Below are 144,179 nucleotides of genomic sequence, written 5' to 3'. Positions count from 1 at the left end.
CCATGTACACCTATGGAAAAGCAAATCTGCTGTGCTCATGGTGTGTAAAATACCGTGCGGAAACGCTGAGTTGTATTTTCCGCAGCATGTCAATTCTTTGTGCGGATTCCACATCGTTTTACACCGGCTCCTCAATAGGAATAACAGGTGTAAAACCGCAGGTGAAATCCGTACAAAAACCGCAGGAAATTCGCAGTGCGTTTTACCTGCAGATTTTTCAAAAATGGTGCGGAAAAATCCGCACATGAATCTGCAACGTGGGCACATAGCCTTAGGGTTAGGGTTGGAATTAGAGTTATGGTTGGGATTAGGGTTGGGGTTGGAATTAGGGATAAGATTAGGGTTAGCGGTGTGTTGGGGTTAGGGTTAGGCTTGTGGTTAGGGTTATGGTTAGGGTTGGGATTAGCATTAGGGGTGTGTTAAGGTTAGTGTTTGAGTTAGAATTGAGTGATTTCCACTGTTTAGGCACATCAGGGGGTCCCAAACACGACATGGTGCCACCATTGATTCCAGCCAATCTTGCGTTCAAAAAGTCAAATGGTGCTCCCTCGCTTCTAAGTCCCGACGTGCGCCTAAACAGTGGTTTACCCCCACATATTTGGTATCAGCATACTAAGGACAAACTGGACAACAACAATCGTGGTCTAATTTCTCCTGTTAACCTTGCGAAAATAAAATTTGCGGACTAAAAAAATCATTTTTGAGGAAAAATGTTTTATTTTTATTTTTACGGCTCTACGTTATAAAGTTCTGTGAAGCACTTGGGGGTTCAGAGTGCTCATCACAAATCTAGATAAGTTCCTTTGGGGGTCTATTTTCCAAAATGGGGTCATTTGTGGGGGGTTTCCTCTGTTTAGGCACATCAGGGGCCCTGCAAATGCAACGTGACGCCTGCAGACCATACCATCAGTCTGCATTTCAAAAGGTCACTACTTCCATTCCAAGCCCCGACGTTTGCCCAAACAGTGATTTACCCCCACATATGGGGTATCAGCGTACTCAGGACAAACTGGACAACAAATTTTGGGATCCAATTTCCCCTGTTACCCTTGTGAAAATAAAAAATAGTGGACTAAAAATATTTTTTGTGGAAATAAATGATTTTTTATTTTCATGGCTCTACGTTATAAACTTCTGTGAAGCACTTGGGGGTTCAAAGTGCTCACCACACATCTAGATAAGTTCCTTGGGGGTCTTTTTTCCAAAATGGAGTCACTTGTGGTAGGTTTCTACTGTTTAGGCACATCATGGGCTCTGCAAACGCAACGTGACACCTGCAGACCATTCCACATATGGGGTATCAGCGTACTCAGGACAAACTGGACAACAATAATTGGGGTCCAATTTGTCCTTTTACCCTTGTGAAAATAAAAAATTGAGGGCTAAAAATCATTTTTTTGAGGAAAGAAAAATGATTTTTTATTTTCACTGCTCTGCATTATTAATTGAGGCTAAAGAAATTTTTTGTGAAAAAAAGTACTTTTTCATTTTTACGGATCAATTTGTGACGCGCCTGGGGGTTAAAAGTGCTCACTATGCATCTAGAAAAGTTCCTTGGGGGTCTAGTTTCCAAAATGGAGTCAATTGTGGGGGAGCTCCAATGTTTAGGCACACAAGGGCTCTCCAAACGCAACATGGTGTCCGCTAACGATTGGAGCTAATTTTTCATTCAAAAAGTCAAACGGCGCTCCTTCCCTTCTGAGCCTTGCTGTGTGCCGAAACAGTGGTTTACCCCCACAGGTGAGGTATCGGTGTACTCAGGAGAAATTGCCCAACAAATTTTAGGATCCATTTTATCCTGTTGCCAATGTGAAAACAATAAACTTGAGGCAAAATAATTTTTTGGTGAAAAAAAAGTACTTTTTCATTTTTACAGATCAATTTGTGAAGCACCTTGGGGTTCAAAGTGCTCACTATTCAGCTATATAAGTTCCTTAGTGGGTCTAGTTTCCAAAATGGGGTCACTTGTGGGGGAGCTCCAATCTTTAGGCACACAGGGGCTCTCCAAACACGACATGGTATCCGCTAAAGATTGTAGCCAATTTTTCAATCAAAAAGTCAAATGGCGCTCCTTCCCTTCCGAGCCCTGTCGTGCTCCTAAACAGTGGTTCCCCCCCACATATGTGGTATCATCGTACTCAGGACAAATTGGACAAGAACTTTTGGGATCCAGTTTCTCCTTTTACCCTTGGTAAAATAAAAAAAATTGCTGCTAAAAGATAATTTTTGTGACTAAAAATTTAAATGTTCATTTTTTCCTTCCATGTTGCTTCTGCTGCTGTGAAACACCTAAAGGGTTAATAAACTTCGTGAATGTGGTTTTGAGCACTTTGAGAGGTGCAGTTTTTAGAATGGTGTCACTTTTGGGTATTTTCAGCCATATAGACCCCCCAACTGACTTCAAATGTGAGGTGGTCCCTAAAAAAAATGGTTTTGTAAATTTTGTTGGAAAATTGAGAAATCGCTGGTCAAATTTTAGACTTGTTTGGAAATGTTATTTATTAACTATTTTGTGTCACATAACTCTGGTTTAACAGAGTAAAAATTCAAAATTTGAAAATTGCGAAATTTTCAAAATGTTCGCCAAATTTCAGTTTTTTTCACTAGTAAACGCAAAAATTATCGACCTAAATTTACTACTAACATGAAGCCCAATAAGTCAAGAAAAAACAATCTCAGAATCGCTAGGATCCGTTGAAGCATTCTTGAGTTATTACCTCATAAAGGTACACTGGTCAGAATTGCAAAAAATGGCCAGGTCATTAAGGTCAAAATAGGCTGGGTCATGAAGGGGTTACAGAGAACCTGACAGCTCATATATGCTGCCCGATACACTGGCAGCATGTATCAGGCACTGGATGCATAGTTTCACCTTTTTTGGTTAACTTTCAAATATTGCAGTGTTTCAGAGAAAAACAGTTTAATAGCCACCGAGGACTGAGCCGCACAGGAGATTAGTCAGACAGGTGGGTCACTGGTGTTTTATTTGTTTGTTTTGTTTCGCTGTTTATTGTAATGGTTAAAAAATTGATGGCATCCAATTGTCAATTAATTATAAGGCTTAACATCTAGATTCCAATGTCTCATTGCAGTATCACAAGTCTTTTTCCGGAAAGAAAGCAAACAAATAAAACACCAGAATTTCCATTTACGGCCATTACACAACCGCCAGAAATGCACGAAAAAACAAATAGAACATTATATATACTCCAAAATTCTACAAATAAAAACTATAGTTCAACATGAGAAAAAGTCCTCACACAGCTCAATAGACAAAAAAATAAAAGTTAAGGGACTCAGAAAATGGTAACACAAACCATTTTTTTTAATAAATATCTGAATTTTTTTCACTATTGAAATAATAAAAAAAAGTTCCATGCTTGGTATCCCTGTAACTCCAATAAAATTGGCATAAGGTTTTTGTCATTTCACCACACATGCAATGTTTTTCCCATTTTCCAGCACAGGGAGTCCCTGACTTACGAACTTGACTTATGTGCGTTCCCTAGTTGTGAACATCGGATGTTCAAAACAATAAAAGAAAAAAGGAGCATACTAGCCTCACTGCTGATCTCTGTTGACGCTGTCCGCTCCTTTCCTTTCTGCTGTAGTTCACCACATCTCCACCTCTTCATTATCAGCCAGTTCCAAACCATGTCCAGGCCCAAGCCCTCAGCGTGTCATAAAGTTGTGTCAGCATTGCAACCCTTTGCTGAACAGTAAGCTTTGGCATGAACAATACTGAAAATCATGGCCTACAGTAAAGATTTTTGGCACGCCTTACAACTTAAAGCAGAAGACAGGACAACAAGGTGAGTATTGGTAAAAAAAAATTCACGTGAGCGGTCACATGAGCGGTCACGTGAGCGGTTACGCGACCAATCACAAGACCGCGACGTCATCGCAGGTCCTTCACTCGCTCATTCTTAGGAACGGAGGCTGCCGGTTGCAGCGGTTACAACCAGGGCGCGTCCGAGGGTGAGTATATCCCTATTTTTTATTTTTATTGTTTATTTTACACATGAATATGCATCCCGATCCTGATTCCCGATATCGCAAAAATATCGGAACTCGGTATCGGAATTCCGATACCGCAAATATTGGCCGATACCCGATACTTGCGGTATCAGAATGCTCAACACTAATACTCAGTACTCCATTCCACTTTTTTCCACCGTTGTGAGTTGCATCTTCAGTACCTCTGGTTCTGTCAAAGTCCTGATAGTAACAGTAATCTCCAGTGTCTGAACATGACCGTATGTCCTTGCCTACATTGAAGAGGTGGGAGATGCAGCACACCTGACAGAAAAAAGAGGACTGGATAGCAAGAACCAAGGTGACTGGAGAGGAGGACATTAGTGTAATAAATAAATAGTCACCTCTATGGCAGCCCAGCTGCTTTACATCTGACACTCTTTTTCTGCCATCACGTGCGGCATCTTCAAGATGTCAATATTGTGATCTTATGCCTTGCAGTGAACTCCGGAGCATGGATGTAAAAGAAGAGGAATGTTTGGGGGACAGGATCGTATGGAGCAGTGGGACATCTGGAAGGGGCAGTGATGAGGTAAGCACTAGTTTTCTTTTTCTCCTGTCTCTGTTCCAACTTACATACATATTTGGGTTACATACAAAGCCACTACAAAACGTACTTAGTTTCTAACTCGGGGTCTGCCTGTACATTGTATGGTAAAATGTAGTATGTCATTCAAAACAGTATTTCATCCAGCAAAACACAACATTTCATATAGTTATGTGGATCTGAAAATACAAAATGTACGACTTTTGCAAAAAAGGGAGAAAAAAACTAAAATTAACCACAGCGAGAAGGGGTTTAAACAAACCATCCTTTGAGGTTAGAAACAGGACCATTTATTCCCTTTGTCTTTAAAATATTCAACCTGTTGACTTTTCTCTAATGCTTCTTAATGCTTTTCTTCTAATGCTTCTTTTCTCTAATGCTTCTACTAATTCTTCTCAGATTAGTAGGATGAAGCAGTGTTGTAACTAAAGTCCTATGGGCTCAAGCACTAAAAATTTGCTGCGGGGCCCCCACCAGCATATTGGTCAGATTATGGACCCTATAATAATATTCCCCATGATGGTATCTATCTTGTAATAATGTGCCTCATCCTGGATTAATGTCCCCCTATGTGTAATAATGTCACTCATCCTGGCCCCTTCCTGTAAAAACGTCCTCCATTCTGGCACTTTCCTATAAAAATGTGCGCTGTCCTGGTTCCATCCTGTAAAAATGCCCTCCCTCCTGACCCCATCATGTAAAAATGGCCCCCGTTTTAGGTCACATCATGTAATTATGGCCATAATCCTGGGCCCTATCCTGTAATAATGGCCTCCATCATGGCACCTATCTTGTAATAATGTCCTTCATCCTGTAGTAATGTCTCTTTATGTGTAATAATGTACTCATTCTGGCCCCTTCCTGTAAAAATGTCCACCTTTGTACCTTCCTATAAAAATGTCTGCTATCCTGGTTCCATCCTGTAAAAATGCCCTTCATCCTGTCCCCATCATGTAGTAATGGCCCCCGTCATGGGGCATGTAATTATGGCCCTCATCCTAGGCCCAATCCTGTAATAATGGTCCCCTGTCGTGATCTCTGCAGGCAGAGATCATAGCAAGCCTATAGAGGGACAAGCTCTCGGAAGATGGAACTATACTGACCATGAACTAAGCCTGCCGCGCAACTAGAAATAGCCAGGTAGCATTTCCTATTTATAGCTAGATGCCCAGCTCTGGCCTAAGACCTAAATAGCTAGCAGAGGGAAATATAAGACCTGGCTCACCTCTAGAGAAATATTCCAAAGAAGACAGTAGCCCCCCACATATAATGACGGTGAGTTCAGATGAAACAACAAACGCAGCAGGAAAATAGTCTTAGCAAATTTGAGGTCCGCTTACTAGATAGCAGAAGACAGATAGTATACTTTCATGGTCAGCAGAAAAACACTAACAAAACACCATCCAGAGATTACCTTAAACTCTGGCATTAACTCATAACGCCAGAGTAGCAATCCCTGATCAACGAGAGCTTTCCAGACACAGCAACAAAACTTCAGCTGTGAACTGGAACAAATAGGCAAAACAAAACATGGACAAAAGTCCAACTTATCTAGTAGTTGTCTAGAAGCAGGAACAAGCACTGAGAGGCATCAGATAACATTGTTGACCGGCAAGAAACCACCAGAGAAATGAGCTTAAATAGCGACACCCACTACTGATGGAACCAGGTGAAACAGGAAAGAGGATGACAAGTCCAATTCCACAAGCGGCCACCGGGGGAGCCCAGAATCCAAATTCACAACAGTACCCCCCCCTCAAGGAGGGGGCACCGAACCCTCACCAGATCCACCAGGGCGACCAGGATGAGCCCTATGGAAGGCACGAACAAGATCAGAAGCATGAACATCAGATGCATTGACCCAAGAATTATCCTCCTGGCCGTAACCCTTCCAGTTGACCAGATACTGGAGTTTCCGTCTGGAAACACGAGAGTCCAAAATTTTCTCCACAACGTACTCCAACTCACCCTCAACCAACACCGGAGCAGGAGGCTCCACTGAAGGTACAACAGGTACCTCATACCTGCGCAATAACGACCGATGAAAAACGTTATGAATGGAAAAGGACGCAGGGAGGTCCAAACGGAAAGAAACAGGATTAAGAATCTCCAATATTCTATAAGGGCCGATGAACCGAGGTTTAAACTTAGGAGAAGAGACCCTCATAGGGACAAAACGAGAAGACAACCACACTAAATCTCCAACACAAAGCCGAGAACCAACACGACGATGACGGTTGGCAAAACGCTGAGTCTTCTCCTGGGACAACTTCAAATTGTCCATAACCTGCCCCCAGATGTGATGCAATCTCTCCACCACCGCATCCACTCCAGGACAATCCGAGGATTCCACCTGACCGGAGGAAAATCGAGGGTGAAACCCCGAATTACAGAAAAACGGGGACACCAAGGTGGAAGAACTGGCCCGATTATTGAGGGCGAACTCTGCCAATGGCAAAAAAGCAACCCAATCATCCTGGTCAGCAGAGACAAAACACCTCAGATATGTCTCAAGGGTCTGATTAGTCCGCTCGGTCTGGCCATTAGTCTGAGGGTGAAAAGCAGATGAAAAAGACAAATCTATGCCCATCCTAGCACAGAATGCCCGCCAAAATCTAGACACAAATTGGGTACCTCTGTCAGAAACAATATTCTCAGGAATACCGTGCAATCGGACAACATTCTGAAAAAACAGAGGAACCAACTCAGAAGAAGAAGGCAACTTGGGCAGAGGAACCAAATGGACCATTTTAGAGAAACGGTCACAGACCACCCAGATGACAGACATCTTCTGGGAAACAGGCAGATCTGAAATAAAATCCATCGAGATGTGTGTCCAAGGCCTCTTAGGAATAGGCAAGGGCAACAGCAGTCCGCTAGCCCGAGAACTACAAGACTTGGCCCGAGCACAAACGTCACATGACTGCACAAAGACTCGCACATCTCGTGACAGGGAAGGCCACCAGAAGGATCTTGCCACCAAATCCCTGGTACCAAAAATTCCGGGATGACCTGCCAATGCAGAAGAATGTACCTCAGAGATGACTCTGCTGGTCCAATCATCCGGAACAAACAGTCTATCAGGCGGACAACGATCCGGTCTATCCGCCTGAAACTCTTGCAAGGACCGCCGCAGATCAGGAGAAACGGCCGACAAAATTACTCCCTCCCTAAGGATACCTGTGGGTTCAGAATTACCAGGAGAGTCCGGGTCAAAACTCCTAGAAAGGGCATCTGCCTTAACATTCTTAGAACCCGGTAGGTATGACACCACAAAATTAAAGCGAGAAAAAAATAAAGACCAGCGCGCCTGTCTAGGATTCAGGCGTCTGGCAGTCTCAAGATAAATCAAATTTTTGTGGTCAGTCAATACCACCACCTGATGCCTAGCCCCCTCGAGCCAATGGCGCCACTCCTCAAACGCCCACTTCATGGCCAAAAGCTCCCGATTCCCAACATCATAATTCCGCTCTGCGGGCGAAAATTTGCGAGAAAAGAAGGCACAAGGCCTAATAACGGAGCAGTCGGAACCTTTCTGCGACAACACTGCCCCAGCTCCGATCTCCGAAGCGTCAACCTCAACCTGAAAAGGCAGATTCACATCAGGCTGACGCAACACAGGGGCAGAGGCAAAACGGCGCTTAAGCTCCTGAAAGGCCTCTACAGCATGAGGGGACCAATTAGCAACATCAGCGCCTTGTCTGGTCAAATCAGTCAGTGGTTTAACGACATCCGAAAAACCAGCAATAAATCGGCGGTAAAAGTTGGCAAAGCCCAAAAATCTCTGAAGACCCTTAAGAGAGGAGGGCTGAGTCCAGTCACAAATAGCTTGCACCTTGACGGGATCCATCTCAATGGAAGAGGGAGAAAAAATATACCCCAAAAAGGAAATTTTCTGGACCCCAAAAACGCACTTAGACCCCTTCACACATAAAGAATTGGACCGCAGAACCTGAAAAACTCTCCTGACCTGCTGGACATGAGAGTCCCAGTCATCAGAAAAAATCAGAATATCATCCAGATATATTATCATAAATTTATCCAGAAAATCGCGGAAAATATCATGCATAAAAGACTGGAAAACTGAAGGGGCATTAGAAAGACCAAAAGGCATGACCAAATACTCAAAGTGGCCCTCGGGCGTATTAAATGCGGTCTTCCACTCATCCCCCTGCCTGATCCGCACCAAATTATACGCCCCACGAAGATCAATTTTAGAGAACCACTTAGCACCCTCTATACGAGCAAACAAATCAGTAAGCAATGGCAATGGGTATTGATACTTAACAGTGATCTTATTCAGAAGCCGATAATCAATACATGGTCTCAAAGAGCCGTCTTTTTTTGAGACAAAGAAAAACCCAGCTCCCAAGGGAGAAGAAGATGGACGAATATGTCCCTTTTCCAAAGACTCCTTTATATATTCCCGCATAGCAGCATGTTCCGGCACAGACAAATTAAACAAACGACCCTTTGGATATTTACAACCCGGTATCAAATCTATGGCACAATCGCACTCACGGTGCGGAGGTAACGACCCAAGCTTGGGTTCGTCAAAGACGTCTTGATAATCAGAGAGGAACTCAGGGACTTCAGAGGGAATGGACGACGAAATAGAAACCAAAGGTACGTCCCCATGAATACCCTTACATCCCCAGCTCAACACAGACATTGCTCTCCAGTCCAAGACTGGGTTGTGAGACTGCAACCATGGCAATCCCAGTACCAAATCGTCATGTAAATTATACAGCACCAGGAAACGAATAATCTCCTGGTGATCCGGATTGATACGCATGGTTACTTGTGTCCAGTATTGTGGTTTATTATTAGCCAATGGGGTGGAGTCAATCCCCTTCAGAGGAATAAGAGTCTCCAAAGGCTCTAAATCAAAACCACAACGATTGGCAAAGGACCAATCCATAAGACTCAGAGCGGCGCCAGAGTCAACATAGGCGTCCGTGACAATGGATGACAAAGAGCAAATCAGGGTTACAGACAAAATAAACTTAGACTGAATGGTGCCAATGGAAACAGACTTATCAAGCTTCTTTGTACGCCTAGAGCATGCTGATATAACATGAGTAGAATCCCCACAATAGAAACACAATCCATTCTTCCGTCTAAAATTCTGTCGCTCGCTCCTGGACAGAATTCTATCACACTGCATACTTTCTGGCGTCTTTTCCATAGACACCGCCAGATGGTGCACCGGTTTGCGCTCCCGCAGACGCCTATCAATCTGAATAGCCATTGTCATGGACTCATTCAGACCTGCAGGCAAAGGGAACCCCACCATAACATCCTTAACGGCATCAGAGAGACCTTCTCTGAAAGTTGCCGCCAAGGCGCACTCATTCCACTGAGTAAGCACAGACCATTTACGGAATTTTTGGCAGAAAACTTCAGCTTCGTCTTGCCCCTGAGATAGTGCCATCAAAGTTTTTTCTGCCTGAAGTTCCAAATGAGGTTCCTCATAAAGCAAGCCCAAGGCCAGAAAAAACGCATCCACATCGCGTAACGCAGGATCCCCTGCTGGCAATGAGAAGGCCCAATCTTGAGGGTCACCCCTGAGCAAGGAAATCACAATCCTAACCTGCTGAGCAGGGTCTCCAGCTGAACGAGACTTCAGGGACAAATAAAGCTTACAATTATTTCGGAAATTCTGGAAGCTAGCTCTATTCCCTGTGAAGAACTCCGGCAAAGGAATTCTCGGTTCAGATACCGGAGCATGTACCACAAAATCTTGTAAATTTTGTACTTTCGTGATGAGATTATTCAAACCCGCAGTTACACTCTGGAGATCCATTATTGTCAGGTGCACACAGAGCATACAGAGATTAGGAGGAGAGAGAGAAAAAAGACTGCAGCAAGGCAGACTGGAGGAAAAAAAAAAATTCCAGCAGACTTCTTATAACTCTCCTTTCTCAACCTGGGTCTTTAACACTTTAATGGCCGGTCAAACTGTCGTGATCTCTGCAGGCAGAGATCATAGCAAGCCTATAGAGGGACAAGCTCTCGGAAGATGGAACTATACTGACCATGAACTAAGCCTGCCGCGCAACTAGAAATAGCCAGGTAGCATTTCCTATTTATAGCTAGATGCCCAGCTCTGGCCTAAGACCTAAATAGCTAGCAGAGGGAAATATAAGACCTGGCTCACCTCTAGAGAAATATTCCAAAGAAGACAGTAGCCCCCCACATATAATGACGGTGAGTTCAGATGAAACAACAAACGCAGCAGGAAAATAGTCTTAGCAAATTTGAGGTCCGCTTACTAGATAGCAGAAGACAGATAGTATACTTTCATGGTCAGCAGAAAAACACTAACAAAACACCATCCAGAGATTACCTTAAACTCTGGCATTAACTCATAACGCCAGAGTAGCAATCCCTGATCAACGAGAGCTTTCCAGACACAGCAACAAAACTTCAGCTGTGAACTGGAACAAATAGGCAAAACAAAACATGGACAAAAGTCCAACTTATCTAGTAGTTGTCTAGAAGCAGGAACAAGCACTGAGAGGCATCAGATAACATTGTTGACCGGCAAGAAACCACCAGAGAAATGAGCTTAAATAGCGACACCCACTACTGATGGAACCAGGTGAAACAGGAAAGAGGATGACAAGTCCAATTCCACAAGCGGCCACCGGGGGAGCCCAGAATCCAAATTCACAACAGTCCCCATCCTGGCACCTATCTTGTAATAATGTCCCTCACCCTGTAGTAATGTTTCCCTATGTGTAATAAAGTCTCTCATCCTGGCCCCTTTCTGTAAAAATGTCCTTCATTTTGGCACCTTCCTATAATAATGTCAGCTGTCCTGGTTCCATCCTGTAAAAATGTCCTCCTTCCTCACCCCATCATGTAATAATGGCCCCTGTCTTGGATCACATCATGTAATTATAGCCCTCATCCTGGGCCCTATCCTGTAATAATGGCCACCCTTCTGTAATAATGTCCCCATCCTTTCATCATCCTGTAATAAAGCCCCCTGTCCTTGCTCCATCCAGAAATAATGTCCACCCCACCTGGCCCCATCCTGTAATATTGTTCCCTGTCCTGGTGCTTTCATCAAACACATTTAAACAAAAAAAAATTCTTCTCACCTTTCCTTGCTCCTGTGGGGAGGAGTGTCTTCTTTGTCATCTACACTCACTGGCCACTTTATTAGGTACACCTGTCCAACTTCTTGTTAACACTTAATTTCTAATCAGCCAATCACATGGCGGCAACTCAGTGCATTTAGGCATGTAGACATGGTCAAGACAATCTCCTGCAGTTCAAACCGAGCATCAGTATGGGGAAGAAAGGTGATTTGAGTGCCTTTGAACGTGGCATGGTTGTTGGTGCTAGAAGGGCTGGTCTGAGTATTTCAGAAACTGCTGATCTACTGGGATTTTCACGCACAACCATCTCTAGGGTTTACAGAGAATGGTCCGAAAAAGAAAAAAAATCCAGTGAGCAGCAGTTCTGTGGGCGGAAATGCCTTGTTGATGCCAGAGGTCAGAGGAGAATGGGCAGACTGGTTCGAGCTGATAGAAAGGCAACAGTGACTCAAGGTAGGCCTAAGAGCATCTCTGAACGCACAGTGCGTCGAACTTTGAGGCAGATGGGCTACAGCAGCAGAAGACCACACCAGGTACCACTCCTTTCAGCTAATAACAGGAAACTGAGGCTACAATTTGCACAAGCTCATCGAAATTGGACAGTAGAAGATTGGAAAAACGTTGCTTGGTCTGATGAGTCTCGATTTCTGCTGCGACATTCGGATGGTAGGGTCAGAATTTGGCGTAAACAACATGAAATCTTTGGGATGTGGTGGAACGGGAGATTCGCATCAGGGATGTGCAGCCGACTAATCTGCGGCAACTGTGTGATGCCATCATGTCAATATGGACCAAAATCTCTGAGGAATGCTTCCAGCACCTTTGTTGAATCTATGCCACGAAGAATTGAGGCAGTTCTGAAGGCAAAAGGGGTCCAACCCGTTACTAGCATGGTGTACCTAATAAAGTGGCCAGTGAGTGTATACTCCGCACAGAGAGGTGGGCAGCACACAGAAGGGCTCACCTACGTCAGCTACTGGCTTATTGTGGTGCTGGAAGTGAGTGGATCAGCACATTCAGTTGAAAATGTGACTGGCATTGACAGGCTCACCTTCTGCATGGGCCTGGTCACTGCGCCTGTGGGATGAAATCATTGATTACTATATAGTCCCGACTTCCCGACTAGATTTTCCAGGGCATTCTAGAGGTACCTCTGTTAATGACCCATTCTATTTTAATGCTAAGAGACAGTGATGATAACTAATATTTTTTTCGAAGTGGCTCTTAAAACAGCTCTAAATATACAGTGTTAAAATGTAAAAAAAAAAGTGAATTTTCTAGATACGGTATTTTTCTAAATGGAAATGATCACATACACTAAATTCCACAAAGAAATATAATAAACATGCATGCTATTCATTAGTGTACAATTTTTACAGATTGTAAAATCACAGGTTTTATTAATAGCAAGGCAATTCTGAAATATTTAACTAAAACTCTTTTAAATATTAGCATCATAATGACTCCACATGCAATGACTAATGTGCCTCTAAAAAGTAATCTCCATGCTGTTTCACAAATATGTCAGATGAATCCCTGCAATGAAGCACAGTGAGGCGGCAGCTCACTTACAGTACATTAAAGCCCTATGGGGAAGGCACAAAAGCAAAAGTGATTATTAATTTACCTTCATTAATTAAAATGGTCTTTTCCTATTGACATCTTAGTACTTCGCAGAGGGAAAATCTGGAGCTCTTCTTTCCTTTTCTGTAATTAATTAAGGTTTGAAGCATTCTGTTACAGGATAAATTGATACACAACTTTAAAATAGAGTGTTTTCAATTCAATGGTTTTACATTATTCTTATGTTCATATTACAATTCCTTATTTTGGTAATATAAATTATGCAAGTATTAAATATATATTTTTATTAATCTTACAATATGTAAAGGACACATTAGTAACATTTTCACTTTTTTTTCATTCATGAAAAACTGTCTGTGTATTTCAATAAATTGGTCCACTTTTTGGTCTGTGTGGCAGTTTCTACAATTCATGTGGCATCCATGTTTTTTAAATTGAAAATAAAATCTCAGCTTTTCCTACCTATCAAACAGTAAAATTCAGATAGCACACCAGTGCACCTCCTTTAATGAGTCCGGTGCATATTTCACCTGCTGTATAGTATTTCACCATATGGCTTAGTCTCAGAAGGTTATAACGCAAGGCATAGTCCAAAATCAACATGGCATCAACAGTATTAAGAATGCATACTTTATATATACAGGAAAGATATATATCTTGGTACCGTGTTAGCCAGTAGATAGAAACATATTTAGAATTGAGAGTCCTCAGTGGTTGATACCTTTTAATGGCTAACTGAAAAGATGGTAACAAATTGCAAGCTTTCGAGACTACACAGGTCTCTTCATCGGGCAAAGACTAAAAGAAATTCTGAAGAATCACATATTTATGCACAACATAGCGCAGAAAAAAACCCAACAACCATGGATAAGACAGGTGACATGAAGCAGAATTACCATGAGTGATAAACAGTTATGTCCATAAATATTGGACCAGTTCTTAGATAAGGAATGTTTTATTGTCCTCTGATTGGGGTCTGGCTCTGTTCTGATGACCCCTCATAGTCTGAGGGGCAAGTTCCTTAGTTGATGTAAAAATACATAAATCCATGCGACACATTCATTCCTGCAGTAAGACTGTCAAAGGTCTTCATCAGTTTATATTCCCATACTCTTCTGTCTCTCTTTGATTTGAAGCTACCTTTTAACACAAGTAATTTCATGTCCATAATATTATGATTTGGGAGACAAAAATGTATTGCCACAGGTAGATCCATTCTTTTTTCTCTTATTGTGTGTCGGTGAGAATTCATTCTTGTTCTAAGCTTTTGCCCTGTCTCCCCCACATACGGACCAACAAATCATAACATTATGGACATGAAATTACTTGTGTTAAAAGGTAGCTTCAAATCTAAGAGAGACAGAAGAGTATGGGAATATAAACTGATGATGACCTTTGACAGTCTTACTGCAGGAATGAATGTGTTGCATGGATTCATGTCTTTTTACATCAACTAATGAACTTGCCCCTCAGACTATGAGGGGTCATGACAACAGAACCAGACCCCAATCAGAGGACAATAAAACATTCCTTATCTAAGAACTGGTCCAATATTAATGGACATGACTGTTTATCACTCATGGTGATTCTGCTTCATGTCACCTGTCTTATCCATGGTTGTTTTTTTTTGTTTTTTTCTGTGCTATGTTGTGCATAAATATGTGATTCTTCAGAATTTCTTTTAGTCTTTGCCTGATGAAAAGACCTGTGTAGTCTTGAAAGCTTGCAATTTGTTACCATCTTTTCAGTTAGCCATTAAAAGGTATCAACCACTGAGGACTCTCAATTCTAAATATTTTTCTACTTTATGTATAGGAATTTATGAGCCTATTCAGTAACTCTATGTGGCTCCCTTCTTAATACTTAGTTTACAAGAAAGAAAATATTTCATATTACCAGTCAATCAAACCTGGGAAAGATGGCAGCTAATTGTTGTGAATTAGACTTTTTTGGCTCCCTCTTGTGGTTACTAGTGATATGACTCTGGGATTTTCTTCCCTCAGTTTGCACCCACCTGGGTCGTTAGTCCAGGGGTGTTGCTATATAAACCTCCTGGATCCTTAGTCCAGTGCCTGGCATCGTTGTAATCAGATCCTTTTTGTTTGCTCCTGTCTGCTGGTCCTGGTTCGTGCAAAATTAAGCTAAGTCCTGCTTCTTTGTTTTTTGGGTTATTTGCTTGCTCTCATTTTTGTCCAGCTTGTACTAAATGTGATTCCTGACCTTGCTGGAAGCTCTAGGGGGCTGGTGTTCTCCCCCCGGGCCGTTAGACGGTTCGGGGGTTCTTGAATTTCCAGCGTGGATATTTTTGATAGGGTTTTTGCTGACCATATAAGTTATCTTACTATATTCTGCTATTAGCTAGTGGGCCTCTCTTTGCTAAATACCTAGCTCATTCTTACGTTTGTCTTTTCCTCTTACCTCACCGTTATTATTTGTTGGGGGCTTGTATCCAACTTTTGGGGTCTTTTCTCTGGAGGCAAGAAAGGTCTTTCTTTTTCCTTCTAGGGTTAGTTAGTTCTCCGGCTGGCGCGAGACGTCTAGAATCAACGTAGGCACGTTCCCCGGCTGCTGTTATTTGTGGTGCTAGGATTAGATATATGGTCAGCCCAGTTACCACTGCCCTATGAGCTGGTTTTTGTGTTTGCAGACTTAGTAATTATTTCTGAGACCCTCTGCCATTGGGGTCATAACAGCTAATAGGGTTTAATTAAATACAGCAGTAAAATAATGTATGTCATTGTTATATAAAACATTGATCATAGAAAGCCAATTACAATGTTTTTATGCAAAATCTCACAAGCCTGGCATTCAGCATATATAGTCCAGCTCACAAATATTGGCACTACTTCAATATTTTCATAGACTGTACAATATCTTCAGAAATAAACCAAATTTAGATCATCAGGATTTTTAAATTAGTGGTGCAAAGTAATACAACTATAAAGCATTGTTTTTCAACTTACATGGAGTAATTTCAAAGAAGAAACAGAATAAACAACATGTGCAGCAATAAAGACACCCTTAACCCCTTAACGACCGCCGATACGCCTTTTAACGGCGGCCGCTAATGGTACTTAATACACAGCGCCGTTAATTAACGGCACTGTGGAAAAAGTGAATAGCGCCCCCCAGAGTCGGATTTTCTCTGGGGTCTCGGTTGCCGAGGGTAGCCGAGACCCCAGAGAACATGATTCGGGGGGGTTTTACCGACCCCCGAGTTGCGATCGCCGGTAATTAACCGTTTACCGGCGGTCGCAACAAAAAAAAAAAAACGCGATTTGCCGTTTAATTTCTCTGTCCTCCGATGTGATCGCACATCGGAGGACAGAGAAATGTGGTCCCCGATGGCCCCCAATAGCCCCCCAATACTCACCTATCTCCCCCGGTGCTCCTCGTGGCTCCCGATGGGCGCCGCCATCTTTTTTCCGGGAAAAAATGGCGGGCGCATGCGCAGTGCGCCCGCCGCCCGGCACCCGGATGTTCTTTGGGGTCTCGGCTGCCGGGGGTAGCCGAGACCCCAAAGAACATGATCGGGGTCGGTTTGCACCGACCCCTGCTTTGCGATCGCCGGTAATTAACAGTTTACCGGCGACCGCAAAAAAAAAAAAAAAAAAGCGATCAGTTATTTCTCTGTCCTCTGATGTGATCGCACATCAGAGGACAGAGAAATAGGGGGATTCGGGGACCCTATCATACTCACCCGGGGTCCCTGGGTCCTCTTCTGTCTTCTCCTGCCAGCCGGCTTTTTCATCATGGCGGGCGCATGCGCAGTGCGCCCGCCATCTGCTGCCATCTGCCGGCCGGCAGGAGAAGACAAGTTGGGGCTAAAATTAGGGTTAGGGTTAGGGTTAGGGTTAGGGTTAGAGTTAGGGTTAGGGTTAGGGTTAGGGTTAGAGTTAGGGTTAGGGTTAGGGTTAGAGTTAGGGTTAGGGTTAGAGTTAGGGTTAGGGTTAGGGTTAGGGTTAGAGTTAGGGTTAGGGTTGGGGCTAAATTTAGGGTTAGGGTTAGGGCTAGGGTTAGGGTTAGGCTACTTTCACACTAGCGTTTTTTGGCTTCCGTCGCAATGCGTCGTTGGAGAAAAAACGCATCCTGCAAAAGTGCTTGCAGGATGCGTTTTTTCTCCATTGGCTTGCATTAGCGACGCATTGCGACGGATTGCCACATGTCGCATCCGTCGTGCGACGGATGCGTCGTGCTTCGGCGGACCGTCGACACACAAAAAACTACATGTAACTTTTTTGTGCGACGTGTCCGCCATTTCCGACCGCGCATGCGTGACCGGAACTCCGCCCCCGCCTCCCCGCACCTCACAATGGGGCAGCGGATGCGTTGAAAAAACAGCATCCGCTGCACCCGTTGTGCGGCGCTTACAACGCTAGCGTCGGTACGTCGGCCCGACACACTGCGATGGGCCGAGTACGACGCTAGTGTGAAAGTAGCCTTAGGCTTCTTTCACACTTGCGTCGGTACGGGGCGGTCGCAATGCGTCGGCCCGATGTACCGACGCACGTTGTGAAAATTGTGCACAACGTGGGCAGCGGATGCAGTTTTTCAACGCATCCGCTGCCCAGTCTATGTCCTGGGGAGGAGGGGGCAGAGTTACGGCCACGCATCCGTGGAAATGGCGGACGCGACGTACAAAAAAAAGGTTACATTGAACTTTTTTTGTGACGACGGGGGCTAAAGTTATGGTTAGGGTTGGGGCTAAAGTTAGGGTTGGGGCTAAAGTTAGGGTTAGAGTTGGGATTAGGGTTAGGGTTTGGATTAGGGTTGGGATTAGTGTTACGTTTGGGATTAGGGTTGGGATTAGGGTTAGGGTTGGGATTAGGGTTAGGGGTGTGTTGGATTTAGGGTTTTGATTAGGGTTATGGTTAGGGTTGAGATTAGGGCTGTTTTGGGGTTAGGGTTGTGATTATCGTTAGGGTTGTGATTAGGATTATGGATCGGGTTGAGATTAGGGTTAGGGCTGTGTTGGGGTTAGGGTTGGAGTTAGAATTGGGGGGTTTCCACTGTTTAGGTACATCAGGGGGTCTCCAAACACGACAGCCAATTTTGCGCTAAAAAAGTCAAATGGTACTCCCTCCCTTCTGAGCTCTGCCGTGCGCCCAAACAGTGGTTTACCCCCACATATGGGGCATCAGCGTACTCGGGATAAATTGGACAACAACTTTTGGGGTCCAACTTCTCCTGTTACCCTTGTGAAAATAAAAACTTGGGGGCTAAATATCTTTTTTGTTGGAAAAAAATATATTTTTTTATTTTCACTACTCTGCATTATAAATTTCTGTGAAGCACTTGAGCTTTCAAAGTTCTCACCACATATCTAGATAAGTTCCTTAGGGGGTCTAGTTTCCAAAATTTGGTCACTTGTGGGGGTTTCTACTGTTTAGGTACATTAGGGGTCTGCAAACGCAACATAACGCCCGCAGACAATTCTATCAAAGTCTGCATTCCAAAATGGCACTCCTTCCCTTCCGAGCTCTGCCGTGCACCCAAACAGTGGTTTACCCCCACATATGGGGTACCAGCATACTCAGGACAAATTGGACAACAACTTTTGGGGTCCAATTTCTCTTGTTACCCTTGTGAAAATAAAAACTTGGGGGCTAAAAAATCTTTATTGTTAAAAAATATATATTTTTTATTTTCACGACTCTGCATTATAAACTTCTGTGATGCACTTGGGAATTCAAAGTTCTCACTACACATCTAGATAAGTTCCATGGGGGGTCTAGTTTCCAAAATGGGGTCACTTTTTGGGGGTTTCTGCTGTTTAGGCACATCAGGGGCTCTCCAAACGCGACATGGCGTCCGATCTCAATTCCAGTCAATTTTGCATTGAAAAGTCAAATGGCGCTCCTTTGCTTCCGAGCTCAGCCATGCGCCCAAACAGTGGTTTACCCCCACATATGGGGTGTCGGCGTACTCAAGACAAATTGTACAACAGCTTCTGGGGTCCATTTTCTCCTGTTACCCTTGGTAAAATAAAAATTTGGAGGCAAAAAGATCATTTTTGTAGAAAAAATGCGATTTTTTGTTTTCACGGCTCTACGTTATAAACTTCTGTGAAGCACCTGGGGGTTTAAAGTGCTCACCACACATCTAGATAAGTTCCTTAAGGGGTCTAGTTTCCAAAATGGTGTCATTTGTGGGGGGTCTCCACTGTTTAGGCACATCAGCGGCTCTCCAAACGTGACATGGCGTCCGATCTCAATTCCAGCCAATTCTACATTGAAAAAGTAAAACGACACTCCTTCTCTTCCAAGCTCTGCGGTGCGCCCAAACAGTGGTTTACCCCCATATATGGGGTATCGACGTACTCAGGAGAAATTGCACAACAACTTTTGTGGTCTAATTTCTCCTGTTACCCTTGTGAAAATAAAAATTTGGGGGCAAAAAGATCATTTTTGTAGAAAAAATGAGATTTTTTATTTTCACGGCTCTATGTTATAAACTTCTGTGAAGCACTTGGGGGTTCAAAGTGCTCACCACACATCTAGATAAGTTCCTTAAGGGGTCTAGTTTCCAAAATGGTATCACTTGTGGGGGGTTTCCACTGTTTAGGCACATCAGGGACTCTCCAAACGCGACATGGCATCCGATCTCAATTCCAGCCAATTCTGCATTGAAAAAGTCAAACGGTGCTCCTTCACTTCCAAGCTCTGCGGTGCGCCCAAACAGTGGTTTACCTCCACATATGGGCTATCGACGTACTCAGGAGAAATTGCTCAACAACTTTTGTGGTCTAATTTCTCCTGTTACCCTTGTGAAAATAAAAATTTTGGGGCAAAAAGATCATTTTTGTAGAAAAAATGAGATTTTTTATTTTCACGGCTCTACGTTATAAACTTCTGTGAAGCACTTGGGGGTTCAAAGTGCTCACCACACATCTAGATAAGTTCCTTAAGGGGTCTAGTTTCCAAAATGGTATCACTTGTGGGGGGTTTCCACTGTTTAGGCACATCAGGGACTCTCCAAACGCGACATGGCATCCGATCTCAATTCCAGCCAATTCTGCATTGAAAAAGTCAAACGGTGCTCCTTCACTTCCAAGCTCTGCGGTGCGCCCAAACAGTGGTTTACCTCCACATATGGGGTATCGACGTACTCAGGAGAAATTGCACAACAACTTTTGTGGTCTAATTTCTCCTGTTACCCTTGTGAAAATAAGAATTTGTGGGCGAAAAAATCATTTTTGTGAAAACAAATGCGATTTTTTATTTTCACGGCTCTACGTTATAAACTTCTGTGAAGCACTTGGGGGTTCAAAGTGCTCACCACACATCTAGATAAGTTCCTTGGGGGGGTCTAGTTTCCAAAATGGTGTCACTTGTGGGGGTTTCCACTGTTTAGGCACATTAGGGGCTCTCCAAACGCGACATGGCGTCCGATCTCAATTCCAGCCAATTCTGCATTGAAACAGTCAAACGGTGCTCCTTCACTTCCAAGCTCTGCGGTGCGCCCAAACAGTGGTTTACCTCCACATATGGGGTATCGGTGTACTCAGGAAAAATTGCACAACAAAATTGGTGGTTAAATTTCTGTTTTTACACTTGTGAAAATTAAAAAAAATGGTTCTGAAGTAAAATGTTTGCAAAAAAAAGTAAAATGTTCATTTTTTTCTTCCACATTGTTTTAGTTCCTGTGAAGTACGTAAAGGGTTAATAAACTTCTTGAATGTGGTTTTGAGCAGCTTGAGGGGTGCAGTTTTTAGAATGGTCTCACACTTGGTTATTTTCTATCATATAGACCCCTCAAAATCACTTCAAAGTTGATGTGGTCCCTAAAAAAAACATGGTGTTGTAAAAATGAGAAATTGCTGGTCAACTTTTAACCCTTATAACTCCCTAACAAAAAAAAAAATTGTTTCCAAAATTGTGCTGATGTAAAGTAGACATGTGGGAAATGTTATTTATTAACTATTTTTGTGACATATCTCTCTGATTTAAGGGCATAAAAATACAAAGTATGAAAATTGCAAAAATTTTAAAATTTTTTGCCATATTTCCATTTTTTTCATAAATAATCGCAAGTAATATCGAAGAAATGTTACCACTAACTTGAAGTACAACATGTCACGAAAAAACAATCTCAGAATCAGCGGGATCCGATAAAGCGTTCCAGAGTTATAACCTCATAAAGTGACACTGGTCAGAATTGTAAAAATTGGCTCGGTCATTAAGTACCAAATTGGCTCTGTCACTAAGGGGTTAATTAATACTTGGTTGCACACCCTTTGGTATTGATGACAGCCTTCAAACATTTCTTGATGCCATCAATAAGCATCTTGCACTTCTCAGCTAGTATTTTCTCCCACTCTTCCTTTGTAGTTTGTTCAAGCGCTCTAATGTTTGCAGGGTTTCTTTCCTAATGGAAGATTTCAGCTCACCCATTTCAGCTCACTCACTCAAAGATTTTCAATAGGGTTGAGGTCATGACTCATGGCTGGCCATTTTAAAACAGCTCATTTTTTCTTTACAACCATTCTTGTGTAATTTTGGAGTGCTTTGGGTCACTGTCTTGCTGGAGGATCCCTGATCTTTGACTCAAATCAAATTTTCTTACACTGGGTAGGACATTTTGCTGTAAAATCTTTTCAGAATTCTCTGATTTTATGATTCCTGTGATACAGTTAAGGCCTCTAGTACCAGACGCAGCAAAGCAACCACAGAGCATTATGGATCCTCCATCGTGCTTAACTGTTGGCAGGGTGTTTCCTTATAAGCTTCATTGCACCATCTATAAACAAAATATTGTTTTGCAGTGCCAAAAAGCTCTATTTTTAGTTTATTCCTTGGCCTTCGCCCATAAAGCTCTACTTGGCTTAGTGTGTGGTGTATTGTATTTGTTGAAATCATGACCCTAGACTGTTGCATGTTGGTCTTCAGGTCTGGATATTTGATGTGGTGTTTTTCCACCATTCACACCAACCTTCAAAGATATCGCTTGTCAATTTTCCTCTTGTCCCCACATCCAGGGAGGTTCTTTACACTTACATGCCTGGCAAACATCTTAATAACATTGTGCTCCATTGAAACTTGGATACCAAGGTCTTTGGAGATAGCATTATACCCTTTAGACGTCTTGTGTTTGCTACTAATAGCAATTCTGATGTCCGCAGACAGCTCCTTTGTCTTCACCATTGTTATAAAGAAACAAAGTCTACCATATGGCTTTTTTAAACACTGAACTCATCATTCATTGACTAATTCATGCCACATGGGCACCACCAATTAATTGCAGGTGATTCTCATATGTGTTTCCTTACTAATTTAATGGGAAGGGTGTCAATACAAATGTCACAGCAAGCTTTAGGTTTTTCTATTTGTCTCTATGTTTGTTTTCTTCTTTAAATTATTGTTTATCATTGGCTCTTTTGTATTTTACATGAGTGCTCTATACAAAAAAACCTGCTTCAGTTGACTTAATTCTTGATCAAACTCCATGGCTTACTCTTAAAGGGAACCTGTCACCCCCCAAGCCGTTTTTAAGTAAAAGAGCCACCTTTAGCAGCACTAAGGCTGCATTCTGTGAAGGTGGATGTTATGTTTCTTATCCCTAGGAATGCTGGATTAATCACTTTGATAAATGTGGTGCCATGCCTCTATTGAGTCCGGGAGGTGTGATTTCTCCCTGACTCAAGCACCTCGCAGGCATCCATCTTCACACCGGGTACAGCCTGCTCTCTGTTGTGATGTCACTGCGCCTTCATGTAGCAGAGGCCCCAGATTCCGCCCCACAGGGTGTCATGAATCTGGTGCCTGCGCAGTGGAGCGGGTCAACGTGCTCCATTGAAGATAGTACTGGTGGGATGATGGACGGCTGCGAGGCGCTTGAGTCAGGGAGAAATAATACCTCCCTGACTCAATAGAGGTATGGCGCCAAATTTATAAAAGTGATTAATTCAGCATTCCTAGGGATGCTAAACATAAGAGCCACCTTCACAGAATGCAGACTTAGTGCTGCTGAAGATGGCTCTTTTACTTAAAAATGCCCTGGGGGGTGACAAGTTCCCTTTAAAATCCTGTTTCTGAAAACTCACTGACAATATATTACCCATTGAATACTTTGCCATGATATAAAGCTAAATACTAGTTTTAGAAATATATTTAATGAAAGCTAAACTTTTTGTTGCTTCAGGTAAATGGGGAATAAGAATAAAATAACTTGCAGGGCCTTCAGTACAATATTAAATAAGCCACATTGTGCTAACATTTCATAAGTAATAGGAATCCTATTATTAGACCCTATTTTTCAGGACTGATCACGGTGAACATATAGTCTCTACTGCAAACAGGACATTTTGAACAGTTGCCAAACTGTTTTGTGAAGTGAAATGTTTTGCTGACTCATTTCACATCCCATATCCTTCATAAAAGCTTCTATTCGGGATTGTTGGAAGCAAGATAATGCAGGAACAATGAATTAAAATTAATGTTATTTTCTGCATCATCACTTATAAGTTAACCTCCATCCTATTATATTATCTAATGGGAAATTGTCATGCCTGACACATACATATGCAATCGATGAACACATTATTCCTTCCTTTCACATGTCTGCAGAAGACAATTTAGTGGCAATGAAAGCCTACACTTGTCTTGTAGCCTCATGCATTACGCAAGAGCTTTTGTTTAGATTTAGTACTCAAGTGAAGATAACATAGTGACATGTTAACGTTTGTCTGCTAATACTGTGAACATATGCATAGACAATGTAATGGGGAATATTTACAGCACAATCAAATTACCACAAATCGAATCTAATTGCAAACAAGCTACAGCTTTTAACTGCATTCTTTGCAGAGTAGTTACATAAAAAACCTCAATTGTCAGACAGATGAGCACTACACATGATAGATGTAGAAGTACATGTTATACCAAGTCAATGCTTAAAGCTCACATACAGGAAAGATATATATCTTGGTACTGTGTTAGCCAGTAGATAGAAAAATGTTTAGAATTGAGAGTCCTCAGTGGTTGATACCTTTTAATGGCTAACTGAAAAGATGGTAACAAATTGCAAGCTTTCAAGACTACACAGGTCTCTTCATCATTGATGAAGAGACCTGTGTAGTCTCGAAAGCTTGCAATTTGTTACCATCTTTTCAGTTAGCCATTAAAAGGTATCAACCACTAAGGACTCTCAATTCTAAACATTTTTTTAAAGCTCACATAAACATTTATCAAAATCTGGGTAAAAAAATACAAAATAGATGTTTGTGACAGGGGTTGTGCCCAGTTTGGAAGCTATACTTGATCCATAGTGAATTGCTGGGGGGTGCGACTGCAGAATTTTTCACTGGTCCCAAATATTGGCCTCTGAATGTAGTGGAAGTAGAACATTCTCAGTTGTCGCCAGCGATCTTCTTAACCTTGTGTCTGGGGCAATACGACTGATAGGCACAGCTCAAAAATTTTTGCTTCCACCACCTCTCCATGACGGCAGGGGATTCCGCCCTCCCTTATGCCTTCCTATCTTTAGATGCTGCTTGAAACCCCCCACTCAGTTTTACTGCCATCCTTGTGGAGAGAAGGCCACCTCCATGGCCTCTTAGGCTCATTGTACCTGAGGATCCTCACTTTTGAAAGTTTGTACTTTCTGTGTTTTTTTCATCACAATTGTTTATTTTGCTTGTTTTATGAATGATTTATGCACCCGGGCTGAAAATCACGATGTCGTCCAAATAAGCGGCAGCTCACTTCTTGTGAGGGGCTAGGATCCAGTCCTGAATTTGGGCCACATGATCGATAATGCTCAGGTGGGATGTAACTTAGGCTTCCCATGTCTCCTTTGCAACATTGAGAAGTCCCCGGGGATGTCATTCGCACAACAGCTCAAACGGTGAGAATCCCATAGAGAACTGACAAACTTCCTTGATAGAGAACAACAGGTATGGTAGTATGCAATCCCAGTCTTACCATCCCTTTCCATGATCTTCTTAAGCATGGCCTTCAACGTCTTGTTGAAACTCTCCACCAGGCTGTCCATCTGCGGATGGCACACCAATGTGCAGAATTGTGTAACCTGGAGAGCCTTACAAAACTCCCTCATCACTTTGGACATAAATGGTGTGCCTTGGTCCATCAGGACCTCCTTCAGCAGGCCCGTAAAAGAAAACATATGGAATAACTCTTGGGTAGTGTTGAGCGATACCGTCCGATACTTGAAAGTATCGGTATCGGAAAGTATTGGCCGATACCGGCAAAGTATCGGATCCAATCCGATACCGATACCCGATACCAATACAAGTCAATGGGACTCAAGTATCGGACGGTATTCCTGATGGTTCTCAGGGTCTGAAGGAGAGGAAACTCTCCTTCAGGCCCTGGGATCCATATTAATGTGTAAAAGAAATAATTAAAATAAAAAATATTGCTATACTCACCTCTCCGACGCAGCCTGAACCTCAGCGAGGGAACCGGCAGCGTTGTTTGCTTAAAATTCGCGCTTTTCTTTCCTTACGTGAAGTCCCGGGTTGTGATTGGTCGCGTGCCGCCCATGTGGCGGCGACGCAACCAATCACAGCAAGCCGTGACGTAATTTCAGGTCATTCAGTATTTTAAAATTACGCCCCGGCTTTGTGATTGGTTGCGTCGCAGTCACATGGGCGACGCAACCAATCACAGCAAGCCGTGACGTAATTTCAGGTCCTTAAGGATTTTAAAATTACGTCCCGGCTTTGTGATTGGTTGCGTCGCAGTCACATGGGCGACGCAACCAATCACAAGCCGTGACGTCACGGGAGGCTGGACACGCGCGCATTTTAAAATGCGCGCGTGTCCAGCCTCCCGGCTTGTGATTGGTTGACCGCGACGCAACCAATCACAAGCCAGGACGTCACGGGAGGCTGGACACGCGTGCATTTTAAAATGCGCGCGTGTCCAGCCTCCCGGCTTGTGATTGGTTGACCGCGACGCAACCAATCACAAGCCGGGACGTCACGGGAGGCTGGACATGCGCGCATTTTAAAATGCGCGCGTGTCCAGCCTCCCGTGACGTCACGGCTTGTGATTGGTTGCGTCGCCCATGTGACTGCGACGCAACCAATCACAAAGCCGGGACGTAATTTTAAAATCCTTAAGGACCTGAAATTACGTCACGGCTTGCTGTGATTGGTTGCGTCGCCCATGTGACTGCGACGCAACCAATCACAAAGCCGGAGCGTAATTTTAAAATACTGAATGACCTGAAATTACGTCACGGCTTGCTGTGATTGGTTGCGTCGCCGCCACATGGGCGGCACGCGACCAATCACAAGCCGGGACTTCACGTAAGGAAAGAAAAGCGCGAATTTTAAACAAAAAACGCTGCCGCTTCCCTCGGTAAGGTGCAGGCTGCGTCGGAGAGGTGAGTATAGCAATATTTTTTATTTTAATTCTCTCTTTTACACATTTTTACATTAATGTTGTTTCGATACCGATACCCGATACCACAAAAGTATCGGATCTCGGTATCGGAATTCCGATACCGCAAGTATCGGCTGATACCCGATACTTGCGGTATCGGAATGCTCAACACTACTCTTGGGCGATAGGTACCGTGTTGCATAGTCCATCACCACTAGAATGTATTTGTGCCCTCTGGCGGACTTAACCAGGGGCTCCACAAGGTCAATTGGAATTCTGTCAAATGGGACCTCTATAATGGGCAATGGCATTAGGGGTCTTCAGAAATGGGACACAGGGGCTGTAAGCTGACAAGTAGGGCAGGCCCGGCAATAGTGTGTGACCCAGGCCAGTAGAATCTCCTAAGGACCCGCCCTGGTGTTTTGTCTACTCCCAGATGTCCACCCAAGATATGGAATGGGCCAAGTCTAACACCCTACACTTATAGCAGTGTTCCCAAACTCCGGTCCTCAAGAGCCACCAACAGGTCATATTTTCAGTATTTCCTTAGTATTGCACAGGTAATAATTGCATCACATGCACAGGCAATAATTCCATCACCTGTGCAATCCTAAGGAAATTCTGAAAACATGACCTGTTGCTGGCTCTTGAGGACTGGAGTTGGGGAACACTGACTTATAGGGACCCGGTACGAACAACTGCTCCTCTCACTTCTCTCAGCTTAATGACCCGATACAGCAGCTCTCCATTTAAAGTAAAGTGTGGAAACCTGGTGTCAGCCCCCAACTCTTGCACAACCCCATTTATCACAGTTACATTTTCCAATTCCCTTTTAGGGTAAGATCTCAAATTTGAGCAGTCCCAAAATTCCCACCAGACACCCCCAGTTCAGGAATCTCGGCTTCACTGGTCACCATCTCATCCTCGTCACCAGCCATAACACACAATTCATGCACCTCCAACTGTGATGAAGTTCCCTCAGGGTTGGACTGACTTTTGTTTGGGACAATTGGTAACAGCGACTTCCCCTACAAGTTCCAGAATAGGGTGCAGCAAGTCCTTAACCACCCTGACATCATGTGATTCAACCTCACAGTTAGTTTTTATAGTCACTCTGGCAACAGGATAGTTTTTCACATCCCTGGGGATACAGCGGACGACTACATCTTTCCCTGGGACCAACTGGTGGGGGAGTGTGGCCCTTATCAGGGTCACCAAGCTCTCTGAGTCTAACAGTCCTGACATCAGCATTTATTGTCACAGGACAGGACTCTGGTCCCTCTCCAGACTGGTAGTCCACACTGCAGGTGGGATATGCATAGGAGGAGCAGCGCCTCCTTAGGCTGCAGTCTATCTCTTTGGGGACAAGAGACAACAGGTGGCTATATATCATGGACTGTGACATCTCCAACAAAGCAAATATCTCCCTGTGGCCTTTGACAGCCCTTTAGCAACCCCTTGAGATCTAGGACTGCCCTAGTGGTCACTTTACTACCCCTCTTTTGGGGCTTAGGTTCCTGCTGGGTACCCCAGTATGGGTCGACTCATGAGGTCATGAGTAAGACTTCTTAGCGCAGTCAACTGGGTCATGTCAACCATGCAAATTTTTCTTTTCTATGTGTAATAAGGAGAACTGGGCCGCAGGTACCTGTCCTATGCCGGGTCCGGAACGGTCAGGGCTGTCTGCTTTGTTATCTGAGGGAAAGAGTCAGAGACCAGACAGACTTTTGCACTCGGAGATATGGGGTATGGCTAAGTGGCAACAGCCACAGCGAGCACGGAAGCAGTCAGTCTTGGCGGGAACAGGCAGCGTGCAGGACAGAGAGAGAAGCGCTCCAGCCCCTGAGCACTGAGGCTGCACTAGCCCATGTTCGTGTACCCCCACCATGAACAGTGGGTACTGCAGAAAGAGAAATGCAGCGCGCCCCATAACTGACAGAGAGTGATGTGCCATACGCTTCATGACCGTGAGTACCCTTGCCGCAAAGAGATAACCGGCTATTGGCATGACATTTGCGGCCCACCTTAAAATCAGATGCCTTTCCACTTACAGAGGGCCTTGATCGTGCTGCAACTTTGCTTTCTTCGGCCACATATTTTCATGGACTAGGGGCTCAGCGGAAAGTGACAGAAGACGATCACCATTACCAGCTGAATCTCCTTGGACCAACACCACACAAGCTGTTGACGGTGCTACCCACCCCCAAGTGGTACCTGCATTTTGAAGAACTTCTGACACAATAAGTGCACCACCGAACTTCTGCCACTTTGTTTATTTACCCTGCATATTTTTCGCAATTGAACTGCCATCTCTCCGTTTAATCCTTAACCTCTATGCAAGGAGTTAACCCCTTGTTAAAATTAAAACTGTTAAATCTGTTAACCCTTGCTCTGCTTTCTGTCTGTCACTGCATCCCACAACCAGCTTACACTTAGCGTAGTCAGCAGGATATAGTCCAGGAGAGACAGACCAGGCAACCATGGGAACACCAAGGGCCAACATACCATTGGGAGTCATGCTGAGCAACCTCCTAAAGTTCACAGGGTGCATCACTTTATTATGGGACTGGACTGAGCGGGTCAAGGGCACGTTGATGATGCATCCTATGACACCCGTGATGCAAGCAGAAATCACCATGATGGCTCTGGATGGAGGAGTGAGGTGCTCCATGTAAAATATTAATATATCAATAATAAAAAATATGGAAGATTACTTAACGTATACAGAGTCCAACTAGCGAGCAGAGACTCGGGTTAGTTTGTGACTGAGTTATTTTAAGGACCTTGCTCGATACATCTGTTCTCTGTATGTCATAGCTATAGGACTCTTGTCAGAACAGTCAAAATGTGGCTATTTGAAGATAATGTATGGTTCTTGTAAAGGTCACAAACAATATGCTTAAGCATTTTAAAATGAGGTAATGTACAGAACTAATATGAATATTCTGCAAGTTACTAGTGTTCTTCTAATATGGTAAGAAGCTATGAACCATATGTGGTTTTGAGATAGAAAAATAGAAACCAATGTAAGGCCAGGTTCACATTGCGTTACTGCAGTCCGTTGAACGCATGCGTTAAATGGACGGCACCAACGCTAGTGCCTTTTAAAGATCGCGTTATGGAATCGCGATAGCGCAGATGCTCCATCTGTGCTATCGGTGACGGACCAGGAAATGCTGCAGACCACATCCGAGGGTCCGTCACAGAATGATGGCACATTGCTAACGCATGCCAATTATGACATGCGTTAGCGATGCGCTACATAATAGCAGTCAATGGGTGCGCTAACGCATCTGTTCCATAGTGTTTGTGCCGCTGTGTAATAGATGCCATCAGTGCATTGCCATTGATGCAATGTGAACCCTGCCTAAGTCTATGGGTCAAATTAATATATAAAGCAGACCCGACTCCTGTACGAACAACAACCTTTATAGAAAGAAACACCAGAGATAATAATTTTTATAAACTGAGGAAAAACACTATAGACATGAACCCTTAAAAAATTTCCTTCAGACCAGATTATATTAAATAAAATATATTTTTTATTAAAAATAAATTGCAATCACAAAAAACATCACCAAAACGTATGGAAATTTTTATTATTATTAAAATTGTATAATCTACAACAGATATTTATTTATTAAGAATATAAAACATACAACTATAGATAATATGTATCTCCTCCAATTGAGGTTTACTTAGGGATAGATAAAAAATATATATATAAAAATCCTGTATGTGCAAGACAGGGCAAGTCCAAACTGATCAGTATAATCAACATAAAAATATATATAATGCAGCAAATAATAATTTAATAATATAATATGTGATAAAAATCAGTCAAATAAATTTGTGAATAATATGTGTGTATATCCATATATACACACACACACCTATTGTGTGCAGCAAAATAAATCAATTCATAATAAAGTGCAATAGTGCAATAAAAAATAAATTGCATACAAAACAACCAGTGTGTCCACAACTTTTGTGGACACACTGGTTGTTTTGTATGCAATTTATTTTTTATTGCACTATTGCACTTTATTATGAATTGATTTATTTTGCTGCACACAATAGGTGTGTGTGTGTGTATATACCGACTCCTGTAAACTCAGATCTCTCATACCTTGAGAATCCCCACAAGGGCCACATCATATGTAAGATCAATGAATGCTTGATTTCTCTTCTATAATCTAATATTTAATTTTGTGTGCTATGAACTTATGAACTTTTCTTAATTTTTGTAATCACTTTTTGAATGGACATTAAACAAGATTTGTTTCATCCATACAATTCAATATTGCTTTCCTTTCTATCCTCACCTTGCTCTTACTTGAAAAAGTAAGGAAGTGTTATTTTTTCTAACAGTTTGTTGAGCCAGCGAAATCTGATTTTTGTGCTTATTTGTGTGGATTCCTTTCCCTTGCACACAGGCGAGCAGAGCTCTGCTAAACACCTGTTGTTCAAGGCGCAGGAATTCCACTGTATCACAAGGGTCAGACAGAGCCTACAGACGAGTGAGGATTCATGTCTTCAAAGAGCTGCATTGTTGAAGATAAACTTGGCACACACTTAGGGTACCTCCTCACAAAACAATTTACCAACGATCACGACCAGCGATACGACCTGGCCGTGATCGTTGGTAAGTCATTGTGTGGTCGCTGGGGAGCTGTCACACAGACAGCTCTCCAGCGACCAACGATGCCGAGGTCCCCGGGTAACCAGGGTAAACATCGGGTTACTAAGCGCAGGGCCGCGCTTAGTAACCCGATGTTTATCCTGGTTACCGTTGTAAATGTAAAAAAAAACAAACAGTACATACTCACATTCCGGTGTCCGTCAGGTCCCTTGCCGTCTGCTTCCCGCACTGACTGACTGCCGGCCGTAAAGTGAAAGCAGATCACAGCTCTTGATCATAGAGGTAAAAATACTACACAAAGGAACAATATCCATTGTTATTTCTGTGGTATACCTGGACACTTAAAGTGGCAATGCAGAAAATTCTTGAGGGCAGAATCAGAGACAAGTACATAAGGAACAGGTAAGCTTGGAAGGGAAAATGGACTCATGCCAAAATCATCCACCAGACCTTCCGCACCTCCATTACAGTCTTCTGCACCCACTCACACTGACACCAGACAAACAGTCACCATATGCACCATTAATCAGACAGATCAGAGAGATGACAGTGAAGGAGACCGAGTCCAGGAACAAAATTTCAAGTGCTTTTAAAAAGGACATTGGTCTTCTCCCATCTCCTCCATCTTTCTGATAATCACAGAGTACTCTTAGGGTACCGTCTTACAGTGGCACTTTGGTCGCTACGACGGCACGATCCGTGACGTTCCAGCGATATCCATATGATATCGCTGTGTCTGACATGCAGCAGCGATCAGGGACCCCGCAGAGAATCGTACCTCATAGCAGATCGTTTGGAACCTTATTTCGTCGCTGGATCTCCCGCTGTCATCGCTGGATCGGTGTGACACCGATCCAGCGATGCGTTCGCTTGTAACCAGGGTAAACATCGGGTTACTAAGCGCAGGGCCGCGCTTAGTAACCCGATGTTTACCCTGGTTACCATCTTAAATGTAAAAAAAACCAAGCAGTACATACTCACATTCCGGTGTCCGTCAGGTCCCTCGCCGTCTGCTTCCCGCACTGACAGTGAGCGCCGGCCGGCCGGAAAGCAGGGCACAGCGGTGACGTCACCGCTGCGCTCTGCTTTTACTTTACGGCCGGCACTCAGTCAGTGCGGGAAGCTGACGGCGAGGGACCTGACGGACACCGGAATGTGAGTATGTACTGTTTGGTTTTTTTTACATTTACGATGGTAACAATGTAACACCCATTGTTGCAGATACTCATGACATGATGGCAAGGCTGAATGCAAAGGCAAAATATTTCTCTGTACTGGACATCAGTAATGTTTTTTTTCAGTATACCTCTTGAAAAGAGTTGCCAGGACAAGTTTGCATTTACTTTCTTGGATGAGCAATATCTGTTTTGCAGGTTACCTCAAGGAGCCCATTTGTCACCTAGGGTTTTCCATCAGGCGTTGGCAAAGGTATTATCCAGATTTTCGAGGCCTGATTGTATTTTTCAATATGTTGATGATATTCTGTTGTCTACCGAGGATAAAGAGTCACATGTTTCTCTTCTGACATAATTGTATTAGCTGCTGCATGATGCAGGCCTGAACACCAAAAAGGCCAAATTGATGCAGACCGAGGTCAGGTTTTTAGGGGTACTGTTGAGTCCAGAAAAAAGACAGCCACTGCAGGAAAGAATACAGGCAATTGCTTCGCTACCAATTCCAACATCACAAAAGGTATTGCGACATTTCTTGGGTCTTATAAACTTTTCAAAGGATTTCATTGAAAATTTTGCAGACAAGGTGAGGCCTTTGTATGATCTTTTAAAAGGTGAAAATAGTGATTACTTTGGTCCTTGGGGTCATGAACAACAAACCTCATTTGAACAATTGAAAATGAATTTACAAAATGCTCCTGCTTTGTCCACAGTAGATCCTTTGGCTCAGAGGCATAGCTAGGGGTTCAGCCCAGGGGGGCGAGACATCTGAGTGGGCCCCTAACCTCTGATTAAAACTATGGTGATGCACCCTAATAGTGGAGGTAGGAGAACCTCAGCAGATGATCCTGCTTCAACTAAAAAAAAAACATCTCCACAAGACCAATACTGATATTACCACCATATTGTGACCATATAGGGGTAGATACCAGTCCTACAAACCATACAAGTGATTACAGCACAGTTACAGATGGTGTCTTACCACTGACGTTCTTTCTGATGGAATCGTTCACTTTTCCCGTCTTTTCCATCTGGCCCAGACCGACATGGCGACTTCTTCCACCCAGGACTCAGCTGCAGAAATTACAACAAAGACACGTTTCACTTCTCATATTCCAGCCATCACCATCTATTCCCAACCTGCACAAACTCCTCATCCTGCTGATACCCCAATACTGAGCTGCTGCCGTATGTGTCCCTATTACTGCTCCTGCTGTGTGATACAAATGCAATGCTCCTCATACTGCATCACATAGTAATGCCACCACTGTGCCCTTACATAGTACAATGTCTCCTTTGTGCTCTCACAGTAGCCCCAAACTCTTTACAGGCCCCCGCAGTAGTCCCCATACTGTATATAGGCCCTACACTGTATGATGGCCCGACAGCAGCCATCAAACTGTATAGTGACCCCTGCGTTAGCTCCCACACTGTATAATGACTCCTGCCTTAGGTCCCACGCTGTGTAATGGCCCCCACATTATCTACCACACTTTATAATGACCCCTCCATTAGCTTCCACACTGTATAATGACCCCCGCATTAGCTTCCATGCTGTATAATGACCCCCGCATTAGCTTCCACGCTGTATAATGGAACCTGCTGTAGCTCCCACTCCTTGGATTCTGGCTACTGTCTGTCCCTCTCTGTGGGCTGATACTTGCACAGCCCTGAAATATATGACAAAGACCTAAATAGAAGAAACTTCCAGTGGGTGTGTATAGAGGCCATCATATGGGTATAGCTCCCTGAATGTGTCCAGGTAACCCTAAAGGAATACTCTTGTCTGGACAAGACCCCAAAGAGGGAAACAGAAATGAGGGAACCAGAAAAAAGAGGGGGAGGTAGAATATTAGCAATCTAAAGAAAAAAGTACATTCCTGGCTCTTCTGTTCCTCTTTCCTCTTCTCCCCCTTGGGGATCTTGTGGTCTAGACTGAGTATATGTAAATGGACCCGCACCCATTTACCCATACACACACTGTATACGCCGTACGCACCACACACCCACTGTATACACCGTACGCACCACACACACTATATGCCGTACGCACCACACACACACCGTATGCACCACACACACACCGTATGCACCACACACACACCGTATACGCCGTACGCACCACACACCCACTGTATACACCGTACGCACCACACATCCACACACATTGTATATGCCGTACGCACCACATATGCCGTACGCACCACACACACAAACACACTTTATACACCGTACACACCACACACAGTATACGCCATACGCAACACACACTGTATACACCGTACGCACTACACACGCAAACACGCACTGTATACGCTGTACGCACCACACACACAAACACAAACTGTATACGCAGTATGCACCACACACACAGTATACGACATATGCACCACACCCACACACACTGTATATGCCGTACGCACCACACACACACACAGTATACGCCGTATGCGCCACACCCACTGTATACGCCGTAGGCAGCACACACACACACTTTATAGTCATCCTTTTGCACGGTACCACCAGCGGAACACCGTTGTAAACATGCCACTGCCGGGATCAGCCGAATGACTCACTGACCACCGACATCTTTGTACAAGAGGAGCGCATAGCACATGGGGTAGAGAGGTCAAAGAAGAGAGCACAGACTGGAGAAGTCAGCACATGGGGAAAGAGAGAGTGGATAGGTGGGTGAGCACATGGGGGGGAGAGATTCTCAACGCTACAAACCCTGCCCCCATCGTGACATTACCGCCCTCTCAATGTGATAGCATTGGGTCTCCATATAGTAAATATATATTCATCCTCAACTTTTTTAATAAAAGGTTTTACCTTTTATTTTTCATATTTCGTGTTTTTTATTTTTCGTGTTTACCACCTTAGATTTACTGATATGAAATCATGCAGACACTGGTCTGATAGGATCCTGACCCAGGCTACAGGATAGAACATATATATGGGTTGGGGTCTTATCAGACCAGTGTCTTTGTGTATGTGTATGTGTATATACAGTATATATATATATACACTGACAAGTCTGGTCAGTAATGTGCACTCATGGACGTGACCCTGGCTGCAGGACCCCACACATGAGGATATTTGACTCTTTCCCATATATGGTATATATAGGAAAGAGACATACCGTATATCCTCATCTGTGGGGTCCTGCAGCCAGGGTCATGTCCATGAGTGCACATTACTGACCAGCCGCCATAAATCTTCAGTGCCTTAGAAACTGCAGATACAGAACAGGAATCCTGCTGGGTCTTATCAGGAGAGCAGCAGAGGAGAGTAGAAGTGGGAGCTGTACTTACACCACTGTGTCCTGCTCCTCTCTCACTGGAAAAAGATGCTCCTTCCTGTCTGCTCTGCAGCAGACATGCCCACTCAGTGTGCAATGTGGGCGTGTCTTCAATATACTGAAGGCAGGCAGCTGCCAGGTACAGTGCTGGCACTCAGCGTGTATCAGCATGGGGGGGATGCTTTGGGGAATATGTTCCTCTCTCTTCAGCCACTGCCCGCAGTAGTGCAGGGAGATCATGTCTCCCTCTTCTCTAGCACAGAGCTTAACTATATCGGTGGGCTGCGCACGCTGATATAATTAAGTGAAGCATAGCTCTGGGTGAGCCCCTGTGAGCGGTGGGCCCGGGGCGACCGCAACCTCTCCCCCCTGGTAGCTACACTACTGCTTTGGCTCCATTTGCTTTGCAAGTACACACATCAGAGACACAAATTACCAAGTCATTTTTCAGCTCAAAGGGCAGAGCTAGAAATGGTAAAAATGGTACTACAGCTGAACGAAGCTGATGATCAGTGTCCCATTGTAATCTACAGTGATAGCTCCTATGTTGTTAGATCACTGACAGATTATTTGCCAGTTTGGGAAAAAATAGGCTATGTAGATTCTTCTAATAAGACTCCTGTACATAGTGACATGCTGAAAACAATTTTTGAGATAGCATCAAAAAACCCTAATGGTTTTGCTATTGTCAAAGTCCCTGCCGATAAAAAATCTAATGATGAATTATCTGTTGGAAATGCCACCGCAGATATGTTAGCCAAAGAGGCAGCCCTGACAGGAGAAGTGTTTGAACCTGAACCTCTCGAGGTTTCAGCAGTTCAAAGAACAGACAGGCATATCCCTTCTTTTGTAAAAGAACAAGAAAAAGACACATCTCTTGTTGCTTCCTGGGTTGATCCAAAACCTCCCTTTGTTTGTGAAAAAGGGGTTTTGTGTCATGACTTAAACGGGGAGTTGCGTCCTGTTGTACCAAAACATCTACAGTTTGAGGTCACAAAATATAATCAAAAAAGTTTTGGTCATTTGGGCCAACAGAAATTGTTAGGAATTCTCAGAGAGAAATTTTACTGGGAAAAGATGGAAAAAACAGTACAAAGTATTGTTCAATCACGTCTCATTTGTGCCCAAATTAATCCAAGACCTAAAGGACAGAAACCGCCACTACTCCGAACTGTACCTGCAGATGGTCCATGGCCTACGCTACAAATCGACTACATTGTTCTGTTACCATCAGGTAAAAATGGTCTCAGGTATGCATTGGTTGTAGTAGATGTTTTTTCTAAATGGGTTGAAATTTTACCTGTCAAGAAAGATGATGCTTTGTCTACAGCTAGAGCATTAGTTAATTATGTCTTTTGTACTTGGGGGATCCCAAGAATGATCACCTCTGATAGAGGAAGTCACTTTACAGGAAAAATCATGCAAGCAGTTTGCACTATTCTAGGGGTACAACAAATGTTCCATGTACCTTACCATCCACAATCTGCTGGTATTGTGGAAAGGATGAATAGAACAATAAAATCGAGAATTGCCAAGGTGCTATTGGACAAAGGCAATACTTGGGTTGATGACGTACCTTTTGTACTGTTGAGTGTGAGAGGAGCAACTTCTTCCACAACCCAGTTTACTCTTTTTGAACTTATGACAGGAAAAAAAATGCCATTGATTTTTCCACATGAACCATTTTTGTCCACACTTCAAAAAGATGCTGTTGCAAAGTTCAAATGGTTGCAATTGTTGCAGGAAAACTTGAAAACTATTCTTCCGCATGCTGCACCAAGAATGCAGAGAATGGAGGCACCATATGAATCCAAATTTAAGAAAGGGGCTCAAGTGATGATTAAAACTTTCAGGAAGAATGGACCTTGGGAAAGAAACTGGGAAGGTCCCTTTGAGATCATTGAAACCATAAGACAAGTTATGATTCTTGTGCAACGAGCATCTAATGTGGTTAAAAATACCCTCAGACAACAAAGAGTGTGGGTACATGTCGATCAATGCAAATTGTATGTTGCTAAATATTTATACTGAATTTTTTTAGAAAGAAATGGATTCCAATAAGATCAGGAATATGAAACACCATGTCCTTGATGGAAGGTATTCAACACCAATCCTTCTGGAGAAGAAGAAATTTCCCAGGAAAAGCTACTATCTGATGGGAATCACATTTCTGCTAATTTGTACTATTTCAACTGTGATCTACGCAGAAGATATTTTAAATCATGGAACAAATACTAGTGAAGTGAATGAACCTTTCAAAGGAACTCTACATTCATGGAGACCAAGAGGATCAAATCTACAAAGCCGAATAGATGAAGACATACCCGGCGATTCAGTAGATATTACCAGAAACATTTCCATGGGTTATGGTGTAAAATGCTGTATTGAGCTACTCTTCATACATGACACTGACATAATGTTACATGCTACCACAGGACCTAAGACTAGGTTTATGCAGTTACAAGGAGATTTTGTACACAATAATAAGACAGGCACATGGGAATGTAATCCTACAGATGTGTTATACTGGAATATAGAGATAAGAGGTGAAGAAAAAGCTGTGTGGTCAGGTGATATTACAAATGATATGATCACAAAAGGGAAAGTTGGAACATCCAAAACAGATATTTGGTTAAGGACACAACTTTATGGGAAAATTCTGGATCCTTCATTACTTTCTATTACAGAAGGAGATGAAGATTGGGTAAAAACAGGAACTTCCAAATACCTAGAGAACCAGTACAAGTACAGGTATCTGTAATTTTTACAGTAACAAATACTATAGCTCCAGAAGTAAGGGTTACCCCACAAGCAGTACATAGTCAAGAAAATATGTCTCCTTTGTTATTAAAATGTAACACAAGGTTAGAGTTACCTTCGGAATCTCTGTTAACATGGACCAAAGATAGATTATTTTGGGGACGTTTTTCAAATGGTCCAACAAATGTTATACACAGAGGTCAATCCGGTAATGTGAGATGGTTGAATAAGAATTTTATTTTTTCTGTAGATAATCCATCTCCTAAGGATTCTGGACTTTACCAATGTTGCATTTTAATGAAACAATTACAGTATACAGATTTTGCATTTGATGGTACAAACACTGAACAATTAGACATTTCCTTCATGCTTAAATTTTGTTTCTAAAGTAAGGTGTCTACCTGGGCAGGATAAAGTCATTTATCATTCATGTTTTCATAATCATACCTCATGTCATGCCAGAGTTGAGAATGTACACACGGTACATGACTTGGTGACACCAATAAGCGCTAATAAGATTTGTTTCCAAGCTATGTCAGAAAAAGAAATTGTTTCTGCATTCTTTTCATCTTGTGTACATGCTGAAAATCTGACAATAGGTTTATATTGTTTTGAGGGAAATGTGAAAACTCTCACAAAGAAGGAAGGAATTATTAATATTACATCAATAGGCTCAAGAAATCTAAAAATCCTTCCAATTCATTTCAATTTGTCCCAAATAAATAATTTTCCATGGGATATGTGGACAAATGAGATAAAGAAAGACACAGGTTTGTTAAATTTGCTAACAAAACAACCAAAAGAAGCTGAAATTGTATTCAGACATGAGCAAGGGAATTTGAATGATTTTGAACAAGAATGGACAAGTATGCCAGGCGCATCTTGGTGGAGAAATTTAGGAAAATCAGTAACTAGTTGCTCACAGTCTTCAGCGAAAATGGCAGCAGGAAATGTATTATCTAATCCGATTGTTATTATATTTATTACAGTTTTGCTGTGTATAATGTATCAAATAGTTATTATGTATAAAATTAAGAACATTTACAAAAAGAGAAAGGCAGAAATAAAAAAGGAAGATGACATTTTAAGAGAGATGTTAAAACGAAAAAATATAACTCTCTGATTAAAGTTTTATTTTAGTTTTCAAAATTCAGATGACATTCAAGACAGATGTTGATATAAGGTTTTCACAATAAAGAATGAATGTGATGCGAATGGTGAGAGAATGAGTTTAGAATTGATTATGATATTTCTCAAATCATAATCAGGGGGACTGTAAAATATTAATATATCAATAATAAAATATATGGAAGATTACTTAACGTATACGGAGTCCAACTAGTGAGCAGAACTCGGGTTAGTTTGTGACTGAGTTATTTTGAGGACCTTGCTAGATACATCTGTTCTCTGTGTGTCATAGCTATAGGACTCTTGTCAGAACAGTCAAAATGTGGCTATTTGAAGATAATAAATGGTTCTTGTAAAGGTCACAAGCAATATGCTTAAGCATTTTAAAATGAGGTAATATACAGAACTAATATGCATATTCTGCAAGTTACTAGTGTTCTTCTAATATGTTAAGAAGATATGAACATAGCGGTAGCTCACCATATGTGGTTTTGAGATAGAAAAATAGAAATCAATGTAAGTCTATGGATCAAAATAGTATATAAAGCAGACCTGACTCTTGTACAGTCAGATCTCTCATACCTTGAGAATCCCCACACGGACCACATCATATGTAAGATCAATGAATGCTTGATTTCTCTTCTATAATCTAATTTTTAATTTTGTGTGCTATGAACTTATGAACTTTTCTTAATTTTTGTAATCACTTTTTGAATGGACATTAAACAAGATTTGGTTTATCCATACAATTCAATATTGCTTTCCTTTCTATCCTCACCGTGCTCTTACTTGAAAAGTTAAGGAAGTGTTATTTTTTCTAACACTCTGTCATGTTCTGGCCCCCACATGAGCAAAACACCTTTACCAAGGTGCTGCAAATTTTAGAGGAAATGCACGGGGACCCTACGAATGTTGGGGAATTATGCATGCGCTTATTTAGTTGTGTCCAAAGGGAGGGGGAGTCGGTGACCCAATACATGAATGCGCTGCAGGAGATCCATGCTGTGATCGTTAAGCGTGATGACGCAGGCACAGGGCGCCCTGACATAGTTCTGAGAGACCAACTAGTGGCCTGCTTTAGAGATGTGCTGCTTAAACATGCTTCACAGGAGCGGTTGGAAGTTGAACTGTGTATGTCGTTTTTGAAAGTTGGGGCGGAGGTGCATGTGCACGAGCAAGAACAAGGAGTGAGTGACAGCCCCCGCAAGGAAGGTCTGGAGTGGGGAGCTATCCACTCCGTTTGCAACTGAACCAAGTTGGGTGAGTGAAATTTGGAAAGAAATCCAGGAAGTGCAAGAAGAATGGTCTGACTTAAAGAAGAAACCTCCTCTAACCCTGAATCCCTCTAGAAGTCGAATTAATCCTGCGGCTCGCCTGGTAAGGAGACAATCTCACACACAAAGGGTGCCGATCTGTTTTACATGTGGAGATATTGGACATTTTGCCCGTGGATGTGCATGCTGGGGGAGATCTCCCAACCACCATCCGTTAAACTAGCGGGCTCCGTGGCTGGGGGAAGCTGCCTGGAGCCTGAGCAGTCAAGAAGAAGAAAAGGAAGTCCCACAAGTTTTGTGGCTCTAAATCCTCTTGGATGGGCGGACCGTCTGCTGCCTAGTTGATACTGGCTCTCAAGTGACTACTGTGACTGAGACTTATTTCATGTGTCACTTTCCTGAAGCGATACAGCCTGAATGGGGACCAGTAATTAAATTGCCGGTGGCCAATCAGCTACCAATCCCTTTTTCAGGTGTGGTTTGGATGCAAATCACCATGTGTGGCAAAGATGTGGGCCGGAAAGGAGTTGTGTTAACTGCGGGGGATCCAGGCAATGGTCCCACTGTCACTCTGGGAATGAACGTGTTGAAAGAACTTGGGAGCATCCTAGTCAACGGGTCAGCAGTTGTATTCCTGAATTGATAGAGCCCTCACACCCCTCAAAGAAAGGTATTTCAACAGTTGATATGGGTAGCCCAGGCCCAACAGATGTCGAGTGAAGGAAGGACATTGGGGAAGGTGGTCATTTCAGCTGCTGCCAACCTCATTCTACTACCAGATCAAACTGTGCTCACTCTGCCCATCTGAGCCTGCACCCCTCTACAAGGAATAGAAGTTCAGATAGAGCCCGCTTTAGTGGAACAACTACCCCCAGGACTCCTCGCTGCAAGGACGTTAACAACAGTTCACGACAGTTGTGTGCTTAGGAGAGGACAGTCTTACGCTCCCACCCAAAAGTGAAGTAGCACAGTGTTGTGAATTCCGTTTTCGGGCTCCCTCCTGTGGTCATGAGTGGTACTTTGTGAGTTCTGTTCATGGGCTCCCTCTGGTGGCTTTTAGTGTTACGGCTGGTCTGTAGCTGGACTCCAGCTGCCTCATTTCCTGCTAGGCCTGCTGCCTATTTAACTCCATCTGGACCTTTACTTGTTGCCTGCTGTCGTTGTATTCAGTACTGGTTCAGATCTCTCTGGGACTTCCCTTGTGACCTGTCTCCTCGAGGAGAAGCTAAGTTTATGCTAGTCCATTTTTGCTCATTTCTATTTGAAAATGTTTCTCAGTATGTTATGAGTTCAGTCCAGCTTGCTTATATGCTATTTGATTGCTAGCTGGAAGCTCTGGGGTGCGGAGTTGCGCCCCTCACATCGTGAGTCGGTGTGGGGGTCTTTTTGTATTCTCTGCGTGGATACTTTTGTAGTATTTTATACTGACCGCACAGATTCCTTGATATCTTCTGACTATTTAGTTATTAGCGGGCCTCATTTGCTAAAACCTATTTTCATTTCTATGTTTGTGTTTTCCCCTTAAACTCACCGTTATTATTTGTGGGGGGCTGCTTACACTTTGGGGAAAATTTCTCTGAGGCAAGTGAGGCTTTGTTTCTCTCTAGGGGTAGCTAGTTTCTCAGGCTGTGAACGAGGCGTCTAGGCTGAGTTAGGAACGCTCCACGGCTGCCTATAGTGTGGTTTGATAGGATCAGAATTGCGGTCAGTAAAGTTCCCACATTCCCAGAGCTTGTCCTTATTTTTGGGTTTACTTATCAGGTCAGTTCATGTGTTCTAACCACCAGGATCATAACAGTACAGCAGGCCAGTAAAGTGTTAATGCATCGCAAAAGAGGGATAAGAGAAGCGCTGAGGTTTTTTTTTCCTCTGCAGTGTGTTTAGCCTCTCTCCTCCCCTTAATCTCTGGGTGGTTCAGGACTCAGCTGCAGATATGGAAATTCAAGGTCTGTCCTCTTGTGTGGATCAGCTTGCTACAAGGATACAAAGCATTCAGGATTATGTAGTTCGCAGTCCTATGTCAGAACCTAAAATACCAATTCCTGAGCTGTTCTCTGGAGATAGATCTAGGTTTTTGAATTTCAAAAATAATTGCAAATTGTTTCTTTCTCTGAGACCTCATTCCTCTGGTGACCCTGCTCAGCAAGTTAAAATTATTATTTCTTTGTTATGTGGTGACCCTCAAGATTGGGCATTCTCCCTGGCGCCAGGAGATCCTGCATTGCAAAATGTGGATGCGTTTTTTCTGGCGCTTGGATTGCTTTATGAGGAACCTAATCTAGTAGACCAGGCAGAAAAGATTTTGCTGGCTCTCTCTCAGGGTCAGGATGAAGCAGAGGTTTACTGTCAGAAGTTTAGGAAGTGGTCTGTGCTCACTCAATGGAATGAGTGTGCCCTGGCAGCGATTTTCAGAAAGGGTCTTTCTGAAGCCCATAAGGATGTTATGGTGGGGTTCCCCACGCCTGTGGGTCTGAATGAGTCAATGTCTTTGGCCATTCAAATTGATCGGCGTTTGCGGGAGCGCAAACCTGTGCACCATCTGGCGGTGTTTTCTGAACAGAAGCTTGAATCTGTGCAATGTGACAGGATTCTGACCAGAATTGAACGGCAAAATCACAGACGTCAGAATGGGTTGTGCTTTTACTGTGGTGACTCCACTCATGTTATCTCTGATTGTTCTAAGCGCACAAAGAGGTTCGCTAAGTCTGTCACCATTGGTACTGTACAGCCTAAATTCATTTTGTCTGTTACTTTGATTTGCTCTCTGTCATCCTACTCTGTTATAGCTTTTGTGGATTCAGGCGCTGCCCTGAATTTGATGGATTTGTCATTTGCCAGGCGCTGTGGTTTTATCTTGGAGCCATTGCAATTCCTTATTCCACTAAAGGGAATTGATGCTACGCCATTGGCCAAGAATAAGCCTCAGTACTGGACTCAAGTGACTATGTGCATGACTCCTGCACATCAGGAGGTTATTCGCTTTCTGGTGTTACATAATTTGCATGATGTTGTCGTGTTGGGTCTGCCATGGCTGCAGGTTCATAATCCAGTCCTGGATTGGAAAGCAATGTCTGTGTCAAGTTGGGGTTGTCAAGGGGTACATGGCGATGTTCCTTTGGTGTCAATTGCTTCTTCTACTCCTTCTGAAGTCCCTGAATTTTTGTCGAATTACCAGGATGTATTTGATGAGCCCAAATCCAGTGCCCTACCTCCTCATAGGGATTGTGATTGTGCCATAAATTTGATTCCTGGTAGTAAGTTCCCTAAGGGTCGACTTTTTAATTTATCTGTGCCAGAACATACCGCTATGCGGAGCTATATAAAGGAGACTTTGGAGAAAGGGCATATTCGTCCGTCCTCGTCACCTTTGGGTGCAGGGTTCTTTTTTGTGGCCAAGAAGGATGGTTCTCTGAGACCCTGTATAGATTATCGCCTTCTAAATAAAATCACGGTCAAATTTCAGTACCCTTTGCCTCTGCTGTCCGATCTGTTTGCTTGGATTAGGGGGCTAGTTGGTTCACCAAGATAGATCTTCGAGGAGCTTATAATCTTGTGCGTATAAAGCAGGGCGATGAATGGAAGACAGCATTTAATACGCCCGAAGGTCATTTTGAGTACTTGGTGATGCTTTTTGGGCTTTCTAATGCCCCTTCCGTGTTTCAGTCCTTCATGCATGACATCTTCCGAGAGTATCTGGATAGATTCATGATTGTGTACCTGGATGATATTTTGGTCTTTTCTGATGATTGGGAGTCTCATGTGAAGCAGGTCAGGATGGTGTTTCAGGTCCTGCGTGCCAATGCCTTGTTTGTGAAGGGCTCTAAATGTCTCTTTGGAGTCCAGAAGGTTTCCTTTTTGGGCTTTATTTTTTCCCCTTCTACTATCGAGATGGATCCAGTTAAAGTCCAGGCCATCTATGACTGGACTCAACCTACATCATTGAAGAGCCTTCAGAAGTTCTTGGGCTTTGCTAATTTTTACCGGCGCTTCATCACTAATTTTTCTAGTGTGGTTAAGCCTTTGACGGATTTGACTAGAAAGGGTGCTGATGTGACTAATTGGTCTTCTGCGGCCGTTGAGGCCTTTCAGGAGCTGAAACATCGGTTTTCTTCGGCTCCTGTCTTGCGTCAGCCTGATGTCTCTCTTCCCTTTCAGGTCGAGGTTGATGCTTCTGAGATTGGAGCAGGGGCTGTCTTGTCACAGAGAAGCTATGATGGCTCGGTGATGAGACCATGTGCTTTCTTTTCTAGAAAGTTTTCGCCTGCCGAGCGGAATTATGATGTTGGTAATCGGGAGTTGTTGGCAATGAAGTGGGCATTCGAGGAGTGGCGACATTGGCTTGAGGGAGCCAAGCATAGCGTGGTGGTCTTGACGGATCACAAGAATTTGATTTATCTCGAGTCTGCCAAGTGGTTAAATCCTAGACAAGCTCGATGGCCGCTGTTTTTCTCCCGTTTTGATTTCGTGGTTTCATACCTTCCGGGCTCAAAGAATGTGAAGGCTGATGCCCTTTCTAGGAGTTTTGTGCCTGACTCTCTGGGAGTTTCTGAGCCGGCTGGTATCCTCAGAGAGGGGGTGATCTTGTCTGCCATCTCCCCTGATTTGCGGCGGGTGCTGCAGGAGTTTCAGGCCAATAGACCTGACCGTTGTCCACCGGAGAGACTGTTTGTCCCGGATAGATGGACCAGTAGAGTTATTTCCGAGGTTCATTCTTCAGTGTTAGCGGGTCATCCTGGGATCTTTGGTACCAGGGATTTGGTGGCTAGGTCCTTTTGGTGGCCTTCTTTGTCGCGGGATGTGCGTTCCTTTGTGCAGTCCTGTTGGATTTGTGCTCGGGCCAAGCCTTGCTGTTCTCGTGCCAGTGGATTGCTTTTGCCTTTGCCTGTCCCGAAGAGGCCTTGGACGCATATTTCCATGGATTTTATTTCGGATCTTCCAGTCTCTCAGAGGATGTCTGTCATCTGGGTGGTTTGTGATCGTTTTTCTAAAATGGTCCATTTGGTGCCTTTGCCTAAGTTACCCTCCTCCTCTGATTTGGTTCCGCTGTTTTTTCAGAGTGTGGTCCGTTTGCATGGTATTCCGGAGAACATTGTGTCTGACAGAGGGTCCCAGTTTGTGTCCAGATTTTGGCGGTCCTTTTGTGCTAAGATGGGCATTAATTTGTCTTTTTCTTCGGCCTTCCATCCTCAGACGAATGGCCAAAACGAACGTACGAATCAGACCTTGGAAACTTATCTGAGATGTTTTGTTTCTGCTGATCAGGATGATTGAGTGACTTTTTTGCCATTGGCTGAGTTCGCCCTCAATAATCGGGCTAGTTCCGCTACTTTGGTTTCGCCTTTTTTTTGTAATTCTGGTTTTCATCCTCGTTTTTCCTCAGGTCAGGTTGAACCTTCTGACTGTCCTGGGGTGGATTCTGTGGTGGATAGGTTGCAGCAGATTTGGAACCACGTAGTGGACAATTTGACATTGTCACAGGAGAAGGCTCAGCGCTTTGCTAATCGCCGTCGCTGTGTGGGTCCCCGACTTCGTGTGGGGGATTTGGTATGGTTGTCATCTCGTTATGTTCCTATGAAGGTTTCCTCTCCTAAGTTCAAACCTCGTTTCATCGGTCCTTATAAGATTTTGGAAATCCTCAATCCAGTGTCATTTCGTTTGGACCTCCCAGCATCTTTTGCCATTCATAATGTGTTCCATAGGTCATTGTTGCGGAGGTATGTGGTACCTGTGGTTCCGTCTGTTGACCCTCCTGCTCCGGTGTTGGTCGAGGGAGAATTGGAGTATGTGGTGGAGAAGATCTTGGATTCTCGTATTTTGAGACGGAAGCTTCAGTACTTGGTTAAATGGAAGGGCTATGGTCAGGAGGATAATTCCTGGGTTGTTGCCTCTGATGTCCATACTGCCAATTTGGTTCGTGCCTTTCATTTGGCTCATCCTGATCGGCCTGGGGGCTCTGGTGAGAGTTCGGTGAACCCTCCTCAAGGGGGGGTACTGTTGTGAATTCCGTTCTCCGGCTCCCTCCTGTGGTCATGAGTGGTACTTTGTGAGTTCTGTTCATGGGCTCCCTCTGGTGGCTTTTAGTGTTACGGCTGGTCTGTAGCTGGACTCCAGCTGCCTCATTTCCTGCTAGGCCTGCTGCCTATTTAACTCCATCTGGACCTTTACTTGTTGCCTGCTGTCGTTGTATTCAGTACTGGTTCAGATCTCTCTGGGACTTCCCTTGTGACCTGTCTCCTCGTGGAGAAGCTAAGTTCATGCTAGTCCATTTTTGCTCATTTCTATTTGAAAATGTTTCTCAGTATGTTATGAGTTCAGTCCAGCTTGCTTATATGCTATTTGATTGCTAGCTGGAAGCTCTGGGGCGCGGAGTTGCGCCCCTCACATCGTGAGTCGGTGTGGGGGTCTTTTTGTATTCTCTGCGTGGATACTTTTGTAGTATTTTATACTGACCGCACAGATTCCTTGCTATGTTCTGACTATTTGGTTATTAGCGGGCCTCATTTGCTAAAACCTATTTTCATTTCTATGTTTGTGTTTTCCCCTTAAACTCACCGTTATTATTTGTGGGGGGCTGCTTACACTTTGGGGAAAATTTCTCTGAGGCAAGTGAGGCTTTGTTTCTCTCTAGGGGTAGCTAGTTTCTCAGGCTGTGAACGAGGCGTCTAGGCCGAGTTAGGAACGCTCCACGGCTGCCTATAGTGTGGTTTGATAGGATCAGAATTGCGGTCAGTAAAGTTCCCACATTCCCAGAGCTTGTCCTTATTTTTGGGTTTACTTATCAGGTCAGTTCATGTGTTCTAACCACCAGGATCATAACAGCACAGATAATGGCTATGCCAGAAGAGTTTATACCACCAGAGGCTGTTCAATTGACGTGAAACAAGGGGATCCCTGGACAGTGGCCATGATGGTGTCTCCTGAATTGCCCCCTAATCGTCTTAAGGAAGGATGCCAATTCCTGGAACAGATGTAGACCAAACTAACGGAACTCTCACCACAAAAGGTACAACAAGTGGAAGCGATGCAGGAGTGATACTGGGATGTTTTTGATCATCATGATTGTTATGATCCGGTGACCCTGGAGCCGCATGAGACTATCTCTGGAGTAGGTGGTACCTGTACTGACCGCAATCCTAATACTGACACCGCAACTAGAAGTAGTCGTGGGATGTACCTAACCAGGCCTAGACACCTCGACACAGCCGGAGGACTAAATACCCCTAAAGATGGAAATGGGAAATCCTATCTTGCCTCAGAGCAGAGCCCCAAAGGATAGGCAGCCCCCCACAAATATTGACTGTGAGTTTAAGAGGAAATACGTACACAGGCAGAAAAAACAGAGTTTAGCAAAAGAGGCCCTTCTAGCTAGATAGAAAGGATAGGACAGAATTCTAAGCGGTCAGTATTAAAACACTAGAAAATTCCACCATGCGTGCTACAGAGAACCAAAACAATGCACTTATCTTAGCTGAAATGACAGCAGGGCAGTGGAGCCAGACAGAGATGCAATCCCTCCAAGATACAATGGACAACTGGCAGGGATTGATGGATCCTACAAACCTAAATACCTAATAGAGCTGCAATAAGCAGAAACACCTGCCCAGGCCTATAATCCAGAGACCACTGCACTACCACTAACAACCACCGGAGGGAGCCCAAGAGCAGAATTCACAACAGTACCCCCCCCCCCTGAGGAGGGGTCATCGAACCCTCACCAGAGCCCCCAGGCTGATCAGACAAGCCAGATGAAAGGCCCGAACTAAATCAGCAGCATGGACATCAGAGGCAAAAACGTAAAGAATTATCCTCCTGGCCGTAACCGTTCCATTTGACAAGGTACTGAAGCTTCCGTCTCGAAAAACGAGAATCCAAAATCTTCTCAACCACATACTCCAACTCCCCATCAACCAACACAGGAGCCGGAGGATCAACAGAGGGAAGAACGGGCACCACATATTTCCACAATAAAGATCTATGGAAAGCATTATGGATAGCAAAAGATGCCGGAAGGGCCAAACGAAAAGACACCGGATTGATAATCTCAGAAATCCTATAAGGACCAATAAACCGAGGCTTAAACTTAGGGGAAAAAACCTTCATAGGAACATGACGAGAAGACAACCAGACCAAATCCCCAACCCAAAGCCAGGAACCAACACACCGACGACGATTAGCAAAACGTTGCGCCTCCTCCTGAGACAACACCAAATTGTCCACCACATGAGCCCAAATTTGCTGCAACCTGTCCACCACAGAATCCACACCAGGACAATCAGAAGGCTCAACCTGCCCTGAAGAAAAACGAGGGTGAAACCAAAATTACAAAAAAAAGGCGAAACCAAGGTAGCCGAACTAGCCAGATTATTAAGGGCAAACTCGGCCAATGACAAGAAAGCCACCCAATCATCCTGATCAGCAGACACGAAGCATCTCAAATAAGTTTCCAAAGTCTGGTTGGTTCGCTCGGTTTGGCCATTTGTCTGAGGATGAAATGCGGAAGAAAAAGACAAATCAATGCCCAGCCTATCACAAAAGGCTCGCCAAAACCTAGAAACAAACTGGGAACCTCTGTCGGACACAATATTCTCCGGAATACCATGCAAACGAACCACATGCTGAAAAAACAATGGAACCAACTCAGAAGAGGAAGGCAACTTAGGCAAAGGCGCCAAATGAACCATCTTAGAAAACCGGTCACAAACCACCCAGATAACTGACATCCTCTGGGAAACCGGAAGGTCTGAAATAAAATCCATAGAAATATGCGTCCAAGGCCTCTCAGGGACTGGCAAAGGCAAAAGCAACCCACTAGCGCGGGAACAACAAGGCTTAGCCCGCGCACAAGTCCCACAGGACTGCACAAAAGAACGCACATCCAGCGACAAAGAAGGCCACCAAAAAGACCTGCCAACCAAATCTCTGGTACCAAAAATACCAGGATGACCAGCCAACACAGAACAATGAACCTCCGAAATCACCCTACTAGTCCATTTATCAGGAACAAACAGTTTCCCCACTGGACAGCGGTCAGGTTTGTCAGCCTGAAATTCCAGAAAGACCCGTCGTAGATCAGGGGAGATGGCAGAAAGAACCACCCCTTCCTTTAGAATGCCAACCGGTTCAAGGACCTCCGGAGAATCAGGCAAAAAGCTCCTAGAGAGGGCATCAGCTTTAATATTCTTAGAACCCGGAAGATACGAGACCACAAAATCAAAACGGGAGAAAAACAAAGACCATCGAGCCTGTCTAGGATTCAGCCGCTTGGCAGACTCGAGGTAAATCAGATTTTTATGATCGGTCAAAACCACAATGCGATGCTTGGCTCCCTCAAGCCAATGTCACCATTCCTCGAATGCCCACTTCATAGCCAACAATTCCCGATTGCCGACATCATAATTACGTTCAGCAGGCGAAAACTTTCAGGGAAAGAAGGCACATGGTTTAATTAAGGAACCATCAGAATTCCTCTGAGACAAAACGGCCCCTGCCCCAATCTCAGAAGCGTCAACCTCAACCTGAAATGGAAGAGAAACATCTGGCTGATGCAACACCGGAGCAGAAGTAAATTGGCGTTTAAGCTCCTGAAAGGCAGAGACAGCTGCAGAGGACCAATTCGTCACATCAGCGCCCTTTTTCGTCAAATCGGTCAGGGGTTTAACCACACTGGAGAAGTTAGCAATGAAACGGCGATAAAAATTAGCAAAGCCCAAAAATTTCTGAAGACTCTTCACGGACGTGGGCTGAATCCAATGATGAATGGCCTGAACCTTAACCGGATCCATCTCTATAGATGAGGGAGAAAAAATAAAGCCCAAAAAAGAAACCGTCTGCACTCCAAAAAGACACTTAGACCCCTTCACAAACAAAGCATTGTCACGAAGGATCTGAAAAACCATCCTGACCTGTTTCACATGAGACTCCCAATCATCGGAAAAAATCAAAATGTCATCCAAATATACAATCATGAATTTATCAAGATAATTCCGGAAGATATCATGCATGAAGGACTGAAAAACAGATGGAGCTTAAAGAGAGCCCGAAGGGCATCACAAGGTATTCAAAATGGCCCTCGGGCGTATTAAACGCAGTTTTCCATTCGTCACCCTGCTTAATACGAATAAGATTATATGCCCCTCGAAGGTCAATCTTAGTAAACCAACTAGCCCCCTTAATCCTAACAAACAAATCAGAAAGCAAAGGCAAAGGGTATTGAAATTTGACCATGATCTTATTCAAGAGGCGATAATCAATACAAGGTCTCAAGGAGCCATCCTTCTTGGCAACAAAAAAAAATCCCGCTCCCAATGGTGAAGAAGATGGCCGAATATGCCCTTTCTCCAAAGACTCCTTAATATAATTCCTCATAGCGGTATGTTCAGGCACCGACAGGTTGAAAAGTCGGCCCTTAGGAAACTTACAACCTGGAATCAAGTCAACAGCACAATCACAGTCCCTATGCGGTGGAAGGGAACAGGATTCGGGCTCACCGAACACATCCTGAAAATCAGACAAGAACTCTGGAATTTCAGAAGGGGGGGAAGAGGAGATTGACATCAAAGGAACGTCACCATGAACTCCCTGACAACCCCAACTAGTCACAGACATAGATTTCCAATCCAACACCGGATTATGTACCTGCAACCATGGAAAACCCAGCACAATAGCATCATGCAAATTATGCAACACCAAAAGCGACAATCCTCCCGATGGGCTGGCGCCATGCACATGGTCACCTGTGTCCAAAACTGGGGTTTATTTTTAGCCAAAGGTGTAGCATCAATGCCCCTTAAAGGAATAGGGTTCTCAAAAGACTGCAAGGGGAAACCACAACGTCTAGCGAATTCAAAGTCCATTAAATTCAAAGCGGCACCAGAATCTACAAACGCCATGACAGAAAATGACGACAATGAGCAGATCAATGTCACAGATAACAGAAATTTAGGTTGTATGGTACCAATGGTAACTGAACTAGCGATTCTCTCAATACGCTTAGGGCAGACAGAAATGACATGAGAAGCATCGCCACAGTAAAAACACAACCCATTCTGACGTCTGAATCCCCGTCGTTCAGCTCCAGACAGAATCCTATCGCACTGCATAGGCTCAGGTATCTGCTCTGAGGAGAACGCCACAGTGCGCACAACTCTGCGCTCACGCAGGCGCCGATCAATCTGAATGGCCAGAGACATAGAATCACTCAGACCAATAGGCGTGGGAAACCCCACCATAACATCTTTAACAGATTCAGAAAGACCCTTTCTGAAAATTGCCGCCAAAGCATCCTCATTCCATTTAGTCAGCACAGACCATTTTCTAAATTTCTGACAATACAATTCTGCCGCTTCTTGACCCTGAAACAGGGTCAACAAGGTCTTCTCAGCATGATCCACAGAATTTGGTTCATCATATAATAACCCTAGAACCTGAAAGAAGGCTTCTACATTAAGCAAGGCAGGATTCCCAGATTCCAGGGAAAATGCCCAATCCTGAGGATCGCCACGCAGCAGGGAGATGACTATTTTAACCTGCTGAATGGGATCACCAGAAGAACGAGGTTTCAGAGCAAAAAACAGTTTACAGTTATTTTTAAAACTCAAAAATTTAGACCTGTCCCCAAAAAATAACTCAGGAGTAGGAATCTTAGGCTTTAAAACCGGAGTCTGAACAATATAATCGGAAATACCCTGTACCCTAGCAGCTAGTTGGTCTACATGAGAAGCTAATCCCTGAACATCCATGCTAGCACACAGCTCCTCAGTCACCCAGAGGAAAAGAGGGAAGGAAAGACAAAACAGACTGCAGAAAAAAATGGCTCAGGACTTTTCTTCCCTTCTTCTGAGATGCATTTAACTCATTGTTGGCCAGTTGTACTGTTATGATCCAGTGACCCTGGAGCCGCATGAGACTATCTCTGGAGTAGGTGGTACCTGTACTGACCGCAATCCTAATACTGACACCGCAACTAGAAGTAGCCGTGGGATGTACCTAACCAGGCCTAGACACCTCGACACAGCCGGAGGACTAAATACCCCTAAAGATGGAAATGGGAAATCCTATCTTGCCTCAGAGCAGAGCCCCAAAGGATAGGCAGCCCCCCACAAATATTGACTGTGAGTTTAAGAGGAAATACGTACACAGGCAGAAAAAACAGAGTTTAGCAAAAGAGGCCCTTCTAGCTAGATAGAAAGGATAGGACAGAATTCTAAGCGGTCAGTATTAAAACACTAGAAAATTCCACAGCAGAAAATACTATTTACTACATCTAACTAAAGACATAGGATGTATATCTGCATCTCCAGAGAAACCAGCATGACAGAAAAATCCAAACAAGTCAAGCTGGACAAAAATACAATAGATTGCACTGCACATAAAAGCACACTGCATGCGTGCTACAGAGGACCAAAACAAGGCACTTATGTTAGCTGAAATGACAGCAGGGCAGTGGAGCCAGACAGAGATGCAATCCCTCCAAGATACAATGGACAACTGGCAGGGATTGATGGATCCTACAAAGCTAAATACCTAATAGAGCTGCAATAAGCAGAAACACCTGCCCAGGCCTATAATCTAGAGACCACTGCACTACCACTAACAACCACCGGAGGGAGCCCAAGAGCAGAATTCACAACACATGATGATGATTTTGGCTGTGCTACAGCCATCACCCATGAGATTCCAACAGGAAACACAGCACTCATTCGAGAACGTATTGGCAAATTCCACCACAAATGTACCAGGAGGTAAAAGAGATGATAACACATATGCTACAGAGTGGAGTAATCTGTGAGAGCCAAAGCCTGTGGGCTGCTTCCATTTTTCTGGTACAAAAGAAGGACAGGAACCTGCGTTTCTGCATAGATTACCAGAAGCTGAATGCCTGCACTATGCGAGATTCTTATCCACTGCCAAGAATTGAGGAGTCTTTATCCATTCTGGGGACAGCAAAGTACTTATCATCGCTGGATCTGCCTAGTGGATACTGGCAAGTGCCCATGTCAAAACAAGACTGGGCGAAGACAGCATTCATACTGCCTATGGGGTTGTTCAAGTTCAATCGGATGCCTTTCGGCCTTACCAATGCTCCTGGGACCTTTCAACAATTGATGGAAGGATGTTTGGGAGACCTGAATTTTGAAGCTACCCTCATCTACTTAGATGACATCATTGTCTATGCTGTCACCTTTGAGGAGCACCTGCAATGGCATTGAGTCGGCTGCAGCACACCTCCATTCTGGATAGGTCATATCCCAGCATACAGCAGTGCTTGCCGGCTCCCGCCCACTTCCGGTCTAGGGCGTCTGCATGCCCCCCGTCATGTACATAACATGCAGCACTCAGACGGCACACTTCAGACAAATGGTGGACTCCGCGTCTGCAGCGATACAGCAGGGTAAGACTTTGTATCCATCTTTCTTGCACCACCCTGACCATTTTCCATCGGGCTAACAGTCTAACAAGAACTTTCCCTCACTACAGGCTGTGCCCATACTTGAGTATTCTAATCAGTGCCTTCATTTAAAGGGGTATGCAGACTTTCTCTTTCCACACTGGCACATTGCATCAAAGTCACGTTCCCTATTCTCTATTTTGTAACACACTCACCCTTATCCATCTTTTCAGCAATAAGCATTACAGTTTGTTAAACAGAGCAAACACTTACCTCACCATCAATCACCATACGGTATGTACTTTCGCTGATTTTTCTTGATTCTCCATGTGACTGTGTCAGAATGTGTCCATGTTTCTCCATACCATGATTCATCAATTTAGTGCCATGATTTTGTGTATATACTTTATTTTTCATCAATTTATTTATTATTTTCATAATTTGTAATTTACAGTAACTGATGAAGGTCATGTGTTTATGACCGAAACGTTTTGCTGTTACTGCACTTCCGCTTGGAATAAAAAACACCTTTATAAAAAGTTGAGTGCCAGGTTTTTTTGTACTTATCACTAATGTTTTTCAACCTACCTGGGCACCAATATATAGAGCTGTGCACATGCCTTTTGCTGATACTGAGTTTACCTCTACTTGTTTGCATGCCATTATTGGCTATGTCTTCAACCACATTTTCCTACAACACTGAAGAAACTTCTAACATCTTGGCACAGTCTAAATTTTCTTGCGATTTCCTTAAAATTCCCCCACAAGAAACACGGGGTCGTGATCTTGAGAGGGCACTCCGGCATCAAGTTAACATTGAACTGCATTGTGCCAGACTTTCTGAGTACCTCTGGGTTAAAAGAATACCTAGCGGTTTAAGGGTCCCTCTACTCCCTACCCTCTTTCATGATAACGTGGATTATTGTTCTAAATATGAGCATATATTAAACAAATGTTCTTTTGATTTAATGACACTTACGGTGGAACACCTCCACAAGAGCATCGAGAACAACACAGCCAACATCAAGAACATCAAGACTCAACTGGCAACAGCAGGTACGACGGACGAACTAACCGCTCTTAAAGCTCAAATCCAGACCCGTGTGGAACAACATAGAAAGGACACCGAAAGTCACAAACACCACTGACTACAAGTTAAACCAGGTATACCGATGGCAAGACAGCTCTACTACCAGACGACCACCGTCCCGCAGCCAAAGATCCTCGACAGATGCCTCCACTTCAGGATCGGAGCAAGAAAGGGGTACACCTCCCTCCAACCAGATTCCTTTTTTAGGACAGAAACGCCGCTTCCCAAAAAGAAGACAAGACGGGGGCGGACACAGAGACAACAACCAGGACAGAATGAGAGTCACAAGATCCCAGGTAGGGAATCTTTGGTAGTAAACATCTCATCGAGATCCCTGGATATTGCCGAAATGAACATTTTACAGAAGGGTCTTTCCTTCTGTCCTTCGTACAATGTAAGACTTTTGAATTAGTGATGGACCTGAAATGGTTCTTTCGTCTTTTAAGACTAAAAGCTCATTTCTCCTCTACTCCTCCTCATGACTCTGATCCCACTCCTTCCATTAACACTCTATCCATCTCCAATCTAGGGCTGCGAAACAAAAGCAGCTTCCAGCCACCCCATGGGTCTCATGCTGTGGAGACATTTATTAATTTCATACAGAATTCTTTCTATACCATTCGTGAAGACATGGAAAAGGGGAGACTCTTTTTTCCTTCTAACTTACCTGTTGTGGAACACCAAGCCCTTAAGACACTCCAGAGTGATAGCAATCTTATAATGAAACCAGCTGATAAGGGGGGTGCTCTGGTCGTGATGTATAGATCTAGCTACCTGTCAGAAATTTCCAGGCAGTTGGCTGATACATCCATCTACCACAAACTTACCAAAGACCCTACTCACGATATCCGCAATAAGATTGAGGTCATTCTATTAAAATATGCCCATCTTGGAATCTTGGATTCCAAAACTATGGACTTCATTAGGAAAAAGAACCGGTCACTCCGGTGTTCTACACCCTACCTAAGATTCATAAGGACCTACAGCACCCTCCTGGCAGGCCCATAGTGGCTTCTACAGAGTCAATTCTGTCTCCAATATCTATCTTTTTGGAGAACATTCTTACTCCAATGATCCAGAATACACCCTCTTTTTTGCTAGACACTGGGGCGTTCCTCAACATCATTCAGAACCTTGATACTGTACCACCCAATACGATCCTAGTTACCATGGATGTCAAGGATCTATATACGTCCATCCCCCATATTGAAGGGATTAACTCTGTACACCATCTTCTGTCTTCATCCAATATGGGAACTGACCAAATTGACCTATGTATAGAACTTCTTACACTGGTACTATTTAACAATTTTTTTCTCTTCCAGGGTAGCTTTTTTCTGCAGACCAGAGGGACCGCTATGGGCTCCAATGTAGCGCCCCCTATGCTAATGCCTACATGGCACATTTTGAGGAGTCGGTGATTTATAAACACCCCCTCTTTGCCACCAACGTCCTTCAGTGGACACTTTACATAGATGATGTATTCTGTCTCTGGGGGGGCACGTTGGAGTCCCTGAACCAATTCCTCACAATTCTCAATGACTCCTGGCCTGGCATTAAGTTTACCATGAATCACGATGGGCGTTCAGTCAATTTTCTGGATATGATTGTTATTAAAGACCCTGATAGTCATCTCACTACAGATCTTCACATAAAGCCCACTGATAGGAACAGCATTCTACATTATCAGAGCTTCCATCCACCCTCAGTCAAACATTCTATACCGAGGTCACAATTCCAGCGCGTTAATCACATCGTCTCTGATGAAGCAACACGCAGCCAACGATTACATGACATGACATCCAAATTTCGTAACAGAGGACACCCCACATCAGTACTAAATGGACAAATAAATCCTCCATCCTGAACTCGTAATATCGACCACAATAAAAGGATACCATTCGTGCATGCATACCATCCGTTTTCATTCATTCTCCATAAAAATATCAGGAAGCATTGGCCCCTGTTGTCAACAGCTATCCTAATATCCCGGAGTTTAGAGTCCCCTTTTTACCATGCTTTAAACGACCCCCCAATCTCAGGGACAGTCTAGTCAAGGCAGACATAGGCCCTACACAAACTAAGAAACCACTATTCCTATCTTCACCTAAAATGGGAACATTCCCTTGCCTGCACTGTGCCCAGTGAGGTAACATGCAGAAGGGCAGTATCTTTACCATCCACAATCAGGTAAAAGGGTAAAAGTTATCAGATTAGACAATACTACATGTGTGAGGTATCGTTCGTGGTGTATCTAATTAAGTGCCCTTGTGGCTTATTGTATTATGTTTGGTGATGTGGTGGGGGCGGGATTATGTGTGGTGATGTGGTTGGGGGGCACGATTATATGTGGGAATGTGGTGGGGGGATTATGTGTGATAATGTGGTGGGGGGCGGGATTATGTGTGGTGATGGGGTGGGGGTGGAGCTACTGTGCAGGGGGTGGTATTATGTGTGGTAATGTGGTGGGGGGCGGGATTATGTGTGGTAATGTGGTGGGGAGGTGGGATTATGTGTGGTAATATGGTGGGGGGCAGGATTATGTGTGTTAATGTGGTGGGGGCGGGATTATGTGTGCTAATGTGGTCGAGGGCGGGATTATGTGTGGTAATGTGGTGGGGGGCGGGATTATGTGTGGTAATGTGGTGGGGGGTGGGATTATGTGTGGTAATGTGGGGGGTGGGATTATGTGTGGTGATGTGGTGGGGGGATTACGTGTGGTGGGGGGCGGAGCTACTGTGCAGGGGCAGGATTATTATTACAGGGGTTATCTGTGGTAATGTGGTGGGGGGTGGGATTATGAGTGGTGATGTGGTGGGGGGCGGGATTATGTATGGTGATGTGGTGGGGGCGGGATTATGTGTGGTAATGTGGTGGGGGCGGGATTATGTGTGGTAATGTGGTGGGGGGTGGGATTGTGTGTGGTAATGTGGTGGGGGGCGGGATTGTGTGTGGTAATGTGGTGGGGGTGGGATTATGTGTGGTAATGTGGTGGGGGGCGGGATTATGTGTGGTAATGTGGTGGGGGGTGGGATTATGTATGTTATGTATGTATTGTAGTGGGGGCGGGATTATGTGTGGTAATGTGGTCGGGTGGGATTATGTGTGGTAATGTGTTGGGGGGCTGCATTATGTGTGGTAATGTGGTGGGGGCAGGATTATGTGTGGTAATGTGATGGGGGTGGGATTATGTGTGGTAATGTGGTGGGGGTGGAATTATGTGTGGTAATGTGGAGGGGGGCAGGATTATGTGTGGTAATGTGGTGGGGGGCGGTATTATGTGTGGTAATATGGTGGGGGGCGGTATTATGTGTGGTAATGTGGTGGGGGGAGGGATTATGTGTGGTAACGTGGTGGGGGGCGGTATTATGTGTGGTAATGTGGTGGGGGGCGGGATTATGTGTGGTAATGTGGTGGGGGGTGGGATTGTGTGTGGTAATGTAGTGGGGTGGGATTATGTGTGGTAATGTGGGGGGGCGGAATTATGTGTGGTGATGTGGTGGAGGGCGGGATTATGTGTGGTGGGGGGCGTAGCTACTGTGCAGGGTTGGGATTATCTGTGGTAATGTGGTGGGGGCAGGAATATGTGTGGTGATGTGGGGGGGGCAGGATTATGTGTGGTGACGTGGTGGGGGCAGGATTATGTGTGGTAATGTGTTGGGGGGGTGGGATTGTGTGTGGTAATGTAGTGGGGGGGCGGGATTATGTGTGGTAATGTGGTGGGGGGGCAGGATTATGTGTGGTAATGTGGTGGGGGCGGGATTATGTATTTAATGTAGTCAGGGCGGGATTATGTGTGGTAATGTGGTGGGGGCGGGATTATGTGTGGTAATGTGGTGGGGGGCGGGATTATGTGTGGTAATGTGGTGGGGGGCGGGATTATGTGTGGTAATGTGGTGGGGGTGCGGGATTATGTGTGGTAATGTGGTGGGGGCGGGATTATGTGTGGTAATGTGGTGGGGTGCGGGATTATGTGTGTTAATGTGGTAAGGGGGCTGGATTATGTGTGGTAATGTGTTGGTGGCGGGATTATGTGTGGTAATGTGGTGGTGGGGCGGGATTATGTGTGGTATTGTGGTTGGGGGGTGGTATTATGTGTGGTAATGTGGTGGGGGGAGGGATTATGTGTGGTAATGTGGTGGGGGGGCGGTATTATGTTTGGTAATGTGGTGGGGGCAGGATTATGTGTGGTAATGTGGTGGGGGGCAGGACTATGTGTGGTAATGTGGTGGGGGGCAGGATTATGAGTGGTAATGTGGTGGGGGTGGGATTATGTGTGGAAATGTGGTGGGGGCAGGATTATGTGTGGTAATGTGGTGGGGGGCGGGATTATGTGTGGTAATGTGGTGGGGGGGCCGGATTATGTGTGGTAATGTGATGGGGGGGCCGGATTATGTGTGGTAATGTGGTGGGGGGCAGGATTTTGTGGTAATGTGGTGTGGGGGTGAGAATATGTGTGGTGATGGGGTGGGGGCGTAGCTACTGTGCAGGGGGCGGGATTATCTGGGGTAATGTGGTGGGGGTGGTATTATGTGTGGTAATGTGATGGGGGGCGGGATTGTGTGTGGTAATGTGGTGGTGGTCAGGATTGTGTGTGGTAATGTGGTTGGGGGTGGTATTGTGTGTGGTAATGTGGTGGGGGGCGGGATTATGTGTGGTAATTTGGTGGGGGCGGGATTATGTGTGGTAATGTGGTGGGGCCGGGATTGTGTGTGGTAATATGGTGGGGGGGATTGTGTGTGGTAATGTGGTGGGGGGGCGGGATCATGTGTGGTAATGTGGTGGGGGTGCGGGATTGTGTGTGGTAATGTGGTGGGGGGATTGTGTGTGGTAATGTGGTGGGGGGCGGTATTGTGTGGTAATGTGGCGGGGGGCGGGATTATGTGTGGTAATGTGGTGGGGGGCAGGATTATGTGTGATAATGTGGTGGGGGCAGGATTGTGTGTGGTAATGTGGTGGGGGGCGGTATTGTGTGTGGTAATGTGGTGGGGGGGAGGATTGTGTGTAATAATGGGGTGGGGGCAGGATTATGTGTGGTAATGTGTGGGGGTGGAGCTACTCTGCAGGGGGCGGGATTAGCGAGTTATCACAGTGCCTCTTATATATATAGATGCTCTATCTCTCTCTGCTTTCTCATGATAACAGTTATCCACTATGGCTACATCTAGTAATAGCACCAGCATTGCATGTCCATATAATAATAGTGCCCACTCTGTTACTCCACATAGTAATAGTGCCACTTCTGATATAGGAATAGTGGCCCACTCAGTTTCCTTCATACAGTAATAGTGCTCTCATCTGTACCTCCATATTGCATTTGTCATCCCTACAATTTTAGACAAGCAGATATTATGGGGGATTTTTCAGTGACAAAATTATGGCTTGTGTCAATCTTCTCACACTACCCCTGTTTACAGCTAATGCTTTGTTGCATATATCAAAGGTGAGAAAATCGATATGAAGTTAAAATTTGGGTCAAGTCTTATGAAATTTTCAGATCATGACAAGTTGGACAACCTGTGATTCGATTAATGATAAATGTCAAAAACACAAATCAGAAAATTGCATCAACCACAGATGGCTAACATGACCTGAGGCATAGTATAGTATAAGGTGTATTGCAGCCAAATAGGAGAGATTATAATAGTCACTATAAAAGTTGAGGCAGGGAAAAGAGTTGGCATTTTAGATTGATTTAGGATAGCGAGAGGCTATCGCAGCTCACAGCTCAGCAGATCAGATAGTAATAGAAAGCCATAAAACATTGGACAAATACTACTGAGACTAATGCATTTTAAAAATACAGCAGAAAAAAGTGAGTACAGTAGTCTTAAAATAATACAGATGTTCAATCGGGAAGGAGAGCGACAGGAGAGGAAAATATCAGTAGTGACAGGCAGAGTGTGATAGATCAGTGATACGGTGTAGTTGGCATCTGTCCTGTTGCATTTGAATTACAATTACACATTTTTTATCGATATTCTTAATGCGCTAATGCACTACAAATCAGCAGGAAGTAGTGTTGAGCGATACCGTCCGATATTCGAAAGTATCAGTATCGGATTGGATCGGCCGATACCGGCAAAATATCGGATCTCGCCGATACCGATACCCGATACCAATACAAGTCAATGGGACACAAATATCGGAAGGTATCCTGGATGGTTCCCAGGGTCTGAAGGAGAGGAAACTCTCCTTCAGGCCCTGGGATCCATATTCATGTAAAAAATAAAGAATACAAATAAAAAATATGGATATACTCACCCTCGGACATCCCCTGGCTGTCACCGCTGCAAGCGTCTGCCTCCGTTCCTAAGAATGCAGAGTGAAGGACCTTCGATGACGTCGCGGCTTGTGATTGGTCGCGTGACCGCTCATGTGACCGCTCACGCGACCAATCACAAGCCGCGATGTTATCGCAGGTCCTACACTCACTGCATTCTTAGGAACGGAGGCTGCCGGTTACACCGCTAAGGTCCAGGGTCCGCCGGAGGGGTGAGTATATCCATATTTTTTATTTTTATTCTTTATTTTTTACATGAATATGAATCCCAGGGCCTGAAGGAGAGTCTCCGCTCCTCCAGACCCTGGGAACTTCCGATTCTGATTTCCGATATCACAAAAATATCGGAACTCGGTATTGGAATTCCGATACAGCGAATATCGGCCGATACCCGATATTTGCAGTATCAGAATGCTCAACACTAGCAGGAAGCTAAAACTACAGAAAAGCAATCTGAAATCAGTGCCTGTCAGAGACAGTATAATTGTTAGTCAAAAGTGTTTGTACTGATTTCTGAAGTGAAATTAATTGTTTTTAAAAAAAATCAGGGAAAATTCCCCAAATCCATATATTTGACTGTGAATGTCTCCCTCACAAAATCTGCATGAAAACAATATGTTTTTGCACACTAATTTTTCTAAAAGATTTTAGATTTGTACACACTACACCAGAGCAGCACCATATTACAAGTGCTGGTATCTTAGATATGTAGCTACCTAACATTTCTAATTACAACATTTTTGGGAAGTATGGCACCCCAGGAGTTCGAGTACCACAGTGGTGCTGCCTTCCTCTCTGGGAGGGTAGTGCCATGCCTGGAGACAAGTGGGATCCATTTGACAGGTCTTCTTAAACACCACACGTTCTAACTCCAGGCCAGAAGGGGGAGCTCAAAACCCTATTTTAGGGGAACTTCTCTTATATCCAACCTGGTCTGGAGGAGGAATCAGTCTGTGAGGGACAAGATACAGGAAAGGAGCTCAGAGGAGTGATTAGGAGCTCAGGGAGGCTGTGATTGGGCCTCCTGTGAGCCAGAGTGCAGAAACCAGGCACCAGGAGCCCAAGATTGTGGATAACTGCAAGGTCCACAGTAGAACCAGAGGGCATAGGACTGTACGTAAATTGCCCATGCTAAATCTGAGGTACAGCAGCAGATAGAGCCTGGAGTCACCATGTCAGAGACCCCCAAGAGAACAGCTCAAGCTGCCTTCCATGCAGGTACTGTCCCAGGACAGGAGAGAGAAAGGGGTACCTTGCCAGCAAACTACAAGTAGCAAGGAACCAGAAAACCAGCGCATAGTGGAAGGCTCCCAACATGACCTGCCAAGGGCATTACTACTTGTTTTCAGGCAGCCTGGACTCCTTCTGCACCTGTTTCCAGTACCCTGGACTGAGGCCTGCTACCATCAGTAAACCAGATAAAGACTACAACTCTGTGCCATCCGTTATTTACCGGCAACCCACCATCCTTGCCATACACCTTGGGAGCCCTGGGGACCCCTGCTTCACCTGTGGGAAGCGTCACCATCTTGCTGCAACAACATCACCCCAGATGACCCCTTTAAGCAGCGTCGATCCCTCTTACCGAGAACCACAGGTGGCGTCACGAATAAACTTTATTACCAAATTCCCTTTAAAGACATTTCCCCTTTACTTGAGTGCCCAGGGCACGGACCGGATCGCTGCCACCGTGACCACCCCCTTAATTGCGACCGAACCCAGTGCCGAGTACCCCAGGCTCTGTTGAGGGCGACTCAACCTTGGCATCACAAACAGGATTTCGTGCCCTGACATCGCCAGGTACTATGTGCCAAAGACTGTGACAGTTTGCTTGCAACACCGAAATTGCCACGCTGCGTGGAGCGTGAGGGGAATGGGCATACCTTCGTGGGCAGAGCGATCCAAAAGAGCGCAAAGAGAAAGCTGGTGCCATGCTGTGAGGAAAGCAGGAATTGAAGACACTGTGCAGCAACACTGCAAGTGAGAACATCGCAAAGTGCTAGACAGAGAACCGGGAGAAGCGCACGGCCGCGCAGAGGAGGGACCGTTGCAGACCACGAGCAGGAGAGACGCCGGGTCTCTACAAGGTTAGCAAGGGGACATGTCTGACCTGGGAGGAGAACTGGCGATGGTCACAGCTGCAGGCCCCGTGATGCCTCCAGACCCCACGGTGGAAGCAGCCACGAATCCAGTAATGCCACCAGGCCCCATAGTGCCCGCAGCTCCTACAAGCCGGCTAGACTCCGCCGCAGTAACCACTCCCATAATGCCGCTATAGATGCCCCATATACCAGGAGCGGCCTACCTGCCACAATATTCAGGGGAGTCTCATACTTTAAGTGACTTTAAGGAAAGACTCGGCAGCCTATTTGAAGTCTATCCCCTGACAGAACATCAAAAGGTCAGCATTCTAACTGGATAACTGATTGGTGCAGCCCAAAGAGATGTAAATTCCTGGTCAGAAATGGAGAACGGAACTGTGCAGCAGATAATTGCCAAACTTAAAACCACTTTTGACGCCCGCACCGCTGCAGAAATTAAAATGATGTTTTTTGGGTGCAAACAATGAACACAGGATAGCATACAGGACTATGCCCTTAATCTGCAAGAGGCACTATGGGTCATCAAACAGGTTGACCCTAACAGTGTGCAGGATGGGGACAGGCTCTTAAAGGAACAGTTCATTGAAGGGCTCCTGTACAACACCCACAGGACTCAGTTACGCATCCTGGCCTTGCAAAACCCTAACCTGGACTTTGCACAATTTAAAGACAGGGCCATCTGGGTGCTGCATGAACCTCAGCTCAGCCGCATAGTGCCCTCTAGGCATCCAACCCTCATGTACCACCAGGAGGTGGAACCCTGCCATCAGGTCCCTGTGAGGCCGACCACCTGGATGATGACTCCCTCACAGGACTATGCCTCCAGGTGCAGGAACTGACTAAAAGCGTAGCTGAACTAGCCAGGACCGTGCAGACCCTACAGGAACCCACAAAGGAGAAGATCAAGCTGGCTTCCAGACCAGAGGAAGTCCCCTGGCGATGACAGAAGAGGATCCCGCCAACCAGAGGAAGACACGACGACTGCTATCTTCAGGACGGATGACCCATCTGCCGCTGCTGCAACCAGGCAGGACACATCGCAAGGTTCTGTCATTTAAATGAGCGACCCCTGGGGCAGAGGGCCAACCCCCAGGAATAGGACGACCAGGCCCACAGAACTGGCGAGCCAAGTATGTCGGAGGACGACTGGTCCTCCCCATTGTGATCGACGGTATCCTGATCAACGCTTTATTGGACACCAGCTCTCAGGTGATGACTATGCCTTATAATTCTCTATAAATGGTATTAGGCTGACTCAGACATTACCCGTAGCCCAGAAAGAGATTTGACAATAGTAGCCAGTAATGGTCAACCTTTGCCACAGGTGGGGTACAAGGAGGTCACCATTAAGGTGGGGCGGGTACAATTGAAGGCTCAAGGACTGTTGATTATTGATATTGACGGATGTGAATGTAACCCCATGATGACCTTAAGTACTAATGTAATTGAAAATTGTCTTGCCGAGGTTATTGTCTTGTTATAACAGGTGGCCGAAACTGCTGGTTCCAGTGAGCAGCATGTCCTGCAAAAAGAAATCAGAGCCCTGATGCAGAGACAACAGGTAGAATTGTCTGGTGGAGAAGTTGGATGTGTCACAGTGAGTGATCCGATCCCCATTGCAATACCCCCCAGGAGTGAAAAGTTAATATGGTGTCGGGCAGCAACAGGCCTCAGAGGTAAAGATTACCAGGCCCTGGTAGAACCTGTGTATTCAGACAGTAGGCCCACAATCCTGACTGCCAGAGGGGTGGTTAATGTCCGCAAGGGGAGAGTACCAGTACATGTCATTAACTGTGGAGAGAAAGAGGTCCACTTACCCAGATATGCCACATTTGCTAAACTGTTTACTGTTAATAATAATGCAATACAGGCAACAGAATCCTTGGTCCCGTTAAACCAACCGGGTGGAGGACAATGGCTCTGCAGGACAAATGGAGGACTTGTGTCAGAAATTACATGTGGGCACTGACTCTACCCCATTACACAAAAAACAAAGGGGCTTATCGGGTCCATGAGTATGAGCGGGTATTCAGCAAACACCCACTAGGTTTTGGGCAGGTAAAAGGGGTCAACATCCGCCCGTTAACCCCTTTCTGACCTCGGATGGGATAGTACGTCCGAGGTCAGAACCCCCACTTTGATGCGGGCTCAGGCGGTGAGCCCGCATCAAAGCCGGGACATGTCAGCTGTTTTGAACAGCTGACATGTGTCCGTAATAGCGGTGGGTGAAAGCGCGATTCACCTGCCACTATTAACTAGTTAAATGCCGCTGTCAAACGCTGACAGCGGCATTTAACCATCTGTCCGGAAATGAGCGCATCGCTGACCCCTGTCACATGATAGGGGGTCAGCGATGCTTCTGCATAGTAACCATAGAGGTCCTTGAGACCTCTATGGTTACTGATCCCGGCTAGCTGTGAGCGCCACCCTGTGGTCGGCGCTCATAGCACACCTGCATTTCTGCTGCATAGCAGCAATCACATGATCACTGCTATGTAGCAGAGGCGATAGAGTTGTGCCAGCTTCTGGCCTCCTATAGAGGCTATTGAAGCATGGCAAAATTAAAAAAAAAGTTTAAAAAAAATGTGAAAAAAATAAAAAAATATAAAAGTTTAAATCACCCCCCTTTCGCCCCATTCAAAATAAATCAATAAAAAAAATCAAACCTACACATATTTGGTATCACCGCATTCAGAATCGCCCGATCTATCAATAAAAAGAAGCATTAACCTGATCGCTAAGCAGCGTAGCAAGAAAAAAATTCATAATGCCAGAATTACGTTTTTTTGGTCGCCGCAACATTGCATTAAAATGCAATAACGGGCGATGAAAAGAATGTATCTGCACCAATATGGTATCATTAAAAACGCCAGCTTGGTGCACCAAAAATAAGCCCTCAACCGACCCCAGATCACGAAAAATGGAGACGCTACGGGTATTGGAAAATGGCGCAATTTTTTTTTTTTTTTTTTTTTTAGCAAAGTTTGGAATTTTTTTTCACCACTTAGATAAAAAATAACGTAGACATGTTAGGTGTAAATGAACTCGTAATGACCTGGAGAGTCATAATGGCAGGTCAGTTTTAGCATTTAGTGAACCTAGCAAAAAAGCCAAACAAAAAACAAGTGTGGGATTGCACGTTTTTGGCAATTTCACCACACTTGGAATTTGTTTCTTGTTTTCTAGTACATGGCATGCTAAAACCAATGATGTCGTTCAAAAGTACAACTTTTTTCGCAAAAAATAAGCCATCACATGGCCATATTGATGGAAAAATAAAAAAGTTATGGCTCTGGGAAGGAGGGGAGCGAAAAACAAACACGGAAAAACGGAAAATCCCAAGGTCATGAAGGGGTTAAAGAGAGGTACCAGCTCACTACCAATGTGTCAAAAGTATGTTACGAGAGATGAAGGAGGCTGGGGTAATCAGAGACAGTTGTAGCCCCTGGGCAACTCCATTAGTTCTCATCAGGAAAAAGGATGGTACAATGAGGATGTGTGTTGATTACAGGCAGATAAACCGCATTATTTTTATTTATTTTTTTTAAATTCTTTATTTAAGTTTTCAATTAACATAAACAAAATATCAAAACATTTATGCTCACAAGTACATCTCTATTATATATAGGTACGAGAGACATGGAACATTGAAAGCAACAGTAGTTCAGTGCAAATATAGTTTGAAGTAGACAAATGAGCACAAAAACATAAATCAAACTGGTTCAGGCCTGGAAAAGATAGCCTAAAATTGGATTATAAAACATATAGAGTAATGGTACCGTCACACTAAGCGACGCTGCAGCGATATAGACAACGATGCCGATCACTGCAGCGTCGCTGTTTGGTCGCTGGAGAGCTGTCACACAGACCGCTCTCCAGCGACCAACGATGCCGAGGTCCCTGAGTAACCAGGGTAAATATCGGGATACTAAGCGCAGGGCCGCGCTTAGTAACCCGATGTTTACCCTGGTTACCAGTGTAAAATGTAAAAAACAAACACTACATACTCACCTTCGCGTCCCCCGGCGTCCGCTTCCTGCACTGACTGAGTGCCGGCTCTAACAGCAGAGCGGTGACGTCACCGCTGTGCTGTGCTTTCACTTAACGGCCGGCGCTCAGTCAGTGCAGGAAGCGGACGGCGGGGGACACGAAGGTGAGTATGTACTGTTTGTTTTTTTACATTTTACACTGGTAACCAGGTAAACATCGGGTTACTAAGCGCGGCCCTGCGCTTAGTAACCTGATATTTACCCTGGTTACCATTGTAAAACATCGCTGGTATCGTTGCTTTTGCTGTCAAACACAACGATACACGGCGATCTGACGACCAAATAAAGTTCTGAACTTTAATCAACGACCAGCGATATCACAGCAGGATCCTGATCGCTGCTGCATGTCAAACACAACGATATCGCTAGAGAGGACGCTGCAACGTCACGGATCGCTAGCGATATCGTTTAGTGTGACGGTACCTTAAGTAAAGGCCATAGGGTGTGACGGTAGGAAATTTTCACAAGCATTTTATACATTTCTGGAAGTGAGGAAGGACATGAGGCTCATATAGAAGGTAAATCAGTCAAAAAGGCAGGACAGCCAAGGTGGTGGGCACGGTCACGGCGTTGCATCATAGAACCCCGGGGAGAAGAGAGGGAGGGGGGAGAAGTCATTTATAGCAATGAATGTCTATACAGGTGAAAATGGGTTAATGGGGGAACATGGGGAAGGGCGGCCAAGTCCGCCCGAATGGGATGAAAATTCAATCCAGGGAAGCCAAGAGTTATGAAACTTCTCGTGTGAATGAGTTTCCAAGCTAGAAAGTTCTTCCAAGCGAAATAAGTCTTGGACCTTTAAAGTCCAATCTTTCAGCGTTGGGGAAGCTGATTGCCTCCAATGTGTAGAAATCAAATGTTTGGCAGCTGCAACTAGTATGGGGAGCAGCTCATGTTTCCCTGGATTAAAAGTTGTGGAAGGGAGGGAAAGCAATACATCCTGGGGAGTCAGATCTCGCGACATTAGACACATGTTGTGTAGAGATTTATTGATATCAGTCCAGAATTGTGCTAGTTCCGGGCAGGACCAAAAGATATGCAGAAGAGTCCCTGTAGATTGGGAGCATCTCCAGCATAATGAGGAGTCCGTTAGTCCAAAATGGAAAAGTCGCTCTGGGGTTCTGTACCACCTAGAAAGAATTTTAAACGCGTTCTCTTGTAATAAAATACATCTAGAAAACCCGTGGGAGTTGGCAAGTACCTGTTTAGTTTCTTGGGGGGATAGTGTAATTTTTAATTCTGTCTCCCAGGAAGAGAGATAAAGTGGCTTAAATTGGTTTGGGGATTTTAAGAGATTAGCGTATAACTAAAGGTACCTTCACACGAAACGACTTTGTAACGATATCGCTAGCGATCCGTGACGTTGCAGCGTCCTCGCTAGCGATATCGTTTCGTTTGACACGCAGCAGCGATCAGGATCCTGCTGTGATGTCGCTGGTCGCTGAATAAAGTCCAGAACTTTATTTGGTCGTCCGATCGCCGTGTATCGTTGTGTTTGAAAGCAAAAGCAACGATACCAGCGATATTTTACACTGGTAACCAGGGTAAACATCGGGTTACCAAGCGCAGGGCCGCGCTTAGTAACCCGATGTTTACCCTGGTTACCAGCGTAAAAGTAAAAAAAACAAACAGTACATACTCACCTGCGCGTCCCCCAGCGTCTGCTTCCTGACACTGACTGAGCCCGGCCCTAAAGTGAAAGTGAAAGCACAGCGGTGACGTCACCGCTGTGCTGTTAGGGCCGGAGCTCAGTCAGCGTCAGGAAGCAGACGCTGGAGGACGCGCAGGTGAGCATGTACTGTTTGTTTTTTTTACTTTTATGCTGGTAACCAGGGTAAACATCGGGTTACTAAGCGCGGCCCTGCGCTTAGCAACCCGATGTTTACCCTGGTTACCCGGGGACCTCGGCATCGTTGGTCGCTGGAGAGCGGTCTGTGTGACAGCTCCCCAGCGATCAAACAGCGACGCTGCAGCGATCGGCATCGTTGTCGCTATCGCTGCAGCGTCGCTTCGTGTGAAGGTACCTTTAGAAACCAACCTGGTAATTGGCGATTTCAGCCTAATCAGAAATTCTAGCCATAACCAGTCCCGGGGTTGTTTCTCGATTGATTTGAGTTTCGACATGATATGTCGAATATGGTTTTTCTGAAGAAGGTTGGAGGGTTGTTTAGTCGCGTTAGACGGCCAATTGTCGTTGCAATGAATCTGTTTGGACAGAAACTGAGAGATTGTGACATTAGGCAGGGAATCCCAAAGTCTGAAGGCATCTACGTAATTAGGGTCTGTTAGCCAGGGAGTAACTTTGAGCAGAATATTATCGAGAAAATGGCACAATGGAGGGCGGTTTGGGATAAGGGTACGTCTAATAGATAAGGTGTTAAAAAGTATGTCGTCGAATTTTTGTTGCGGGGGGATGGTAGATGTCCAGATATATAGATCAGCCCCTTTACCCAAAAGGGCCAATTCGAGTTGCGTGTTTAGGTTGTCCGGGTTAGGTTTAACTAAATTTATCCATCTAGCAAGGTGGATTGCTTTGTGATAGGTGCAAAAATCAGGCAAGCTGAGACCACCCTCGCCTTTGGGTAAAGAGAGGATTTTTAGAGGAAGTCTAGCTTTTTTATATTTCCACACAAACTGAGAGACCAATTGGTTAATTGAAAGGAAGAAAGAGTTAGGAAGAGTTATAGGGACCATATTCATGATGTAGAAAATTTTAGGAAAGATGTAGGATTTTATAACATTTATCCTACCTATCCAAGATAGATATGGAAGGTCGTACTTTTTTAAGTCTAGTTGTAGGTTGGCTAAGAGGGGAATATAGTTATACTTATAAAGGGAGGAAGGGTCAGCCGTTAAGTAGATTCCAAGGTATTTTAATTTGTCTACAGGCCAATTAAAGGGGGGTGTCTTTTTTTAATATTGAGACATCTGTGGTGCTTGCCAAGATATTTAAAGCTTCTGACTTATTCATATTTATTTTAAAGTTAGAAATCTCACCGAATTCTGCAAATAGTGACATAAGTCTGGGGAAAGATGAACTTGGGTTAGTGGTTAGAAGTAGGAGATCATCAGCGAAAGCAGCCACCTTAACCTCTGTCTCGCCCACCTTAAGGCCTTTAATTTCATTGTCTTGCCTTATCCTTTCCATCAGGGTTTCCATTACCACTATAAAAAGGGAAGGGGAAAGAGGACAGCCCTGTCTGGTGCCATTACGTATTTTAAAAGGTTCCGAGAAGATCCCGTTCACCCCGACTCTAGCAGATGGGTCCACATAAAGGCAGATAATGGCATCTATGAAAGGAGGCGGGAAGGCAAATTTTTGTAATGCGCAGACCATATATTGCCAACTGATCCTGTCAAACGCTTTTTCAGTGTCAGTTGACAGGATGGCCAGCGGCGTCCTGGTCATCCTGGTGTAAGAAATAGCATGTAGAACTTTTACAGAATTGTCTTTGCCTTCACGGCCTCTCACAAACCCCACTTGGTCAGGGCGAATAATCCCGCTTAATATTTTATTGATTCTTGAGGCCAATATCTTAGCCCACAGTTTGAGGTCCGTATTTAGCAACGATATGGGACGGTAATTACTGCAGAGTCTGTCGTCCTTCCCCTCTTTTGGTATGATGGCAATGTAAGCTTCCAGTGCTGGCGGGGTGGGGTCATCCCTCCAAAAAAGGAGTTAAAAAGAATTACTAGATGGGGTAGGAGGATGTCAGAGAATTTTTTATAGTATCCTACCGGGAACCTGTCAGGGCCAGGGGATTTACCATTGGGGGAGTCTTTTAAAGTGTCCTCTACCTCTTTTAGTGTGACTTCAGCAAGAAGTGTATCGCAGTCCCTAGGGGAGATTGTCGGGAGAGAGGGGCCAAGAAATTTTGAATTTTGGTTATGGCCATTGAGCAGTCTTTCATGTCGTCAGAGGGGGGCAGATTTTAAAGAGATTCATAATATTGGCGGAAAGTCTCAGCAATTTCCTTAGAGTCCACAACGCTCTTGTTAGTCTTAGTGAGAATATGTTTAATGAATTTCTTTTCTTTTTGCTGTTTAAGCAGCTTTGTAGTGAGTTTGCTACTCCTGTTTCCATGCATGTAGAAGCGATGTCTGCAGTACATGAACAGTTTTGCTGATTTCACGTTTAACAGATCTTTGAGTTTATTGCGGAGGGAAATGAGTTCTTGAAGAGACTCACTCGATCTATGAACCGCATTATACACAAGGATGCCTACCCATTGCCCAGAATAGAAGTGTCATTAGCTACTTTAAAATCTGCTATTTCTCCACCTTAGATCTGACTAGTGGGTATTGGCAGGTTCCCGTGGCAGAGGCGGAAAAGGAAAAGACCGCCTACACGTCACCGATGGTTCTCTCTGAATTTAACTACATGTTGTTCGGACTGTGCATCACACCAAGAACATTCCAGAGGATGATGGAGTGTTGTCTCGGGCCAAAGCCTAGAAACACCCAAACATATACCCCCCCAAAAAGGAAAAGAAAAAACAGCACAAAATACACATAAAAAAACGCCCCTATTGAGCGTTATCACACTACTAGCCAGGTGAGGTAACCAAATTTTGAGCTAAAAAGCTCCCCACCAAACCAAAGATACAAAACGGCCTCCTTTGCTACTTATGCTACAATCTGCACATAACAATTTCAAATTCTGCAGAGAGCAAAGACAGGCACAATAGAATAAGGAACAATCTCACCCAAGGTGTGAACACCTTCCTTCTCAGCGTGAGATGCCGCAGTGCGTGATACCAGTGTTCATGGGACCCGTCTTTATCATGACCAATGTAAGTCCCATTCCTTTCATTTGCATCCGGACTGCATTAGTATGCTCCCTCCTCGATATATCTCCCGACGCGTTTCCTGTGGCTTAATCATCAGGGGAGAAGCCACTTCAAAAGTAGTGTGTGCTATCCACCGCACATCATAGGTAAGAGGAGCCAATGCGCCGTGCCCGGCTGGACAGCTTTAAATAAGGCACCACTAGGGGAAAGTATCATATGCCCCATTGGGCATTTAAAGCTGTCCAGCCGGGCACGGCGCATTGGCTCCTCTTACCTATGATGTGCGGTGGATAGCACACACTACTTTTGAAGTGGCTTCTCCCCTGATGATTAAGCCACAGGAAACACGTCGGGAGATATATCGAGGAGGGAGCATACTAATGCAGTCCGGATGCAAATGAAAGGAATGGGACTTACATTGGTCATGATAAAGACAGGTCCCATGAACACTGGTATCACGCACTGCAGCATCTCACGCTGAGAAGGAAGGTGTTCACACCTTGGGTGAGATTGTTCCTTATTCTATTGTGCCTGTCTTTGCTCTCTGCAGAATTTGAAATTGTTATGTGCAGATTGTAGCATAAGTAGCAAAGGAGGCCGTTTTGTATCTTTGGTTTGGTGGGGAGCTTTTTAGCTCAAAATTTGGTTACCTCACCTGGCTAGTAGTGTGATAACGCTCAATAGGGGCGTTTTTTTATGTGTTTTTTTATGTGTATTTTGTGCTGTTTTTTCTTTTCCTTTTTTGGGGGGTATATGTTTGGGTGTTTCTAGGCTTTGGCCTGTTTTAAAGAAATATATTAAAAGTTATTTTTTACACAGTAACTACAGTCCTACCTTGCTGATTATACTTTTCATCTGATTGGTGGTGAGATTTACAATATACCTTTAGTGTTGTCTCGGGCACAAGAATTTTGAGATCGTCCTGTTGTACCTGGATGATGTCATCGTCTTCTCCAAGACTCTGAAGCAGGTGGAATTGTTAGATAAAACAATAATAAAAAATGTATTACACTCATCTTTTCACAGCAATTGGACTTTACAGTATTATGATTCATGACATATTGAGTTGTTGCAAATAGAATTTTTGGGGAAAAATTTGTTGAACCTGATAAATTTGAAATGTAAAGACTCGATTATCTCTAATATATACCCAAACAAATCACTACCTAATCTGGGATGCCCAATATTACAGTTAACCCAATAACTGTGCAGTGTTGTTTTAACACATATTGTATATGGTTGTAAATAAGATATAGCTTTTACTAGATAAAACTATAAAATAAATGATGCACAACTTATGAAAATTACTTGTTTAAAAGTTAGTAATAAAAAGGCAAGAATTAAGCAAAAAAAGATTGGCCGATAGTAATCTGTCACATTCCTTAGCTAAATAGAAGCCATCCATCCTTTATATAAATTGCAAAATTGATTAGTTATTCTCCCTTCTTCAGGACAGTAAAGAAGAAGGGGAAGCTGTTGTTCTATGACAGCTACCAGAGATTGAATGGAAAGAACTTGCTAGCTCAGATTGACTCCTAACTATCAATCTATTTATCTCACAAATTGCAAGACTACGCAGCTAATAGAAAAAGGTGGGGGGAATAAAATGTCCACAGAGAAGGTTAAAGCAGGCATTTTTACCATGATCCACTGAGATTTGATGTACCTCACTTGAACATGCTGAAAGCTCCTTACTTCTGTCACTTCGCATCAATACTGCAATGGGAGAGGAGGAGAACTACAGTGCAGGAGCTGTGAATATCATAGCAGGAGAGCGTTTGTCACATGCAATGCTTTGGGCATGCTACAAGTATTCGGGTACACATAAAGTGATGGTTTGTATTGATATATGTAGTATCAAGAGCATTATTTGTGACAAATGCTGCCATCACAATTATTTTCACTGCTTTGGTGCTGCATGATACAGCTCTCATCCTCTCTTTGCAATGTAATGACAAGAAAGTAATGAGTGCACAACATGGTCAAATCAAGTCTTGCTAAACGAGTGTAGAAAAAATTATTTTGATTTTCTTTGTGTGGGATTGCTTTATAATTCCCTCTACGAGCAGCCTTCTTATGACAGGACAATGTCATAGAGGGGAAAAAGTAAACAACCTCATTGAAGACTCTCTGTTACCGCCCACTTAGTTGAATGGAAAAAATGCTTATTAATCACAGCAAGATATAGAAGCCCCTATCTTCTGAATGGAGAGGAGAAAAAAATAGGAAATAAAAACAAAACAAAAACATTTTAATAAGTTTCTTCAGACGCTTTATGATGACATAGATACAGATGCTGCTACAAAATTAGAATATTCATTTATTTCAGTTCTTCAATACAAAAAGTGAAACTCATATTTTACAGTGGGTACGGAAAGTATTCATACCCCTTTACATTTTTCGCTCTTTGTTTCATTGTAACCGTATGGTAAATTTAAAAAAAAGTTCATTTTTTTCTCATTAATGTACACTCTGCAACCCATCTAAAATGTAGTCATTTTTGCAAATTTATTTAAAAAGAAAACTGAAATATCACATTGTCATAAGTATTCAGACCCTTTGCTCAGCACTGAGTAGAAGCACCCTTTTGAGCTAGTACAGCCATGAGTCTTCTTGGGAAAGATGCATCAAGTTTTTCACACGTGGATTTGGGGATCCTCTTCCACTCTTCCTTGCAGATCCTCTCCAGTTCCGACAGGTTGGATGGTGAACGTTTGCGGACTGCCATTTTCAGGTCTCTCCAGAGATGCTCAATTGGGTTTAAGTCAGGGATCTGGCTGGGCCAGTCAAGAATGGTCACAGAGTTGTTCTGAAGCCACTCCTTTGTTATTTTAGCTGTGTGCTTAGGGTCATTGTCTTGTTAGAAGGTGAACCTTCGGTCAAGTCTGAGCTCGAGACCACTCTGGAAGAGATTTTAATTCAGGATATCTCTGTACGTGGCTGCATTCATGTTTCCTTCAATGACAATCAGTCATCCTGAAAAACACCCCCATTGCATGATGCTGCCACCACCATGTTTCACTATTGGGATTGTATTGGGCAGGTGATGAGCAGTGCCTGGTTTTCTCCACACATACCACTTAGAATTATAGTGAAAAAGATCTAAGATCATCTCCTCAGATCAGAGAATCTTATTTCTCATAGTCTGGGAGTCCTTCATGTGTTTTTTAGCAAACTCTATAAACATATGTCTTGCATTGAGGAGAGGCTTTTGTTGGGCCACTGTGCCATAAAGGCCCGACTGACTGATGGAGAGCTGCAGTGATAGTTGACTTTGTGGAACTTTCTCCCATGTCCCTACTGCATCTTTGGAGCTCATCCACAGTGATCTTGGTGTTCTTCTTTACTTCTCTCACCAAGACCCTTCTCCCACGATTGCTCAGTTTGGTTGAATGGCCAGGTCTAGGAAGACTTCTGGTGATCCCAAACTTCTTCCATTTAAGGATTATGGAGGCCACTGAGCTCTTAGGAACATTGAGTACTGCAGAAATTCTGTTGTAACCTTGGCCAGATCTGTGCCTTGCCACAATTCTGTCCAGTTCCTTTGACCTCATGATTCTCATATGTTCTGACATGCACTGTGAGCTGTGAGGTCTTATATAGGCAGGTGTGTGCCTTTCCAAATCAAGTCTTATCAGTTTAGTTAAACACAGCTGGACTCCAATTAAGGCATAGAACCATCTCAACTAGGATCACAAGGAAATGGACAGCATGTAGCTTAAATATGAGTGTATGAGCAAAGGGTCTGAATACTTATTACCCTTCAATATTTCAGTTTTTCTTTTTATTAAATTTGCAAAAATTTCTACATTTTTGTTTTTTTTTCAGTCAAGATGGGGTTTAGTTTGTACATTAATGTGAAAAAATGAACTTTTTTGAATTTACCAAATTGCTGTAATGTAACAAAGAGTGAAAAATTTAAAGGGGTCTGATTACTTTCTGTACCAACTGTATATAGAATCATTACACACAGAGTGATTTTTTCAAGTGTTTATTTCTCTTTATGTTGATGATTATGGCTTAAAGCCAATGAAAACCCAAAAGTCATTATCTCAGTAAATTAGAATAATTAACAAAAATACCTGCAAAGGCTTCCTAACATTTAAAAAGGTCCCTTAGGGTACTGTCACACAGTGCAATTTTGATCGCTACGACGGTACGATTCGTGACGTTCTAGCGATATCGTTACGATATCGCAGTGTCTGACATGCAGCAGCGATCAGGGACCCTGCTGAGAATCGTACGTCGTAGCAGATCGTTTGGAACTTTCTTTCGTCGCTTGATCACCCGCTGACATCGCTGGATCGTTGTGTGTGACACCAATCCAGCGATGTGTTCGCTTGTAACCAGGGTAAACATCGGGTAACTAAGCGCAGGGCCGCGCTTAGTAACCCGATGTTTACCCTGGTTACCAGCGTAAACGTAAAAAAAACAAACAGTACATACTCACATTCCGGTGTCTGTCCTCCGGCGTCTCAGCTTCTCTGCACTGTGAGCGCCTGCCGGCCGGAAAGCGAGCACGGCGGTGACGCGGTGACGTCACCGCTCTGCTTTCCGGCTATGGTGCTTACACAGTGGAGAGAAGCAGAACGCTGGAGGACAGACACCGGAATGTGAGTATGTACTGTTTGTTTTTTTTACGTTTACGCTGGTAACCAGGGTAAACATCGGGTTAGTAAGCGCGGCCCTGCGCTTAGTAACCCGATGTTTACCCTGGTTACCCGGGGACTTCGGCATCGCTCCAGCGCCGTGATTGCAAAGTGTGACCGCAGTCTACGACGCTGGAGCGATAATCATACGACGCTGCGACGTCATGGATCGTGCCGTCGTAGCGATCAAAATTGCACTGTGTGACAGTACCCTTAGTCTGTTTCTGTAGTCTCCACAATCATGGGGAAGACATCTGAGTTTACAGATGTCCAGAAAGCAGTCATTGACACACTCCACAAGGAGGGTAAGCCACAAAAGGTCATTGCTAAAGAAGCTGGCTGTTCACAGAGTGATGTATCCAAGAATTTTAATGGAAAGTTGAGTGGAAGGAAAAAGTGTGGTAGAAAAAGGTGCACCAGCAACCGGGATAAGCACAGCCTTGAAAGGATTGTTAAGAAAATGTCATTCAAAAATTTGGGGGATATTCACAAGGAGTGGACTGCTGCTGAGTCATTGCTTCAAGAGCCACCACACACAGATGTATCCAGGACATGAGCTACAAGTGTCGCATTCCTTATGTCATGCCACTTATGACCAATAGACAACACCAGAAGCGTCTTACCTGGGCCAATGAGAAAAAGAACTGGACTGTTGCTCAGTGGTCAATGGTGTTGTTTTCAGATGAAAATAGATTTTGCATTTCATTTGGAAATCAAGGTCCCAGAGTCTGGAGGATGAGTGGAGAGGCACACAATCCAAGCTGTTTGAGGTCTACTATGAAGTTTCCACAATCAGTGATGGTTTGGGGAGCCATGTCATCTGGTGGTGTAGGTCCATTGTGATTTATCAAGACCAAAGTCAGTGGAGCCATCAACCAGGAAATTTTAGAGCACTTTCTGTTTCCACAAGCTTTATGGAGATGGAAATTTAAAGGGCCACTGTCACCCCCTCCAGTCATTATAAACTAAAAGAGCCACCTTGTGCAGCAGTAATGCTGCAGTCTAACAAGGTGGCTCTTTTGGTTTTTGCTTCAGCTATTCCCTCAATAAAGCGTTTTAAAATTTGCCCTAAATACCTGTCTTTGTACCTGGAGGCGGTCCGAAGGCTCCTCTGTGAAGCTCCCAACTGCCGTCACTCATCTCTTCTGGGGCTATGGTCGCCGCCCCCTTCGCGCTGTTTTTCTTAAATCTGGCACCTGCGCTGTGCGTGCCTGCCTGGGACAGGCGCAGTCTTCATTGTCTGTCATAGGTTACATGCAGGGTGCCTGATTGCGCCTGTGCGGGCAGTGCGGCCACCCTGTTGCTGAATCCCCGCACTGTTATTCATTATGCACAGTGTGGGGCTGGGGTTCCTGGGCATGCGCACTGCGCTGTTCAGATGCTCCCCCAGCTCCCCCGCCTTCCAGCGTTGCCGGAATATACAGGTTTCCTTGCCAGCGTTTGGAATGAAGCAGCCGCAAATAACAACGCTGGAAGGCGGGGGAGCTGGGGGAGCATCTGAACAGCGCAGTGCGCATGCCCAGGAACCCCAGCCCCACACTGTGCATAATGAATAACAGTGCGGGGCGGGGATTCAGCAACAGGGTGGCCGCACTGCCCGCACAGGCGCAGTCAGGCACCCTGCATCTGACCTATGATGGACAATGAAGACTGCACCTGTCCCAGGCAGGCACGCACAGCGCAGGCGCCGGATTTAAGAAAAACAGCGCGAAGGGGGCGGCGACCATAGCCCCAGAAGAGATGAGTGACGGCAGTTGGGAGCTTCACAGAGGAGGCTTCGGACCGCCTCCAGGTACAAAGACAGGTATTTAGGGCAAATTTTAAAACGCTTTATTGAGGGAATAGCTGAAGCAAAAACTAAAAGAGCCACCTTGTTAGACTGCAGCATTACTGCTGCACAAGGTGGCTCTTTTAGTTTATAACGGCTGGAGGGGGTGACAGTGGCCCTTTAATTGTCCATTAGGACTTGTCACCTGTCCACACTGCCAAAAGTAACAATACCTGGTTTAAAAACAACAATATCACTTTTGCATGATTGGCTGGCCAGCAAACTCGCCTGACCTTAACTTCATAGAGAATCTATGGGGTATTGTCAAGAGGATGAAGAGAGACACCAGTCTCAACAATGCAGATGAAATGAAGGTTGATATCAAAACAATCTGGGCTTCCATAACACCTCAGCAGTGCCAGTGGCTGATCTCCTCCATGCAATGCTGCATTGATATAGTAATTGATGCCAAAGGAGCCCCGAACAAGTATTGAGCGTATTTACTGAACATACATTTCAGTAGGCCAATATTTCGGATTTTAAAATCATTTTTCAAGCTGCTGTTATAAAGCATTCTATTTTACTGAGATAATGCATTTGGGGTTTTCATTGGCTGTAAGTCATAATCATCAACATTAACGCAAATAAACACTTGAAAGCATAAAACAAGGTTTTACAAGTAGTACAAGGGAACAAAATTACTTACACATCCTAATGAGATGTGTCAACTAACATACTCATTTCTGAAATTCTGCAGCTACACATTTTTTGCTCTTGTTCATTCAATGAATATAATATTTAACAAATACTTGAACTTTAAGCAAATTTTTTAGAATTTTTTTTACAAAGTGTATATAAAGATTTGGGAATGTTATTATCTTCAGAGTACAGTATGTTCCTTCATTCCAATGTCCAGAGATTCTGTGCGAGATCAGTAAATATGAGTACTCTGGTTTCACTGTGTTCAGTTTCATTCCGGTTAGCTGTATCGACTCACTAATGGCTCAAATTAAATCAAGACCTCTGGAGCCACTTCTCCTTCAAAAGGGTGTTTGGAAAAATTCCAGCCTTCTAATCAATATTAGAGCTGAAAGGAAACACATTATTCTTTTAACATGTGTGCTTATAGAACAAGTTTAGTGCATAATAAACACTATAATTCCATTCACGTATAGTATATTAACAAGGATTAATACATAGGACATGCTTTATTTCTAATAGTTCACATTGTACCACACGTTGTGCCAATAATATCTACTTCTGCTCTCTTCTTCTCTGAATCAAAGTAAAGGTCATTTATTAGCATGGGAATTGGTTGGTAAAATCCATATTACTACATTAATGAGGAGCTTGGACTTACGGCTATTTTAGTAGGTAATCAGATACCTCAAAGAAGCATGATCTTCTTTACACAAATAATAGTATTTTGAGAATTTATTTTCTTTGCCGTCTCTTTAAGAACAAATTATAAATTATACCTCAGAACCAATAATAAGGCCTCAAAGCTATGTGTAGTTTTCACTGTGTATTCATTGCCCTTGGGTAAGAATAGAAAGTTTAGAGATCAATTATTTTACATTATGCTTGAACATTTATTTTTTCATGCAAAATTCGACTTTCGTTATTTCACTCCAATGCAAACATTGTATATGAAATATGTTTTCGAAACATTAGATTGCAGTTTATGAATAACAATAATGAATGTAAACTAAAAATATATATAAAAAACTACATATACATAAAGAAAGATTTATTTTGAAACTATGAGTGTTTTTACAATACATTTAAAATAAAAAAAAACTATTTTTTTTTAATCCTACATCTTAAGTGAATGATCACTCAGATGGGACAGCCACTGTTTTTTTTTTATTTGTAAATTCCTTTTGAGGCTTTGAACCTGAAATTAACTAATCGCTAGTACTATATACTAATAAACCATAGTATTGCAGTAGATAGTATTATTTCCTGTCTCATTTGAAGCTTAGTATATAGCTGTGCTTCAAAGGAGGGACAAGATGACAGCGATGGAGGCCTTCCGCAGGTCCCTGGCTGACAAAGTAATCCATTGATGTCCCACGGTCACATCATTTTAATGCTGCTGTCAGTGATTGACAGTGGCAGCTGAGCTTTGGTTGTGGCTGTTAGAGACAGATGTCAGATATATAGCTGGTATTAGCCTCATGTAGAAAAAACTCAACTCCTGAGCCCCCTCCACAGATGGTCACTTTAGCGCTTAATTGAAGTGCATTTCCTAAAAAAAAAGCATACCATGAATTCAAATAATGCAACATCACATATGTGTATATTCACTATATAGTGAGGTCACTGGTAAAATACTGGAAGTGAGATATGTGTTACTAAGGATTTTATCCTCAGAGATATGAAAATTGAAAAATGCTCCAGCATACTAAGTGCTGAGATGGGTTAATCATCCACGTTAAGCGCTGGGTTTTTTGGTGAACAACTGAAGAGTGAGTGGGAGGCTGTTCACAATATCTCCAGCCTGGGGTTTGGTCCAAAGGCTAAATGTGGAGATTTTGGACTCATTAAGTATTCAGTGTCTCTGGAGATGAGACCTCCAGAGCTGTGTCGATGCTAACCTCTTTACAACATTTGCAGTATATATTTGTCATGGTCAAACAACACAGCTGAAATGCATTGTGTGGAATTAATAATTTTTAAAATAATTTATTGTCCAGAAAAACTACTTATGGAAGCAATCTACCAGACATCATCCTTGATTTAAACGTGGTTACAAAAAGACAGCGTTGATCCTGGTTCTTTCTTTTGATTTTCTCTCTCTAGGAAACTCCTGAAAGCGGTTTCCCTCATCCCTCCAGAAATAGCTGAAGTCAACTACATTTGAATCCAAACTGACATGGGAGTTGTGCCTCATATTGCAAAACTACATCAGGTGAGCAAGGTGTTTTTACTAGGGTTGAGCGAAACGGATCGGTCAATTTCAAAAATTGCCGACTTTCGGCAAAGTCGGGTTTCGTGAAACCCAACCCGATCCCAGCGTGGGATCGGCCATGCTGTCGGTGATCTTCACACCAAAGTCGCGTTTCGTATGACGCTTTCAGCACCATTTCTCAGCCAATGAAGGAGGACGCAGAGTGTGGGCAGTGTGATGACATAGGTCTCGGTCCCCACCATCTTAGAGAACGGCTGGACAGTGATTGGCTTGCTTTCTGCGGCATCACAGGGGGTATACATGGGCATGCACGCCGACCGCCATCTTACTTCTGCCGATCTGAGCATAGGGAGAGGTTGCTGCAGCTTCGCCAGAAGCAGGGATATTGTTAGGGAGGAAAGATTAACCCCCAAACCACTTGTGCTGTAGTGATTTCCACTGTCCAACACCACCTTTTCTTTGCAGGGACAGTGGAGGCTATATTTGTGTGCAACAGCTCTGTAGCTTATAAGGCTCCCTGATAGCTGCATTGCTGTTTGTACGCCGCTGTGCAAACCAACTGCTTTTTTAAAAGCAAAAATCCTGTTGCTCCTTTCTGCACAGTTCTATTGTTTATTTGTCCACAGTTTTGTGTGCAGCAGTCCTTTTTATTGCTGGCTGCCATACTTTTCCTGACATCATTGTAGGGAGATTGTTATTGTAGTACAGTCCCTTTTTTTAATATATCTTCCAGCCCCTTTCTGCCACGTACACTGTGTAGTGTAATACAGTGGGCCTGACTTTTGCAGTAGTCTCCCACACATAAAAAGGGAGATTTAAATTGCCCCTAAGTGCATCTGCGTCAGTTCTGTTTGTCGTATATCTGCCTGCCACGTTCTGCCACGTACACTGTGTAGTGTAATACAGCAGGCCTGATTTTTGCAGTAGTCTCCCACACATAAAAAGGAGATTTAAATTGCCCCTAAGTGCATCTGCGTCAGTTCTGTTTGTTGTATATCTGCCTGCCACGTTCTGCCACGTACACTGTGTAGTGTAATACAGTGGGCCTGATTTTTGCAGTAGTCTCCCAAACATAAAAAGGGAGATTTAAATTGCCACTAAGTGCATCTGCGTCAGTTCTGTTTGTCATATATCAGCCAGCCCCTTTCTGCCACGTACACTGTGTAGTGTAATACAGTGGGCCTGATTTTTGCAGTAGTCTCCCACACATAAAAAGGGAGATTTAATTTGCCGCTAAGTGCATCTGCGTCAGTTCTGTTTGTCGTATATCTGCCAGCCCCTTTCTGCCACGTACACTGTGTAGTGTAATACAGCGGGCCTGATTTTTGCAGTAGTCTCCCACACATAAAAAGGGAGATTTAAATTGCCGCTAAGTGCATCTGCCTCAGTTCTGTTTGTTGTATATCTTCCAGCCCCTTTCTGCCACGTACACTGTGAGGTGTAATACAGCGGGCCTGATTTTTGCAGTAGCCTCCCACACATAAAAAGGAGATTTAAATTCTCAAGAAGTTTACATACACTTTCTACCTTGTTTTACAGTACCATATAACGGTTGTTAGTTTGGTTACATTTTCCCAAGAATGAGGAAGTCTGGTGGAAGAGGCATTGGGTGGTCATTGCCAGCTGTTAATGATGGTGGTGGTGGTGGTGGTGGAGCATCTGGCGGTAGTGGGAAAAGCAAAATAGCACCGAGTTGTTGAGCCAGCATCATCATCTGGCTACACAAGGCCTCGAAGGCTCCCTTTTCTGTGAGTAGGAAAACCGCTTTTAAAGCCGGAGCAGCAGGAAAAGTTTTGGCTTTCCTTGCTGACTCAGCCTTTAGCTCTTTCACCTCCTCTTCCGAAAGTTCCAAAATTAAAAGCAGCGAGTCATCAGTGGATGCTCATGGTCAGGAACAATTCGCTTCCTTGTGTCTTTCACCCAAAGGAAAAGTGAGGGATGCGGCAGGCGACACTACAGTTTACTCCATGGAGCTCTTTACACATACCGTGCTAGGGTTAGAAAGGGAAATAGATCACAGCCCTTTACAAGATGAATCGGACATGGAGTGCACAGATGCACAGCCACAGCTAGATTATTATGCTGTTCCATTGACTCAGATCACAACATTGTCCTTGCAGTGTACTGAGCCAGAACCTGACCCTGATGAGATGATGGTGCCCCGTACCGACCGCTATAGCACCTTACACGGTGACACAGAGGAAGGTGCACATGACATTGAAGAGGAGGTGATAGATGACCCAGTTGTTGACCCAGATTGGCAGCCATTGGGGGAACAGGGTGCCGCTGGCAGTAGCTCAGAAGCGGAGGAGGATGAGCCGCAGCAGGCATCAACATCGCAACAGCTTTCATCTGGCAGGCCCGTATCAGGCCAAAAACGTGTGTCAAAAATAAAAACAGTTTTAGGACAGCATGGCAATCTGGTGAAAGTAGCACAGCGTCCAATGCCTGAAAAGGTATTCAATAGTAGGAAGAGTGCAGTGTGGCAATTTTTTAACCAAGATCCGAATGATCAGTACAAAGTTATCTGTAAGAAATGCTCAAAGACCTTTAGCAGAGGGCAGAATGTCAAAAATTTAAATACAACGTGCATGCGTAGACATTTAACCAGCATGTACTTGCAAGCCTGGACTAACTACCAAACATAATGTAACGTTGGTGCACCTGCTCAGAATGAAGGTAGTCAGCAATGCTACATTGCTTCCCTCACTGTAAGCCCACCGTTTAGGACACCACCTGCAGCAAATGTGGAGATATCGTCGCAAGGCCAAAGCAGTCAGGGAATCACCAGGTTCTTGGTAGGAAACACTGTATGTAGGCCAACATCAAGAATACCATCACCAACCCTCTCTCAATCTGCCATGTCCACCACCACCCCCCCTAGTTCCACCGTATGCACCTCTCCAGTCCAGCTCACCCTACAAGAGACTCTCATTAGGAAAAGGAAGTACTCATCCTCACATCCGCGTACACAGGACACAGGGTTTGAATGCCCACCTTGCTAGACTAATCTCGTTAGAGATGATGCCCTACCGGTTGGTTGAAAGTGAAGCTTTCAAAGCCCTGATGGCCTATGCAGTACCACGCTATGACCTACCCAGTCGTCACTTCTTTGTGAGAAAAGCCATGCCAGCCCTCCACCAGCATGTTAAAGACCACATTGTCCATGCACTCAGGCAATCAGTCAGTAGAAAGGTGCACCTCACAACAGATGCATGGACCAGTAGGCATGGCCAGGGACGTTACGTGTCCATCAAGGCACACTGGGTTAATGTGGTGGATGCAGGGTCCACAGGGGACAGCCATAGTGGGACAGTTCTGCCTAGCCCACGGTCTAGGAAACAGTTGGCTGTAGGCATTCGCCACCCCTCCTCCTCCTCCTCCAGCAGAAGCAAAAGCTCATCCACAGAGCGCGGTCGCATGACCACTCCATCTGCAGCTGCCAGTGTTGCACACGAGGTGTCCCATTATAGAACAGCAAGTGGTAAGCGTCAGCAGGCTGTGTTGGCAATAAAGTGTTTGGGCGACAACAGACACACCGTGGAAGTTCTGGCCGAGTTCTTGCAGCAAGAAACTCAGTCATGGCTGGGCAGTGTACATCTTGAGGCAGGCAAGGTATTCAGTGATAACGGAAGGAATTTTATGGCTGCCATAGCCCTTTCAGAACTGAAACACATACCTTGCCTGGCTCACACCTTGAACCTGGTGGTGCAGTGCTTCCTGAAAAGTTATCCGGGGTTACCAGCCCTGCTCCTCAAGGTGCGAAGACTTTGTTCGCACATCTGCCGGTCGCCCGTACACTCCAGACGTATGCAGAACCATCAGCGATCGCTGAAGCTTCCCCAGCACCGACTAATAATCAACGTTGCAACAAGGTGGAACTCCACACTGCACATGCTTCAGAGGCTGTGCGAACAGAGGCGTGCTGTAATGTATTTGTGGGAGGATACACATACACGGGCAGGCAGTTGGATGGCAGACAAGGAGTTGTCAGGTGTGCAGTGGTCGAAGCTACAAGACTTTTGTCAAGTCCTTCAGTGTTTTGAGGAATGCACATGGCTGGTAAGTGCAGACGACGCCATCCAACTAATGCATCTGCTGTTGCAAAATTTGATGCACATTAAGGAGCAGGCATCTGCAGCCAAGGAGGAGGGAAGCGTTGATGACAGTCAGCCATTGTCTGCTCAGGGAACTCTCCTGGACGAGGTGGTGGATGAAGAGAAGGAGGAGGAGGATGATGGGGATGAATATTTATGGGAGGAGGATGCTTCTCAGGGGGCAATAGAAACTGGTGGTGTTGCAAGGTCAGGTACAGGGTTTTTGTGGGAGACAAGTGATGTTGATTTGCAAGAAAGTGCTCCTCAGCCCAGCAGAAGCAGTGAATTGACACATTGGCCCACATGGATGATTACGCCTTGTGTATCCTAAAAAGGGACCCCCGCATTATAAAAATGATGACCGATGACGATTACTGGTTGGCCTGCCTCATGGATCCACGCTACAAAGAGAGAGAGGGAAATTACAAAATATCATGCCACATGAGAACCTTGAGCAAATATTGGCTACCAAACAATCAACTCTTGTAGACCGTTTGGTACAGGCATTCCCAGCACACAGCGGCGGTGATGGTTCTCACACAAGCTGCAGGGGGCAACATGGCAGAGGTGTTAGAGGTGCACAAATCAGAACTGGCGTTGGACAGAGGGGTTTTATGACCAGGTTGTGGAGTGATTTCACAATGACCGCAGACATGACAGGTACTGCTGCATCAATTCAAAGTGACAGGAGACAACATTTGTCCAGTATGGTTACGAACTATTTTTCCTCCCTTATCGATGTTCTCCCTCACACGTCATTCCCCTTTGATTACTGGGCATCTAAAATAGACACCTGGCCTGAATTGGCAGAATATGCATTACAGGAGCTCGCTTGCCCAGCTGCTAGTGTGCTATCAGAAAGAGTGTTCAGTGCTGCTGGTTCAATACTGACCAAAAAAAGGACTCGTCTGGCTACCCAAAATGTTGATGATCTAACCTTCATTAAAATGAACCAATCATGGATTTCTAATTATTTTGCCCCACCTTCCTCTGCTGACACGTAGCGTGCCTGGCTTTTGGCCTCCTCTTGCTGACTGCTCCAATTCCTCCATTTGCAGCTGCTGAAGGTCCACCATAGGCCATTTTTATACCTCCCTAAATGGGCTGACTCCCCCCACAGGGCCGTGGTCACCACCTGGAACATTGCTGGTTACAAGGACAGAGCCTGGAAGGGCAGTAGTATCCAGTCGTCCAGTATCAGCCTGAGCTAGACGCTGGAACCGACGTCTCCACTGCGGCTGGAGAAGAATGGGAGACCGCAGCGGAGATGGCTCGAGATTCCCCCTGTGCAGAGGTGGGAACTCGACACCTAACAGCGGGTATACTCATTGCTCGGGTTTTCCTGAGCATGCTCTGGTGGTTTCTGAGTGTTTCAGGGTTGCCTGTTTGTTAAAGAAATCCCACATGTATTCAGGCTCTTTAGCAGTCACAAATCATTCAACTGAGGTGACGAAAACTAAATCTCCGAGCACACTGAAATACTCGGAGACCACCCGAGCATGCTTGGGAAATCTTGAGTAACGAGTATACCGGCTCATCACTACTACTTTTCCTTGTATATATATATATATATATATAAATATATATATATATATATATATATACGCCTATAAGTTATTGCTTTAATTTGTTACCTCACATTTGAAAACTACTGCCTTTACCATTACTACTACTGCTACTACTGCTTTTCAGATTGACTTTCAGGCTTTTGGAACAAATAATCCCAGCACAATACAATAGCTGCTAAGAGGATTTAAGCAAATCTCATGTACAGGCTGTTGAAGTTTTCCATGTAGAAATGGACCTGTGGTACATACTTTCACACCTACAGAAAGTTAATTTCAGGTGTATATGTGACTTTGCCACATGGAGATCAATCCGGTAGACGATATCTGCAACAATATTCAATTCCTATGGATGTTGCTGAGGATTACCTGTAATCAGTGACAAAATTCAAAAGTCTGGATAAAGTGCAAATAAATAAACACTAGAATAAAATTTGCATCGCCGTTACTAACCTCTGAGCTTGATGTTACCTGACAATGCAAAGGTGACATCAACCCTAATACTATCACCCCACTTGACACCGCATCAGGGCAAGTGGGAAGAGCGAGGCTAAGGGCCAGAATTGGCGCATCTTATGGATGGACTTTTTCTAAAGAGAATGAGAGCTGATGTTTTTAATCTGGGAGGGGGCCAATATCCATGGCCTTTTCCAAGGCTATTAATATCAGATTGCAGCTGTTTGTCTAGTTTTTTTTCTGGTTATTAATTATAGGGGGACCCTATGTCATTTTTTTGGGGGGTCCCATTCTAATAACACGGACAGACTAAGTATACAGCTGTGAGCTGATATTAATAGCCTGGGAAGCTCCATGAGTATTACTCCCTTCCCACGCTATAAACATCTGCCTCCGGCTGTCCACTTTCCATCTGCTGGATACTATAATGTCGGGGAATCCAACTCCATTTTTTTCAGAAAATAACTGAGTAAGTAATAAAATAAATGTACAGAAAGCTACACAAGCACTGTCTTAATTATGTATTTGACTGACATCTTTATATCTATCTATTCTATGTGTATATATCTATTCTATCTATTCTGTTTTTTTGGGTCACGCTGTGATGTTACTGTGTGCAGCAGCTGAATTGCCGTCTTTTCAAAGGACTTTGGTGTGCAAAAATCAGACAATACTCACATGGTCTGAGTGCCATGCGTTTTTTTCCCGCAACCATTTATCTGAGTTGGCAAGTCTCGGCCAATATACGAGGACAATCGCAGTATGCTGCAATTTTTTTCTCAGTCGAAATTCGGCTAAGAAAAAAATCGCAGCTGAGCAGTGAATCATAGATTAACATTGGTCAGAGTGCAATCTGATTTTTAATCAAATTGTACTCTTACATTTTCTTTGTAGATGAGTATGAGCCCTAAAAGTAAGAATCAGAAAACATGTCAAGGACATTACAGCTGCAACAGATGAAAGTAACATCTATCTTTCAAAACCCATTCCAATACCATTTAAGGTTCACCACAACTGTGTTTCATCTCCACTGCGTGTTTGTGGTAATGATCGCATTCATAACGCAATTTGTGGCTGCAAAGTCACTCGTCGACTTGCACAATGCAAAAGCCACTGGATCTGGACCCTTAAAACATTACAGCCACTGGGGTTAAATAAATTAAGCTAAGCCCCCTTCTTCTGCGCTTTTTATCAGTCGTTCTCTCTTGCTATTTTAGTCTAACAGATTTGGCGCTAATTTGTTTATATTGTTTTTAGGACTTTTTAATATTTTTTTCCTTGTTTCCCTTAATTGTTTTTAGACTAATTGGCTCTTGGTCTTTTTATACATTGATCTTCAATGTCAACATAAGAGAAAATTCTTCCAGCTCCTTGGATAAACTATTTGTTAAAAAAAACTTTAAAATTCCATGTAGAAATCCGGGACAACAAATGACAGATAAGCAGACAGAGTAACGTGTTTCTACCAAAAAAACTACTTGAGTAACGTGTTTTGATCACTACGGTGATCTTTGTCAAAGCTCTGATCTTCAATGAATAGCAATGATTTTAGATTTTTTTTTCCTGTAAAAAATATTATACTGACTTGCTGATTATATCTAGAATGAATGTAGAAAAAAATATGCAATTGTAATTAATTCAAATGCGGCAGGACAGATGTCAGCTATATCACGCTATTGATCAATCACCATGAATCTGTTATTGCTGCTACTATCACCTCTCCTATCTATAAATTAGCACCTTACCAATTAAATCTCTGTATTAGTCACAGACTACTACACCCATCTTCTTCACTGGTGCAGTTGTGCAACACATTAATATCTAAACCAATGTTTTAGGGTTTTCTTTTCCTATCTCTTTTGTAGATATCTGAGCTCTGACTTCCTCTCACTATGTTAAGTCACCTTTAAATGGCCCCTACATTCCCTGCCTTAGATTTTATGCAGGCTGTAATAGTCCATCTTGAGAAGCTGTACTTTACAATGTGATACGATAGCTGCAGGGCATTATAGGTAAACCAACACGGTCAGTCCTGTGATCATGTGAACCTTGTGTGGCTGATGCAATATTATGCAATGTGTAAAAAGATGACATGCATTTTATTGACATTTCTATGGAATGTCAAATTGTTTGAAATCACCAAGACCTGCTAATTTCATAAACCTTGACTCAAATTCCATTTGCATCAAATAGTTTTACTCGTCTCTGTCACTGATTATGTTTAGGACTTCCTATGCCATATTTGTAAGGACGAGAAGCTCAGTGGGCATTTTCTTCCCATATTTTATCATTATTAGCAATTTGAATAAAACCACTCATTATACAGTAATATTTTCATATAGTTCATAAGAAACAATCTTCAAATGTAACCTAGAATTTCCATATTTATTCTTTGATTTTGACATGTAAATCATTCTGTTTGCTAAGATGAGCATCACATTGTTATGGTAATCTGCATACATTTCTTTTATTTAACATATTATCATTTCTATTTTATTTTTGCTTTAATGTTCTTAATGTTCATAATTCTTTTTATCTCTTTAGGAATTTTTTGATCTAATATAAAGGGTGCAGATATTTTTAATGTATAAAAGTGTGGTCATAAAAGGAGCATTTTAATATTTATACAAGTATAGATACAGAAATACTATTATCCACAATATCACTGCTGTTTCATTTGATATAGCTCCCTTAAGTGACTGAATAGCCTATTTCAGTTTAAAAGCGCATATCCCATTATTAACTCTTCGACTTTGGTATATATTCATATATAGCAAATCATAATTGGAAAAGCAAAAGAGAATATGTCATAGAATTTAACCCCTTTCAAACTGATCAGCAACTTTATCTGTCATCTGTCTTTATCTGCTGCTGCATCCCCATGCCATACAAGCAATCAGCCAGCAAAAAATGATTGTCCCACAGTGGGACAAGATAAGGGGTTTTTTTGGCAGTTGTTACAGTGATTCAACACTAGGGTGGAACAGTATGAGGTCACCAACATCATAGTAGAACCCAAATAGTTTATATTTAGTCCCCCCAAAAAAATGGGACCAAAAAGAGGGACATATTGGACCACTGCATTTAAATCGACAAAAACCAATAGAAAGAAAGCAGCATATAGTCCAGATAAATGTATATAACAAACTTTATTAGTAATAATTCCAGGCTTAAAAATGACAGAGGGAAATACCCCGTGCTGCACTCAGCACGCACCTAGATAACCAGGGGATAGGTGCCTATAGTATAAATATATCAACATTGTAACTGAAACAGGTATCACAAAAAATCAAGGTGACTGTGCAAGTAAATAAGGTGCAAACACCTACATTAGACACATAGGCCCATAAGATAATATAAAGAGCACATTCACACTGCATAGAAAATAATATACATACCAGTCAGTATAAAGAAAAATCACGGCGTAGACTGGCACCTCACCCCATGTATCCCCCGACGCGCGTTTCGGCTATTGCCTTTTTCAAGGGGTGCATAAGCGTAGCGCTGGGTTCAATAAATAGTACAAACAGCACGCTCTGGTAAAGGAGTGATTAGCAGGCTGGCCAATCACCACATAACGCCTAATCACTCTGCACCCAATACACCTGAACGCCACTCATCAGGGAACACATGGGGCCCCATGCGTCCCATAAGAGACAGCGTCATGCGATCGGGGACAGAGGGAGTGACTGCAAATGGCCACGCAGTTACAATGCGTCCGCACAGCGCACATCGCGCCGGACAAGCACACAGCCATCATAGCATGTCCTTCACCGCAGCCATATTCCTGAAGCCGGACATGCGCAAAGAGGATGAAAACTACAGGTGGCTGCGAGGACACAATACGCCCGCGCCTGCGCATATCGCATCCGGCAATCAGATCCTCGCTCAGCACTAAGGCCATGCTACTGAAGCCAGACATGCGCAGACAATACTTACGGCCACATTTTTAAGTACAAGTAGCCGTAGAAGCCGTGGCAGTCATATAAGACGTATGGGCAAAATAAGAAAAGAAAAGGTAAAAAATAAAATTAAATATAAGAATAACTAGCCATATTAAAGTATAGGCAAAATAGCAGGGGGCACATTACATCCAGAAATAATAAAAAGCAATACCATACCAACCCCCACATCGCCGCAAATCGAGGGTATAATATGTATACACTCGATAAAGCCCGCTAATACAAAGATATATACCAGAGCACAGAAGAACAAAAACATAGTGACAAAAAAGGGGACAATAAAATATATATCAACAAAGTAAAATGTGCAAAATACCAACCACCACACTATATGTCTATACAGACAAACATTTGGAAAGACTTGCTAGGACTCAACGTATGGAGATAGTTATAGATGGTACTAGCGAAACAACATGTTATAAATACAGGGTAATAATCTCGTATACCAATACATATATAGGAACCAGGGACATGTCCAAAAATAATCCTAGTAATATTATATATAATATATAATATAGTCCAAGTGGATCCGTATTGTGTATAAAAGGAAGTCCCCATATGTTTTCTTCGACCAATCTGGTCATATGTTGCTCCAAACTTCACCTATCTTCCAATAGGCCGATTAACCTTCACCCAAGAGGGTGGCCAAGCAAGTGTCCTTCATGTGCCACAACTATCAGTACTAAAAATGGAAAAAGAAAACCCATTAAAATCACATAAAATCAAATGCATGCGGAATCACACACAGGGGAACACACACAAAAGCCAGCGGACTACAAAAATGGGGCAAACGAAATATTTTCGTTTAATCCCTCCGGATGAATGGTCCGGAGGCGTCATATCCATTGCGTCTCCAATTTCGCAAGCCTTTTAGATAGTTGCCCACCCCTGATATTAATTTTTAGGGTATCAATGCCTCTAACCCTCAGCAATGATGCATTGCATCCGTGGAACTCCCAAAAATGCCTGGGTAGCGTTTTTAGCATGGAGGAGTCCACGTGGCCACTGGCCGCCTGTATCCCCAAAACATGTTCCCTCACACGGACTTTAAATAAACGGGTAGTCAGACCTACATAAATAAGTCCACACGGACAGGTGGCATAGTAGATCACATATCGTGTATTACATGAGATATGTGATCTAATCGAGTATGTTCTGACACCTTTAGAGTCCGTGAAGGTGTCACAGGTATCCACGTTGGGACAGGCGACACAGTGGCCACACGGACGACATCCAGGTCCAGGAGCAAATCTCTCCAAGAAAGTTGGAGGATGCTGGCTCACATAGTGGCTCCGGACCAGGCAGTCGCAGAGATTTTTAGCCCGTCTGAATGTCAATAGGGGCCGGGTTGGGAGGAATTTCCCAATAATCGGATCCACCTTTAGGATGGGCCATGCCTTTTCCAACGCATGGCGTATCCGGTCAGATTGCAGGCTGAAGGTGGTAATGAATCTGGTCTTTGACGCCTACAGTTGGACGTCTAGGGGGACCATAAATCAAACTATCCCTAGAGGTATGTTTTGCACGTAAATAAGCTCTTTTAATGGACCTCCCACTATATCCATTTTCCCTGAATCTGAGGCGAAGCTCCTCCGCTCGCTTTTCAAAATCACCCATATCAGAGCAAATGCGTCTCAAGCGGAGGAATTGCCCCACAGGGATCGATTTAACCATGTGTCTTGGGTGTCCAGAAGTGGCGTGTAGCAGGGTGTTAGTAGATGTTTTCTTACGGAAAATATCCGTATTTAGGGTACCCCTGTTGTCTCTCTTTATCGTGACGTCCAAGAAGTCAATAGAATCAGCATCCGATACAAATGTAAGATGGATGTTCCGATCGTTGCTGTTCAGGAGAGACATAAAGTGTGCCAGGTCGACGGATGTGCCCTGCCAGATGAAGAAGACATCATCGATATATCGCGTCCATAAAGGAACACAATTAATCGATCCCTGTTCATCTGACAGGGGGAGGTCCCTCTCCCACAGCCCCAGGAAGAGACCCGCATACGCGGGCGCAAAGGCCGCCCCCATAGCGGTCCCCTGGAGCTGCAGGTAGAAGGACCCCTTGAATACAAAAAAGTTGTGAGTGAGGGTGAACTCTAGAAGTTCCAGCAGAAGTGATTCAGCGCGCCATATCTCACCTTGTCATTTCATGGCGGGGAAATTCAGCTGTCTGCAGTGTTCATGCAGATTTAAAAAAACATTTTATTCTGTTATAAATGTGATGCAGCATGCCATATCCCACCTTGTCATTTTGTGGCGATTAAATTGTTCTATTTAAACTGTTGCACACTAAAAAAAAATACTTGTGACAGTTGCTAACATGATTCAGCATGCCATAACTCACTCTTTCATTTAGTGGTGGTGAAATTCAGCTGTCTGCAGAGCTCATGCAGATTGAACATTGAATTGTTAGTAACATTGTACAGCTGTCTAGATGTTACTTTGGATTTTTTGGGTGCTGATATTGCTCTCCTTACAGGGGTACACATGATAAAATCCAATTTTGTTTGTTTTACTATCGTGCTACCTAATGCTGGCTACATTTCATTTTTTAACACTTTGGTGCAGATATTGTTCTCCATACAGGGTTACACATGACAAAATATACATTTGTTCTGTTACTACCGTGCTCCAAAAAGTTGGCCACATCTGAGGTTGTTATTCTTTTGTGCTCAGATTCTGCTGTATCCAAGGCTCATACACAGTAAAAAAAATCTATTTTTTCTGTTACTACTGTGTTACATAAAGCAGGCCACATTTTATCGTTTAATTATTTTGATATTGTGCTCCAGCCAGGAGTCCACATTTCACCATATACATTCTTTGTTCTAATAGCGTTGGTCCTTAAACCATGCCACATTTAGGCATTGGACCGGGTTTGAATCAGTATTTCATGCTTAAAAATTACATAAATTTCTATTTATTTTATTTTTTTACTCACTTACATAGCACCAATACTGTATTTCCATAGACATTTATAGACATTAGTGTCACTGTCCCCATTGGGATTTACAATCTAAATTTCCTTTCAGTATGTCTTTGGAGTGTGGGAAGAAAATTGAGGAAACCCTTGCAAGCACAGGTAAAACATACAAACCCCTTGCAGATGCTGTCCATGGTGGGGTTGCAACATAGGACTACAGTGCTGCAAGGCTGCTAATTTTTTTAGATGACGACTCAACGTTCCTGTGATTGGAAGCCTATCATTGTAATGCACACTGTGTGCCTCACTGCTGTCTTGGGGAAAACCACTGTCAAGATTGTTTTTCAGCATGTTTTATGGAAGACATGGGCATGTCCCTTTCCAGGGGGGAAGCACCGGCAAAATTTACTTTTGTATCGTGAATCGAACAGACTGGCAATCCAGTAGTCAGCACTCTTTTGAATCTTAACAATACAGGCAAAAATTATGTTGCAGATAGTGCTGCAAGAAGTCTCCCATGCGTCAGTCTCCTCTATGAGGTACAAGTCCATAGTGAGTTGGTGGGGGGATAACACTCAAGCTTGCTTTCTCCATCCTGTCCTGGAAACAACAGACAGCAGCCAGGGAATGATTATCCTCTTCATTTCCTAACTGTTGCTCATCCATCACCTTTTCCTTCTCATCCTTCTCCTCATCCCTCTCTATTTGTTCCTCCTATGGCATTCGCTTGTGAGATGACAGACTAGAACTTAGAGATATTGTTAAATCTTCCACATCATCCTCGGCATTCTCCTCTTTCCCCAGGACCAGCAACACCTCCTCCGCAGACTATTCAAAGTGTGCTCCAGCATGAAGATGACAGTAATAGTGATACTGATGAGAGCATCGTCAGGGTTAACCATCTTAGAAGCCATTTATAAAACAGCAGAAGGGTGCAGAGGTTCTTTATTTGTGATCACTCCACAAGTGTGAATTGCACCACGTCCATACTGTGTTGGGTTAGGCTACGCAAAATATCATAGTGCACCAGGTATCGGTGCTGCTGTGTCATGGGTGTGTCAGATGCTACAGACAGTCACTCTGCATCTGGGTGCAGAAGGTCTCTGCATTTGGTAATGCAAACACCTTCTTAATCCATCTGAATGTTAGACCCAGTGGCAACCTCGCTCCGGCTCTAATTGACACACTTGGACCTGGGTGTTTACAGACTATGTCTGATTCAGGGAGTCACTGGTGATATTCACATTTTTCCCATGTGAAGGCTTGGAGCTATCGCACTGGGCTTACTTCCTCTCTGGTGTTGTTGGAGGATGTTTGGTGTTCACACTTTGAGTCTTCTCAAGCTAAGTTGCTTCCCCCTTGTTTATCTTCCTTCTTCTCTTTAATGTACAGTGGGGACTGACCAGTGCACATCCCTCCCTTCCTTATTCAGGGCCTAGCTCTTAGGGTTTAGGTTCCTGCTCAGCGATTGGTGTGGAACCAATATAGGGATGGTAGGGGAGGCAGGGTGCTATTAGATCTGCCTAGGTGTCTCCACTCCCCCTTTCTCTAGTATTTAGGCTTTCTTCCCCTCTTCCTCTCGTGTTGCACTTAGTCTTCCCATACTGTGCATGATATGCTGCCAAAGTCGCTGCAACATGTGCAGAGTTGAAATCCTCGGTGTTGTCTCATCACATATCAATTGGTTAATTGGTAGGCCAAAATATCTCTATACCAACTTAAGCGGAATGGTGAAATTGAGCACACAAGGAGAGTGGTTTCTGCATCAGAGCATCCAGGCTGGGACAGTGGCGAAGGAATTGCTGTACCATCACATTGAGGATGCAAGCCATGCAAGGCACATATGCGAGATTGCCCCTGCATAGTGCCACCACTAGGTTTGCACAGTTATTGCACATGGCCTTCACTGATACCAGGTTCATTGGAGACAGCCATTGCTCAAACTCGGCATGGATAGCTGTCCACAACTCTTGATCTGTATGACTGCAATCTCCAAAGCATATTAATTTAAAGACTGCATGATTGCCATGAGCACTGGCTGCACAGTATGGAGGTGGGGGGATTACCTATGCAGTTTTGGAACCTCTGTCTCATTAAGGCAGGGGTTGAGATCTCAGGTGGAGGCCCTAGAGAACATGGAGAAGGCAGAAGCACCGAAGGTAGTGTTAGAGGGCCTCCCCCTCACTCAACTTTCCACTCTCCAGTCCATCCTTAATAAAAAAGCCACGGTCATCTATCTGGCTACTAGGACGCCTCCTCTCTGTGCCAATCATTGCACTGGCTGCTCAGACATTATAGGATCCAATTTAAACTGCTTGCTCTCACCCACAAAGCTCTCCACAATGCGGTATCCCCTACATCTCCTCCCTCATTTCTGTTTATCAGCCTACCCACTTGTTATGCTCCGCAAGTGAGTCCCAACTAACATCATCACTAATCCTTACCTCCCACTGCATGTTCCAAGTCTTCTCATGAGTTGCAACAATCCTCTGGAATGCTCTACCCCAAGAAATTAGGACTAACCACAACTTACATAGTTTTAAGCATTTCCTAAAAACACATCTGTTTAGGGCGGCCTATCACATTCCCTAATTGAAGTCCTTTTACACAGCTCTGGCAAAAAGTAAGAGACCACTGAAAAATGTTCAGTTTGTCTGATTTTTCTCTTTAGAGGTATATTTTAAAGTAAAATGTAAATTGTAAATGTATTTTATAAACTTCTGACAACATATCTCCGAATTTCCAAGCAATAAATGTTGTATCTTTTTTTTGAAAAGGAGAAATGGTCAAAATAAAAAAATAAAAAAATGGTGCTTTCAAACCTCAAATAATGCAAAGAAAACTAGTTCATAATCATTTAGAAACAACAATACTAATATTTTAACTTAGGAAGAGATCAGAAATACATTTTTTGTTGAATATGCAATCTTTTTACTCACAGCTTTCATGCGTCTTCACATGCTTTCCACCAGTCTTTCACACTGCTTCTTTGGTTGATGGCTTGTGATTATCCATCATCCTCTTGATTACATTCCAGAGGTTTTCAATGGTGTTCAAGTCTTGAGATTGGGCTGCCCATGAAAGAATTTTGATGTAGCGGTCGCTTAATTTTTGCCAGAGCTGTATATAGTCCATTCTCTATTTCTCTAATCAAAATCTTCCATCAAACACTAAACTAAGTTTAGTGCTAGGACTCGCAAGCGTGAGGACCCTTGACATTAAGTTGCAAGCTTGCATAGCTTGGCCAAAATATCGTCCAATACCTCACATAGTTATATGTATTTTGTGCACATTATTTTTCAGGGTGCAGCCCACCCAGCATGTTGGGTCTTGTAAATAGGGGTGTTCACATGGGATGCATTGAGAGAGTGCTGGCCAGCCCACCTTATCGAATAGTATGGGCATGACTAATAGGCTGAGAACCAGACACTATGCATTACCTACAAGTGAACAGTGCCATATACAGGCCTCTATAGTGCAAATGTATACTAAGCAGTCACCCCCTCTGTGAACTGTTAGGCTCTGAGTGGCTGTCTATTTGGTATTTTGCACCTGTGTTGCCAACATCCTTGCTACATGGGCTGGCTGCATCCTGTAGTGTATATGTTCAAAGACCTGGAAAGGTAAGGGGTACTGCCCCTTTTACAGCTGTATTTTTGAATTTTTGGAGGCTTTTTAGTCCTCTTTTGTGGCTTTGCTACTAATTTTAGTGATAGGACTGACAAGCGTGAGGACCCTTGATGTTGGTTTGCGAGCTTGCATATCTTGTGAGTGGTTGTCTATTTGGTATTTTGCACCTGTGTTGCCAACATCTTTGCTAAATGGGCTGGCTGTATTTTTTAATTTTTGGAGGATTTTTAGTCCTCTTTTGTGGCTTTGCTACTAAGTCTAACTCAAGGTTAGCTGCCAACTTTGTAAAAAAGACTCGGTAGAGGCAAAAATTCCAATAATTTGACTACTCCATGCATGAACCAGCACATGCACGATCAACATGCTTTTGTCTGGGAATCTCACTGCGCTGAAATGCAGCCTAGTGGGTCATATCTAGCCAAACTAGCTGACAATAAACCACCTAGCTAACTATCTGACTTCTTGCAGTAGCAGCAGGAGTAGCCTCTCTGCACTGTTGCTCTGACAAAATGATGCAAAAACATATCTGCTTTTTATATATAGAGAGAGGAACATGTGACTTTGGCAGCCAATGACAGAAGCCCTTGCGTTTGGACATTGTGGATAGTTTTTGCTCCATGATTGGCTCCCAGAATCTCAATACATTAAGTTAATAAAAAAATACAGTCCGCCTCTACTCTGTCCTCTCCCCACCCCCTCCCCTCATCAAACATGTCCCCCCTGCTCATCATACTGTTCCACGATCCTAGCTGAAGACCGAATAAAGGCATTAGTGGAAACTCAATGATTTCCGGAGTTTTGGCCAAATTCTGCCAATTTTGAGGAAAAATTATCGGGTATCTGAACACAAGTCCGAATGTACAATTTTTGTTCCGAATTTGAGATTGAGGAGCATTTTTTGCTTATCTGCAGTTGTATGTCTTCAGTTTAAATATCCCACTCTTTATGAGACCGCTCTCCCAACCATTTAGATGTTTCTCTGTTGGAGGGACAAAACATTGATTAATAAATATATGTCCATTCATACTCACTGCACCTGCACCACTTTCCAGTCACTAGAGGTCCCAGGAAAAGTGCATAATGTGACAAGAAATGATGTAACCGGCTTCATTTAGGCTGGCTGGGACACACAAGTGTAATGTGTATACATGTCCGGAAATGCCAGGATATGCATTTCCATTACAGTGCGCTCCACACTGGAGAGCACAGGACTAGGGTTGAGCAAAACGGATCGTTCATTTTCATAAGTCGCCGACTTTTGGCAAAGTCGGCGTCTCATGAAACCCGACCCGATCCCTGTGTGAGGTCGGCCATGCGGTACGCGACTTTTGCGCCAAAGTCGCGTTTCAATGACGCTAAAAGCGCCATTTCTCAGCCAATGAAGGTGGACGCAGAGTGTGGGCAGCGTGATGACATAGATCTCAGTCCCCACCATCTTAGAGAAGGGAATTGCAGTGATTGGTTTGCTTTCTGCCGCGTCACAGGGGCTATAAAGGGGCGTTCCCGCCGACCGCCATCTTACTGTTGCTGTTCTGAGTGTAGGGAGAGGTGCCGCTTCGTCAGAAGCAGGGAAAGTGTTTTGCAGGGTACATTCACCCCCAAACCGCTTGTGCTGTAGCGATTTCCACTGTCCAACACCACCTTTTGTTTGCAGGGACAGTGGAAGCTACATTTTTTTTCCTTCAGCGCTGTAGCTCATTGGGCTGCCTTAGAAGGCTCCCTGATAGCTGCGTTGCTGTGTGTGTACGCCGCTGTGCAAACCAACTGCTTTTTTCAAAGCACAAATCCTGTTGTTCCTTCCTTTATGCACAGCTATCTTGTTTGTTTGTCCACACTTTTGTGTGCAGCAGTCCTTTTTATAGCTGCCTGCCATACTTTTCTGAGATTACTGCAGGGAGATAAAGATTGGCAAGTCTGCCTCTGTGCCAGTGCTGTGTGTGGCATCTGTCTCTCATTGTGTGCCACCGAAAACCAGTGTGTAATACTGGTCCTTTATTTTTTTTTTTTATTGTTCCTTAAAAAAAAAAAAAATTAAATAGTGGGAGATAAAGATTGGCAAGTCTGCCTCTGTGCCATTGCTGTGTGTGGCATCTGTCTCTCATTGTGTGCCACCGAAAACCAGTGTGTAATACTGGGCCATTTTTTTTTTTGGTAAATTCTCCCTGTAAAAAAAAAAAAAATAATAGTGGGAGATAAAGATTGGCAAGTCTGCCTCTGTGCCATTGCTGTGTGTGGCATCTGTCTCTCATTGTGTGCCACCAAAAACCAGTGTGTAATACTGGGGCATTTTTTTTTTTTTTTAATTCTCCCTGTAAAAAAAAAAAAAAATAGTGGGAGATAAAGATTGGCAAGTCTGCCTCTGTGCCAGTGCTGTGTGTGGCATCTGTCTCTCTCTCATTGTGTGCCACCAAAAACCAGTGTGTAATACTGGGCCATTTTTTTTTTTTTGTAAATTCTCCCTGTAAAAAAAAAAATTAATAGTGGGAGATAAAGATTGGCAAGTCTGCCTCTGTGCCATTGCTGTGTGTGGCATCTGTCTCATTGTGTGCCACAGAAAACCAGTGTGTCATACTGTTAATTTTTTTTTTTTTAATTCTCCCTGAAAAAAAAAAAAATAGTGGGAGATTAAGATTGGCATTTCTGCTTGAGTGCCGGTCCTGTGTGTGCCATCTGTCTCAAATTATTGGGGCACAGAAAACCTAGTGTGTAACATTGGGCCTGATTTTCCTTTCACTGTCAGGCACCTATAAAGGTATATATAAATCCTACAGAAGTTTGAGTTCACCTTATAAGTTGTTTTACGGTAACAAATAGCGTTACTTTGGTTACGTTTTACAAACAATGAGGAAGTCTAGTGGAAGAGGTCGTGGCCGTGGGCGGTCATTGTCAGCTGGTAATGATGGTAGTGGTGGTGGAGCATCAGGTGGTCGTGGTAAAAGCAGTACAGCACCTAAGTCTCGAGTTGTTGAGCCAGGTTCGTCGTCTGGCTACACAAGGCCTCGAACGCTCCCTTTTCTGGGAGTAGGAATACCACTGTTGAAGCTGGAGCAGGAGGAACAAGTATTGGCTTTCATTGCTGACTCTGCCTCTAGCTCTTTCGCCTCCTCCTCGGAAAGTGCCAAACGTCAGAGCAGTGCATCGTCAGTGGATGCTACCGGTCAGGAACAAGTCGCTTCCTTGTGTCCTTAACCCAGAACAACAGTGAAGGATGCGTCAGTCGACACAACAGGTTACTCCATGGAGCTCTTTACACATACCGTTCCTAGGTTAGACAGTGAAACAGTTAACAGGCCATGCCCATTAGAAGTTGAATCGGACATGGAGTGCACAGATGCACAGCCACAGCCAGATTACTATGCTGTTCCTTTGACTCAGACCAGAACATTGTCCTCGCAGTTTACTGAGGCAGAATCAAACCCAGCGGAGACTATGGTGCCCCGTCACGAACGATATACCACCGGCTTACATGGTGACACAGACGAAGTTGCACACGACATAGAAGAGGAGGTCATAGATGACCCAGTTGTTGACCCCGATTGGCAGCCATTGGGGGAACAGGGTGCAGGCGGCAGTAGTTCTGAAGCGGAGGAGGAGGAGCCACAGCAGGCATCAACATCACAACAGGTTCAATCTGCCGGGCCCGTATCTGGCCAAAAACGCGTGGCAAAACCAAAACCAGTTGGAGGACAGCGTGGCCATCCGGTTAAAGAAGCTCAGTCTGCAATGCCTGAAAAGGTATCCGATAGTAGAAAGAGTGCAGTCTGGCATTTTTTTAAACAACATCCAAATGATCAGCGCAAAGTCATCTGTCAAAAATGTTCAACTACCTTAAGCGGAGGTCAGAATCTTAAAAGTCTAAATACCAGTTGCATGCATAGACATTTATCCACCATGCATTTGCAAGCCTGGACTAACTACCAAACGTGCCTAAAGGTTGCAGCACCCTCGGCCAATTAAGCTAGTCAGCAACGCTACATCCCTTCCCTCACTGTAACCCCACCATTACCACAACACCTGCAGTATCTGTGCAGCTTTTGTCTCCAGGCCAAAGCAGTCAGGGAATCACCAGGTTCGTAGTAGGAAACACTGCATGTAGGGCACCGGCAAGAATACCATCTCCAACCCTCTCTCAGTCTGCCATGTCCACCGGCACCACCGCTAGTTCCACGATCTCCAGCTCTCCAGTCCAGCTAACCCTACATGAGACTCTTGTTAGGAAAAGGATCGCATCCGCATACACAGGGTTTGAATGCCCACATTGCTAGACTAATCTCATTAGAGATGATGCCCTACCGGTTAGTTGAAAGCGAAGCTTTCAAAGTGCTGATGGACTACGCTGTACCACGCTACGAGCTACCCAGTCGACACTTCTTTTCTAGAAAAGCCATCCCAGCCCTCCAACAGCATGTTAAAGACCGCATCGTCCATGCACTCAGGCAGTCTGTGACTACAAAGGTGCACCTGACAACAGATGCATGGACCAGTAGGCATGGCCAGGGACATTACGTGTCCATCACGGCACACTGGGTGAATGTGGTGGATGCAGGGTCCACAGGGGACAGCAATATTGGGACAGTTCTGCCTAGCCCACGGTCAAGGAAAGAGTTGGCTGTAGGCGTTCGCCCCCCCTCCTCCTCTTCCTCGTCCTCCTGCAGAAGCGAGAGCTCGTCCACAGATCGCAGTCGCACATCCACTCCATCCGCAGCTGCCACTGTTGCACACCAGGTGTGCCATTATGGGACAGCTAGTGGCAAGCGTCAGCAGGCTGTATTGGCAATGAAGTGTTTGGGTGACAACAGACACACCGCGGAAGTTCTGTCCGAGTTCTTGCAGAAAGAAACTCAGTCATGGCTGGGCACTGTACATCTTGAGGCAGGCAAGGTAGTGAGTGATAACCGAAGGAATTTCATGGCTGCCATAGCCCTTTCCCAACTGAAACACATTCCTTGCCTGGCTCACACCTTAAACTTGGTGGTGCAGTGCTTCCTGAAAAGTTATCCGGGGTTACCCGACCTGCTCCTCAAAGTGCGCAGACTTTGCTCGCATATCCGCCGTTCGCCCGTACACTCCAGCCGTATGCAGAACTATCAGCGGTCTTTGAACCTTCCCCAGCATCGCCTAATCATCGACGTTGCAACAAGGTGGAACTCCACACTGCACATGCTTCAGAGACTGTGCGAACAGAGGCGTGCTGTTATGTATTTGTGGGAGGATACACATACATGGGCAGGCAGTTGAATGGCAGACATGGAGTTGTCAGGTGTGCAGTGGTCGAAGTTACAAGACCTGTGTCAAGTCCTTCAGTGTTTTGAGGAATGTACATGGCTGGTTAGTGCAGACAACGCCATAATAAGCATGAGCATCCCCCTAATGCATCTGCTGATGCAAAGTTTGACGCACATAAAGGAGCAGGCGTCTGCAGCCGAGGAAGAGGAAAGCCTTGATGACAGTCAGCCATTGTCTGGTCAGGGCAGTCTACAGGATGAGATAGGGGGCGAAGAGGAGGAGGACGAGAAGGATAATGGGGATGAGTATTTTTTAAATGAGTAAGCTTCTCCGGGGCCAATGGATATTGGTGGCGTGGCAAGGCCGGGTTCAGGTTTTTTGAGGGAGACAAGTGACGTAGATTTGCCTGTAACTGCCCCTCAAACCAGCACAACCGCAGATTTGGCAACTGGAACTTTGGCCCACATGGCGGATTATGCTTTATGTATCCTCAAAAGGGACCCACGCATTATTAAAATGATGACCGATGACGATTACTGGTTGGCCTGCCTCCATGATCCTCACTATAAAGGCAAATTGCAAAATAATATGCCACATGAGAACCTCGAACAAATATTAGCAACCAAACAAGCAACTCTTGTAGACCGTTTGATTCAGGCATTCCCAGCACACAGCGCCGGTGATGGTTCTCACACGAGCTGCAGGGGGCTACAGCGCAGAGGTGTTAGAGGTGCACAAATCAGAAGTGGCGTTGGACAGAGGGGTTTTATGACCAGGTTGTGGAGTGATTTCGCAATGACCGCAGACAGGACAGGTACTGCAGCATCTATTCAAAGTGACAGGAGACAACATTTGTCCAGTATGGTTACTAACTATTTTTCATCCCTTATCGATGTTCTCCCTCAACCGTCATTCCCATTTGATTACTGGGCATCCAAATTAGACACCTGGCCTGAATTGGCAGAATATGCATTGCAGGAGCTTGCTTGCCCAGCAGCTAGTGTACTATCAGAAAGAGTATTCAGTGCTGCTGGTTCAATATTAACCGAAAAAAGGACTCGTCTGGCTACCCAAAATGTTGATGGTCTAACCTTCATTAAAATGAACCACTCCTGGATTTCAAATTATTTTGCCCCACCTTTCCCGGCTGACACCTAGCTTTCCTATAAAAAGGTCTTGCTTGTGGACTGGTCTTACTGAGTGTTCCAATCTCTTAATTTGCAGCAGCTGTTTGTCCAGCATACGACATGTTTACACCTTCCTAAATGGGAAAACTCCCCCCACGGGGCCGTGGTCTCGCCACTTGGCGCAAGCACCCGTTAGAGTGCCGTTTGTCTGAAGAGGTGGGTGTGCCCGCTTTCGGTCGACGGCACTGCCACTGGGTCCCTCATAGTACAATAAAGTGTCTCTGGTGGTGGTGGCACGCAACCAACGTCAGACACACCGTTGTAACATGAGGGGCCCTGGGCCTGTACCGCCGGCCACAAGAGAGTTCCCCCCCCAGCTCAAACTGTGCTCTACCACGTGCAAAATTATCTCTCACAGCTCCAACAATGTTTAGTCTATGCGCTGACATCCTTCAATGCCTGGCACTGACAATACCAATTTGTTGACTTGTATGATGCTAGTTAAAATAGTCAGGGTCAGTGTCCTATATTGACACCAGTAAATACTTAGTGCCAAATTACTATGTCTGAAACTCAGCAGAGGAGCCCACCCCTGTACCTAAGTATGCCACACTTTTGTTTTGGTTTTTTTTGTTGTTTTGCAAGACATTAACATCTATTTATTTTTTGGGAGTACTAACTGTGTCAGACACTCCTTCCAATCGTCCTCCGCTGACCACACCAATGCTGCCTGTGTACCCATGTAACCTATTTAAAACTGCATAGAGCCTGCTTTTTTATTTTAGGCCTAGTAAGTCTGTCTGCGGTCCCTCCTTGCAATCGTCCTCCGCTGACCACAACAATGCTGCCTGTGTTCCCATGTAACCTATTTAAAACTGCATAGAGCCTATTTTATTATTTTAAGCCTTGTAAGTCAGTCTGCGGTCCCTCCTTGCAATCGTCCTCCGCTGACCACACCAATGCTGCCTGTGTACCCATGTAACCTATTTAAAACTGCATAGAGCCTGCTTTTTTATTTTAGGCCTAGTAAGTCTGTCTGCGGTCCCTCCTTGCAATCGTCCTCCGCTGACCACACCAATGCTGCCTGTGTACTCATGTAACCTATTTAAAACTGCATAGAGCCTGCTTTTTTATTTTAGGCCTAGTAAGTCTGTCTGCGGTCCCTCCTTGCAATCGTCCTCCGCTGACCACAACAATGCTGCCTGTGTACCCATGTAACCTATTTAAAACTGCATAGAGCCTATTTTATTATTTTAGGCCTAGTAAGTCTGTCTGCGGTCCCTCCTTGCAATCGTCCTCCGCTGACCACACCAATGCTGCCTGTGTACCCATGTAACCTATTTAAAACTGCATAGAGCCTGCTTTTTTATTTTAGGCCTAGTAAGTCTGTCTGCGGTCCCTCCTTGCAATCGTCCTCCGCTGACCACAACAATGCTGCCTGTGTACCCATGTAACCTATTTAAAACTGCATAGAGCCTATTTTATTATTTTAGGCCTAGTAAGTCTGTCTGCGGTCCCTCCTTGCAATCGTCCTCTGCTGACCACACCAATGCTGCCTGTGTACCCCTGCGAGATAACTCTAAGTGCCTTGAGCCTATTTTTATTTATTTTAGGCCTAGTAAGTCTGTCTGCGGTCCCTCCTTGCAATCGTCCTCCGCTGACCACACCAATGCTGCCTGTGTACCCATGTAACCTATTTAAAACTGCATAGAGCCTGCTTTTTGATTTTAGGCCTAGTAAGACTGTCTGCGATCCTTCCTTGCAATCGTCCTCCGCTGACCACACCAATGCTGCCTGTGTACCCATGTAACCTATTTAAAACTGCATAGAGCCTGCTTTTTGATTTTAGGCCTAGTAAGTCTGTCTGCGGTCCCTCCTTGCAATCGTCCTCCGCTGACCACACCAATGCTGCCTGTGTACCCATGTAACCTATTTAAAACTGCATAGAGCCTGCTTTTTTATTTTAGGCCTAGTAAGTCTGTCTGCGGTCCCTCCTTGCAATCGTCCTCCGCTGACCACACCAATGCTGCCTGTGTACCCCTGTAACCCCCTGTAATTTAAAACTGCATAGAGCCAACTTTTTTAGTTAACACATACTACCTTTGTCTGTCTGCGCCCCTAAATCATGCTGTCCTCCACTGAAAAAGCTGAGCTTCAACCTTCAGGCTCTCATTGAGTATTTTTTAATGTCACACTGCAGTTGCCCTACTACTTTGGTTGGGGCCTAGTAACGGTGTCTGCCGCTCCCTGGTGTTGTCCTCCATTGAAAAAGCTGAGCTTCAACCTTCAGGCTCTCATTGAGTATTTTTTAATGTCACACTGCAGTTGCCCTACTACTTTGGTTGGGGCCTAGTAATGGTGTCTGCCGCTCCTTGGTGTTCTCCTCCACTGAACAAAGCAGTGCCGCCTGTTTACTCCTGTTACCAATTTTGAACTTCGTTTGGCCCACTTAATTACTTGGGCCTACTAACTGTGTCAGCCTCTCATTACAGTTGTCCTCCACTGAACAAACCAATGCCGCCTGGTTAGTCCTGTTACCAATTTTGAACTGCATTCAGCCTAGTTTATTCTTTGGCCCTATATCTGTGTTTCCTCCTCATCCTGCCCATTGCCCAGCCACTGCTAGATGAGTCTGCTGGTACATTGACCCAGACCACTACATTCCTCTTGCACTCTACACAGCCAGAAGCTGACCCTGTTGAAAGTAAGGTTCCCCTTCTCGCAAGCTATACCACCTTACACGGGGACAAAGAGGAAGGTGCAGATGAAAGTGCAGGTTCCTTCATCAGGTGGGGGGGCCATACTCGTTGGCGACGTCACTGGCACAGGGCCCCTCATAGTACGCAAAAGTGTCACTGCCAGTGGGAGGCGCCCCCGCCGTACAAACACACCGCCATACTTTGAGGGGCCCTGTGCCAGTGCCAATGCCAAAGAGTGGGCCCCCCTGCTTGCTCAGGATCACAGCACTTGCAAAGTTGAAATACTTACCTCTCACTGCGCCACTGCCGTGACGTGGTCCAGATTTCCTGGGCCAACAAAATACTTGAACCAGCCCTACCCCCAACAACTTTAGCCAAATGACCCCCAATTTCCAATGCCTAACTATTATTATAAGGGAAATTAAGATTGACAAGAATGGATTTTTTGCCATTAAAATGGGCACTCTAGGTGTTTTCCTGGCCCCCACTCACTGCCGACTATGCTGCCCCATTGACTTGCATTGGGTTTCGTGTTTCGGCCAATCCCGACTTTACGAGATAATCGGCCGATTTCACTCGACCCGACTTTTGAGATAGTCGAGTTCCGCGAAACCCGACTCGACCCTAAAAAAGTCAAAGTCGCTCAACCCTAGGTGTAATCAGTGTCTGGATTGAATCTCAGGCAGCAGAAATGCAAGGGTCTTTCTTGGATTTTCTTTCAATTCAGTGTTTGTTTTCTCAGTGTGATAAATGAACCACTTGATCATGTTCTCAGTTGCTACAGCTTGGGTATATTAGGGTATATTTATTTGCAGCAGACTTGTTGCAGAAATGTATGTGACTGAAAATCAGTTCCATACATCTAAATGTAATTACTTCTGTAATATGTTTATGGATTTCTACAATTCCTAATCATATCAAAAGGACAAATTGGGAAATCTAGATAGCCAGCGAGCAGAGAAAGGGAACATACAAGCTGTTCTAAGGTGAGGAAGAAGACCTTTTCTCCTAATAACATCCCATATAAAATATTCACATTTACTACTAATTTTTTGCACAATTCTTCTTAGAGAGCCTATTATTATTATAAAATAAAAGCAAATTTGCTTTATAAATAGAAATATATAAGAGAATCATCAGTGTTCCTCCTGTGAAATTATTATTTGTATGGAAGAAAACATAATGTTATCTGAACACAAACCAATTTTCTACTTTTCCACTATTCATTTATACCTACTGTGTGTAAATTGAAAGATGTTCTGCCATTTTTCCAGTACATACAAATAGCAGGATAGAAAAAGCCAATAAGCAATATTTCTATTTCTGTGTATATTTTTCTTTTTTTCGCGTTTTTTTGGCTTTTTTTCCCCTTATGATAATATTTGATCTAATGTTGTCCTTGTATGTTAATTAGAAGTAAAATACTCCTTCCATCCAAAATTAATATGTACCGTATATACTCGAGTATAAGCCGAGATTTTCAGCCCAAATTTTTGGGCTGAAAGTGCCCCCTCGGCTTATACTCGAGTCACGGTCGGCGGGTGAGGGGGAGAGGGCGCTGAGGCATACTTACCTGCTTCCGGGGCTCCTGGCGCTCCCCCTGCCCATCCCACAGTCTTCGGTGCCGCAGCTCTTCCCCTGTTCAGCGGTCACATGGGACCGCTCATTAGAGAAATGAATAGGCTGCTCCACGTCCCATAGGGGCGGAGCCGCATAATTCATTTCTCTAATCAGCGGTGCCGGTGACCGCTGATAGAGGAAGAGGCTGCGGCACCCGGAGACCAGCTGTCCGGGGGAAGGAGCGGGACGCCGGGAGCAGGTAAGTATCGCATATTTACCTGTCCTCGTTCCACCCACTGGGCGCCGCTCCGTCTTCACGTCCTCTTGTTCTGACTGTTCAGGTCAGAGGGCGCGATGACTCATATAGTGTGCGCGGCGCCCTCTGCCTGATTAGTCAGTGCAGAGAGACGCCGGGACGGGACGCTGAGGAGCTGCAAGCAAGAGAGGTGAGTATGTGTTTTTTTTTTTTTTATTGCAGCAGCAGCAGCAATGGCACAGATTTATGTGGAGTATCTATGGGGCAACGGTGCAGAGCACTATATATAAGGCACAGCTTTATGTGGAGCATCTATGGGGCAACGGTGCAGAGCACTATATATAAGGCACAGCTTTATGTGGAGCATCTATGGGGCAACGGTGCAGAGCACTCTATATAAGGCACAGCTTTATGTGGAGCATCTATGGGGCAACGGTGCAGAGCACTATATATAAGGCACAGCTTTATGTGGAGCATCTATGGGGCAACGGTGCAGAGCACTATATATAAGGCACAGCTTTATGTGGAGCATCTATGGGGCAACGGTGCAGAGCACTATATATAAGGCACAGCTTTATGTGGAGCATCTATGGGGCAACGGTGCAGAGCACTATATATAAGGCACAGCTTTATGTGGAGCATCTATGGGGCAACGGTGCAGAGCACTATATATAAGGCACAGCTTTATGTGGAGCATCTATGGGGCAACGGTGCAGAGCACTATATATAAGGCACAGCTTTATGTGGAGCATCTATGGGGCCATAATCAAAGGTCAAAGGTGCAGAGCATTATATATGGCACAGCTATCTATGGGGCCATAATCAAAGGTGCAGAGCATTATATATGGCACAGCTATCTATGGGGCCATAATCAAAGGTGCAGAGCATTATATATGGCACAGCTATCTATGGGGCCATAATCAAAGGTGCAGAGGTAATATATAGCACAGCTATCTATGGGGCCATAATCAAAGGTGCAGAGCATTGTATATGGCACAGCTTTCTATGGAGCATCTATGGGGCCATAATGAACTGTGCAGAGCATTATATATGGCACAGCTTTATGTGGAGCATCTATGGGGCCATAATGAACGGTGCAGAGCATTATATGTGGCACAGCTTTATGTGGAGCATCTATGGGGCCATAATGAACGGTGCAGAGCATTATATGTGGCACAGCTTTATGTCGAGCATCTATGGTGAACGGTATGGAGCATCTATTTTTAATTTTGAAATTCACCGGTAGCTGCTGCATTTTCCACCCTAGGCTTATACTCGAGTCAATAAGTTTTCCCAGTTTTTTGTGGCAAAATTAGGGGGGTCGGCTTATACTCGAGTATATACGGTATTTGTTGTAGTTTATCAGATTTGCTTCAAACTGTTTGTTTTAGATAGAACAGATTATTGTTTAATCATCTGGTGAAAACGTACAAAAGTCACCTTAAGCAGCATTATGGGATGAGTGATAGGCATTCTTTTAATGCTATTAATATTTTTACAATAGTATAAAAAGGATAAATGTCATATTGTACGTCACAAGACCAAAAGTCCACCACAGGAATTATTCCTATTTCTTTTCATTATACTTTACCCTATGGCTCTCTTTGATTGGTCTCTCAACTAATCATATTCTGCTGTCTGTGATTCATAAAGTAGAAAAACCACAGATTCAATTTTTATCTCTTTTTCTTCTTTTCCGAAATCTTATAAAAAGAAACTTCTAAAAATGAGACACCTTGAAAGCATATTCTCTGCAGTCCAGAATATTTTAACAAGACTCATCCATTTCATTTAACCTTTATTTAATTACACATTTTGATACTACAGAGCTTTAAACCCTGGTCTTAATATAGGGCAAGTGAACCTGTTGGACACATTATTCCTTTTTTCTCCTCTATTTGAACATAAATATTATGGATTTAATTTGCATCTATTTCCATGTTCCATTAAGTATTCCAGTATCTCTGGAAAAAATTTTTGAGATAAAATGAAAATAAATTAAATAAATTAAGCAGTTATTATAACTATTAATTGCAAAATTATCATATTATACATTTCTTTTTCTTTGAACCTAACATTTCTTGTTTTTTAAATTACTCCACCTTTGACCATTTCAACTGGACAGCAAATGAAACATAAAGATGTTAGATATTATAAACCTTGGTACTAGTGATGATTTAACATTAAAATACTCAAGTGCTAGGTACAAGTGATGAGTGAATTTGTTTGAAAAACAATCGCCAAACATAATTTCGGCACGAATATGACACATTTGGATTCGTGATCAAAATTTTATAAAATCCCAAAAAATTGGAAACATTCAGTAAAAAGTGGAGGAAAATATTTGCATTTCCACTAAAGTTTTTCAGCACTTTGACCACGATAATGAGCATCGGGAATGTGTTTAATGGAGGTAAGGGTTTGCAGAGCTCAGTGGAGTGGCGTGCTTGTAAACAGTAATTTTTTTTTCTTCTAACTTTATGAGTGCACATTGCGACTAGCCAATCATGGCGCAGAAAACGTCTGCAATGTCCTGACATAATGGCTGCTGAAATCACATGTCCCTCTCTATATAAAGAGCGGACATCTTGTTTTAGAGCCATTTTGCAACTGCAACAGCGCAGAGAGGCTGCTCCTGACACTGGCACTGTTTGCAACTAGATTTTAGGTAGTTATCTAGGCAGTTGTTTATTATTCAGATAGTTTAGCTAGCTAGTTTCTTGTGTGGCTGTGAAATTGACCTTCCAGCATTTTTTTGTGCCATTACTGAGGTCCATGGACAAAGACAGCAGGGCACATTTCACACAAGTGTGTTCTGCACTGCTTCTATTGTGCTCCATACACAAGTAGACCATTCTAAATCTTATTTTTTCACTTGCTAAATGAGGAACAGCATGCCATATCCCACCGTGTAATTTAGTGGTGTGGTGACATTGTTCTGTGATTTGAGCTGTTGTGCATGAAAAAAATATATATACAGTACAGATCAAAAGTTTGGACACACCTTCTCATGTAATGATTTTTCTGTTTTTTCATGACTATCAAAATTGTACATTCACGTTGAAGGCATCAAAACTATGAATTAACACAGGTGGAATTATATACAAAAAAGTGTGAAACAACTGAAATTATGTCTTATATTCTAGGTTCTTCAAAGTAGCCACCTTTTGCTTTGATGACTGCTTTGCACACTCTTTGCATTCTCTTGATGAGCCTCAAGAGGTAGTCACCGGAATGGTCTTCCAACAATCTTGAAGGATTGCACATAAAAAAATTGGTTTTGCAAACATGATACAGCAGGCAAAATCCATTTTTGAAATTGTTTCGAGCATACCTTCTTGGTTATACAGGCATCACCCACACTGGAAAATCTTAATTTGAAATTATTTGGAGCATCTAGTATATATTATACAGTCCTTATCCAGCCCAAAAAAATTCTTCTGCAACTAAAGTCATACAGTAGGGGACATCTCACTTTGAAATTGTTTGTAGCATGTAGTCTAAGTTATTCAGGCCTCATCCACAGGCCAAAAATATTTCTTAAGTTACTAACTTCATACAGTAGGGGACATCTCACTTTCAAATTGTTTTTAGCATCTAGTTTAAATTATACAGGCTTCATCCACAGGCCCAAAAGAATATTGCTGGTTACTAACATCATACACTGGGGGAGATCTAATTTTAAAATTGTTTGGACCATATCTTCTTTGTCATACAGACCTCATCAACACTCAAACAAATCTTTCTTCTGTGACTAACGAGATTTACTGCCGCTGAAATTCAGCTGTTTGCAGAGCTGGTGCAAAGTTTAAAATCTAATTTTTTGATGCTAATACTGTGCTCCTACCACACTATCTGAGCAATGTGACTGTGAAAAAGCAATGTCGTGGTGGAAGGGGGATTAGGCTTGGTGTTCAAGGTGGGGTAGGTTGTAATGTTTGTGAAAGCATTAGTGAACTAAAAACGTCACGTCCTACACAAAGACAACTGGCAACTTCTGTTACTGGATGGACTACTCCACTACCTTTAATTGACAGATGCACAGAAAGAGCATGTGCTCGAGTGGATGGCAAGCGTAGCTTCAAGTGGCCTCTCCTCATCTTCCTCCACTTAAACATCACACCCAGTACAGTCCACAGAGGTAGCACCCAAACTGCCTTTGCTTCACCCCACATCACAACTCTTCAACCATACAACTGACTATAGGGAACCATAGATGGGTGAGTCTGAAGAGCTTCCATGAACATCAGAAGTGTACTCAAAAGCTTCACAGAGACAAGAGGAGGGAATCTGCTCCAATTCCCAAAACTTTTATTCCGGGCAGGACAAAGTAGAGTCCAAGCAGCATCCTGACCCTTGTCACTAGACGTTAACCCCCGAGGATGTGATCGTGATGAGACTCAGATAACTGTGGTTCATGCTGACTGTACTGTGCTGTCAGGGAAGGAAGAAGTGGAGAATGAATCTAAGGGCGAGGAATATAATAATACAGAGGATGATGATGATGAGGTGGTATATCTCAGTTGGCGGGAACACAGAGGCACATAGCTTAGTAGGTCATCTGAGGAGGAAGACGAGGAGGTTACGCAAGTGCCGTACTTTGCAGACACATAGTAATGCAGCCGTAACGAGCAATGCATCCTCAGCTACAACTGTGGCTGTGACCAGCAGCGTTCGTGGGTCCACAGCTCCCGGGGTTGGCAAGGGACCTATTCTGGGCCTTTTTTTTGACACCGCAAAGGAAGAATCAACTCATGCAATCTTTCAACTTTGCAAAAAAAAAACTGAGTAGAAGGAAAAAGTGTGATAATTTGATAACTAGATGTATGAACCTTCATATGCGCAATCAACATGTGTTACTCTGGGAGTCCCACTGCCCTAAAATGCAGACCAGCGGATCTCAACAACCATCAGCTGCCACATCAATCACATCTGCTGGTTCTTCCCCCTCTTCTGTTACCATGCCAAATATTGTGATGCAGGCTGTTGTGAATTCTGTTGTGGGTTCTGCTCTTAGGCTCCCTCCGGTGGTTATAAGTGGTAGTGCTGCTGTTTGTCCTTCGCAACAGTCATCAGCTGCTTTCACTTTGGACGGGGCTATTTAGTCTGGCTCCTTCCTTTAGTGAGTGCCAGTTGTCCATTGTTTTCTAGGGATCCACATCTCTGCTTGGTTTCTCCTTCTGGATTGTCCAAATCATCAAAGATAAGTCCTGGCTCTGTTTTTGCAGTCCACATGCGGTGGACTTAATAGTTCTGTGAATTGCTATGTTTTTTCTTGTCCAGCTTTGTCTGTGTTAAGATTCACTCAGCCAAGTTGGAAGCTCTGGAGTCACAGAGTTACCCTCCATGCCTTTAGTTAGGTGTGGAGATTTTTGTATTCTCTGTGGTGGATTTTGTAGTATTTTTTATACTGACCGCACAGTACTCTTTCCTGTCTTTTCTTTCTAGGTAGCGTGGCCTCCTTTGCTAAATTCTGTTTTCAGTCTGCGTTTGTAATTTCCCTCTCCTCTCACAGTCAATATTTGAGGGGGGCTGCCTTTCCTTTGGGAATTTTCTCTGAGGCAAGATAGTATTCCTGTTTCTTTCTTTAGGTGTAATTAGTCCTCCGGCTGTGACGAGGTGTCTAGGGAGTGACAGGAACATCCCACGGCTACTTCTAGTTGATGTGTTAAGTTCAGGGTCTGCGGTCAGTATAGAGGCCACCTACTCCAGAGCTCGTCCATGCTGCTCCTAGGCCACCAGTTCATAACAGTATAACTGGCCAACAATGAGTTAACCGCATCTCAAAAGAAGGGAAAGAAAGTGCTGAGCAATTTTTTTTTCTGTACTCTGTTGTGTTTTTTTTTCCCTCTTCACTTCTGGGTGGCTCAGGAGTTAGGCGTTGACATGGATGTTCAGGGACTTGCTTCTCGGGTGGATCAACTTGCTGCTAGAGTACAGGGTATTTCTGATTATATCGTGCAGACTCCTGTTTTAGAGCCTAGAATTCCTACCCCCGATCTGTACTTCGGAGACAGGTCCAAATTTTTGAGCTTTAAAAATAACTGTAAACTGTTTTATGCTCTTAAGCCCCGTTCCTCTGGTGATCCCATCCAGCAGGTAAAAATTGTCATTTCTCTGTTGCGCGGTGACCCGCAGGATTGGGCATTTTCCCTGGAATCTGGGAATCCGGCCTTGCTTAATGTAGACACCTTTTTTCAGGCGCTTGGGTTATTGTATGATGAACCTAACTCTGTAGAGCATGCTGAGAAAACACTTTTGGCCCTGTGTCAGGGTCAAGAAGCGGCAGAGTCATATTGCCAGAAATTCAGAAAATGGTCTGTGCTTACTAAGTGGAATGAGGATGCTTTGGCGGCAATTTTCAGAAAGGGTCTTTCTGAATCTGTTAAAGATGTTATGGTGGGGTTCCCCACGCCTGCAGGTCTGAGTGATTCTATGTCTCTGGCCATTCAAATTGATCGGCGCTTGCGTGAGCGCAGAGTTGTGCACACTATGGCGTTGTCTTCCGAGCGGAGTCCTGAGCCTATGCAGTGTGATAGGATTGTGTCTAGAGCGGAACGCCAAGGATTCAGATGACAGAATAGGTTGTGCTTTTACTGCGGCAATTCTGCTCATGTTATTTCTGATTGCCCTAAGCGTGCCAAGAGAATCGCTAATTTCGTTACTATCAGTACTGTACAACCTAAATTTCTGTTATCTGTGACCCTGATCTGCTCATTATCGTCATTCTCTGTCATGGCATTTGTGGATTCAGGCGCCGCTTTAAATTTAATGGACTTAGAATTTGCCAGACGTTGTGGTTTTTCCTTACAGCCTTTGCGGAGTCCTATCCCTTTGAGGGGGATGGATGCTACACCATTGGCTAAAAATAAACCTCAGTTTTGGACACAGTTAACCATGTGCATGGCACCAGCCCATCAGGAAGATTGTCGCTTCCTGGTGTTACATAATTTGCATGATGCTGTTGTGCTGGGGTTTCCATGGTTACAGGTACATAATCCAGTGTTGGATTGGAAATCTATGTCTGTGACTAGTTGGGGTTGTCAGGGGGTTCACGATGACGTTCCTCTGATGTCAATTTCCTCCTCCCCCTCTTCTGAAATTCCTGAGTTTCTGTCAGATTTCCAGGATGTTTTCGATGAGCCCAAGTCCAGTTCCCTTCCACGGCATAGGGACTGTGATTGTGCTATTGATTTGATTCCAGGCTGTAAGTTTCCTAAGGGCCGACTTTTCAACCTGTCTGTGCCTGAACATGCCGCCATGCGGAGCTATGTAAGGGAGTCTTTGGAGAAGGGGCATATTCGGCCATCTTCTTCTCCATTAGGAGCAGGTTTTTTTTTGTTGCCAAGAAGGATGGCTCCTTGAGACCCTGTATTGATTATCACCTCTTGAATAAGATCTCGGTCAAATTCCAATACCCTTTGCCTTTGCTTTCTGATTTGTTTGCCAGAATTAAGGGGGCTAGTTGGTTTACTAAGATTGACCTTCGAGGGGCATATAATCTGGTTCGTATTAAGCAGGGTGACGAATGGAAAACTGCATTTAATACGCCCGAGGGCCATTTTGAGTATCTTGTGATGCAATTCGGACTCTCTAATGCCCCATCTGTGTTTCAGTCCTTCATGCATGATATTTTTCGGAATTATCTTGATAAATTCTTGATTGTATATTTGGATGATATTTTGATTTTTTCCGATGATTGGGAGTCTCATGTGAAACAAGTTAGGATGGTATTTCAGGTCCTTCATGACAATGCCTTGTTTGTGAAGGGGTCTAAGTGCCTCTTTGGAGTACAGAAGGTTTCTTTTTTGGGCTTCATTTTTTCTCCATCATCTATAGAAATGGATCCGGCTAAGGTTCAGGCCATTCATGATTGGATCCAGCCCACATCCGTGAAGAGCCTTCAGAAATTTTTGGGCTTTGCTAATTTTTATCGCCGTTTCATTCCCAACTTCTCCAGTGTGGTTAAACCCCTGACCGATTTGACGAGGAAGGGCGCTGATGCAGCTAATTGGTCCTCTGAGGCCGTTTCTGCCTTTCAGGAGCTTAAGCGCCGATTTACTTCTGCCCCTGTGTTGCGTCAGCCAGATGTTTCTCTTCCTTTTCAGGTTGATGTTGACGCTTCTGAGATTGGGGCAGGGGCCGTTTTGTCTCAGAGGAATTCTGATGGTTCCTTGATGAAACCGTGTGCCTTCTTTTCTCGAAAGTTTTCGCCTGCGGAATGCAATTATGATGTCGGCAATCATGAGTTGTTGGCTATGAAGTGGGCATTTGAGGAGTGGTGACATTGGCTTGAGGGGGCCAAGCACCGTATTGTGGTCTTGACCGATCATAAGAATCTGATTTACCTCGAGTCTGCCAAACGGCTGAATCCTAGACAGGCCCGATGGTCCCTGTTTTTCTCCCGTTTTGATTTTGTTGTCTCGTATCTTCCAGGTTCTAAGAATGTTAAGGCTGATGCCCTCTCTAGGAGTTTCTTGCCTGATTCCCCTGGGATTCTTGAGCCGGTTGGTATTCTTAAGGAGGGGGTGATTCTTTCTGCCATCTCCCCTGATTTGTGACGGGCTCTTCAGGAGTTTCAGGTTGATAAACCTGATCGCTGTCCAGCCGGGAAACTGTTTGTTCCTGACAGATGGACTAGTAAAGTGATTTCTGAGGTTCACTGTTCTGTGTTGGCTGGCCATCCTGGGATTTTTGGTACCAGAGATTTGGTTAGTAGGTCCTTTTGGTGGCCTTCTTTGTCACGGGATGTGCGTTCTTTTGTGCAGTCCTGTGAGACTTGTGCGCGGGCCAAACCTTGCTGCTCCCGCGCCAGTGGGTTGCTTTTGCCTTTGCTGGTCCCTGAGAGGCCTTGGACGCATATTTCTATGGATTTTATTTCGTTTCTTCCTGTTTCCCAGAGGATGTCTGTTATCTGGGTGGTCTGTGACCGGTTTTCTAAGATGGTTCATTTGGTACCTTTGCCTAAGTTGCCTTCCTCTTCTGAGTTGGTTCCGTTGTTTTTTCAGCATGTGGTTCGTTTGCATGGCATTCCGGAGAATATTGTGTCCGATAGAGGTTCCCAGTTTGTTTCTAGGTTTTGGCGGTCCTTTTGTGCTAAGCTGGGCATTGATTTGTCTTTTTCTTCCTCATTTCATCCTCAGACAAACGGCCAAACCGAGCGAACTAACCTGACTTTGGAAACTTATTTGAGATGCTTTGTCTCTGCCGATCAGGATGATTGGGTGGCTTTCTTGCCATTGGCCAAGTTTACCCTTAATAATTGGGCTAGTTCTGCTACCTTGGTGTCACCATTCTTTTGTAATTCTGGGTTTCATCCTCGTTTTTCTTCAGGGCAGGTTGAGTCTTCTGATTGTCCTGGGGTGGACTCTGTGGTTGACAGGTTGCAGCAGATTTGGGCTCATGTTGTGGACTATTTGGTGTTGTCTCAGGAGGAGGCTCAGCGTTTTGCCAACCGTCATCGGCGTGTGGGTTCCCGGCTTCGGGTTGGGGATTTGGTCTGGTTGTCTTCTCGTCATGTTCCTATGAAGGTTTCTTCCCCGAAGTTCAAGCCTCGGTTTATTGGTCCTTATAGGATTTCTGAGATTATCAATCCAGTTTCTTTTCGTTTGGCCCTTCCAGCCTCTTTTTCCATCCATAATGTTTTTCATAGATCTTTGTTGCGGAAATATGTGGTGCCCGTGGTTCCCTCTGTTGATCCTCCTGCCCCGGGGTTGATTGATGGGGAGTTGGAGTATCTTGTGGAGAAGATCTTGGATTCTCGTTTTTCTAGATGGAGGCTTCAGTATCTTGTCAAGTGGAAGGGTTATGGCCAGGAGGATAATTCTTGGGTTGTTGCCTCCGATGTTCATGCTGACGATTTGGTTCGTGCCTTCCATTTGGCTCGTCCGGATCGGCCTGGGGGCTCTGGTGAGGGTTCGGTGACCCCTCCTCAAGGGGGGGGGGGGTACTGTTGTGAATTCTGTTGTGGGTTCTGCTCTTAGGCTCCCTCCGGTGGCTATAAGTGGTAGTGCTGCTGTTTGTCCTTCACAACAGTCATCAGCTGCTTCCACTTTGGACGGGGCTATTTAGTTTGGCTCCTTCCTTTAGTGAGTGCCAGTTGTCCATTGTTTTCTAGGGATCCACATCTCTGCTTGGTTTCTCCTTCTGGATTGTCCAAATCATCAAAGATAAGTCCTGGCTCTGTTTTTGCAGTCCACATGCGGTGGACTTAATAGTTCTGTGAATTGCTATGTTTTTTCTTGTCCAGCTTTGTCTGTGTTAAGATTTACTCAGCCAAGTTGGAAGCTCTGGAGTCACAGAGTTACCCTCCATGCCTTTAGTTAGGTGTGGAGATTTTTGTATTCTCTGTGGTGGATTTTGTAGTATTTTTTATACTGACCGCACAGTACTCTTTCCTGTCTTTTCTTTCTAGGTAGCGTGGCCTCCTTTGCTAAATTCTGTTTTCAGTCTGCGTTTGTAATTTCCCTCTCCTCTCACAGTCAATATTTGTGGGGGGCTGCCTTTCCTTTGGGAATTTTCTCTGAGGCAAGATAGTATTCCTGTTTCTTTCTTTAGGTGTAATTAGTCCTCCGGCCGTGACGAGGTGTCTAGGGAGTGTGTTATGACCCCAATGGCAGAGGGTCTCAAAAATACATACCAAGTCTGCAAACACAAAAAAACAGCTCATAGGGCAGTGGTAACTGGGCTGACCATATATCTAATCCTAGCACCACAAATAGCAGCAGCCGGGGAACGTGCCTACGTTGGTTCTAGACGTCTCGCGCCAGCCGGAGAACTAACTAACCCTAGAAGGGAAAAGATAGACCTTTCTTGCCTCCAGAGAAAAGACCCCAAAAGTTGGATACAAGCCCCCAACAAATAATAACGGTGAGGTAAGGAGAAAAGACAAACGTAAGAATGAACTAGATATTTAGCAAAGAGAGGCCCACTGACTAATAGCAGAATATAGTAAGATGACTTATACGGTCAGCAAAAACCTTATCAAAATTTCCACGCTGGATATTCAAGAACCCCCGAACCGTCTAACGGCCCGGGGGGAGAACACCAGCCCCCTAGAGCTTCCAGCAGAATCAGGAATCACATTTAGTACAAGCTGGACAAAAAATAATAGCAATGCAAATAACCAAAAAACAAGGAAGCAAGACTTAGCTTAATTTTGCAAGATCCAGGACCAGCAGACAGGAGCAAACAGAAAGGAACTGATTACAGCGATGCCAGGCACCAGACTGAGAATTCAGGAAGTTTATATAGCAACACCCCTGGACTAACGACCCAGGTGGGTGTCAAAACTGAAGAAAGACAATCCCAGAGTCATATCACTAGTGACCACAAGAGGGAGCCAAAAAAGTCTAATTCACAACAGTACCCCCCCTTTAAGGAGGGGTCACCGAACCCTCACCAAGACCACCAGGGCGATCAGGATGAGCAGCGTGAAAGACACGAACTAAATCGGCCGCATGCACATCAGAGGCAACCACCCAGGAATTATCCTCCTGACCATAGCCCTTCCACTTGACCAGATACTGAAGCCTCCGCCTGGAGAGACGAGAATCCAAGATCTTCTCCACCACGTACTCCAACTCGCCCTCAACCAACACCGGAGCAGGAGGCTCAACAGAAGGAACCACAGGTACAACGTACCGCCGCAACAAAGACCTATGGAACACATTGTGAATAGCAAACGACACCGGAAGATCCAAGCGAAAGGACACAGGATTAAGGATTTCCAATATCTTGTAAGGACCGATGAAGCGAGGCTTAAATTTAGGAGAGGAGACCTTCATAGGAACAAATCGAGAAGACAGCCATACCAAATCCCCAACACGAAGTCGGGGACCCACACCGCGGCGGCGGTTGGCAAAACGCTGAGCCTTCTCCTGTGACAACTTCAAGTTGTCCACCACATGATTCCAGATCTGCTGCAACCTATCCACCACGGAATCTACCCCAGGACAGTCAGAAGGCTCCACATGTCCCGAGGAAAAACGAGGATGGAAACCAGAGTTGCAAAAAAATGGCGAAACCAAGGTAGCGGAACTAGCCCGATTATCAAGGGCAAACTCAGCCAACGGCAAGAAGGTCACCCAATCATCCTGATCTGCAGAAACAAAACACCTCAAATAAGCCTCCAGAGTCTGATTAGTTCGCTCCATTTGTCCATTAGTTTGAGGATGAAAGGCAGACGAAAACGACAAATCAATGCCCATCTTAGCACAAAAGGATTGCCAGAACCTGGAAACAAACTGGGATCCTCTGTCAGACACGATATTCTCAGGAATGCCGTGTAAACGAACCACATTCTGAAAGAACAAGGGAACCAGATCGGAAGAGGAAGGCAGTTTAGGCAAAGATACCAAATGGACCATCTTGGAAAAGCGATCACATACCACCCAGATGACAGACATACCTTGAGACACCGGAAGATCTGAAATGAAATCCATGGAAATGTGTGTCCAAGGCCTCTTCGGGACAGGCAAGGGCAAGAGCAAGCCGCTGGCACGAGAACAGCAAGGCTTAGCCCGAGCACAAGTCCCACAGGACTGCACAAATGACCGCACATCCCGTGACAAGGAAGGCCACCAAAAGGACCTAGCCACCAGATCTCTGGTGCCAAAAATTCCCGGATGCCCTGCCAACACCGAGGAATGAACCTCGGAAATGACTCTGCTGGTCCACTTATCAGGAACAAACAGTCTGTCAGGTGGACAAGAGTCAGGTCTACCAGCCTGAAATCTCTGCAACACACGTCGCAAATCCGGAGAAATGGCTGACAAGATTACTCCCTCTTTAAGAATACCAACTGGTTCTGCGACTCCAGGAGAGTCAGGCACAAAGCTCCTTGAAAGAGCATCAGCCTTCACATTCTTTGAACCTGGTAAATACGAGACCACAAAGTCAAAACGGGAGAAAAACAATGACCAACGGGCCTGTCTAGGATTCAGGCGTTTAGCAGACTCGAGATACATCAGATTCTTGTGATCAGTCAAGACCACCACACGATGCTTAGCACCCTCGAGCCAATGACGCCACTCCTCAAATGCCCACTTCATGGCCAGCAACTCCCGATTGCCAACATCATAATTCCGCTCAGCAGGCGAAAACTTCCTAGAGAAGAAAGCACATGGTCTCATTACAGAGCAACCAGGGCCTCTCTGTGACAAAACGGCCCCTGCCCCAATCTCAGAAGCATCCACTTCAACCTGAAAGGGAAGTGAGACATCAGGCTGGCACAAAACAGGCGCTGAAGTAAACCGGCGCTTCAACTCTTGAAAAGCTTCCACGGCTGCAGGAGCCCAGTTAGCAACATCAGAACCTTTCTTGGTCATATCCGTCAAAGGTTTAACAACGCTAGAAAAATTAGCGATAAAACGACGGTAGAAGTTAGCAAAACCCAAGAACTTCTGAAGACTCTTAACTGACGTGGGTTGAGTCCAATCATGAATAGCTCGGCCCTTGACTGGGTCCATCTCCACTGCAGAAGGGGAAAAAATAAAACCCAAAAAGGGAACCTTCTGTACTCCAAAGAGACACTTTGAGCCCTTAACAAACAAAGCATTCTCACGCAAAACCTGAAACACCATCCTGACCTGCTCTACATGCGAGTCCCAATCATCAGAAAAAAACAGAATATCATCCAGATAAACAATCATAAATTTATCCAGATACTTCCGGAAAATATCATGCATAAAGGACTGAAACACTGAAGGAGCATTAGAGAGCCCGAAAGGCATCACCAAGTACTCAAAATGACCTTCGGGCGTATTAAATGCAGTTTTCCATTCATCTCCTTGCTTAATGCGCACAAGGTTGTACACACCACGAAGATCTATCTTGGTGAACCACTTGGCACCTTTAATCCGGGCAAACAAGTCCGACAACAGAGGCAAAGGATACTGAAATTTAACAGTGATTTTATTCAGAAGCCGATAGTCAATACAAGGTCTCAAAGATCCATCCTTCTTGGCCACAAAAAAGAATCCCGCACCAAGAGGGGAAGAGGATGGACGGATATGCCCCTTCTCCAGAGATTCCTTGATATACGAACGCATTGCGGTATGCTCAGGTACAGACAGATTAAATAATCTTCCCTTAGGAAATTTACTACCTGGAATCAAATCTATAGCGCAGTCACAGTCCCTATGAGGAGGAAGAGCACTGGAGCTGGACTCGCTGAATACATCCTGGTAATCAGACAAATACTCAGGAACTTCCGAAGGAGTAGAGGAAGCAATAGACACCGGCGGGGAGTCACCATGAATTCCCTGACAGCCCCAACTTGACACAGACATTGCCTTCCAATCCAAGACTGGATTATGGGTCTGTAACCATGGCAGACCCAAAACGACCAAATCATGCATTTTATGCAGAACAAGAAAACGAATCACCTCCCGATGTTCAGGAGTCATGCACATGGTTACCTGTGTCCAAAATTGCGGTTTATTTTCCGCCAATGGCGCAGCATCAATACCTCTAAGAGGGATAGGATTTACCAATGGCTCAAGAACAAAACCACAACGCTTGGCAAACGACAGATCCATAAGACTCAGGGCAGCACCTGAATCCACAAACGCCATAACAGGGTAGGAGGACAATGAGCAAATTAAAGTCACAGACAAAATAAATTTAGGTTGCAAATTACCAATGGCGACAGGACTAACAACCCTAGTTAGGCGTTTAGAGCATGCTGATATAACATGTGTAGAATCACCACAGTAAAAACACAACCCATTCTGACATCTATGATTTTTCCGTTCATTTCTAGTCTGAATTCTACCACATTGCATTAAATCAGGTGTTTGTTCAGACAACACCACCAGAGGATTCGCGGCTTTGCGCTCCCGCAAACGCCGGTCAATTTGAATAGCCAGCGCCATGGAATCATTCAGACCTGTAGGAATGGAGAAACCCACCATCACATTCTTAATGGCTTCCGAAAGGCCATTTCTGAAATTTGCGGCCAGAGCACACTCATTCCACTGAGTAAGCATTGACCATTTCCGAAATTTTTGGCAATACACTTCAGCTTCATCCTGCCCCTGAGAAATAGCCAACAAGGCTTTTTCTGCCTGAATTTCAAGATTGGGTTCCTCGTAAAGCAATCCGAGCGCCAGAAAAAACGCATCAACATTTGCCAATGCCGGATCTCCTGGCGCTAGCGAGAAGGCCCAATCCTGAGGGTCACCCCGTAAGAAAGAGATAACAATTTTTACTTGCTGAGCTGAATCTCCAGATGAACGGGGTCTCAGAGATAGAAACAATCTACAATTATTCCTGAAATTCCTAAACTTAAATCGGTCTCCAGAGAACAGCTCAGGAATAGGTATTTTAGGTTCAGACATTGGACTACTGGTAACAAAATCTTGTATACCCTGCACACGAGCAGCAAGCTGATCCACACTTGTAATCAAAGTCTGGACATTCATGTCTGCAGCAAGCACAAGCCACTCAGAGGTAAAGGGGAGGAAAAAAGAGAGGAAAGAAAAAAAAAAAAAAACTCAGACTTTCCTTTCTTGTAATCCCACTTCTGCAATGCATTAAACATTCAACCTTGGCCTGGCATACTGTTATGACCCCAATGGCAGAGGGTCTTAAAAATACATACCAAGTCTGCAAACACAAAAAACCAGCTCATAGGGCAGTGGTAACTGGGCTGACCATATATCTAATCCTAGCACCACAAATAGCAGCAGCCGGGGAACGTGCCTACGTTGGTTCTAGACGTCTCGTGCCAGCCGGAGAACTAACTAACCCTAGAAGGGAAAAGATAGACCTTTCTTGCCTCCAGAGAAAAGACCCCAAAAGTTGGATACAAGCCCCCAACAAATAATAACGGTGAGGTAAGGAGAAAAGACAAACGTAAGAATGAACTAGATATTTAGCAAAGAGGGGCCCACTGACTAATAGCAGAATATAGTAAGATGACTTATACGGTCAGCAAAAACCCTATCAAAATTTCCACGCTGGATATTCAAGAACCCCCGAACCGTCTAACGGCCCAGGGGGAGAACACCAGCCCCCTAGAGCTTCCAGCAGAATCAGGAATCACATTTAGTACAAGCTGGACAAAAAATAATAGCAATGCAAATAACCAAAAAACAAGGAAGCAAGACTTAGCTTAATTTTGCAAGATCCAGGACCAGCAGACAGGAGCAAACAGAAAGGAACTGATTACAACGATGCCAGGCACCAGACTGAGAATTCAGGAAGTTTATATAGCAACACCCCTGGACTAACGACCCAGGTGGGTGCCAAAACTGAAGAAAGACAATCCCAGAGTCATATCACTAGTGACCACAAGAGGGAGCCAAAAAAGTCTAATTCACAACAGGAGTGACAGGAACATCCCACGGCTACTTCTAGTTGATGTGTTAAGTTCAGGGTCTGCGGTCAGTATAGAGGCCACCTACTCCAGAGCTCGTCCATGCTGCTCCTAGGCCACCAGTTCATAACAGCAGGCCTCCAACCACAGAACATCGGGTTCTTTACCCGCTTCAGTAACGCTAACTGAGACTCCGCCATCATGTGGACATGCCTATTATTCTTGACCAATCTCAGAGAATGAGTAAACCACAACTTTCTCAATCAACTGTAACATCTCCTCCTGCATCTCCCTCACTGTCCAGCAGTTTGTCTGGTTCACCATACTCCGCCCTCTCTCAGAGCTGCAGCCAGCCTATGGTCCTGCAGTTGTGGTCACATAAAAGATTGTTTCCTCCTACATATGACAAAGGTAAGATGTTGAACTCCAACATCTACAACCTGTTGGCCATGGCATTGCTGCCTTTCCGCCTGGTATATACAGATGGTTTCCAAAAGCTGATGGCCATCGCAGTCCCAGTACCAGTTGCCCATTCACCATTACTTCTCTATATGTGCCTGCGCTACAGCAACAAGTCACAGACAACATCATCTGTTCCCTGAAAAATTCTATGTCTGCCAGGTGGAATTCAATAATGATACCTTGACGAGCAAGCATGGACAGGGGATTTACATCTCAATGACTGGGTGCTGGTTGACTCTGGTGGCTGTGGGGGTAGGCGCTGCTCCACAAATTCCCAAGGTTTTCAGGACAAACCTCTATATTTCACACTTCCTCCACTGCTTCTGCTGCCTCCATCTCCTCTAGGCCATCCACCTGTGTCCTCAACCTCTGCCTTAATGAGACATGCGTTCCAACCACAACAATCAGACAGTGCTAAAATTGATATACCTAGGAGATTGCAGTCATACAGCTGAAGAGTTAAGGAGAACTCTCCAGGCAAAGTTTGAGCAATAGCTGTGTCCCCTGAAACTGCATCCGGGGAAGGCCGTGTCGGATAACGGTGCGAATCTGGTGGCCGCCCTACGACAAGGCAAGCTCACACATGTGACTTGCATGGCTCATGTCCTCAACCTGGTGGTACAGCATTTTCCCCGCCACTAAACTGGCCTGGGTGAGCTGCTGCAGAAAGCATGGAAACTGTGTGCTCACTTCCACCGTTTGCACCCCTCAGATCATCGACTTGCATTGTTACAGAGGTCTATGTCCAAGTCAGTTAACAGGTTGATATGCGATGTGCAGACACGGTGGAATTCCACTCTGCTCCTGTTGCTGCGACTGTGGCAGCAGAAACGAGCACTGACGCAGTATGTCATCTCGTATATAACCTCACAAAAAATTAATCAGACCAATTTAGATAGTAAATAATATTTTATTTAGACATAATCAGAATATCACCATATAAAAAAATGGAAACTTTATTGATGCTGATATTTATTAAAACATTTTTTCCTTTTACATTTATTATTAAAAATTAGTCATAAAAATAATTAAAATAGATATGACCGAATATGGGGGTCCACCACAAAACCTATGTATGCACAGGGCAGGGCATACTGAAACTGATTGGCACAAAATAAACTGGCAATCCGTGTACTTAATCAATGTGCATGATATGTATATATATATATACACTCACCGGCCACTTTATTAGGTACACCTGTCCAACTTCTTGTTAACACTTAATTTCTAATCAGCCAATCACATGGCGGCAACTCAGTGCATTTAGGCATGTAGACATGGTCAAGACAATCTCCTGCAGTTCAAACCGAGCATCAGTATGGGGAAGAAAGGTGATTTGAGTGCCTTTGAACGTGGCATGGTTGTTGGTGCCAGAAGGGCTGGTCTGAGTATTTCAGAAACTGCTGATCTACTGGGATTTTCACGCACAACCATCTCTAGGGTTTACAGAGAATGGTCCGAAAAAGAAAAAAAATCCAGTGAGCGGCAGTTCTGTGGGCGGAAATGCCTTGTTGATGCCAGAGGTCAGAGGAGAATGGGCAGACTGGTTCGAGCTGATAGAAAGGCAACAGTGACTCAAATCGCAACCCGTTACAACCAAGGTAGGCCTAAGAGCATCTCTGAACGCACAGTGCGTCGAACTTTGAGGCAGATGGGCTACAGCAGCAGAAGACCACACCGGGTACCACTCCTTTCAGCTAAGAACAGGAAACTGAGGCAACAATTTGTACAAGCTCATCGAAATTGGACAGTAGAAGATTGGAAAAACGTTGCTTGGTCTGATGAGTCTCGATTTCTGCTGCGACATTCGGATGGTAGGGTCAGAATTTGGCGTAAACAACATGAAAGCATGGATCCATCCTGCCTTGTATGGAGCATCTTTGGGATGTGCAGCCGACAAATCTGCGGCAACTGTGTGATGCCATCATGTCAATATGAACCAAAATCTCTGAGGAATGCTTCCAGCACCTTGTTGAATCTATGCCACGAAGAATTGAGGCAGTTCTGAAGGCAAAAGGGGGTCCAACCCGTTACTAGCATGGTGTACCTAATAAAGTGGCCGGTGAGTGTATATATATACACTCACCGGCCACTTTATTAGGTACACCTGTCCAACTTCTTGTTAACACTTAATTTCTAATCAGCCAATCACATGGCGGCAACTCAGTACATTTAGGCATGTAGACATGGTCAAGACAATCTCCTGCAGTTCAAACCGAGCATCAGTATGGGGAAGAAAGGTGATTTGAGCGCCTTTGAACGTGGCATGGTTGTTGGTGCCAGAAGGGCTGGTCTGAGTATTTCAGAAACTGCTGATCTACTGGGATTTTCACGCACAACCATCTCTAGGGTTTACAGAGAATGGTCCGAAAAAGAAAAAAAATCCAGTGAGCGGCAGTTCTGTGGGCGGAAATGCCTTGTTGATGCCAGAGGTCAGAGGAGAATGGGCAGACTGGTTCGAGCTGATAGAAAGGCAACAGTGACTCAAATCGCCACCCGTTACAACCAAGGTAGGCCTAAGAGCATCTCTGAACGCACAGTGCGTCGAACTTTGAGGCAGATGGGCTACAGCAGCAGAAGACCACACCGGGTACCACTCCTTTCAGCTAAGAACATGAAACTGAGGCTACAATTTGTACAAGCTCATCGAAATTGGACAGTAGAAGATTGGAAAAACGTTGCTTGGTCTGATGAGTCTCGATTTCTGCTGCGACATTCGGATGGTAGGGTCAGAATTTGGCGTAAACAACATGAAAGCATGGATCCATCCTGCCTTGTATGGAGCATCTTTGGGATGTGCAGCCGACAAATCTGCGGCAACTGTGTGATGCCATCATGTCAATATGGACCAAAATCTCTGAGGAATGCTTCCAGCACCTTGTTGAATCTATGCCACGAAGAATTGAGGCAGTTCGGAAGGCAAAAGGGGGTCCAACCCGTTACTAGCATGGTGTACCTAATAAAGTGGCCGGTGAGTGTATGTATATATATATATATATATATATATATATATATATATATATACATACAGTATGTATACAAATTATACTGTGAATCACATATAATCTATCAGCAAAACTTAATTACATAACCATCTAAGTACACGGACTGCCAGTTTATTTTGTGCCAATCAGTTTCAGTATGCCCTGCCCTGAGCATACATAGGTTTTGTGGCTGACCCCCATATTTGGTCATATCTATTTTAATTATTTTTATTACTAATTTGTAATAATAAATATAAAAGGAATTTTTTTTTTATAAAAATCAACATCAATAAAGTTTCCATTTTTTTGTATGGTGATATTCTGATTATGTCTAAATAAAATATTATTTACTATCTAAATTTGTCTGATGAATTTTTTGTGAGGTTATATGTTGTGAATTCTGCTCTTGGGCTCCCTCCGGTGGTTGTTAGTGGTAGTGCAGTGGTCTCTGGATTATAGGCCAGGGCAGGTGTTTCTGCTTATTGCAGCTCTATTAGGTATTTAGGTTTGTAGGATCCATCAATCCCTGCCAGTTGTCCATTGTATCTTGGAGGGATTGCATCTCTGTCTGGCTCCACTGCCCTGCTGTCATTTCAGCTAAGATAAGTGTCTTGTTTTGGTTCTCTGTAGCACGCATGCAGTGTGCTTTTATGTGCAGTGCAATCTATTGTGTTTTTGTCCAGCTTGACTTGTTTGGATTTTTCTGTCATGCTGGTTTCTCTGGAGATGCAGATATACATCCTATGTCTTTAGTTAGAAGTAGTATATAGTATTTTCTGCTGTGGAATTTTCTAGTGTTTTAATACTGACCGCTTAGAACTCTGTCCTATCCTTTCTATCTAGCTAGAAGGGCCTCTTTTGCTAAACTCTGTTTTTTTCTGCCTGTGTACGTATTTCCTCTTAAACTCACAGTCAATATTTGTGGGGGGTTGCCAATCCTTTGGGGCTCTGCTCTGAGGCAAGATAGGATTTCCCATTTCCATCTTTAGGGGTATTTAGTCCTCCGGCTGTGTCGAGGTGTCTAGGCCTGGTTAGGTACATCCCACGGCTACTTCTAGTTGCGGTGTAAGTATTAGGATTGCGGTCAGTACAGGTACCACCTACTCCAGAGATAGTCTCATGCGGCTCCAGGGTCACCGGATCACAACAGTACAGCTGGCCAACAATGAGTTAAATGCATCTCAGAAGAAGGGAAGAAAAGTCCTGAGCCATTTTTTTTTCTGCAGTCTGTTTTGTCTTTCCTTCCCTCTTTTCCTCTGGGTGACTGGGGAGCTGTGTGCTAGCATGGATGTTCAGGGATTAGCTTCTCGTGTAGACCAACTGGCTGCTAGGGTACAGGGTATTTCCAATTATATTGTTCAGACTCCAGGTTTGGAGCCTAAGATTCCTACTCCTGAGTTATTTTTTGGGGACAGGTCTAAATTTTTGAGTTTTAAAAATAACTGTAAGCTGTTTTTTGCTCTGAAACCTCGTTCTTCTGGTGATCCCATTCAGCAGGTTAAAATAGTCATCTCCCTGCTGCGTGGCGATCCTCAGGATTGGGCATTTTCCCTGGAATCTGGGAATCCTGCCTTGCTTAATGTAGAAGTCTTCTTTCAGGCTCTAGGGTTATTATATGATGAACCAAATTCTGTGGATCATGCTGAGAAGACCTTGTTGACCCTGTTTCAGGGTCAAGAAGCGGCAGAATTGTATTGTCAGAAATTTAGAAAATGGTCTGTGCTGACTAAATAGAATGAGGATGCTTTGGCAGCAATTTTCAGAAAGGGTCTTTCTGAATCTGTTAAAGATGTTATGGTGGGGTTTCCCACGCCTGTTGGTCTGAGCGATTCTATGTCTCTGGCCATTCAGATTGATCGGCGCCTGCGTGAGCGCAGAGTTGTGCGCGCTGTGGCGTTGTACTCAGAGCAGATACCTGAGCCTATGCAGTATGATAGAATTCTGTCTGGAGCTGAACGACGGGGATTCAGACGTCAGAATGGGTTGTGTTTTTACTGTGGCGATGCTTCTCATGTCATTTCGGTCTGCCCTAAGCGTATTAAGAGAATCGCTAGTTCAGTTACCATTGGTACCGTACAACCTAAATTTCTGTTATCTGTGACATTGATCTGCTCATTATCGTAATTTTCTGTCATGGCATTTGTAGATTCTGGCGCCGCTTTGAATTTAATGGACTTTGAATTCGCTAGATGTTGTGGTTTCCCCTTGCAGTCTTTGGAGAACCCTATTCCTTTAAGGGGCATTGATGCTACACCTTTGGCTAAAAATAAACCCCAATTTTGGACACAGGTGACCATGTGCATGGCGCCAGCCCATCGGGAGGATTGTCACTTTTTGGTGTTGCATAATTTGCATGATGCTATTGTGCTGGGTTTTCCATGGTTGCAGGTACATAATCCGGTGTTGGATTGGAAATCTATGTCTGTGACTAGTTGGGGTTGTCAGGGAGTTCATGGTGACGTTCCTTTGATGTCAATCTCCTCTTCCCCCCTTCTGAAATTCCAGAGTTCTTGTCTGATTTTCAGGATGTGTTCAATGAGCCCAAGTCCAGTTCCCTTCCACCGCATAGGGACTGTGATTGTGCTATTGACTTGATTCCAGGTTGTAAGTTTCCTAAGGGCCGACTTTTCAACCTGTCGGTGCCTGAACATATCACTATGCGGAGTTATATTAAGGAGTCTTTGGAGAAAGGGCATATTCGGCCATCTTCTTCACCATTGGGAGCGGATTTTTTTTTGTTGCCAAGAAGGATGGCTCCTTGAGACCTTGTATTGATTATCGCCTCTTGAATAAGATCACGGTCAAATTTCAATACCCTTTGCCATTGCTTTCTGATTTGTTTGCTAGGATTAAGGGGGCTAGTTGGTTTACTAAGATTGACCTTCGAGGGGCATATAATCTTATTCGTATTAAGCAGGGTGGCGAATGGAAAACTGCGTTTAATACGCCCGAGGGCCATTTTGAATACCTTGTGATGCCCTTCGGGCTCTCTAATGCTCCATCTGTTTTTCAGTCCTTCATGCATGATATCTTCCGGAATTATCTTGATAAATTCATGATTGTATATTTGGATGACATTTTGATTTTTTCCGATGATTGGGAGTCTCATGTGAAACAGGTCAGGATGGTTTTTCAGATCCTTCGTGACAATGCTTTGTTTGTGAAGGGGTCTAAGTGTCTTTTTGGAGTGCAGAAGGTTTCTTTTTTGGGCTTTATTTTTTCTCCCTCATCTATAGAGATGGATCCGGTTAAGGTTCAAGCCATTTATGATTGGATTCAGCCCACGTCCGTGAAGAGTCTTCAGAAATTTTTGGGCTTTGCTAATTTTTATCGCCGTTTCATTGCTAACTTCTCCAGTGTGGTTAAACCCCTGACCGATTAGACGAAAAAGGGCGCTGATGTGACGAATTGGTCCTCTGCGGCTGTCTCTGCCTTTCAGGAGCTTAAACGCCGATTTACTTCTGCTCCGGTGTTGAGTCAGCCAGATGTTTCTCTTCCATTTCAGGTTGAGGTTGACACTTCTGAGATTGGGGCAGGGGCCGTTTTGTCTCAGAGGAATTCTGATGGTTCCTTGATGAAACCATGTGCCTTCTTTTCCTGAAAGTTTTTGCCTGCTGAACGTAATTATGATGTCGGCAATCGGGAATTCTTGGCTATGAAGTGGGCGTTCGAGGAATGGCAACATTGGCTTGAGGGAACCAAGCATCCCATTGTGGTTTTGACCGATCATAAAAATCTGATTTGCCTCGAGTCTGCCAAGCGGCTGAATCCTAGACAGGCTCGACGGTCTTTGTTTTTCTCCCGTTTTGATTTCATGGTCTCGTATCTTCCAGGTTCTAAGAATATTAAAGCTGATGCCCTCTCTAGGAGCTTTTTGCCTGATTCTCCGGAGGTCCTTGAACCGGTCGGCATTCTAAAGGAAGGGGTGGTTCTTTCTGCCATCTCCCCTGATCTACGACGGGTCCTTCAGGAATTTCAGGCTGACAAACCTGACCGCTGTCCAGTGGGGAAACTGTTCGTTCCTGATAAATGGACTAGTAGGGTGATTTCGGAGGTTCATTGTTCTGTGTTGGCTGGTCATCCTGGTATTTTTGGTACCAGAGATTTGGCTGGTAGGTCTTTTTGGTGGCCTTCTTTGTCGCAGGATATGCGTTCTTTTGTGCAGTCCTGTGGGACTTGTGCGCGGGCTAAGCCTTGTTGTTCCCGCGCTAGTGGGTTGCTTTTGCCTTTGCCGGTCCCTGAGAGGCCTTGGACGCATATTTCTATGGATTTTATTTCAGACCTTCCGGTTTCCCAGAGGATGTCAGTTATCTGGGTGGTTTGTGACCGGTTTTCTAAGATGGTTCATTTGGTGCCTTTGCCTAAGTTGCCTGTTATGATGACCTGGTGGTTAGGAGCACTAGGAATGACCAGATGAGCAAACTAGTAATACAGGACAAGCTCTGGGAAGTGAGAGCTCTGCTGACCGCAACCCCTAATCCTATCACAAACAACTAGAAATAGCCGTGGAGCGTACCTGACTCTGCCTAGACGCCTCTTCACAGCCTAAGAGTTAACTACCCCTAAAGATAGAAAATAAAGCCTAACTTGCCTCAGAGAAATTCCCCAAAGAAATAAGCAGCCCCCCCACAAATATTGACTGTGAGTTAAGATGGAAGTCACAAACACAGGAATGAAATAGGTTACAGCAAAGGAGGCCAGACTTAACTAAACAGACTGAGGATAGAAAAGGTATCTTTGCGGTCAGCATAAAAAGCTACCAAAAAACCATGCAGAGTGTGCAAAAGAGACCCCCGCACCGACTCACGGCGTGGAGGTGCCACTCTGCATCCCAGAGCTTCCAGCTAGCCGGGCAAAATCATGATAGCAAGCTGGACAAGAAAAACAGTGGTAAACAAATAAGCTAGCAGGGACTTAGCTTTTGCTGGAGTAGACAGGTCATCTGAAAGATCCAAGAGAGAACTGAATCAGTACTAGAACATTGACAGCTGGCATCAAGTAACGATCTAAGTGGAGTTAAATAGAGCAGCAGCCTAGAACTAAACAAGGTCAGCTGAGGAAGGAACCTCAGAGCCAGCAGCTCCACTCACAGCCACCAGAGGGAGTCCATGGACAGAACTCACCGAAGTACCATTCATAACCACCGGAGGGAGTTCGAGAACAGAATTCACAACAGTACCCTCCCCTTGAGAAGGGGTCACCGAACCCTCACCAGAGCCCCCAGGCCGATCAGGACGAGCCAAATGAAAGGCATGAACAAGATCGGCAGCATGAACATCAGAGGCAACCACCCAGGAATTATCCTCCTGACCATAACCTTTCCACTTGACTAGGTACTGAAGTTTCCGTCTCGAAATACGAGAATCCAAAATCTTCTCCACCACATACTCCAACTCCCCCTCAACCAACACCGGGGCAGGAGGGTCGACGGAGGGAATCATAGGAGCCACATATCTCCGCAACAACGACCTATGGAACACATTATGGATGGCGAAAGAAGCTGGAAGGTCCAAACGAAATGACACAGGATTAAGAATTTCCAAAATCTTATAAGGACCAATGAAATGAGGCTTAAACTTAGGAGACAAAACCTTCATAGGAACATAACGAGACGATAACCAAACCAAATCCCCAACAAGAAGTCGGGGACCAACACAGCGACGGCGGTTAGCGAAACGCTGAGCCTTCTCCTGGAACAATGTCAAATTGTCCACCACATGAGTCCAAATCTGCTGCAACCTGTCCACCACAGAATCCACACCAGGACAGTCCAAAGGCTCAACCTGTCCTGAAGAAAAACGAGGGTGGAAACCAGAATTACAGAAAAAAGGCGAAACCAAAGTGGCCGAGCTGGCCCGATTATTAAGGGCGAACTCAGCCAAAGGCAAGAAGGACACCCAATCATCCTGATCAGCAGAAACAAAGCATCTCAGATATGTCTCCAAAGTCTGATTGGTTCGTTCAGTTTGGCCATTTGTCTGAGGATGGAAAGCTGAAGAAAAAGACAAATCAATGCCCATCTTAGCACAAAAGGACCGCCAAAACCTCGAAACAAACTGGGAACCTCTGTCCGACACGATGTTCTCCGGAATGCCATGTAAACGAACCACGTGCTGGAAAAATAATGGAACCAAATCAGAGGAGGAAGGCAACTTAGGCAAAGGTACCAAATGGACCATCTTAGAGAAGCGATCACAAACCACCCAGATAACCGACATCCTTTGAGAGACAGGGAGATCTGAAATAAAATCCATGGAAATATGCGTCCAGGGCCTTTTCGGGACCGGCAAGGGCAAAAGCAACCCACTGGCACGAGAACAGCAGGGCTTAGCCTGAGCACAAGTCCCACAGGACTGCACAAAAGAACGCACATCCCGTGACAAGGAAGGCCACCAAAAGGATCTAGCCACCAAATCCCTGGTACCAAAGATTCCAGGATGACCAGCCAACACAGAACAATGAACCTCAGAGATAACTCTACTAGTCCATCTATCAGGTACAAACAGTTTCTCCGCTGGGCAACGGTCAGGTCTATCAGCCTGAAACTCCTGCAGCACCCGCCGCAAATCAGAGGAGATGGCAGACAAAATTACCCCTTCTTTGAGAATACCAGCCGACTCAGGAACTCCCGGAGAATCAGGCACAAAACTCCTAGAAAGGGCATCAGCCTTCACATTCTTAGAGCCCAGAAGGTACGAAACCACAAAATCGAAGCGGGAGAAAAACAGCGACCATCGAGCCTGTCTAGGATTCAACTGCTTGGCAGACTCGAGATAAGTCAGATTCTTGTGATCCGTCAAGACCACCACGCGATGCTTGGCTCCTTCAAGCCAATGTCGCCACTCCTCGAACGCCCACTTCATGGCCAACAACTCTCGATTGCCCACATCATAGTTGCGCTCAGCAGGCGAAAACTTTCTAGAAAAGAAAGCACATGGTTTCATCACCGAGCCATCAGAACTTCTTTGAGATAGAACAGCCCCTGCTCCAATCTCAGAAGCATCCACCTCGACCTGAAACGGGAGCGAAGCATCTGGCTCACACAACACAGGGGCAGAAGAAAAACGACGCTTCAACTCCTGAAAAGCCTCAACGGCCGCAGAGGACCAATTGACCACATCCGCACCTTTCTTGGTTAAATCAGTCAATGGTTTAACAACACTAGAAAAATTAGCGATGAAGCGACGGTAAAAATTAGCAAAGCCCAGGAATTTCTGAAGGCTCTTCACAGAAGTAGGCTGAGTCCAATCATAAATGGCCTGAACTTTAACAGGGTCCATCTCGATAGTAGAAGGGGAAAAAATGAAGCCCAAAAATGAAACCTTCTGAACTCCAGAGACATTTAGACCCCTTCACAAACAAGGAATTAGCACGAAGGACCTGGAACACCATTCTGACCTGCTTCACATGAGACTCCCAATCGTCCGAAAAAACCAAAATATCATCCAAATATACGATCATGAATCTATCCAGGTACTTTCGGAAGATGTCATGCATAAAGGACTGAAACACAGATGGAGCATTAGAAAGCCTGAATGGCATCACCAGGTACTCAAAATGGCCCTCGGGCGTATTAAATGCTGTTTTCCATTCGTTGCCCTGTTTAATACGCACAAGATTATACGCCCCTCGAAGTTCTATCTTGGTGAACCAGCTAGCCCCCTTAATCCGAGCAAACAAATCAGACAGTAACGGCAAGGGGTACTGAAATTTGACGGTGATTTTATTGAGAAGGCGGTAATCTATACAAGGTCTCAGAGAACCATCCTTCTTGGCCACAAAAAAAATCCCTGCTCCCAACGGTGACGACGACGGGCGAATATGCCCTTTCTCCAAGGACTCCTTTACATAACTCTGCATAGCGGCATGTTCTGGCACAGATAAATTGAACAGTTGGCCCTTCGGAAACTTACTACCAGGAATCAAATTAATAGCACAATCACAATCCCTATGAGGAGGTAGGGCACTGGATTTGGGCTCATCAAATACATCCCGGTAATCTGACAAGAACCCAGGGACTTCAGAAGGATGGGAAGACGAAATTGACAACAATGGGACATCCCCATGTACCCCTTGACAACCCCAACTGGATACGGACATTGATTTCCAATCCAATACTGGATTATGGACCTGTAGCCATGGCAAACCCAAAACGACCACATCATGCAGATTATGCAACACCAAAAAGCGAATATCCTCCTGATGTGCAGGAGCCATGCAAATGGTCAATTGAGTCCAGTACTGAGGCTTATTCTTGGCCAAAGGCGTAGCATCAATTCCTCTCAATGGAATAGGATACTGTAAAGGCTCCAAGAAAAAACCACAGCGCCTTGGAAACTCCAAGTCCATCAAATTCAGGGCAGCGCCTGAATCCACAAATGCCATAACAGAATAGGACGACAAAGAGCAGATCAGAGTAATGGACAAAAGAAATTTTGGCTGTACCGTACCAATGGTGGCAGACCTAGCGAACCGCTTAGTGCGTTTAGGACAATCAGAGATAGCATGAGCGGAGTCACCACAGTAAAAACACAGCCCATTCTGACATCTGTATTCTTGCCGTTCAGCTCTGGTCAAGGTCCTATCACATTGCATAGGCTCAGGCCTCTGCTCAGAAGATACCGCCAAATGGTGCACAGTTTTGCGCTCACGTAAGCGTCGATCGATCTGAATGGCCAAGGACATAGACTCATTCAGACCAGCAGGCGTGGGGAATCCCACCATAACATCCTTAAGGGCTTCAGAAAGACCCTTTCTGAAAACTGCCACCAGGGTACACTCATTCCACTGAGTAAGCACAGACCACTTTCTAAACTTCTGACAATATACCTCCGCTTCATCCTGACCCTGACACAAAGCCAGCAAGATTTTCTCTGCCTGATCCACTGAATCTGGTTCATCATAAAGCAACCCAAGCGCCAGAAAAACGCATCTACATTACGCAATGCAGGATCTCCTGGCGCAAGGTAAAATGCCCAGTCTTGAGGGTCGCCACGTAGCAAAGAAGTAATGATTTTTACTTGCTGAATGGGGTCACCAGAGGAGCGGGGTTTCAAAGCAAAAAACAGTCTACAATTATTTTGAAATTCAGGAACTTAGATCTATCCCCAGAAAACAAATCAGGAATTGGAATTCTGGGTTCTAACATCGGGATCTGAACTACATAATCTTGAATGCCTTGTACCCTTGCAGTGAGTTGATCAACACAAGAGGACAGACCTTGAATGTCCATATCTACACCTGTGTCCTGAACTGTCATGATTCTCAATGGCGAGAGAACATAGCCCAGCATATATGAGAACTAGCTCTTGGAAGATGGAAACTATACTGACCATGAACTAAACCTGCCGCACAACTAGAAGTGGCCGGGTAGCATGCCTACGTTTTTTTATCCCTAGATGCCCAGCGCCAGCCGGAGAACTACCTAATCCTAGCAGAGGAAAAGACAGTCCTGGCTCACCTCTAGAGAAATTTTCCCAAAAGGCAGACAGAGGCCCCCACATATATTGGCGGTGATTTTAGATGAAATGACAAACGTAGTATGAAAATAGGTTTAGCAAAATCGAGGTCCGCTTACTAGATAGCAGGAAGACAGAAAGGGCACTTTCATGGTCAGCAGAAAACCCTATCAAAAACACCATCCAGAAATTACTTTAAGACTCTAGCATTAACTCATAACACCAGAGTGGCAATTTCCGATCACAAGAGCTTTCCAGACACAGTAACGAAACAGCAGCTGTGAACAGGAACAAAATGCAAAAACACACAAGGACAAAAGTCCAACTTAGCTGGGAGTTGTCTAGTAGCAGGAACATGCACAGAAAGGCTTCTGATTACATTGTTGACCGGCAAGAAACTGACAGAGGAGCAAGGTTATATAGCGACTCCCACATCCTGATAGGAGCAGGTGAACAGAGGGGATGATGCACACAAGTTCAATTCCACAAGTGGCCACCGGGGGAGCCCAGAATCCAATTTCACAACAGTACCCCCCCTCAAGGAGGGGGCACCGAACCCTCACCAGAACCACCAGGGCGATCAGGATGAGCCCTATGAAAGGCACGGACAAGATCGGAGGCATGAACATCAGAGGCAGTGACCCAAGAATTATCCTCCTGACCGTATCCCTTCCATTTGACCAGATACTGGAGTTTCCGTCTGGAAACACGAGAGTCTAAGATCTTTTCCACAACGTACTCCAACTCACCCTCAACCAACACCGGAGCAGGAGGCTCAACGGAAGGCACAACCGGTACCTCATACCTGCGCAACAATGACCGATGAAAAACATTATGAATCGAAAAGGATGCAGGGAGGTCCAAACGGAAGGACACAGGGTTAAGAATCTCCAATATCTTGTACGGGCCGATGAACCGAGGCTTAAACTTAGGAGAAGAAACCCTCATAGGGACAAAACGAGAAGACAACCACACCAAGTCCCCAACACAAAGCCGAGGACCAACACGACGACGGCGGTTGGCAAAAAGCTGAGTCTTCTCCTGGGACAACTTCAAATTGTCCACCACCTGCCCCCAAATCTGATGCAACCTCTCCACCACAGCATCCACTCCAGGACAATCCGAAGATTCCACTTGACCGGAGGAAAATCGAGGATGAAACCCCGAATTACAGAAAAACGGGGACACCAAGGTGGCAGAGCTGGCCCGATTATTGAGGGCGAACTCCGCCAAAGGCAAAAAAGCAACTCAATCATCCTGATCCGCAAACACAAAACACCTCAAATATGTCTCCAAGGTCTGATTAGTCCGCTCGGTCTGGCCATTAGTCTGAGGATGGAAAGCAGACGAAAAAGACAAATCTATGCCCATCCTAGCACAGAATGCCCGCCAAAATCTAGACACGAATTGGGTCCCTCTGTCAGAAACGATATTCTCCGGAATACCATGCAAACGAACAACATTTTGAAAAAACAGAGGAACCAACTCGGAAGAAGAAGGCAACTTAGGCAAGGGAACCAGATGGACCATCTTAGAGAAACGGTCACACACCACCCAGATGACAGACATCTTCTGAGAAACAGGCAGATCCGAAATAAAATCCATCGAGATGTGCGTCCAAGGCCTCTTCGGGATAGGCAAGGGTAACAACAATCCACTAGCCCGAGAACAACAACGCTTGGCCCGAGCACAAACGTCACAAGACTGCACAAAGCCTCGCACATCTCGTGACAGGGAAGGCCACCAGAAGGACCTTGCCACCAAATCCCTGGTACCAAAGATTCCAGGATGACCTGCCAACGCAGAAGAATAAACCTCAGAGATGACTCTACTGGTCCAATCATCAGGAACAAACAGTCTACCAGGTGGGCAACGATCAGGTCTATCCGCCTGAAACTCCTGCAAGGCCCGCCGCAGGTCTGGAGAAACGGCAGACAATATCACTCCATCTTTAAGGATACCTGTGGGCTCAGAATTACCAGGGGAGTCAGGCTCAAAACTCCTAGAAAGGGCATCCGCCTTAACATTCTTAGAACCCGGTAGGTACGACACCACAAAATTAAACCGAGAGAAAAACAACGACCAGCGCGCCTGTCTAGGATTCAGGCGCCTGGCAGACTCAAGGTAAATTAAATTCTTGTGGTCAGTCAATACCACCACCTGATGTCTGGCCCCCTCAAGCCAGTGACGCCACTCCTCAAAAGCCCACTTCATGGCCAAAAGCTCCCGATTCCCAATATCATAATTCCGCTCGGCGGGCGAAAATTTACGGGAAAAAAAAGCACAAGGTCTCATCACGGAGCAGTCGGAACTTCTCTGCGACAACACTGCCCCAGCTCCGATTTCAGAAGCGTCGACCTCAACCTGAAAAGGAAGAGCAACATCAGGCTGACGCAACACTGGGGCGGAAGAAAAGCGGCGCTTGAGCTCCCGAAAGGCCTCCACAGCATCAGGGGACCAATCAGCAACATCAGCACCCTTCTTAGTCAAATCAGTCAATGGTTTCACAACATCAGAAAAACCAGCAATAAATCGACGATAAAAGTTAGCAAAGCCCAAAAATTTCTGAAGACTCTTAAGAGAAGAGGGTTGCGTCCAATCACCAATAGCCTGAACCTTGACAGGATCCATCTCGATGGAAGAGGGGGAAAAAATGTATCCCAAGAAGGAAATCTTTTGAACCCCAAAAACACACTTAGAACCCTTCACACACAAGGAATTAGACCGCAAAACCTGAAAAACCCTCCTGACCTGCTGGACATGAGAGTCCCAGTCATCCGAAAAAATCAGAATATCATCCAGATACACAATCATAAATTTATCCAAATAATCGCGGAAAATGTCATGCATAAAGGACTGGAAGACTGAAGGGGCATTTGAAAGACCAAAAGGCATCACTAAATACTCAAAATGGCCCTCGGGCGTATTAAATGCGGTTTTCCACTCATCCCCCTGCTTGATTCGCACCAAATTATACGCCCCACGGAGATCAATCTTAGAGAACCACTTGGCCCCCTTTATACGAGCAAACAAATCAGTAAGCAGTGGTAACGGATATTGATATTTAACCGTGATTTTATTCAAAAGTCGATAATCAATACACGGCCTCAAAGAGCCGTCTTTCTTAGACACAAAGAAAAAACCGGCTCCTAAGGGAGATGACGAAGGACGAATATGTCCCTTTTCCAAGGACTCCTTTATATATTCTCGCATAGCAGCGTGTTCAGGCACAGACAGATTAAATAAACGACCCTTAGGGTATTTACTACCCGGAATCAAGTCTATGGCACAATCGCACTCCCGGTGCGGAGGTAGTGAACCAACCTTGGGTTCTTCAAAAACGTCACGAAAGTCAGACAAGAATTCAGGAATCTCAGAGGGAATAGATGATGAAATGGAAACCAAAGGTACGTCCCCATGAGTTCCTTTACATCCCCAGCTTAACACAGACATAGCTCTCCAGTCGAGGACTGGGTTATGAGATTGCAGCCATGGCAATCCCAGCACCAAAACATCATGTAGATTATACAGCACCAGAAAGCGAATAACCTCCTGGTGATCCGGATTAACACGTATAGTCACTTGTGTCCAGTATTGTGGTTTATTACTAGCCAATGGGGTGGAGTCAATCCCTTTCAGGGGTATCGGAGCCTCCAATGGCTCCAAATCATACCCACAGCGTTTGGCAAAGGACCAATCCATAAGACTCAAAGCAGCGCCAGAGTCGACATAGGCGTCCGCGGTAATAGATGACAAAGAACAAATCAGGGTCACAGATAGAATAAACTTAGACTGTAAAGTGCTAATTGAAACAGACTTGTCAGGCTTCTTAGTACGCTTAAAGCATGCTGATATAACATGAGTTGAATCACCACAATAGAAGCACAACCCATTTTTTCGTCTAAAATTCTGCCGCTCGCTTCTGGACAGAATTCTATCACATTGCATATTTTCTGGCGTTTTCTCAGTAGACACCGCCAAATGGTGCACAGGTTTGCGCTCCCGCAGACGCCTATCGATCTGAATAGCCATCGTTATGGACTCATTCAGACTCGCAGGCACAGGGAACCCCACCATAACATCCTTAATGGCATCAGAGAGACCTTTTCTGAAAATCGCCGCCAGGGCGCACTCATTCCACTGAGTAAGCACAGACCATTTGCGGAATCTTTGGCAGTATATTTCAGCTTCATCTTGCCCCTGAGACAAGGACATCAAGGCCTTTTCCGCCTGAAGCTCTAAATGAGGTTCCTCATAAAGCAACCCCAAGGCCAGGAAAAACGCATCCACATTGAGCAACGCAGGATCCCCTGGTGCCAATGCAAAAGCCCAGTCTTGAGGGTCGCCCCGGAGCAAGGAAATTACAATCCTGACCTGCTGTGCAGGGTCTCCGGCAGAGCGAGACTTCAGGGACAAAAACAATTTGCAATTATTTTTAAAATTTTGAAAGTGAGATCTATTCCCCGAGAAGAATTCAGGCAAAGGAATTCTAGGCTCAGACACAGGTGCATGAACAACAAAATCTTGCAAATTTTGTACCTTTGTGGCGAGATTATTCAAACCTGTAGCTACACTCTGAAGATCCATTTGAAACAGGTGAACACAGAGCCATTCAAGGATTAGAAGGAGAGAAAGAGAGGAAGGCTGCAGTATAGGCAGACTAGCAAGTGATTCAATTAAGAGCACACTCAGAACTAGAGGGAAAAAAAAAAAAAAAAAATTGTAGCAGACTTCTTTTTTCTCTCCTTTCTCAGCCAGTAATTTAACCCTTTTTGGGCCGGTCAAACTGTCATGATTCTCAATGGCGAGAGAACATAGCCCAGCATATATGAGAACTAGCTCTTGGAAGATGGAAACTATACTGACCATGAACTAAACCTGCCGCACAACTAGAAGTGGCCGGGTAGCATGCCTACGTTTTTTTATCCCTAGATGCCCAGCGCCAGCCGGAGAACTACCTAATCCTAGCAGAGGAAAAGACAGTCCTGGCTCACCTCTAGAGAAATTTTCCCAAAAGGCAGACAGAGGCCCCCACATATATTGGCGGTGATTTTAGATGAAATGACAAACGTAGTATGAAAATAGGTTTAGCAAAATCGAGGTCCGCTTACTAGATAGCAGGAAGACAGAAAGGGCACTTTCATGGTCAGCAGAAAACCCTATCAAAAACACCATCCAGAAATTACTTTAAGACTCTAGCATTAACTCATAACACCAGAGTGGCAATTTCCGATCACAAGAGCTTTCCAGACACAGTAACGAAACAGCAGCTGTGAACAGGAACAAAATGCAAAAACACACAAGGACAAAAGTCCAACTTAGCTGGGAGTTGTCTAGTAGCAGGAACATGCACAGAAAGGCTTCTGATTACATTGTTGACCGGCAAGAAACTGACAGAGGAGCAAGGTTATATAGCGACTCCCACATCCTGATAGGAGCAGGTGAACAGAGGGGATGATGCACACAAGTTCAATTCCACAAGTGGCCACCGGGGGAGCCCAGAATCCAATTTCACAACAC

Source organism: Ranitomeya variabilis, chromosome 1, assembly GCF_051348905.1.
Source record: "Ranitomeya variabilis isolate aRanVar5 chromosome 1, aRanVar5.hap1, whole genome shotgun sequence".
NCBI classification, from domain to species: Eukaryota; Metazoa; Chordata; class Amphibia; order Anura; family Dendrobatidae; genus Ranitomeya; species Ranitomeya variabilis.
The sequence above is the reverse complement of the archived record's forward strand: the minus strand, read 5'-3'. Positions refer to the sequence as shown.